Genomic DNA, 133,923 nt, shown 5'->3' on the forward strand with positions numbered 1-133,923 from the left:
AGAGGGAACTCAGTACGTGGTACTGATAGCGATTGTTTTTGTTCATGGTTAGTGTTAGTCTAGAGAGCGGTATTCCAGCCCTTCCATTCCTATCCCTCTGAGGATACGGACTGCATCACCACTTTATGCCCAGGACCTAGTTCAGTGTGTGGCTCATGGCAGGTGTTCAACTGATATTTATTAAGTGTAATTTGGAGGTTGATAATTTCATGGTAAAGACTCAGTTCTAGCCCCTTATTTTCCTCTCTCCTCTCCTCTTCTCCCCAACCCCCAGCCCTCATATAGCAGAGCCTGCAAGTCATTTGTCTAGCTGTCTGTCTGTCTGTCTGTCTATCTGTCTGTCTATCTGTCTGTCTATCTATCTATCTATCTATCTGTCTATCTATCTATCTGTCTATCTATCTATCTGTCTGTCTATCTATCTATCTATCTGTCTATCTATCTATCTATCTATCTATCTATCTATCTATCTATCTATCTATCTATCTTGCCTTCTTCTAGAGTAATACAAGCCCTAATATTTAACCTTGCCAGTGACTGTTTGGAATTAAGGGTACTCTCCCAGCCTCCTTCAAAGCTAACCGTGCCCATGTGTCTGAGGGGGGACCATGGGGTGTGGAATTGATGGCTGCGTCTTTCAGGATGTGTCCTTACTGGCGGAGGTGCGCCCATCTTCCCTTTACTCCTTCCTGCTGGCTGGAATTTGCACCCATCTTCCCTTTCCTCCTTCCTGCTGGCTGGAATTTGCACCCATCTTCCCTTTCCTCCTTCCTGCTGGCTGGAATTTGCATCCATCTTCCCTTTCCTCCTTCCTGCTGGCTGGAATTTGAATATCATGGCCAGAGTTGGAGCAGCCACCTTGGATCATTAGATTGAAGCCCTGAACCATGAGAATGGTGGAAACTGAAAGAGCTGGAGACCCTAATGGTCAGGGAGCCTTTGCTCCAGCCCTGGGCTGAACCTCTGGCCTTGCTTTACATAACAGAGCCCTTGGTTATGCCACTGTTATTAGGGGTTTTCTGTCACTCGAAGCCTAAGTGGCACATAAGGTGACTTTTAGACTGACTTCTGGGTAGAGGAGGGAACAAATGACTCTCAGGTAGTGAGAGGGAGCTTGCAGGACAGGAAGACCTCTCTTGGCAAATGGGAGCCCCTGGTTCCTCCCACTGGAGGCCTCCTCCCCCCTCCCCCTCCCCCTTCCTCCCCTCCTCGGTGCTCTGAGATTTGAGAAGTCCTGTTCTCTCCCTGAGGGGCAGCTACTCCATCAGCTGCTCCCTTTCCCTTTGGAATGGTCCAGACATGCCCCGTGGTAGGTCAAAGCTGAGCGCTGCTGCCCACCCCGCTTCCTAATAGTGACATCAAAGTTCTTTTGGGAGAGGGGTGTAATTCCCTTTTCCCACTGGCATTCCACACTGGCTTTAGGGAACAGAAAGTCAGTGCCTTCTTAGCACTGTCTTCCACAGCCCGGGTGAGGGTGAACCTGTGTCCCACCCTACTCCCTGGCCTGCACTGCGTTGGGGGTTGAGGGGGGTGTTACAAAGGCAGGTATAATACAGAGCCTCCACGAAGCAGGGAGACAGAGACGCAGGAGGCACAGAGGACAGCCTTGGGCACACGTTATCCCAGGGACACGGGGGTTATAAGAGCCCCAGTGATTCAGAGCAGGGGCCATGGGGGCTGCGGGAGTCGGGGGACCTTCTAGACCCTCCCCACCGGCAGGGCTCCATTGATCCATTTGTCATTGTCCCCCCAACCTTGGTTGTCCCAGGGCTGCCTTCGGGACAGAACCCGGGAATAAGGAGAGGTCTTGGGGACCGGGTAACCCCTCCGGGTGGATCTGTCTTACTCGCCACTCCCAGCTCTTGGGGTTACACTTTTCGAAAGGGGTTTGACTGGCGGTGTGACCTTGGCCAAGTCCCGTGCACTTCTCCACCTCAGTTCCCTACGGTGTATCCTGGACAGCTGGGGGGTGGTTTGGCTTTCTTTAGCGGGGGGATCCGGGAGGAAGGCCGTCTGTGGGGTGGGGGCGGCCCGGCTCCTGCACTGCCCGAACCCGAGCGGCGCCAGCCCAGAGCGCAGGGCCCGGGACCTCCGGTCCGGAGGTGGCCGGGCCCAGGGGCCTCCGCGGGCGGGGGCGGAAAGCCGGGACCCACCCGGCCCCTCCTGCGGGCGGGGCGGCCCAGCGCCGGCTCCTCCCCCGCGCCCGCGCCGCCCGGGCTCAGTGGCGTGCGCGGTGCCGCAGGTGGCAGCGATGGCCCAGTCCTGAAAGCCCTGCCATGGCCGGCGCCCCCGGGCCGCTCCGCCTGGCGCTGCTGCTGCTCGGGGCGGTGGGCAGGGCCGGCCCCCGCCCCCAGGTGAGACCCGCGGGCCCCGGGGCGGGGGAGGCGGCGGCGTGGGCTGCTGCGGGCGCGGCGTCCGGGCAGCGGCGGCTGCGACTTGAGCGAAACTCCGCGACCGCGGGCGGCGGGAACCCAAGCCTCGGGGAGTGGGACCTGGAGAGTTGGGTGTCGGAGGTGGGGTCTCGGACGGCGGACGCCTCCCGCAGCCCCGGCCAGGCGCCCCCTTCCTGGCCGCCCGGGCCCCTCTGCCGGGCCACCGGCTGTCCCGCGGCCGCCGTGCGCTGACTTCTGCGCCGCATCTCCCCCCGACCACTTTCCCAACTCCGTCTGCCGCAAACGCGTGCCGGCGGCCCGGCCACAGCGCGAGCTCCCCGACCTCCCCTTTTCCACTGTGCCCCAGGCCCCTCCCCGCCGTGCCCCGCTCACTGTCAAAGAGCCCCTGGGAAGGCAGAGAGGCCTGGGCGTGGACCCCCAGCTCTATCCCCCCCCACCAGCCCCCCAGCACAGCCTTTGACTCATAGCCCCAGGTACCCTAAGGTGGCAACTTGCTGTCCTTCCCCCTGACCTCCCAGCTGGAACTCGAGAGCCACCCCTGTCCCCAGCTCCGCGCCAAGGCAAACGCTAGAAGGCTCCCTGCTCCTCTAGAAGCAGGCAGGCCTCCCCTCACACACTCGCCTGACACACCCCCATTTTGACCCCCTTGGTGGTCAACATGCACCAGAGCCCATACTGGGACACGTGGAGACACCTTGGCCTCCTGGGTGCCCTTGGAGGGCTGACCACAGGTGGACCCCTGCAGCCCCTCTCTGCCTTTCCTGCCTCCAGGCTCCTGGGCTGGGGGCTGTGGTCAGCCTGCTTTAGGAGAGAGGAGTTGTCCAGAGATGCTGTGAGATGCTTGAGCAGCGAGGAGGTGCAGGCTTTCCTGTGCCAGAGAGCCGTGTCTTCCCGTGACCTCCCACTCTCACCCCCAGACCTGAAGAGCTTTGGGGAGGGGCTTTCACGGGCCTTGAAATTTGTCCCAGCGCAGGTGGAAGGCGGGAGGAGGGGTCTTTGATGAGTGCCGACTCCACCCCTGGCTGAGAATCCAGATGTGGACAGATATGCCTCCCAGCTAAGGTGCCAGCCCTTCTTCAGCCCCCACGTTTTTTTCCAGTCTCATTCCCTCCCTCTCCCCGTCCCCAGCCCAGCTACTGCCCCCAGCTGCAGGAGGCATCTCCTTCCACACCACTGTCCCCCCGACGCTCAGCCAGACTTTGGCTTCCCTGGTGTGCGTGGGATCTTTTGGGAGCCAGAACTGCAGACCCACTACCTGCTTCTCTCTCGCCTTTATCTCCTCCTCCAGCTGGGGCAGGGTTGGGGCGGAAGGCTCTGCTGCCTGGTCCCATCCTGCTCCAGGCCATTTGCAGACTGGCTTTGGATTAAGGGAAGAGGAGAGGTTCTGAATGCTGCCTGTCTTCTCCCCAGAGTTCCTTTGCCCAGAGGAGTCAGGCTCCTTGAACCTGCCCTTTCTTCCCACCCCTCATTCCTCAGCCCTGGGCCAAAAGCCCAATATCCTGGGGCCATAACAGTCCTGGGGTGACAGAGAAGGGCAGGATGAGCCAGGCTGTGAGCAGAGAGGGGGAGCTTCGGGGGTTGCCCTGCTGTGAGCATCCCTGACCCGTGGAGATCTGAGTGACAGGCTTTGAGGTCAGACTGCAGTAATTGCGACACAACCTCATGCCCGCGTGTGACTCTAAACAATGGTGGATTCTGTATTCTATTTTCTGTTCATGAGATCAGCAAGACTAGGTTGCTCCCTTCATGTCACTGCCGGTGGGGACGAATCTCAGAAAAGGAGGGTTCCCTGTGTAAGGTGAACCCAGCAGTCCAGGAACAGAGAGGACAAAGGGGTGTGGGGCTGGGCTGGTGCCTAATACCTGCTCACCCAAGTGGGACTGAAGGGAAAATGGAGTGAGCTGCCCACAGTCAGGCTGGCCAGGCTGGAAGGGGGTGCCGGCAGGAGGGTGGCAGAACTGACCTCTGAAGAAGGGGACCTAGGTTACTCCTTCATTGTTGCCGGGAAGGACCACCCCCTCCCCTATAATTTTCCTCCGCAAGACCCCTGTGAGGGAGCTGGTCTACTGGGGAGACGGGCAAGACTTTGACACTCCAAATTAGAACCAGACAAAACCGGGTTCAAATATCAGGTCTGCGGTTAGCTGGTGATCTTGGGCAGGACATCTGACCATCCGGAACCTCTGTTTCCTCATCTGTAAATAGGGATCACCAGCCCTGCCCCACGGGGTAATGGAGAGGGTTGGGACGCTGGTACCCAGAAATGGCAGCTTTAGTCACTTGGGGGATCTGACCCGCTTGTCCTCGGGAATCTGGAAGCCTTCTCCAGGGCAGGGGAAGAGGGCTGGGAGGGGGGCTGTCAGAGACCCCGTGCCTCTGCACTCTAGTGAAGGGTGGATGGAGTCCAGGGTGCGCGGCGGTCACCATGGACTTTGTCCTGAGCTGGGCTCCCTCCCAAACATGGAGTCTGGTGGGGGCCAGGGCAGAGCAACCAAGAAACCACATCCTGCCCTTGGATGCCTTGCTCTGAGGAAGAACAGGCTCTCCTTAGCTGCAGCCTGCCCCTGAACAGATTCCTCTGTGCGTGTGAGATAGAGAGATACAGGATAGAGACAGGTAGAGAGAGAGAGACAGAGAGAGAGGGACCAGGGGGGAGGGGTGTGGGCTGCATGAACCCCTGTTTCTCCTCCGTACTTGGATGTGACCCTCTGTGTGACAGCCTGCCTGTGAGTCCCCGTGTATGAAACATCTCAGCATGTCATTGTGTGTCTGACAGTGTGTATGTGTTTGTGACTCCAAGTGTGATACTGCATCTATGGGAAGGTCTGTGTGTGTATGAGAGAGACATCTTAGTGTGTGAATGAGTGTCTGCCAGTGTGTGTCTGTGTGTGGGTGAGAAAAGTGTGCTTGTGACAGAGTGTGTGTCTGTTTCTCTGTACTTATGCATGTGACAGTGTGACTTTAGTATATGTCAGTCAAGGTGTGTGTGTGTGTGTACCTGACAGTCTGTGTGTTTATGTGTGGGAGAGAGACTCCGTGTCATGTCTTAGTATGTAAGCATGTGCTCCACACACGTGTGGTAATGTGTGTGACAGTGTATCCGTGTGAGGGGTCTGGTGCACGTGAGAATGTGTGTGTGGTCTTCCTTTCCCTGCCCTTCTGCTCATGTATCTGGAGTCTATAAGGAAAAAAAATGGGGCCAAGAGCCCAGGGTCCAGCAGCACCATTCCCTCCAGGTCTCAGAGGGCCTCGGGGATGGTTGGGCTCTGGAAGTTGGGCAGAGAAGAAGGAGGCAGGGGTCCTGGGAGGAGCTGCAGGGAAGATGCAGGGCTGCATCTGTTGGGAGGCGCCAGAGTTGTCATGGGAGCCCTCTTTTTCCTTTGGGGAGGCCCTCTCCCATTTTTCCCACCTTAGTGGCCTCTCTTTCCTCCTTCCTCTCAATCAAAAAGGTTACCAGAAAAGGAAAGAATCTGGTGCACTTATTCACACTGAGAAATGAAACTGCCGGAGGAATTCTTCACATTAGCAGCCAGTGTTTGGAGAAAGCGTGCCGTCCTGGGGTGTTGGAAAGCCCCTCACCCTCTCCACATCCGTCTCTTCCTGCTCTTCTTCCTTAGAACACTGCTCACTCATACAGGGCTGGATAATTCCTAAGGGTTTTCACTACTTTATCTTGCTGGATCTGTACAGGAACTCTTTGAAAAGAACGATATGCCCATTTTACAGATAAGGAAACTGAGGTCCCAGAAGATTAAAATTCGTCCCATCAGTCCCACGTTAACAGACAAAGCTGGAATTTAAACCAAGGACATGTGACTCTCTGTCCAGTGCTCTCTTCTGCCCACCACTCCTTCCTGGCATCTTCTTTGTCACCTCCTGCTTCCTTGCCAAACACCTGGATCTGAGAGACACCCTCTCCTTACTGTAAACTCCGCCCCAGGCATTGCCCCCATTTGCCTTTACCCCCCCCATCAGAGAACTCCCATGAAGCCTGGTGAGTCCTGATTCTAAAAACTGCCAAGCTGCCCTCACCCTGGTCCGCTGGGCCCCCCACTGCTGCCCTGATCTCCTGGCCAGCTCTGCTGCCTCTGAGGGGCAGGGGCCTCCACCACTGCATCCTCCCCACCACTTACCACCCCCAGCCCCTCCTCACCAGGCCTGGAGTGGGGACTCACATCACAGGAGGATGAAATGGGTCTGAGGCTGGTGGGCAGGGCCTTGCCCCTCCTCACGGTTCCTTGCCCTTGGGCATGGAGGCTTTGCTAATGGCTATGTTGCAGCTGGAAGATGCCACAAATTAAGCAGGATGATTGGTCCTTGGCAGGAAAATATGCTCCTTTCTTCCTGCTGGGAGTTTGTTGTTCCTGGAAATGAGGGAGGGGTGGGACCCGGACTCCCCGGGAAGCCTGGCCGCCCGGTCTGCTCTGCCGTCTCCTGTCAACAGCAGAAATCGAAGACAGCTGCCATTGACTGTGGATTTTCCACGTGCCAGGGGCCCTTCTAAGCATTAACTCACTTAATGCTCACGGGGAGGCAGGGACTATCGTTATTCCCAATTTGTGCAGGTGTGAGCTCAGGCTAGAAGTTAAAACTGTTGCACAAGGTCACAAACTTAATTTACCGGAGAGCCAGGGTCAGGCCTGGCTCTGAGCCCAAAGCCAGGGCTATTCACGCTTCTCTGTGTAACTGTATTCCCCTGAGCCCCTGGGCCCTGCTGCACCGGGTGACCCCAGCCTCGTTCCAGACTGGAGCCTCACATCTGTCCCAGGTCCTGCCTACTGCTCTCTCCCTGGCCCAGAAAATTCTCCTGAACATCAGTCCAAGGCTGTCTTCTGCTCGCTTACCAGAGCACCGACGTCCCCACTTCTGCCCCTTCGTTCCTGCTGGGTCCTCCTGCTGAAATGCCTACCCTCTGCCCTTGCTGGGCCCAGTCTCTCCCTACACCCCTTCCCTCCGCCAACCCCAGCTTACAATCCCCGGCGTCCCCCAGGGCTCTCAAGTCTTCACCGAGCCCTGCCCCAGCCATTCCCTGAGCACTTTCACCGCTGCCTTCTCTGCTGTGTCCTGAAGAGCATTTACTCCCACCCGATCCCCGAGTAGCCTGGGGACTCTCTCAGGCCAAGGCTCTGGCCTTCATCTCTGCGCTCCCCATGTTCCCCCAGTCCCTCCCCCCACCCAGAGCCTGGCACACTATTACTTCCATAAACGCCAGGTGGGGAGAGGCCAGAGGTCTGGTAGTTCGTGTGTTTGGGCAGGGGGGGTGCGGTGAGCAGTATTTGGAGAACTTCAGCTGGGGCAGGAGGCAGACGGTGGACCCCTGTTGTCAGGAAGCTGTCTCAGGGGGGACACAACCCCTGTTCTTAAGGAGCCCCAGCCTGAGGGCGACACAGCCCTGCCCTCAGGGAGCCCCCGTCTGAAGATAGTTTCTTGTCCGAGGCTCTGCTCCGAGCAGGTGACAGGGCTGCTTCTGTCTCGAGGCTCTCCGGGGCGCTGGTGGCCAGGCTGGCTTCCTGGTGCTGTCCTTTGCCTTTCTCGCCACCCTGAGACTTCTGGTTTCCCATGGGCTTCCTAGTCCGCGCTCCCTGCCCCAGACACACCTTCTGCCCCAGTTCCCAGCAGTGACCTTGCTTGCTGCCTGCTTTCCTCCTAGAGAGATCAGGTGGGATTTCTCCCTGGTCTCCCTGCCCTGACCACCAGCACCTGCTGCATTCCGGGGAGGAGAAGGAAGGCGGGTGGGGGTCGGGGGGTGGATCCACCAGGACTGGCACTAGTGAAAACTGCGCTGACCCCTCAGTTGTGGCTAAAATTGACACTGCCTTCGCTGTGGGGTTTGATTCCTTATTTATTTGTTTAACAAATACACTTGACCTTTGCGCTCAGAAGAGCACTGTCTTTTAGGTAGCTCTGCCTGTGGCCTCAGCACACTCACTCCAAGACTGTCCCCTTGCTTGTCAAGCGAGCTTTGTCCCCTCCCTAGGGCTTCCTGTGCCACCAGGAATGAGCCCAAGACAACCTGTGTCTTTACGGGAAGCGTCTTGTAAGCCCCAACGCAGCCCAAATCTGGGCAGGATTACCCGGAAACCAGATCCAGTGTGCTTAGGGTACCACCCGTCAAGAGTGGTGCAAACTCCCAAAATGAAGCTGTTTTCATTTCAGCACGCATGTATATTTTTGTGATTTCCAAAAGCGAAATTTTGTTTTAAATTATGTATAGGTCCTGAATTTTATACAAGGGGCTCCCTGGTCATCTGTGTGTCTGAAGGCTCTAAAGGAGGAATATTTATAATCTTAAGCCTGTTCAGGAAAAAATACAAATAAAAAAGAAACATAGTCCCAAGACATATCTAAAGAAGTACCCGAAAAGGTCTGGGCGTGGATAATTCTCACCTGGGTGCATCTGCTTGGGTCTCTGCTAAAAAGCCAGTTCTGTTACCTTATCTGTTCACAGAGAGGGGGACCCCTCCCATTGCAGACCCAGTCTCTGTGTTCTGGAACTTTCCTGACCCCTTCACCCCATGTCCTCAGGACTTCTCCACGGTTGATAGAGCTGAGACGGTGGGGGTCATGTTGACCTCCCAGGTAACGTGACTGCATTTTGCAGGAGGGATGCTAGCGGTCAGCATTACCAGCGCTGAATCCCACCTCAGCCCACACCTTCCACTGCTGCGTCACAGGCACTGATCTGGGAGACTCCAGGTCCTAGCCTTAGCTCTGCTCCTTGGGGTGCTGTGTGACCTTGACTGAGCCCCTCTCCCACTCTGGGCCTGCGTGTTGCCTTCGAGACTGGTGGATGAAAGTGTGAGAACCTCGCGGGAAGGCTGACTGGGTGCTGGAAAGGAGCCCGTGGCAGTCACAAGCCCAGGGCCCTCAGGAACGCTCTCTGCTGGGTGAGGGCAGATGAAACCATGAATGAGACACACGCCCAGCCCGTGGCCCTTCCCCCACTCACCCCCAACAGTGTCCTTTCAGTAGCCACTGGCTGGACATTTACTACACCCCAGGCTGTGCCCTGGGAGGGATAAAGATACAAAAACATCCACCTGGAGCCCCTCTTTGTGTTGTCACCCTCTTTCAGAGATGGCTAAAGTCTGTGGAGTTTGGGGCTCTAAGGTCCCCTGGACATCAAGAAACCAAGTGTGTGTGTGGGGTTGGGCATAAAAGAGAGGTTGGTTGGACCTAAGGGGCCCCCTTTTCTTTCTTCTCCCCAGGGTGCCACCGTGTCCCTCTCTGAGACAGTGGAGAAATGGCGAGAATACCAACGCCAGTGCCAGCGCTTCCTGACCGAGGCTCCGCCCCCAGCCACAGGTGAGTGCGCCCAACCAGCTCTCCACGGCGTTGGGAGGCCCCGCGCCTGGCTGGGCATCATTCGCCTCTCTAGGACCCCTCATCTCCCCTGTGCCTGGGGGTGCGGCCTCGTTGCTGCTGTGCTCCCCCTCGCCCCTGGCTGGGGCCCCTCAGGAGCAGACACCTGGCCTTTCTATTCTGCCTCCTCCTCAGCACTTCCCAGCCTGTGCCGGGGCAGGAGGCCCAACGCACGTACTTATGGTAATAAACGTTTAGGGGGAGTGACGTACAGAAAGGACTGGAGGACACGGGGAGCGGGAAGGGTAAGCTGTGACAAAGCGAGAGAGAGGCATGGACATACATACACTACCAAATGTAAAATAGATAGCTAGTGGGAAGCAGCCGCATAGCACAGGGAGATCAGCTCGGTGCTTTGTGACCGCCTGGAGGGGTGGGATAGGGAGGGTGGGAGGGAGACGCCAGAGGGAGGGGATATGGGGATATATGTATACATATAGCTGATTCACTTTGTTATACAGCAGAAACTAACACACCATTGTAAAGCAATTACATTCCAATAAAGATGTTAAAAAAAAGAAAAAAAAGAGCAGAGGACTGATAGGCCTGTGTTCCAGTCCTGACCTGCAGTCATGACCCAGTCACCTGAGGAGGGTTCTCTTAGCCTGGAGAGCTACCGTCCCCCTCATCCGTGGTGTGTAATTTAATAACAGGCCCACGAGGATCGTTTACTGAGCACTTACTATGCTCAGTTATCTATGCTAGCTATGCTATTTGTCCCCACAAAGCCCTGTGGACTGGGGATCAACCCCATTTTCCAGGTGAGAAAACAGAGACCTTAAGTACTTTGCTGCAAGTCCCACTGCTGATAAGTGGCACCTGCTGGGTGGGAATGTGCTGGGTGGGTAGGAAGCCTCAGTGGAGGTGAGCCGAGCACAGGTTTCTGCCGGGCAGCCTCCCCGGTGGGGAACTTGGGGGGCAGTGCCCCAGCCAGGCTGGGACTCAGATGCCATCGTCCCGCTGCACCAGGCCTGTTCTGCAACCGGACCTTTGATGACTACGCCTGCTGGCCGGATGGGCCGCCGGGCTCCTTCGTGAACGTCAGCTGCCCCTGGTATCTGCCCTGGGCCAGCAGCGGTGAGTTCCCTCCCCCACCCTGTGCCCAGGAGGCTGGGGTGGGAGTGGAGTTGGCACGGGGTTCGTGCTGCCTCCTTTCCCCTGAGACGCAGCCTCCCTGCTCCGGGAGGTCTTTGGGCCTCCTCCCGGTGGTCTGCCTTTCTTTCCCTGGGGGTGGGGAGCAGTACGGGGTGGCATCCGGTGTGACCTGGGCCTGAGGCCCATCTGGCAGGTGGGGTCTGTGGGGAAATCGTGGCGTCTGACTTAAGAAAGAAATGAGCACCCTCCTGCATCAGGAAAGGAGTCAGGTAGGAACAGTTCCTGGGGGTTCGGTGTGGGGTAGGGTTACTCAGAGGTGTCATTGCTCTGATGCGTGTGTGTGTGTGTGTGTGTGTGTGTGTGTGTGTGTGTGTGTGTAATGTGTGTGTGTGTAGGTGCCGCCCACCTGGTAGTGGCCTGTAGCCACCTCCTGACTCTTCAGGGGTTCACTGCTCAGATGAACCCAGACGGGAGTAGTGATCGGGGCCTTGGTGAAGTTGCCCCCCAGGTCCTCCCCGGCTCACTCCTGTCTGCAGGGGACAGCCTGCACTGGGAAAGCTGAGGCTCTTTGGAGTACAGAGATCTACAGAGGCTGCAGGGGGAGCTCTGACTGGAGGGGGAGTTAATGTGCCCCCCAACACCCACCCACCTGTCCCAGGCACCAGGGAGGCTAACAGGAGACAAGCGCCCTTGCCTCAAAGAGCTCACGGTCTCAGGAAGGGAGAAAGGGTACTACTTTATAATAATGATGTTAAGTACCTGCTCTGTGCCCAGTCCTGCCCTAAAAGCCGAGTATTCATTTAATCTTTACAACTACCCCGTGGGTATGCTTGTTTTGTACAGATAGGGAAACTGAGGCCCCAGAAAGTTTAAGTCACTCGCTCCAGATGACGTGGTAAATGGCAGGGCCAGGATTTGAAGCCAGCCTGTGCTCTTAATTACAGTGCACCGAAGGGGCCTGAGACCAAGCAGAAACTGGCCCAGAAGCAGGTGTGATTGAGGTCATACTCTGGGAAGCTAGAGGGCTTCCTGGGAGAGGCAGCCCCTTAGCGGAACATCAGGGCACCTGGCAGGGCCCGGTGTGAGCTTCACCTCAGAACACAGGACTGGAGTCAGATGAAGCCCAGGCAGAAGTCCTGAGGAGACTCTCTCCTGCTGTTCCCTCCCAGTATACCCACCCCACCCTGAGGTGCACAGGGAGAGCCTGGGCCTGGAAAGAGGCAGGCGCCTGCATAAGACACAGAGCGGATCAGTGCCCTTCACGCAGCATTTCTGCGGCCAGCTGTAAGCACTTTACACACCTACACTCATTTAACCCTCGCAACAACCCTGCGAGGCAAGCACTCTGGTGACCCTCCCCTTTTACAGAGGAGGAAACCGAGGCACAGAGGTGCTAAGTGACTTTTCCAAGCTCACACAGCAAGTGAGTGGCAGACCCAGGAATAAGCCAAGGAGGCTGGTTTAGAGTAAGCATGTTTCACTGCTACACCAGGCTTCCTCCAGTGTGCAGGCACGTATGTGTGCATGTGTGTGTGTTCCTGTGCACGTGGCTCTGGGCATGGGGACAGGCGAGTGGCCTGGGCCTCTGCTGGCTGGGCACACCCTGAGGGAGGGCAGTGAGCTGCCTGCCCTCTCCCTGGAGATGAAAACGTCGAGTTGTACAATCTTACGGTTCTGCCTGATGCTGCTCTGAGTGGCTGTGTGAGCTTGAGTGAATTTCTAGACCTCTCTGTGCCTCAGCTTGCCATGTGGGAGATGGGATAAAGCCAGGTGATGGGGGTGTTGGGAGGATTGTAGGTTCTTGAAAAATGGTTGCTGTTAATTTCTTCCACCTACCCGACTTACCTCGTCCACTTCCCGCAATACGCACACTTTCCTTGCTCCCCAGTGGTTTGGGACTGGCTGTCTGTCCAGCTGGGGCCGGGCCTCTAGACCCCAGGGAGCCAGGCGCAGGACAGGGCCCATCACTCAGCACTAAGCTGTCCCCAGCTCTGCCTGTCGCTCGCGGCTCCATCCATCACCTTTAATTTTATTTGAGCAGGAAATAGGTCCTGGTGGTGCCCGTTTATGAGCGAACACGGTTTTATTGCTTTCTCCGTGAAGATAGCGGCCACTGTGCAGGCCCCCTGCCAGCCCCCGCCCCCCTCCCCTGACTCACCAAGCTAATTCACTCCCTTTTCTGACACGTGGCATCACAGACTCTGCCTCCCTCTCCCCTCTCTCTGAGTTAGGGAGCTGCAGAGACACCCACCGTGGGCTCCTGCAGCATAATTGCTGCCTCTGGCCTGTCCTGGCTGTTCCGCTTGGCAGAAGCTGGCCCTAGGGGCTCCCCTCACCCCCTCCCAGAGCATGGGGGAGCAGGAAGGGGGCAGTTCTGGAACTTTCTTGGGCTGATCAAGGGGGTAGACTGTGGAAAAACGTCATAGTGGGAGTTCGAAGTGGGGAGAAACAAGGGGGACGGGTCTCAGGCAGGGTCCTGGCAGAAAACACACTCAGCTGGGAATTTGAAAAGAATTTAATGGAGGGGCCACTTCAGAGGCTGGCAGGGTTAAGGGGCCAAAGAGGTACATAAAGCACCAAGGACCACAACAGTGGGAAGCTGTAGCATCCCGAGACCCGAGCGGGGCAGGAACAGCCGGAGGTGGTGATGCAGAGGCCACCAGCAGGGCAGGGCCTTGGCCGCAGAGAGGCAATGCCACTGCCAGAACCTCAGAATCAAGGCAAGAAGGGAGCAAGGGAGAAATACCCCAGCCTCTCTCTCCTTCCACCCTCCTACCTTCTGCTGGTGCCTCCCATTGGCCAAACCCAGCGGAGGGCAAAGAGCCCAAGTGATGCTGTCCACGGGGGTCAGCCTTCTGGGGTGCAGAGCAGGGAAGAAGAATGAGTGACTAGAGAAAGAATTAAATTCAGAACAATTCCCCGGGGCAGGTCTGTGTCAGGAGCTGGGGATGTCAGTGAGACCTTAGGGGTGTGTGAGTATGTGGGTGTTGGGGAGAAGGGGTGATCTTCCCCATGGGGCTGAAGAGGTCAGCTCAGGGGCCTGGGAAGTGGTGCTGAGGGAGGTCAGAGCCACCTCTTCTGCCTGGGGTGTGGCACCAGGAAGGCTTCCAGAGGGAGGTGATATCGGGACCAGGCCTGGAAGAACAGGCAGATGGAGAAGGGGGAAAAAGTGCCCTCCAGGGAGGGAGGATGTCAGGCTCAGAGATGGGGCCAGGCCAGGCCTCAGAACTATACAGTATCCCAGGGAAGCCAGCCAAGTCCTTGAATTCTGACCCCTCTAATTCAGAACTGGGGATTGCACAGAGAGGGTGGGAACAGGTGAGTCAAGGAAGGAAGGCGTTCAAAGGAGATGCCTTGCGTCCACAAGATTTTCTCTGTAAACCAGAAGGCTGGAGTGGCTTCAGAGAGCCTGTTGCCACCCGAGTGCCCTCCAGCAGCCTTGTTTAACCACAAACAGCTGATCTGCTCATTACAAATCATTCCAGTCTCATTAGCTGCACCCCCTTCTGATCCCTACCTGTTAGCTTGGTTCTAATTATAGGAGAGTCATAAAATGTTTTAAAAATTGTCTATAACTCACAGTTCTTGGAAACTCTGACAGGTGCCTCCCTTGAGCTCATACAGCAGGCCGGGGTTGCCAGAGGGAAACCGAGGCCCCAGCTTGGCCCTGGAGGAGCTCCGGCTGAGGCGGTGTCCTAAGCTCCAGCCCGCCCCCAGTGAAGGGGTACCCTTTTGAGGAATTGGTGCGGGCAGGGGCGGGGTGGCAGCAGGTCTTTCACTGTGACTCTAGTTTGAAGACCAACCAGGTACCAGGCACTTCACATGCTTTATCTCCTAATCCTCACACCACAGACCTGGGAAGTTATCAGGGTTCCCATTTTACAGATGAGGAAACTGAGACCTGGGGAGGTCTGCCCAAGGTCCCATAGCTGGTTGAGGGCAGAACCAGGATTGACCTTGAGTCTGTCGTTCAGAACCCGAGCTCCTTCTCCTAGGCTGTGATGTGATGCGTTGCCCCTCACCCCCACCCCAAGCGGACACCTTCAGTTCGAGCCCTGCCTTTGACCCTCATTCCAGCACTCTGGGGAGGGCCTATGACTGCCCGCTTTGAATCTTGGCTTCCCGGCCCAGGAGCTGGGGGCCCAGGAGCTGGGGGCCCAGGAGTCCATGCTGACCATTGCTGTTGCCAGGATGCAGGAGCTAATGGATTCATGAGCGGCTCTCCACAGCCCTGAGTGCCCGCGTCCACGTGGGAGGGCGGCTGTTAGCTTGATTACAGACGCCGCTGTGGTTTCCGGGAGGGGAAGTGTTTAATTGGGGGTTTTAGTTCCAGCACCAGGGTCTGACTTAATGAAATATCCCTAGGCCTCCTGGCATGCGGCTGGCTGCCTCCTGGTGTTGACAAGACCAGAGCCAAGCCTCTGGCTATGATCAGCAGCACCTGGGCCAGATAAAGCTGGGCTGATAAGCCGGACAGTGCCCGTACCCACCCCATCTCCAGCCAAGATGGGCACCTGGGGACCGCAGCCCAGCCAGGAACCAGCCCTGGCTTTTAGTATTTGCTGCTAATGAAGGATAATTGACAGACGCACTCGTATAGGCTCACTGAGCTTCGCAGGGACGCAGTGATCCCTTGACACTGTTCCAGTAACACATACATCTGTGCACACACTGCCTCCCTACCCTCCCAGCTTGCCCTGAGCAGAGGGCCCAGGAATGGCAAGGTGCCGGGGGCCCAAACTGGCCAGAGGACCTGCTGGGAGGATGCTGAATGTTGGCAAGTCCAAGCCTGGAGGAAGGGCAGATAAATGGCACATGGCCATTGCTGACTGTTAGCAGTGAATTTGGCTGCTGACTTTTGGCCTCTGGAGGCCAAGAGCTGAGGGCTGCAACCTTTTTTTTTTTTTTTTTTTTTTTTTGCGGTGCGCAGGCCTCTCACTGTTGTGGCCTCTCCCGCTGCGGAGCACAGGCTCTGGACGTGCAGGCTCATAGGCCATGGCTCACGGGCCCAGCCGCTCCATGGCACGTGGGATCTTCCCGGACCGGAGCACGAACCCGTGTCCCCTGCATCGGCAGGTGGACTCTCAACCACTGCGCCACCAGGGAAGCCCCACGAGGGCTGCAATCTTGATTCTGCCGCTTCCTGGCTGGATGACCTTGGGCAAGTCACGTGGCCTCTCAGAGGCTCAGTTGCTTCATCTGTACAGTGGGATTTGCTGTGCCTACCTTGTAAGGTGGTTGTGATGTTCAGAGGTGTCAGGCATACAGCAGGTGTTCAAAACCCGATTCTATGAGTGAGCAGCCTGCAGAGAGGGTTCGAAAGGAGCAGGTAGGAAGGAAAACATCAATTCGAGTGCCTCCTGTATGCCAGACCCCATGCCAGCTATGGCAAGTGGCTGTTATTAGGGTCACACTGCTGCGGGCTGCGTCCGGGGTACGTGGCGCTTCGACAGTTTGGGCCCCTTTGCGATGTCCTCTCCCTTCCCCTGGCCCCTCTGCCTCCTCTTTTCTCCCCATTTCCTCCCATTTAAATGGGTTTCCAGAGAAGGTTCTGATATAAGTCTCACTCTCCATGGAGTCAGCCCAGATCACCATAACTGCTCTGGGGTCAGCGACTCCTGAAGACTGGTTTTGCTCTTATATCAGAAGACTCAACCCCTGATGAAGAATTCCAGGCATCCATGCAGCAGATAAGAGAGACATTTGGGGGCCCTTCTAGTTGCTTAAATCAGACCTGGTGCCTCCCGTTCTCTGCCTTTGTCCTTTCCTGATTTTGTTCATAAATGAGTCAGGGAGCTATTGGGACACTGCTCCTCCGACTGCCCAAAGTCCCATCATTACATTTTCAGGCTTTTGTTTCTCTTCCTGGGGAAGTCTCTTAAAATGCAGTTTCTTCTAGAAGCAGTGATGCCGCAAGCTGACTCACCCCACAGTATTACCAGATAACTTCTGTCTCCTGAAGCGGGTCAGGGTCTCTGAAAGGGAGTGGAGAAAGGGGAGAGTGAGCTGGGAGCCAGGGACCGGCTCAGGGAGGACAAGGGTCCCACTGGCAGGCCCTGCAGGTACCTGACTGTGCAGGCAGAGAGCTGTCCCTGGCCCCTAAAGTGAAGGTGTCCTGGCATATGGCAGCAGTGGGCAGGTTGATGGTTTGTGAACTGTGAAATACAGCCCCGTCCTGGAGGGTGCGTCCCTTCCCGGCCCTGGCGGTGTGGGCCCTGGGGTTGATGCTGCCGCCGTCAGGCACTCATGTTAATGATCCTTTTCCACAGACCTGTCCTTACTGCTGCCTCCCCACCTGGAAACTTCTGAGCTGCCACTGCCAGCCAGGGCCTTGCGGCTTCTCCATGCTCCCTCCTTCACGCTGAGCCTTCTTCCCACAGCCGGGAGGCTGGTCTTTAAAATCTTTTGTCTTTTAGAATTTTTAAATCTTTTAAAATTCGTCCTGGCTCCAGCTCCCCTCCTTGATCCCCCCTGTGCTAAATCTCTCCCCACTTTTGTCCCCAGTTTCCTGGCCCTGGGGTCAGACTTACATTTCCTCTCAGACACAAGTAATCCCCTGTCCCCTCTTGTGATCCCACTGCAAACTTGGGGCCGCAAGCCACCCCCTCCCTGGGTGGGCAGACAGTGAGGCACGGCAGGGTGGTCGCCTCAGCGCCAGATGCCCAGGTGGGATGTGAGTGGACACAGGGACATCCCACCCCCAGCCCTGCTGGGCCTGTGTTTGCTCTCTCTCGGTTTGCATTTCTGTTATTCCTTTCTGCACTTTTTGGTTTTTGTTTTCTGTGAGAGTCTTGATTCTCTGAAGCCGGGGACTGTGCTTCCTTCCTCCTTCAGACTGGGAGCTCCTTGAGGCCAGGGGCTGGATGTCTCCCCACTCTCAGCCTGGGAGGTCTCCAAGGACAGTCTCCATCTCCAGCTACTTGGAGCCACTTGAAGGGAAGAGCTGGTCTTCCCTCCCCGCACCACTACCCCTTGGAACAGAGTGTCTCTAAGGGCTATGTCTCTGCCATTGACTCTGTGTTCCTTTTAAATCAGATGATCTTTGAGACTAGGACTGGGTCTCCTCCATCAGATGAGAACTTCTTAAGGGCAGGGCCGTGTCTCCCCTCAGACCGGGGCTCCCTGAGGATGAGGCTGGGTCTCCTTCTTTCTCTCAAGAGCTCTTTGTTCCTGGGGTCTGCTCTGCCCGGGAAGGTGGGGCCTGAGTTCTGTGAATCAGCAGTCTCAGAGGGTGGCTGTGGGTCTGTTGGGGCCACTGCTCGTCAGCACCAAACCTTGTCCGTAGCACGATTTGAGGCAGGGGTGTGGAAATGGGCTAGCGCGGTCTCATCTCAATAGTGTGAATTCGTCAAGCTGCATTCCAGGGTGGCTGAGAGGAGAGGCCGAGGGTGGGTCAGACAGGCACATGGCAGGAGAGGAAGGCCCGAGGGGGGTGTGTGTGTGTGTGCGTGTGTGTGTGTGTGTGTGTGTGTGTGTGTGTGTGTGTGTGCAGAGGGGTCAGTTCGGGGGCAGCTGGGGTGACCCCCAGGGTGGAGGGGGTGAGGGGCAGGTGGCCTTGGGACGAGGCTCAGCTCCCGCGTGTCTCCGCCCCAGTGCTGCAGGGTCACGTGTACCGGTTCTGCACCACCGATGGCCTATGGCTGCACAAGGACAACTCGAGCCTGCCCTGGAGGGACCTGTCCGAGTGCGAGGAGTCCAAGCGAGGGGACCGAGTGAGTTGAGCCGGCGAGCTGGGGGCAGCAGGGTGCCAGCTACCTGGGAGCAGGGACCTGGGCATCTGGCGAGTGGGTCTGTGGCCACCTGCCCATCCCCCTGCCTCTCGGGCTTTGCACGCCATGCTTTCTGGACAGAGGTGGTGTGCGTTCACCTCTCTGGCCTTGGAACAGGGCCCTAGAAATCCGAGGGCCAGCACCGTAGGTTATTCTCTTTCTTAGTTCCAGGATCCCAGTGGGGCTGCGTTGGGGCCCCACCTCTGCCCCGTGGGAAAGAAGAATGTGGGAGAGGAGGGTTGTGGGCCACCCCTTGTACACTGTGTCCCCCGTGTGCACACAGAACTCCCCGGAGCAGCAGCTCCTGTCCCTTTACGTCATCTACACGGTGGGCTACGCACTCTCCTTCTCCGCTCTGGTCATCGCCTCGGCCATCCTCCTGGGCTTCAGGTAAGGGGGCTGCTTCAGGCTTACCTGCCGTTCTGTCCCCAAATAGAGGAGGGGGCACCAAGCTGAAACAGCAGTGCAGCAGGTTCCTCTCCTAAGAGATGTCCAGAGAACCCACACCATCTATGTGGTAGACTTATGAGGCTGAAAACGCAGGCTACCACACTGTGTACTTAGTCTAATCTGTGCTGTGTAAATGTGTGCGTATAATACTGCAAAAAAGGAAAAACAAACACTACACATGCACACACAAAGCACGTGCTCCACACCTTAACAGTGGGTGATAGGAGTGGGGGAAGTCCTCTCCGGTGAGTGTATGTAACAAATCATCGGGAATTCAGTATGATTTTAGACAAGACCTCGGGGGTTAGAGATTCTGCGCTCTTTGGAGCTTGTCAGCTCCTATGGAAAATTTCTTTCCTAGGTCTAACCTAGATGAGCCATTCCTTCCAGAGTACCGGGCTCTTCCCATGCCCTCTGCACTGATGGCGGTGGGCCAGGAGGGCTGGGTTCAAGGGCAGGAGGGATTCTGAGGGTAGGGAGCTCAGGACACCAGCCAGCAGGAACAGGAGAGGTGACATTCCTCCTGTGGTCCCCATGGCTATTGGCACAGGCAGGGCTGGGCACACAGTCAGTGTTTAATAAATGCCCTCACTGAGAATATTCTCTCCTTTTATTATGCAATGTTCAGAGATCTGAAAATACAGTGGCTGATACTATGATCACCTGTGCACACACACCATCCAGCCCAAGAACTAAAGCCCACCGCGCAGTTAAGCTTCCCCGAGTAACGCTCCCTTCTCACCAGAGGGAACCCCTGAGGGGCCACTTATAATCCCCATGCATCTCTCTGTACTTTTATCACATTTCTAAGTATCTATACAAATATATAGTGTGGGGTTTGCATATTTTAATGGCATGTTGGACATATTCTTCAGCAGTTATTTTTGGCCTGACATTATGTTTCTGTGAGGTCCATTCACATTGATACAGGCAGTTCTGTTTTATTCATTTTAAGTGTCACTCCATTGTATGATATATTACAGTTTAGTTATTTGTTATCCTTTTAATGGACATTTGAGGTGTTTCTCTTTTTTTTCTTCTCTGAATTATAAACCTTGCTACAATGAACATTCTTACCCATGACCCCTTGTGCATTTCTCCAGGAGCACATGCCTCTGAGTAGAATTGCCTGGTCTGCATACAGCGTGCTGTTGCAAATTTATTAGGCGTTGTGAAGTTGTTCTCCAAAGTGGTCATGCCAGTTTGCCCTCTTACTGGTCATACATGAGAGTTCCCTTGGCTTCACATCCTCACCAATATTTCCTATTTTCAGACCTAATTCTTGCTAACCGGAAGTGTGTGAAATATCTCACTATGATTTTAATTTGCATGTCACTGATTCCTGGAGAGATCTCGCATACTTTTTATGTTTCATTCTGTGAATTGCTTGTTCGTATCCTTTGCTCACTTTTTTATTGGCTTATTTGGCTTTTTCTTTTTATTTTAGGCACTCCTTGTATATTCTGGGTAGTAACCCAGGATATATCCTCTCAGCCTGGGGTTTGTTTATTTTTTCACTCGCTTTATGGTGCCTTTTATGCACAGAAGTCCTTAATTTTAATGGAATGAAATATATCAATGTATCTGGCTTTATTGATAAGATAAATATACCAGTAAGTGTTATCAATTGATAAAAATTCATTTTTCCAATTGATAAAAAAATTTATCAATTTTTTTTTCCCAAAGGCCAAATTTCTTTATGATCTTGTTTAAGAAACCTTTCCTCATCCCAGGGTCATAAGTTTTGCACATCCCTTATGGCTGTTTGGTGAACCTGGAATTTATTTTTGTCTGTAGTGAAAACAAGAGATTTAATTTCATTTTTCCATGTATACATATTCCATGTATACATGTTGATTGCATCAGGACCATTTATTGAGAGCAGTGCCTGCTCTGCCCTGCAGCAAGGATCGTCTGTGCCTGAGTGGGTCTCTGTCATGTGGATTGTTTTCCATTGGTCTAGTTATCTGTCCCTTTGCCTGTGCTATGGTGCCTTAACCACTATAGATTCGCCAAAAACTTTGGTTTTCTTGGGACTTCCCTGGCGGTCCAGTGGTTAAGACTGCACGCTTCCGCTACAGGGGGCATGGGTTCAAACCCTGGTCGGAGAACTAAGATCCTGCATGTCATGCGGTATGGCCAAAAAATAAAAACAACTTGGTTTTCTTCTAGCAAGGGCCCCTACATTGTGGTTCTTTAAGAGTGTCTGGAATATACTTGGCCCTTGTTTATAAGAAGTTTTTAAAATTTCCATCAAAAAACTGTTGGAATTTTTATTATCACTATATTGAATTTATTGGTTACTGTGAAGAGAATAGACACTTTCAAGATAGTCTTTCTATCCATGAATCTGGTGAATCTTCCGTTAATTTGCATCTTCTTTAATAATTTTAAGCAAGTTTTACTGTATTCTCCATAGAAATCGTGCCTTCTTCTGTTAGACTTATCTCTAGGTAGCCAATTAAAAATAGTGCCAATGAATTTTTTAAATTTACTTTTAATTGTTTATTGCTGATGTACATAAACGTACATATCAGCAACCTTATTGAATGAACTCTGATTAGTTCTAATAATTTGTGTGTTGATTCTCTTGGATTTCCTGTGAAGATCGTCTATCATCTACAAATGATGCCAGTTTTGTGTCTTTATTTCCAGTTCTTATGCATTTTTCTCCTTGCCTTCTGACAGTGGCTAGGATCTGTAGTACAAAGTTGAGTAGATGTGATGTAAGTAGATCTTACAGCTGGATAATCCTAATTTTGTTCCTGATTTTAAAGGGAATCTTTCTAAAAATTTTCAGGTGAGAATGATGTTTGCTCCTGTTTGGCTAGATAGCCCTTATTGGGTTAAGAAATGCCCTCATATTTCCAGTTTGCTATGTGTTTTTGCATAAAAGGATGTTGAAGTTGTATCCAATACTTTTTGAATTCCCGCCGTATGCTTAGCCTCACTCTGCCTCTGTAAGGCAGCCTGGAAGCATATTAGACATGGGCCATCATCAAGAAGCCAAGCAAGTCCCCAGTGGGGACAGTGGTCCTCACACAAATCACTTGGGTTACATGTGACTTTGTAGAAGAGAAGATGCAGCAGAGAAAAGATAGGGTGTGGACGGGGTTGGGGGTGGCAGTAACCACACAGCTGAAGACTTCATGGCCAGGCAGGATTTGAGTTGGACCCAAAGGATTTTCAAGGTTATAGGAAAGAAGGGCATCCAGAGGAAGAAAGACAGGAGCATGGTCCCAGAGCTGGACACATGCCTGAGGTGTGCTCTGGCCTGAGAACCGGGGATTGTGGAGCAGAAGTGTCGGCCATTGTGCCAGGGCGGGCCCTGCTTTCTCCTGCAGACACCTGCACTGTACCCGAAACTACATCCACCTGAACCTGTTTGCATCCTTCATCCTCCGAGCACTGTCTGTCTTCATCAAGGATGCAGCCCTCAAGTGGATGTACAGCACGGCTGCCCAGCAGCACCAGTGGGATGGGCTCCTTTCCTACCAGGTGTGTGGTGTGTCCATGGAGGGCCTGGGGAGGGGGTGGACAGTCCATGAAAGTCTGTCTCCCCCACCCCACCCAGGCCTGGTACAAAGAAAGGCAAGAGCTTCCCAGGCCTGGTCCTCAGGGAGCCCCCAGTGTGATGGGAGAGGCAGGGAGAGGCTGTCCACGCTGGGGAGCCCCCAGCCTAAGAAGGGAGTTACTGCCCTGCCCTTAGGGAGTTCTGTTTGATTCAGGCGAGTGGTTTTTGGAGACAGACCTGGGTTTGAATTCCAAGCTAACTTTTAGGCAGGTGATTTAGCTTCTCGGGACTCCAGTTTTCTCACCTGTATGGGGATAATATTAGTTTCCTCCATCCAGGGTAGTAAGGATCCGATGAGCTAAAGCAGGTCAAGTTCTTAACACTGGCTCTGGTGGAGGTTGTCAGCTCTGTCACCCTGCATTCACCACGGCAGGATTGCAGCTGGGGCGACTGGGAGCGGGGTCAAGAGAGGCAGGGGCAGAGCTGTTGTCCCCTGGGGACCCTTCCTCTGCCCCCAGGACTCTCTGGGCTGCCGCCTGGCCTTCCTGCTCATGCAGTACTGCGTGGCGGCCAACTACTACTGGCTCCTGGTGGAGGGGGTGTACCTGTACACGCTGCTGGCCTTCACCGTCTTCTCCGAGCAGCGCATCTTCAGGCTCTACCTGAGCATAGGCTGGGGTAAGGCCAGCTGTCATTCATTTCACTCTCCCGCCCCGACTGAGCATGGGGGGTAGGGGGGTGGGAGACCCTGACCCCTCTTGGAATTGCTGCCTTCAGGCTACCCCAGGAGGCCAACTTGGTACTCAGAACACACTGCTGGGCCAAGGTATGGGGCCCACCGGAGAACCCCCTCCTGGGCACAGGACTCGCTGCCCATGGCGCTGTCAAGCCATTGTCCCCCATCCCCACGCCTTTGCCTGACTCTCCTCCCTTAAAGGAAGCAGAGGCCTTCACCCGATCTGGCCAGATACACGATGCACACCATTGGCTGTCATGGCACTGGCCTCAAAGATCCCCGCTGCCAAGACTCTTTGGGGATAGAGCCCCACATCCCGTCCTGGGCAACGCAGCCCCTGAGGGAAATGGAGGGTCCTGAGCCTCATGGCGGGGGGTCCCTGGGGGTGCGGGCTGAGGGGCTATGGCTCTGTCACGTGATGATGAGAGGATGGCTCAGAGGAGAGCCGAGTAAGGGAGGGGGGTCGGCCGGAAGCCAGCTGAGGAAAGGGTGGACCCTGGATGTGCCTGGAGCCCAGCTGGAAATGTTCTAGCCGAAAAAGTCTGCCAAGAACCATTGTGTCTTTTTTTTTGCTGGAACATTTCTGGTTGTGCTTCTGCCTCTCGCCATGTGGGATTCCGATGAGAACAGGGGTAGGATGGGGCAAGAGCTGAGACACCCACCCTAGCGGCTCCTCACCTCCACTTCCTACCCCGGAAACAGATGCAACAGCGCTTCCTCTCGAGGGGCCCACGGTGCCCATCCAGGATGGAGCCAGGAGCGGGCCCGTCTCTGGGCCTCCCACACCACAGGACTTGCCTTCCTCCTCCCGCTTGCCACACACTCACTCACTCCTCTTGCCTGCCTCATGCTGCCCCCTGACCTCTGGGGACTTCCATGCTCCTCCCTTGATGTCCCCTCCTGCCCCTGAGCCTCTGCAAGGCTGTGCCCGGTCCAGCCCGCCTCCTCGGGAAGCTGCCTCGGGTTGCCTGGCCCGTGGCTCTGTGCTCTGTCTGGCCCTCTCGGTCTCCCTGTCCCTGTCCTCACACTTCATCCCTTGTTGCTGGTGCTCTTAGGCTACTTCATACTGTACGGCCCCATTTAGAGTACCTTGAAAGGGGCTTTCACGTGATCAGTGTCCTGAGGGCAGGGCCTTACAGACAGAGCAGGCATTGGAACCAGGCCTCCCGACTCCCAGGCCCTGGGCCCCATCGCCTGTCACACAGGGTTCTCTGGCCTGCACTGCATCTCTTTAGCCCCTGAGGGCCTGGCCGAGCAATCTCAGGTCTCTGCACAGGTGGGCAGGTGGGCCTGGCCTCTGCACACAGCTTCCTGCTCCTACCCTTCCTCCCTCCTCCGCCAGGGCCCAGCCCTTCCCTGCTTGGCCTTCCTCCCCTCCCAGGCCTCTTCATCCTGCTAGGGCCGTCAAACAGGCAGTGGGCGGCTGGAGAGCCCTGCAGCTAGCTAGGGGTGGGGGCGGAGTTAGGCCACTGAGGGGAGCCCTGGGAAGGCTGTCCTCAGGGTGGGGGAGCATGTCTGTCCATTCTGGGAAGCAGCATCAGCACTGTAGTGCTGTCACCATGGTGACCCGAGGGCAGGAACAATCTAAGGGATGGTGTGATGTGTGCAGAGGCATGTGGGTGGGTGGTGGAGGGTTTGGGGTGGGGGGTGCAGTGTCTCTGAGTAGGAAATGGGAAAGGGGGTGCCAGTCCTTTCCCACCACGCCCCAGCTTGGGGCTCAGAGTCTGAGGAGGCAAAAAAGGGCAGGACCCAGGGGACGCCCCACTTCCCAATCATAACGTCCTTTTCTTGAGGAATTGGGATGGGGAGATACAGAGAGAGACAGAGGGACAAAGACAGAAGGACAGAGAGAGAGACTCACAGAGAGCCCAGAACTCTGTTGTGATGTCAAGAGGCTTGGCCCATGTTGGGATGCTCAGGAAACAACTTTTAGCTTCATATGCAAATGTAAGAATTAAAATTAGGACGCTGACACGTTGGGGGAATCCCCGAAAGGCATGTCAGCTTCTGCTGCCGTCCACGGGCGGCCAGGTGCCCCCATAACCCACCACAAGGAGGCTGCACAGGAGGGAGGCAAGTGATGGACGAGGGAATCATTACTTCTCAGAGCCACTTCTGTGTGTCTTAGTTCAAACTTTTTTCTCCAGCCTGTCTTGTTGATTTTCTAAACAGGCAAAGGATGAACCCAGCAGGGAGTGTGTCATGTTTGCAGGCGGCAGAGTGGTACCTGCATTTTTTTTTTTTTTTTTTTTTTTTTTGGCTGTGTTGGGCCCTCGCTGCTGCATGCAGGCTTTCTCTAGTTGCGGTGAGCGGGGGCTACTCTTCGTTGCGGTGCGCGGGCTTCTTGTTGCGGTGGCTTCTCTTGTTGTGGAGCACGGGCTCTAGGCGCGCGGGCTTCAGTAGTTGTGGCACGTGGGCTCAGTAGCTGTGGCTCGTGGGCTCTAGAGCGCAGGCTCAGTAGTTGTGGCGCACGGGCTTAGTTGCTCTGTGGCATGTGGGATCTGCCCGGACCAGGGATTGAATCCATGTCTCCTGCGTTGGCAGGCGGATTCTTAACCACTGCGCCACCAGGGAAGCCCTGTACCTGCATTTTTAAAGACATTGTTAAGGAGATGCTGATGAATGAATGAAGTTCACCAGGTCTGGCTGATAACATGAGTGTGCTCCCCAGTCCTGGAGTGGGGTCTCAGAGGAAGGCCAGCAGGTGCCTGGGGTTGTCTAAGATGGAGGTTTCTGGACATGTGTGTGGCTCAGGGTGTTGGCATGTTCTTGCCTGGACAGCTTCCCTCTCTCATTGATACACTGACCCACTCACTCATTTGTTCATGCATCCCTTCTTACTGGGCCTCTTCTATGTGGCAGGCTCTGCGCTACGTGCTGGAGCCTTTGCAGGCCATCTGCCTCTTGTCCAATCTCATGAAGGCCTGTTACTAAAGCATCATGGATGCTGAGAGGTCAGGGTTATATAAAAATAAATGGCCAAGGAGAGAGCTATCTGATGACAGCGCTGGTCAGCCGTGAGCCGCTCTGCTTCCCCCAGCTGTCTGCACCGTCAAGCACAGTAGCTCCAGGCGTACGAGCTGCTCCGTAGCTACTGTTGAGTGGACATCCGTGTGCTGAGGACGTGGGTGATGGTGATGGGAGAGGCAATGAAGTGGGTTCTGCCCTGGAAATGTGCTCCTGGGGGAGACCCCTGAAGCCACACATGTATACACATGGACCCCCCACCACCACACACACATCGTGTCCACACCCCTTAATATGCACGCTCTTACTAGTCTCAGACACCCACATCTCCATCTCTGAGAGGCACTGATAGAGAAAGGCTGGAGAGAGTTGGTGCAGAATGCCATTGAGGGTGGTGGCATTGTGGTCCTGTGTTCTAGTCCCACCTGTGTCCTCCTAAGCTGCCTATCCATCTTCTCATCTGTCACACGAGGATGGACAATCCAATTTTAAGTCAACAAACACATATTGAGCTCCCAGGTGAGATGGGCACTGAGGCTCTGGAGATGAATGAGGCTTTGTCCTCAAGGAACTGGAAACCAGTGTATTAGTTACCTATGCTGCGTAACAAATGACCCCACACTTAGCTGCTTAAGACGACAATTATGTCTCCCAGTTTCTATGGTCAGAATTCTGGGTTCAACTGAGATGTGTGCCTCGGGCTCAGGATCTCTCAGAGAGGTGCAGTTGAGCTGTCAGCCAGGGTAGCTGTCGTCCCAAGGCTTAACAGGTTGGAGAATCCACTTCCAAGCTCACTGTCGAGTTTGTTGGCAGGAAGCTCAGGTCCAGGCTGGCTGTTGGCTGGAGGCCTCCCTCCCTCACCACAGGGGGCTCTCTGAGTGCCCTCATGACACAGCAACTGGTGTCCCCCAGGGCAAGTGATCAAATTAAGAGAGAAAGAGCCCAAGACATGCCTTTTATAACCTTTGAAGACCGTCTTTTATAGCCTAACCTCAGAAGTGACATGCCATCACTTCTGCTGTACGTTATTGGCACATAGACCAATCTGGATACAGTGTGGACCGCACCTGGGTGGGAATACCAGGGGTGGGGTGGCTGGAGGCCATCCTAGAGGGTGCCCACCACACCATCCAGCCTCAGCCATGTGGGCAGTGTTGTAGCTGTTGTTACTGTGGCCACTGTGCAGTCAGTTGGGCTGTCAGCGTCAAGGACAGGGCTCCTGTCCAGGCTTCTGCCCAGCCACGTGCAGGGGCGTGGGGGTAGGGGCAGGAGCCTGGAGGGGCTTCAGTGCCTAGAGGAGTTGACTGAGATGGACAGGTGGGCCGATGCAGGGGTGGGTGGCATCAGAGAGTTGGCCTGTTCCCACCTCGTCCAGCATGTCCTCCCTACCCCACTCTTTGGCCCCGTCTCTCACTACTTTGGTGTCTTTGTCCTTGTGTCTCAGCCAGGACCCTGGGGGCCAGCCCTGACAGTGTGCCTGGCCTGCGGGAGGGGGAGGGCTGTGAGGACTGTGACGTAGCCCCAGCGTGGTGGAGACCTCTAAGGAAGACTCTGGGGTGTTGGGGTGGGTGGTTCCTGCCGCCTCTTCTCCGAAGCACCCAGACCAGCCTAGTTCCATACCTGCCAGAAAGCGTGGCTTGGGGCCAGGCAAGGAGAGGGGCTGGAGGCGGGAGAGGCCCTGGTAGGAGAGGCCTCTGGGTGTGCCTAGCGGTGGCTCTGGCCTGCCAGCCCCTCTCCCCCCTCTCTCTTTCCCTCTCTCCTCTTAGGTGTTCCCCTGCTGTTTGTTATCCCCTGGGGCATTGTCAAGTACCTCTATGAGGATGAGGGGTGAGTGTCCTTCCTGCTCTGAGGGGGTGAGGGGTATGCTGAGGTCCCTGTCCTCAAACCCCATGGGTTTCCTTGGCCCCTGGCGTGTGCAGCTGCTGCCTGTTGGGAGGGTAAACTGAGGGACCAGGAGCTAAATTTATGAATTTAGTTCTCTAGTCCCCCTCCCTCCCCCTCCCCGGATGGTATGATGCCAAGAGTGCTGGGTCTGTGGGGTCTATGGTGCCCCCTGCAGGTTTTCCTGTAATAACTGTGAGTGAAACGTTTCTGTTATTTTGTGTTTGATGCTGAGTACACACACGAGTGTGACTGTAGGTTAATGAAGGGGCTGTGCGTGTCTCTGTGTGTGAACGTGTATTCAGGACTCAGTGTGTGTGTGTCCTGGGACTGGTTGTCGGGTAGCTCCTGACGGCAGTGTTTGTGTGGGTCTGTGTGTGTCACTTTGCATGCCCACGTGTCTTTGTGTGCCCTGTGCCTGCACTGGGAGCTGGGGGGGGTCTGTGTGTCCAACCGGGTGCCCGTGTGTCTCTCCTCTCCAGCTGCTGGACCAGGAACTCCAACATGAACTACTGGCTCATCATCCGGCTGCCCATCCTCTTTGCCATCGGGGTGAGTGACGCTGTGGGGTGGGAGTGGGAGCTGCTGTGGGCCCGGGGGGCACTGGGCGGAGGAGGGGGGAGAGAGGGTGTCTTGAGAGGGCCTCCAGCTGCCCTTCCCTCTGCCCTGCAGGTGAACTTCCTCATCTTTGTCCGGGTTATCTGCATTGTGGTGTCCAAACTGAAGACCAATCTCATGTGCAAGACAGACACCAAGTGCAGGTGACGTAACTGAGCTGCCTTTGCTGGGCACCCTCAGCCCTTCCTTCCGGCAGAGTCAGAGATCCTGGGGTGCTGAGCCTGGATCCCTCCATGATCTTTCTTCCTCCACCCAGGCCTGGCCTGAGACCCCAAGCCTTGCCCTCACCTCTGTACCTGGGCAGCTCCTGGGCTTCTGGGGGTCTCCACCTCTACTTCCTCCCCTCCAGGCAGCCTGTCCCAGGGTATTCGGTGGGGGAGGATGTCTGTGACCGAGATACCAGGGCTTGGTGGGGGTTGGGGGCACAGAACAGGGAGAAGAGTCCACGGGAGAGGTCCGGAATGCCACCTCCACCCTGCCCCCAGGCTCGCCAAGTCCACGTTGACGCTCATCCCCCTGCTGGGGACCCACGAGGTCATCTTCGCCTTCGTGATGGACGAGCACGCCCGCGGCATGCTGCGTTTCATCAAGCTGTTCACAGAGCTCTCCTTCACCTCCTTCCAGGTGACCTCGAGCCTGGGGCCTCCCTCGAGCAGTCCCAGGGTGGGGATGGAGCGGGGACCAGGCTGTGTCATGCAGACAGGCAGCCTGAGGCCTGGGGGGGAAAGTGGCCCTTACGCAAGTTATATGGTTGGAGCAGAGCCAGAGTCCCCAGGTATGCTGACACCCAGGACAGTCTTCTCTATGAGCACATTGGACAAGAAATCTTCCCGGATGTCGCCGACGGCACCCAGCCTGGCATGGCCACTGCTGTCCACTGGGCTGCTAGCTGGCGGCAGGTACCCTGCCAGGTGCTTTACACACACTGTGCAGCTAATCCTCGCAGAATCCCAGGAGGTGTGCAGGACTATCCCATTTTCCAGAGGAGGAAACTGAGGCTCAGAGATGTTAAAATGAGATTTTCCAGGTCACATAGTTTCCAAAGCCAAGAATTGAGCCTCTCCACTAGTATTAGATGATGCTGAGGGGGTGCGAATGTCAATGGGGGTGTAGGAATATAAGGAACTGGCCCCAGCTCCTCAAATGTCTTATGGGATGGCCACGAGCATGTGGGTGCACGCATGTGCACTTACACACATGTGCACACACACAAATAGATCACAGGCCTGGAGCACTGGGGCTCCTGAGTGGACGAATAGGGCCAGGCAGGGAAAATTCCATGTGATCAGAGGCGTACTTTCTCAGCTCAGGCCTCCTCCAGGAGCGGGTGGTCGAAGAACTTCCACAGTTTCTGAGCAAGGGGTCTTCTCAGTCCTCCAGAACGGAAAGGAGAAGGAACCCACCACCCCCATTTCTGGGCCTGACTGGGCTGCCCAGTCTAAGGAGGGGGATGTTGGGGGCAGAGCCCAAGGAGCTTCAGACTAGGCCCGCCTGCCGGGCGCCTCCCTCCCCTCCCTCCTGCTGACACGACTCTTGTTCCAGGGGCTGATGGTGGCCATCTTGTACTGCTTTGTCAACAATGAGGTAAGGCCTGCGGAGGGACGTGGAGCCCTGGTGGGCTGCTACCAATGGCCGCCCTGTGGCTGTGCAGTGGGGTTCTTCAGTCTTTGCAGCTGAAATCCTTACCCCACTGAGGCACTGGAGTGGAGGAGGCACCTTATCCCTGTATGGTTTCCTGTGCCTGGGTCTCTCCATCTCTCTCTCTCTCTCTCTCTCTCTCTCTCTCTCTCTCTCTCTCTCACACACACACACATACATGTGCAGGATGCCCTAACCATATATGAACTTGGGGAAGACCCAGCCTCATGTTAAGAGGGTCTTGAGTGAACAAGTGGTGGTGACTGTTACAAGTCCTTTGAAAATCACCATCTCATGGACTTGTCCCTGCCTCCCCGCAAAAAATATCGCTGCCAAAATTCTGGTTTCGATATTCTCATTTCTCACACATGAGAACGTTGAAGATCAGAGTCAGAGACACACCCCAGGTTTGGCCTGGAAACAGTGCAGAGTCAGGATTGAAATGAATTCTGACTGGAAGGAGAAAGCTCCCTTCTGTGCGTGCAGGCAAGGACCCTGTCCACCACGGGAAAGGGACCCTGTCCACCACGGGAAAGGGACCCTGTCCACCATGGGAAGCCACCCGTGGCTTCCTGGTGGCTGGGGTCGGGGGAGGGGGTTCTTGCTGAGCAGATCCCCAGCTGGCCTCACCCCTCGGGCTCTCCCAGGAGACCCCGCTCGGAGCGCCCAGAGAGCCTGCCTTGTTCAGGTACATTGCCCGGTTCCTCTCAACCCTCCGCAGACGCCTCAGGCCCTGGCTTCTCCAGGCCCACGGACAGACATGTCACCATCACTGGGTCACAAAAACACACGTGGCTGCTGGGCTGAGACCTCTGTCCATAAGAGCTGTTCTCCAGGCCCAGGGTTGCCTTGGCAATGCGGGGTACTTGTGACCCAAGGAGAAAAGATGGCCCTGGCATTGGTCCTGCGTGGCTGCCAAGGCCTGCACCAGCTGCCAGTGTGCAGGGAGTGGGCACAGGGGAGGGGAGGCCTGGGGGGTGGCTTTGCTGTGACTCAGGAGCCTGAGTGCTGGTCCTGAGTTCTGCTCCTGCCCGGCTGTGCGACCGGGGCAGTCACCGCTTCTCTCCCCAAGTGTAAATGCAGGTGAATGAGCTTTACCAACTCAGCCCAAATCCCAGAGCCTGGCGTGGTGCCCGGCCCGAGGACATCAGAGGCAGGAATGAGGGTACACTGAGGGTGAGGAGGCATGCTGACAGGAGTGCGAGGACAGGGGTCCAGGATTCATGTTGTCGTCTTTGTTGTTTCACTGTGAGAGCTCAGTAATAGAAGAAACCCAATGTCAGGTGCTCGTTTAGTTAGTCATTTATTCATTTGGCTCATTTAAAACAACACGTATCGGGAGTACCTGATATATGCCGGGCACTGTGCGAGGTCCAGGAAGGAAGGTGTGGTCCCGGTCCTCGTGGTGCACCTCCCAAGTGTGGGGGAGAGGGGGAGACATGGCCAGAAACAAGCGTGGCCTAGAGTCATGGGTGGGGACTTCCCTGGCGGTCCAGTGGTTAGGACTCCGCGCTTCCAGTGCAAGGGGTGTGGGTTCGATCCCTGGTCAGGGAGCTAAGATCCCACCCGCCGCAGGGCATGGCCAAAAGAAAAGAGTTAAAAGAGTCATGGACGGCAGGAGACCAAGGGTTAGGACACCGGCTTTGGAGTCAGCCCAGATCTAGGTTCAGGTCCTGGCTGAGACTGGGAGAAATACTTAAATCTCTGCACCTCAGTTTCCTTACCTTTAAGCAGGTTGCTGTGAAAGTCAATACTCTATGGAGAGCGCTGGGCATATTGTAAGCGCCCTGTGAATGATGGTCTCTAATGACAACTGTCATTACGGGGGCCACAGCAGAGGTTCAGGAAAAGTGCTGAGGGAGAGGGAGGCAGAAGGGGACACAGTCCCGGTCCTGTCCGACTTCTTGCTGGTATCCGTGAGATCTCTCCAGTCCCCGAGGTGGCTTCCCATGGGTGTGCCTCAGTTTACCGTCTCTCTCCCCACCTCCCCAGTGAAGGGCTGTGCCACGAGACTGGCCTGCCTGCTGCTGCACAGGCAGAGGCCACCACCGGCCTCGGGTGTCCTCATCCCAGCTGTCAACACACGCGTCACACACTCAGCCGGGTATCGAACTGGCACGGAGCAGGGGGGCCATGGGTGGTGTCTACTCAGCCTCCCTCCCTCACCCAAGCCTGGGCTGGGCGACGCTGCCTGGGATACTGGGGCCATCCTGGCAGGCAGGCTCTGGGCCATCTCAGCTTCACTCAGTTCAGAGAAAGTTCTTTTAAGGAAAGGCATGTGGCCACGGCAGGCACCCTGCTGGGCTTAGCTAGATGGATGGCAGCCCTGCAGGAAGAGAAGCGGGGTGTTTGCACAGGGACTGATGGGGCGTTGGCAGTAAGCCTCTTACCCACAGCTGCTGATAGCTGGCCGTCCTGGTGGCTGGGGCCTGAGAGGGAGAGCCCAGGCCCCAGATACCCTGATGTGGGGAGGCCTGGTGGCAAGGCGGCGGGGGTCGACGGGGGTGCATCAGAGAAGCTCTGGAAAGCAAACATATGGGCACATCCCCTGATAGGGCACTCCAGATGCCCTGGGCTGGCTGTGCAAGGTCCAGCAGCCTGTCTGGGGGACCAGCATCATGGGCCATCACAAGGAACCACGGCATTGCCACAAGCCCTCAAGTGACTTGGGCTCTGCAGCGTTACTTGCTTTGTATCCTTCTGCTCCCACAACCTGGTCCCCAAGCATCAGCTCTCTTGAGAAGGCTTTTCCTGATGGGGACGCTAAGCCCAGCAAAGCAGGGATTCTGGTTGGCTGAACTCACCTGGGCAGCACCCACCGTGGCTTGGGACCAGTTCCTGGATGGGATTAGTGCAAATCCAGGCTGAGAAGCCCTTGTCCACAGCCCCCTCTTCACTGCTACTACTAGTTCCAGCCTCATTCTCCCCGTCTCCTCTTCCTCCCCCACGAGGCACTGGGGCCTGGATAAAAGCCCTCGGGGAGTTTAGAAAGGTCTGGTGTGGACGCCATGAGGGGCAGGGAGGGCTGTCCCTCTTCTCAGTCACCCAAACTGAAATCGGCAGAGTGCTTGCTCTGAAGTCAGATTCTCTCTTTTCCTTTTCTTCTCTCTCCCATCTTCCGTCTCCCCGCATCTCTCTGTCACTCCTTCTCTTCCGTTAAATAATACTGTGATGGATTGTAAAAGGTACTTAGCCGAGTCACAGAGTTTAGAGATGGAAGAGACCAATTAGATCATCAAGCCCGGCTCTTTCCCGAGAAGAAGCAGAAAATAGGAGACAACAATAAACAATTTTATTGGGATATTAATTTAGGCGCCCGGAGGCCTTGACTTGTGTCTCAATATAATGCGGTGGATTTTTTCTCTTCCCTGCTAATGTAATAATGGGGCCATATTGTGGGCAGTTGGTTTGCATGATGGCTTTTTCTTCCCTCCTCCCACGGAAGGTCCAGATGGAGTTTCGGAAGACCTGGGAGCGCTGGCGGCTCGAGCACCTGCACATCCAGAGGGAGAGCAGCATGAAACCCTTCAAGTGTCCCACCAGCAGCCTGAGCTGTGAGGGCACAGTGGGCAGCAGTGTGTACGCAGCCTCCTGCCAGGCCTCCTGCAGCTGAGACTCCAGCACCTGCCCTCCCTGTGGTCTCGCCGCCGGCTGGGCAGCCATCCCAGGTGGGAGAGACCCTCCCGGGGAACGGGGGAAGGGGGTGCAGGGGGAGCTGCACATGCACACACACATACTTCCCTGCCTTCCCTCCCTAAGCCCATCAGACAGGCAAATGGGACCTGTGGACACATTTTCTCCGGGGAGAAGCGGCCTGTTAATTTGATCAGTGTGGCGGGCAGAGGAGAAAAAAACGATTGCTGCTAAAACAAGGAGGATTTCTTCCTGTTAAGTCACAAGGCCCCTGGGGTTCCCCCGGACTCAAACTCAAGGTCAATGGCTTATTAGTGGGACTGGGGCTTGTAAGAGGACATGGCTCCGAAGGAGGCGGATGTAACCTCCGCCAAGCACGGAGCTTGGGTAACGCCAGCCACCCCCGACCCGCCTCCTCATTAAGGGAGCCCGGGCACATGTCCGGGTTGCTCGTTTCCCTCACCTGGGCCCTCATCTCTCACCATCCACTGCCCCAGCGGGTGGTGCTGAGAATGCACATTGAGAAGGTGTCTGAAAGTTTTCTTTTCTGGTCCTTCCTTCTTCCCTGGATATTTGAGTTGCTTTGGTGCCTGCGCCCACCGTGCCCAGGGAACCAAGGCGGGGCCGCCGCCCAGGGGTCCAGCCCTGGGTATGAGCTCTGAATACTATTCTAGAGACGCTCAGGAATCCTGTGGGGCTCACCTAGGGGACTTCAGGAATGTCCATGCTGGGGGTGTAGGCTACTTGCTACTGTGGGGAACCCGGAAGGCAGAGAGAGAGTGCCTCCACCTCTCCATGGACGTGCTTTTTACTTGTGAACAGATAATGTATCTCGCATGGGTGTTTGGGTGCGCCCTCTTAACTTTAGGGGATGTGACCAAGAAGAGACTCTTCTGGGGACTCTACCAGTCCCCACTGTGACCGTGCAGGCGGGCTTCCCCTGCCCTTTGAAATTCCCCCACTTGGGAGCATGTATGTACTTTGCTCATTTTTCTCTGTTGCTGTGAACAGTCTGTATGTGCACATGTGCAGCTCTGATTTCTCCCACTACATACTAAATCACTAAGTCCTAAGTCACTGTGGTGGTTTTGATGTTGCTTGGGGTTGTGGGATAGATAATGATTTGACTCATCCATGCTTTGAGCTACTGAATGTTTGCCCTGCCTCCAGCCTCATCCCATAAATAATGAGCATCAGGGAGGCTACAGGGAGAAAACCTAGCAATCCTGCCCCAGCCACAGGGGAAAAGCAGACATGTAGCACCACTGCAGAGACCGAGACAAAAGGGGAACAGCCGTACCGCAGAGGCTGGCGATGGAGTTCATGGATGTGGAACTCAGAGCAGAAGAGAACTCTTGGGAGTCCAGACCTTCTGGGAGGGCAGAAGGAGACTCTCTGGATGAGTTCCTTTATGAATTGATCTTTCCCTCCTCCTTTTTGAGTGGCGGGGACCCTCCCCCAAAGCCTCGTGCCAGACACATTCTCCTCTGCCCCTCAGAAAGGCATGCGATGTGCAGGGAAAATAATAATGGGACGTAAAACACATCAAGCAGAAAATTTCTTATACTCTGGCTTCAGTGAAGTGTTGTGTCTCTGTTAATAGGGAAGTGGAACCTCAGGCTAAAGAAAGGATTTGTGAAGACTGCCTCCTAGACTGAGAAAATGTAGACAGGTGGGGGCAAGGACAGTCCTGCTTCCCCAGAATAAGGGCAAACTCCCTGACAGGCATCTTGCATTTGCTTTTCTCTCCGGGGTGGCGAGTGCGGGGGGAGAAAAGTGCTGGTGGGTTGATTGGGGGGAATACAGCTCTGGTGCCAGTGTTTCCATTTTGGATAAAGTGAAAACATTTGAGAATCATTAATACGCTACACAGCAACAAAGAAAGGGACCGATTGATATTATCTTCAAGAAATAAATTTTTGAGGGGAAGAATTGTTGGGAGAAGGTAGTTAGGCACTTGGGACGCTCAGACCATTTGGTTTACACTGTAAGTTCTTTTTCCAGTTGGTACTGATTCCTGGTTTCAGAATGCTCATCACACCCCCCTGCCCCAAGCCTTTTAACACCGAGGAACGGTTTCCTTATCGGATACATACCAGATGCTGAATTGAAGAAATATTTTCTTTGCTCCAAGACCTGCACTATTAATATTCATTTGAGTGGCAGTGTACTCCCTCCAAGGCTATTCCCAAACTCTCCTAAGCTAAATACAGCACTCTAACAGATCTGGGAACTATCGAATGCAATGTACTCAGAAATCCCACTAGCTGCTTCCATGCCTGGCCATAAGTCTGGAGCTTGCTGAGAACACTCTTGCTTGCCTCTGTCCTGGGGGTACTGTCACTGACCCGCAGGATTAGGTGTTTTGTGAGTTGTGCAGTCTGGTCGCATTACTGTCATGAAGAGAGGCTGAGTTCAGCACTCTGGCCAGCTCCCCCCTGAACTTGCAAGGGGCTTAAATCATGTCAACTCATCTTTTCATATGAATCTTTGGAGCCACTAAATCACAGAACTGAGACAAACCACTTACAATGCAAAGTTGCCTTCCCTTTAAAACAACTTTCCTGATTTGCAATTGCCTCAATGCAATTTATGCTGAAGACTACAGCAGTGGAGTTCTCAGAGACTCAGAGCGGGGAAAGATCTTGGAGATCGCTCTGCTCTGGTCTAGAGAATTGAGGAGGGTAGCTTGCAGAGGTGATCTGCCCAAGGTCACAGTGCCAGATGGTGGCTGAGCTGGGCTAGGACCCAGGCCAACTTCCACCTCCCGGTCCAGTGAAGCCTCTGGAAAGGATAGGTGAAAAATATAAATGGCCATTCAAGACACTCGAAGTGAAAGTTGGCAGTGTTATCTGGAGTTGCAGTTAAAGAGAAAACACAGCAGCAGAAATAGACAAGTCAGATGGCACAGGTGCCATCTCCTCAATGATTTATACCGCTGAGAACAGGGGGAGGGTGTGCTTTACTACCTACTCTAGTACCTCATTCATCCTTGTCTTAAAATTAAGAAATGCGTCAGAGCACATGTATACATAGAAACAGCAAGTGAGCTTTTTTTTTAAACATCTTGAGGTATAATTGCTTTACAATGTTGTGTTAGTTGCTGCTGTATAAAGAAGTGAATCAGCAACACGTATATATGTATCCCCATATCCCTCCCTCTTGCGTCTCCCTCCCACCCTCCCTATCCCACCCCTCTAGGTGGTCACAAAGCACCGAGCTGATCTCCCTGTGCTACACGATATAAATGAACATTGTGGTACATTACTTTTTTTTTTAACATGACTATTTTTGAATTATGGTTTTCTCAGGGTATATGCCCAGTAGTGGGATTGCTGGGTGTATGGTAGTTTTATTTTTAGTTTTTTAAGGAAACTCCATACTGTTCTCCATAGTGGCTGTATCAATCTACATTCCCACCAACAGGGCAAGAGGGTTCCCTTTTCTCCACACCCTCTCCAGCATTTATTGTAGATTTTTTGATGATGGCCATTCTGACCAGTGTGAGGTGATACCTCATTGTAGTTTTGATTTGCATTTCTCTAACGATTAGTGATGTTGAGCATCCTTTCATGGGTTTGTTGGCCATCTGTATGTCTTCTTTGGAGAAATGTCTATTTAGGGCTTCTGCCCATTTTTGGATTGGGTTGTTTTTTTGATATTGAGCTGCTTGTATATTTTGGAGATTAATCCAGGTGAGCCATTTTTGACAGCAAATCCAGCACTCTTTTGATGGGTTGGCTTAATGTTTTTCTGATGCATCTGTGCGTGTTTGGGAAGTTGTACTGATAGCCACACATACTGGACAAAAAGAACCTAAACACCTGACCCTCTTCTTTGCCTCTCTAGTGCTCCCTGAAGTTGGAGACGACTAGCAAACTGGGCAACTTTAGCCTAGCAAAGATGGCACAGCCGCCACGGAGGGCAAACAGTCAGTTCACATCCAAGCCCCAAAAGGCTTGGTCCCCTCATCGGTGTGGGCCATGTTTCAGCAGCTGCTGTCCCCATTCCCTCCTGTTTCTTCCAGAAGCAAAGAACACTGTGTGTGTGTGTGTGTGTGTGTGTGTGTGTGTGTGTGTGTGTTGTGTTGTGTTGTGTTGTGCATAGCAGCATAAAGTTAGGAGATGATGAATCCAGAATCATCCCACCCACTGTGAAGGTCAGGGGACCGCAGAGCCTGGGGCAAGGATGGGTGGGAGCCTGAACGATAGATGCTTCCTCTCCATGCACAGACAGGGCTCCCATTATTGCTAATGCCTGCGACGTGCTCAGGGAAGGCAAGATACACTCCAAAGGGTTATTTTCCCTCCACTGAATTGATTCTAATCTACAGTGCTGACCCTGCTTTTGGTTCCTAAGAGCCAAACTCTGTAAAAAATATGTCAGCTTACTCTGCTAAGACAGCTATGTGAATGACATGCTAAAACTCAACAGAAACCAAATTAGTATCAACTCTTTTTTTTCCTTTTCACGGCTGCAGCGAATTTTCTTGAGGGGAAAAAAATGACCCAATGTGAGAAACTCCTGCAAACAACATCACCTTGTCCCTACGGTGTCACCTGCTGGCTCAAACCAGCTCTCCTGCCTCATGCCGTATCAAGGAAGCGTTGTTAAGCAGTATAATTTCAAACACTTAAAGCCACAGTGTGTCCACAGTATCTATAATTATTTCTGCTCTGGATACAGATTGGCAGGAAGCAGATAAGCATAATCATTTTCCAATTAACTCCCCAAAGTCTTTTGGACTTGGCCTATACCTGAATCTATCAGAGGAGAGAGTTTTCTCTCTTCCCTTCTCCCACCCCCATTCCAACCAGTTTTTCGGGATCTCATCCAGCAGGGGTGCATTTGTCCCCTGAGGCATCCGACCTCCTCCCCAGCCCCACATTTACCCCCTCTCACCTCCCATCCCTGAGGTGAGCTTCCCACACTTCTCCCCCAGCTGCCTCAGTAAGAGGTGACCCTGCCAGGTGTGCTGGGAATGCCGTGCTCTTGGCTGTGCCCGATTTCGGGGTGCAGCTGAGAGTGAGGCGTTGCCAGGGCTGAAGTGATGCCCCACATCCCACACTCTGGCACAGCGAGGAGCACTGCAGCCAGCAGCGTGGATCCTAACTTACATTGGGGTTATGCAACCTTGCGGATGGGGCCTGTCAAAACTATCAGTCATCAGTCAACCCCGGCAATCTAGCGTGACTAATTATCTCTGTTGTCAGAGCAATCCAGGAGAAGAAAAACATATATAAATGAGAGTGTTTGGATTTGGTGGGAAAAATAGAGCTCCCAGCAAAGTATGGAACATACAACAAGTGAGGGTCTAGGCTTTCCTGCAAGGGGAACCAGTGGGGGTGGTCAGGAAGGGGCAAGATTCGCAGCAGACAGACAGACAGACAGCGCTGGATCTTGCCAAATGGTTCACGCTTTACTTCCAAATCTGCAGTTCCTCTAAGCTCCTCCCACTAAAAATAATCACACCCTCAGAGCAGATAAACCTGAACATTAGTTTTGGAGGGGGGTTGACGCAGAGCTTAGGTGCACCAAGAGAGACGCGAGCCAAGCTCTCAGGAGGGACAAAGCTGACTTTTATCTTCAGTGCTCTCGGGGCATGTGTGCGCTTCATGAATGTTTAAACAAGGTAGTCTTCATGTGATTTCTTAATGCATAAATTCATATAAAATATGACCTGCGTCTATAGGTAGCAAATGTGTATGGTGTATAATTCCTTGTACAGATGTGAATGGATTCGGGCTCTTTCCTAATTTGCCTTGTAAGTCAAATAAAAGCCTGTCGTTACTGTGTCTCTCCTGCTTTTCCTTGGGAGGAGGTTTTCTGCAATGTTGACCCAAGTGACTCATGGTGCAGTGGGAAAACACAAAAGATGCCATTTCCAGCCCAAGGGGGGGAAGAATCCTTGCTCATTACTCATATCGTGATTTTCACCTTCAAAGCACTTACCAAGTACTAACTTATCCATCGCAGCCTTTGTGCAGGGACTGCACTGTCATTTAATTAGGGAAGTCGGGTGGTCGAGTGGCTTACACAATGACTGAAAGCCATATATGGATGGGTATTTAATTCCACTCATTCATTTGATCTCCTGTCTAAATGAACTCAGTCCATTAAATCCATCTTTTAAAAAATGCTATAAAAGCACAAACCTTGTGTGCAAAGCAGCCACAGAATCTGAATGGAGCTGCCACTAAGAGATTCATCTTCAGAAAAATGAACTTTTCTCCAGTTTTAATAATCGCACGCTCTCCGGATTTGCAACTCACTCTCACGGAAGAGCAGAGGAATTGCAGATTCTCCCTAGTCCCTCCACCATTTCAGTCACCCCTGTTTGAAGATCACTGTACTGTTCTTACCTGAATGTCTCCTTAAACACACCTCTTTTTTAGACAAGCTGTGGGAATTGTTCCTTTCAGACATAAGAATCATAATTCTTACTCTGAGAGCAAACTACAAATACAGCCAATTCCTGAGACGTGCCGACAGAACATCTGCATTTTGGTTTATCTGTACCCATCCTGCTTTCAGCTTCATTCACTCCCCTGTTGACAGTCTCGCCTTTCTGGGTCCTCATTCTTCCACTCAGCAGGAGCAGGATGGAGCCAGGAGGTTTCTTCTCCCTTCCCCACCTCCAGGAAAACACCTGCCCAAACCAGTAACGACCGCCACGTTTGTACGACATATGAGTCAGATAGAGGCGCACTATAGAGTCAGTCAGAAAAAGGTGCACTGCGGCTTAATGGGGCTTAGCCCCAGCCTGAAGAAAGGGTAAGCGGAGCTGCCTTCTCTGCTGAGGGCCAGCCACGGAGGAAATAAATGAGAATTGCTGGCCTCCAAACTCACCCACGTTCACATGCGTTGTAAAGCCACATTCCAGGGACTGATGCCCCACCGGTGTGAAGGATCTCACTCATATGCCATGTGTGTTGACATTCCTAAGGGGTCGGAATCTCCCCCCAACCAACCCAAAATCTTCAGTCACTGTCCTCTCAAAAGCCTATGCCATAAATGTGCTATTCAGTGTCTTTCAATCTCTCTCCACCCTCCTTCTTTCCCTCCCTCTCTCTCTTACACACACATTTCTCTACAGAGAAATACTGAAAACAGGTCTCCCTTACCAGAAATAGTGGGGAAAAAAACCCAGCAGTACAAACTGGAATAGATGACAAATGTAGCCGGAGAGTTGGAGAACATAGGAAAATAGATTCAATATGGGAACAAGGAAGGAGTAGAAACTGAGTGTCCTCAAAGGTGGGAAGGATAGGTGGGAAGGAGGCGTTGAAGAGGCCAGAACATAAGCAAAGTGAATAACGAAAAACAGCAGGCTGTTTAAATGTGAAAAAGAGCTGTAGTGAAAGAGGGGAGGAAATTGCAGAGGTAGAAAAAAGAATGAGAATTACAAGTGGCGAGCCATAGCGGGCCAAGTTGGGAGCCTGTCTCTAGTCAATGTTATTAACTCCTTCCATAAATCTGAGCTCTTCCCCTGGAGAGTTCTCTAATCCCAAGCTGTGACAGATTATTTTCTTTGGTACAAAGGCTCATTTTAACTAACATAATGATTTTAGAAAGAGAAGAAGACCCACAGCCTAGAGCAAATCCAATAAAAAAAATTTTTTTCCCCACTGGTAACAGGACTCCAGTGTTAGAATGAATTAATGTGGCTCTTCCTCATGTAGGACCAATAGTCCTCAGAATTTATTGGTGTTACAACCTCCACGAATAAAATCAATAGCTGAGAATTATAAATGCTGAGCAGTCCCATGCCAAGGGATGGGAAGCTCTTTGGGGCTGAAGCAGGCTGGTAACACCTGGAGGGGATTGGTAAGCATTTTTTTTTTTTTAACTTTCCATATCTCTAGGGTGAAAGAACAAGGACTTGAAATAATGTTTACAGAAGCCTTTTCAGTGCCAATGACCTAAGGTGCAATTAGAAACACAGTTCAGGACTTGGAAACATAACTACACAAGTTTAATAGCTACAACAAAAAGACCATGGCTACTCTGCCTTTTAGGTCCAGTCTTCAACAATCTATAACCATTTATGTACATTTCTGGCTTAAAAAGACAAGTGTTTTAATGCCATACATTTTGCCCTCCAGAAAGTTTCAGAACCTTCAGAATTCCTAGTAACTTGAATTTACACTTATATTGAACCCCACTGGTACCCACCAATTAGATGCCACTTTACAATGAAATTACCCTCAAGGTCTTTCATCTTTCAAATCCTGGTATGGGAGGCAGAGAGTAGAGAACCAAAACGCAGGAGACACATACCCAAGTAAAGGCATCTCACTCTGGTTATGCCAAATCAGTGTCCTTCCAACAACATCCTTTGGAAGGATAGTTAAAAGTACAGTTGAAAAGACATCTTATGTGCATTCATATTATATAAGTGAATCATGTTACATTAAGAACACAGTATAATTCTTCAGTATAATTTCTTGGCAATCAAGAAAAACATCCTTAACACCACACTTTACATAAGGTATTTACAAAAATACCTTCTTTTAGAAACTGGTAAAGATCATGAAACCTGCCGACCAAAGCATGATGGAGCCACAAGTCCAGAAAAGATGCCACATCATAGAGTCTTAGCATCAGCTGCCACCACAATTCTTTCACATTCTCCTGGCCTTGAACTCCGTCTGCTTCTCACATACAGCCCCTCTTCTAGCAGGAGGGGTCCCTTGCCTTTCAGGCACCTTCACTGGGTTAGTTTTAGTGTCACTCTTTACATCAGAAATGCAACAGCTCTTGAGATACTTTGCATCCATGGTGTAGACCCCTTGAGAACACGCCAAGTCACCCAAATTCCAGTACTGGAGTCATCTCCATGACATGTGACACACACTCTCTGCATCAGCCACCCACATGGAGAGACCTTGTTCAGCTGCACTCGAAGTGGTGCACTAATGCAGATTTCCTAAGGTTACAGCAGGGAGGTCACGGACACCTGGTGTGGACTCTTCAGGATCTGACCTCTCTCTCCTCCCTGGGGTTGCATCCACCAAAGCCATCAGATTCTGACATGAATTTCCTATCTGATCATCTCCCAATTCCCAGCCTTGCATTGACCAGCCTTGTGACTTCCTCTGCTTCTGTGAAACAGGTAAATCGTCTAGGAAATTCTCTTTCCATAAACAGTTCTTTGAAAATTACATATGGGGCAGAACTTATAATCTATATGAAGAGCCAAAAGAGCCAAATACATTATTTTTTTCATGGATGGGGATCTAGAACAAAGCAATTCTTTCATATCGCCCCGTGCCAATCCAACATATAATACATTTGGCACTGCCAAACTCAGTCTAAATCTCAGGGGAAAAGTCATGAGAGGAATACAATAAAAACAAACTCTGCATAATAAAGCTATTTTGGGGGCTTCCCTGGTGGTACAGTGGTTGAGAATCTGCCTGCTAATGCAGGGGACACGGGTTTGAGCCCTGGTCTGGGACGATCTCACATGCCGCGGAGCAACGAGGCCCCTGAGCCACAACTACTGAGCCTGCGTGTCTGGAGCCTGTGCTCCGCAACAAGAGAGGCCGCGACAGTGAGACGCCCACGCACTGCGATGAAGAGTGGCCCCCGCTCGCTGCAACTAGAGAAAGCCCTCACACAGAAACGAAGACCCAACACAGCCAAAAAAAATTAATTTAAAAAATAAAGCTATTTCTGTCCATAGAGATTGTCCACTGTGAATGGACTGCTACATGTGTAAAAAAATATTCTGTCTATAAACACATATGCTTTTCTCTAGGAGTTACCAAAATGTGATCAATATTATTAGTAAAGCAACTAAATGAAGTATTTACCATAGGAGCGAGGAGGAGAAAAAATGGAGATATGGGAGCAGAGTTCTGTTTTAGATTGGGTTGTCAGGGAAGGCCTTTCTGATGACATAACGTGAGAGACCTGAACGGAGTGGGGGAACAAGTCCTAGGATCATCTGGGGAAGTGAGTTCTAAGCAAAAACCCTAAAGCAGAAGCCTATTTGGTGTGTTAGAGCAGGAGTCAGTAAACTATGGCCCACTACCTGGTTTTATAAATAAAGTTTTATTGGCACACTCATTTATTCACAGCATTCTATGGCTGCTTTCGCTCCACAATGGCGAAGCTGAGTAGTCATGACAGGGACAGTATGCCAACAAAGACGATTTACAGGCCCTTTACAGAAAAAGTATGCCAAACCCCCATGTAGAATGAACATGAAGGAGGCGAATGTGACTGGGAGAGGCAGGCAGGGGCCAAGATCACTTAGGGTCTGGTAGGATAAACCCACCTAAACAACCACCCACCAAACAAAAGACATGTCTCCAAGGGTTAGGAGTGCAGATATCATTGACAAATTGGGGTTCAAAGGCTTCTCTTCACCAATTCATCCCAGGGTAGGATCTGACTTCTGCTTAACTGCTGGTCCCCAGGTTCTCAATTTTTTTTTCCCATGTGAAAGTAATGTGCATACCTGAGAGGCTCCTGTGGACACATCCACAGTAGGCCCAGGCAAGTGAGGAGATTTACAGCGTAAGGGTAACCTTGCAGTTGCACTAATAAAATTGTAAATGAACATTCACAGATAATGATGATTTGCTACAAATTACTCTGATATGAACCTAATATTTTAGAGTGTGTGAACAATGAGAATCTCTGCTACAGAGTATGTTTCCTAGCACTTTATTCATTCAAGCAAAATTCCACAGATATAAAATGTATTCCACAGATATAAAATGTATAAGATGTATTGCTACTCAAAGTGTGGTCGGAAGACCTACAGCATCAGCATCACCTGGGAGCTTGCTTGAAACGCAGAATCTCAGGCTCTGGCCTGAGAATCAGAATCTGAATCTGCATTTAACAAGATCCCCAGGAGACGTGGATGGTCACTAAGGTCTGAGACCACTGTCCTGATAGGAACTGGCCTCTAATTACTCTTTTCCAAGAGTTGGAAATACAGAGTTTTAAACTGCAAAGAGGTTAGCCTGGTTTATACTATTCATACTAGTGAAAACTGAATACAACTTACATGTTCAACAATAGGGGATTGGCTAAATAAATGATGATACATTTATCCATACAAAAATATTATGCAGCTGTCAAAATCAATACTATAGAAGAACAACATGAGACTATGTTCATAGTTTATCACTAAGAAAAAAAAATTATAGGTAGGACTAATACTAAATCAAATGTAGAAATTTTAACTAAAGAAAGGAAAAGGGACAGGAGGAGTAAAGAGGTGTTGGTATGATGATTTCCTCATCTTTCATAACCACAGGTAAAAAATGTCATTTAAGGGTAATAAATCAAGTAATCAGTTATAAATATATTTAAAGATGTAAAATCAACCAACCAATCTGTCAATATAATTGATTATTGAGGGATGAAGAGAAGTAGGGAGAGGTGGAAATATAAATTTATTACATTCGCTCTCCCTCCATGAACCAGGAAGTGGGTACCAGACACCACATCTGCTAGTGCCTTGATCTTGGACTTCCCGGTCACCAGAACTAAGCAAGTCCAGACCAGAGGGCAGACAGCAGCAGCAAGAAGAACTATAATCCTGCAGCCAGTGGAAAAAAACCACATTCACAGAAATACAAGATGAAAAGGCAGAGGGCTATGTACCAGATGAAGGAACAAGATAAAACCCCAGAACAACAACTAAATGAAGTGGAGATAGGCAACCTTCCAGAAAAAGAACTCAGAATAATGATAGTGAAGATGATCCAGGACCTCGGAAAAAGAATGGAGGCAAAGATCGAGAAGATGCAAGAAATGTTTAACAAAGACCTACAAGAATTAAAGAACAAACAAACAGAGATGAACCACACAATAACTGAAATGAAAAATACACCAGAAGGAATCAATAGCAGAATAACTGAGGCAGAAGAATGGCTAAGTGACCTGGAAGACAGAATGGTGGAATTCACTGCTGTGGAACAGAATAAAGAAAAAACAATGAAAAGAAATGAAGACAGCCTAAGAGACCTCTGGGACAACATTAAGCACAACAACATTCGCATTATAGGGGTCCCAGAAGGAGAAGAGAGAGAGAAAGGACCCGAGAAAATATTTGAAGAGATTATAGCCAAAAACTTCCCTAACATGGGAAGGGAAATAGCCACCCAAGTCCAGGAAGTGCAGAGTGTCCCATACAGGATAAATCCAATGAGAAACACGCAGAGACACACAGTGATCAAATTGGCAAAAATTAAAGACAAAGAAAAATTATTGAAAGCAGCAAGGGAAAAACGACAAATAACATACAAAGGAACTCCCATAAGGTTAACAGCTGATTTCTCAGCAGAAACTCTACAAGCCAGAAGGGAGTGGCATGATATACTTAAAGTGATGAAAGGGAAGAAACCACAACCAAGATTACTCTACCTAACAAGGATCTCATTCAGATTCAATGGAGAAATCAAATGCTTTACAGACTAGCAAAAGCTAAGAGAATTCAGCACCACCAAACCAGCTCTACAACAAATGCTAAAATAACTTCTCTAAGTGGGAAACACAAGAGAAGAAAAGGACCTACAAAAACAAACCCAAAACAATTAAGAAAATGGTAATAGGAACATACATATCGATAATTACCTTAAACATGAATGGATTAAATGCTCCAACCGAAAGACACAAAATGGATACAAAAGCAAGGCTTGCTGAATGGATACAAAAACAAGACCCTTATATATGCTGAATGGATACAAAAACAAGACCCATATATATGCTGTCTATAAGAGACCCACTTCAGACCTAGGGACACATTCAGACTGAAAGTGAAGAGATGAAAAAAGATATTCCATGCCAATGGAAATCAAAAGAAACCTGAAGTAGCAATACTCATATCAGATAAAATAGACTTTAAAATAAAGAATGTTACAAGAGATAAGGAAGGACACTACATAATGATCAAGGGATCAATCCAAGAAGAAGATATAACAATTATAAATATATACGTACCCAACATAGGAGCACCTCAATACATAAGGCAACTGCTAACAGCTATAAAAGAGGAAATTGACAGTAACACAATAATAGTGGGGGACCTTAACACTTCACTTACACCAATGGACAGATCATCCAAACAGAAAATTAACAAGGAAACATAAGCTTTAAATGACACAATAGATCAGACAGATTTAATTGATATTTATAGGACATTCCATCCAAAAACAGCAGATTACAGTTTCTTCTCAAGTGCGCACGGAACATGCTCCAGGATAGATCACATCTTGGGTCACAAATCAAGCCTCGGTACGTTTAAGAAAACTGAAATCATATCAAGCATCTCTTCTGACCACAATGCTATGAGATTAGAAATCAATTACAGGGAAAAAAATGTAAAAACACAAAACACTAAACAATACATTACTAAATAACCACGAGATCACTGAAGAAATCAAAGAGGAAATCAAAAAATACCTAGAGACAAATGACAATGAAAACACGATGATCCAAAACCTATGGGATGCAGCAAAAGCAGTTCTAAGAGGGAAGTTTACAGCTATACAAGCCTACCTCAAGAAACAAGAAAAATCTCAAATAAACAATCTAACCTTACAAGTAAAGGAACTAGAGAAAGAAGAACAAACAAAAGAGAAGAACAAACAAAAACCAGAAGGAAAGAAATCATAAAGATCAGAGCAGAAATAAATCAAATAGAAACAAAGAAAACAATAGCAAAGATCAATAAAATTAAAAGCTGGTTCTTTGAGAAGATAAACAAAATTGATAAACCATTAGCCAGACTCATCAAGAAAAAGAGGGAGAGGACTCAAATCAATAAAATTAGAAATGAAAAAGGAGAGGTTACAATAGACACTGCAGAAATACAAAGCATCCTAGGAGACTACTACAAGCAACTCTATGCCAATAAAATGGACAACCTGAAAGAAATGGACAAATTCTTAGAAAGGTATAACCTTCCAAGACTGAACCAGGAAGAAACAGAAAATATGAACAGACCAATCACAAGTAATGAAATTGAAACTGTGATTAAAAATCTTCCATCACACAGAAGTCCAGGACCAGATGGCTTCACAGGTGAATTCTATCAAACATTTAGAGAAGAGCTAACACCCATCCTTCTCAAACTCTTCCAAAAAATTGCAGAGGAAGGAACACTCCCAAACTCATTCTATGAGGCCACCATCACCCTGATACCAAAACCAGACAAAGATACTACAAAAAAAGAAAATTACAGACCAATATCACTGATGAATATAGATGCAAAAATCCTCAACAAAATACTAGCAAACAGAATCCAACAACACATTAAAAGGATCATACACCATAATCAAGTGGGATTTATCCCAGGGATGCAAGGATTCTTCAATATACGCAAATCAATCAATGTGATACACCATATTAACAAACTGAAGAATAAAAAACATATGATCATCTCAATAGATGCAGAAAAAACTTTTGACAAAATTCAACACCCATTTATAATAAAAACTCTCTAGAAAGTGGGCATAGAAGGACCCTACCTCAACATAATAAAGGCCATATACGACAAACCCACAGCAAACTTCATTCTCAATGGTAAAAAACTGAAAGCATTACCTCTAAGATCAGGAACGAGACAAGGATGTCCACTCTCGCCACTATTATTCAACATCATTTTGGAAGTCCTAGCCACGGCAATCAGAGAAGAAAAAGAAATAAAAGGAATACAAATTGGAAAAGAAGAAGTAAAACTGTCACTGTTTGCAGATGACATGACTATACATAGAGAATCTTAAAGATGCCACCAGAAAACTACTAGAGCTAATCAATGAATTTGGTAAAGTTGCAGGGTACAAAATTAATGCACAGAAATCTCTTACATTCCTATACACTAATGATGAAAAATCTGAAAGAGAAATTACGGAAACACTCCCATTTACCACTGCAACAAAAAGAATAAAATACCTAGGAATAAACCTACCCAGGGAGACAAAAGACCTGTATGCAGAAAACTATAAGACACTGATGAAAGAAATTAATGATGATACCAACAGTTGGAGAGATATACCATGTTCTTGGCTTGGAAGAATTAATATTGTGAAAATGACTACACTACCCAAAGCAATCTACAGATTCAATGCAATCCCTATCAAGTTACCAATGGCATTTTTTACAGAACTAGAACAAAAAATTTCACTATTTGTATGGAGACACAAAAGACCCCGAATAGCCAAAGCAGTCTTGAGGGGAAAAAATGGAGCTGGAGGAATCAGACTCCCTGACTTCAGACTGGCACAAAAACAGAAATATAGATCAAGGGAACAAGATAGAAAGCCCAGAGATAAACCCACGCACCTATGGTCAACTAATCTATGACAAAGGAGGCAAGGATATACATGGAGAAAAGACAGTCATAAGTGGTGCTGGGAAAACTGGACAGCTACACGTAAAAGAACGAAATTAGAACACTCCCTAACACCATACACAAAAAATAAACTCAAAATGAATTAGAGACCTAAATGTAAGACTGGACACTATAAAACTCTTAGAGGAAAACACAAGAAGAACATTCTTTGACATAAATCACAGTAAGATCTTTTTTGATCCACCTCCTAGAGTAATGGAAATAAAAACAAAAATAAACAAATGGGACCTAATGAAACTTAAAATCTTTTGCAAAGCAAAGGATACTACAAACAAGACAAAAAGGCAACCCTCAGAATGGGAAAAAATATTTGCAAACGAATCAACGGACAAAGGATTTATCTCCAAAATATATAAACAGCTCATGCAGCTCAATATTAAAAAAACAAACAACCCAATCAAAAAATGGGCAGAAGACCTAAACAGACATTTCTCCAAAGAGGACATACAGATGGCCAACAAGCACATGAAAAGCCGCTAAACATCACTAATTATTAGAGAAATGCAAGTCAAAACTACAATGAGGTATCACCTCACACCAGTTAGAATGGGCATCATCAGAAAATCTACAAACAACAAATGCTGGAGAGGGTGTGGAGAAAAGGGAACCCTCTTGCACTGTTGGTAGGAATGTAAATTGATAAAGCCACTATGGAGAACCGTATGGAGGTTCCTTAAAAAACTAAAAATAGAATTACCATATGACCCAGCAATCCCACTACTGGGTATATACCCAGAGAAAACCATAATTCAAAAAGACACATGCATCCCAATGTTCACTGCTGTGCTACTTACAATAGCCAGGTCATGGAAGCAACCTAAATGCCCATCCACAGATGAATGGATAAAGAAGATGTGGTACATATATACAATGGCATATTACTCAGCCATAAAAAGGAATGAAATTGGGTCATTTGTAGAGACGTGGATGAATCTAGAGACTGTCATACAGAGTGAAGTAAGTCAAAAAGAGAAAAACAAATATCGTATATTAACGCATATATGTGGAACCTAGAAAAATGGTGCAGATGAACCGGTTTGCAGGGCAGAAATAGAGACACAGATGTAGAGAACAAATGTATCGACACCAAGGTGAGGGGGAGCAGCAGGGGATGGGGGTGGTGGTGTGATGAACTGGGAGATTGGGATTGACATGTATACACTGATGTGTATAAAATGGATGACTAATAGAAACCTGCTATATAAAAAAAGAAAATAAAATTCAAAGAAAAAACCAAAAACTTATTACATTCAATTTTTATAGGATATTAATAAATACTGCCCCAAAATATGAAGGATTAAGTAATTAATTTAAAGTTAAAAGACAACTTTGGAACAGATATTTAAACTCTCCAAATTATCCAAAGAAACACACACAAAAAAGAGAAGCCATATGGTAAAAGAAGCAATATAAACAGAAAGTGTAACAAAACATGTGAGAAGATAAATAAGATTTCAATAAATATGACTGAGCTAAACTCACCTATTAAAAGAAAATATTCTCATAGTGGATGATAAAGCAAAACCCAATTATTCTCTATATACAAGCAACACACCTACTAAAAATAACTCAGGCTGAAAACCAACGTATGGACAGAGGCATACTTAGCAAATGCAAACAAAAAAGTAGGTGAGCCAGTCTTAATATCAGATAAGGGTGAATTCAAGGCAAAAATCAATAAAGAAAACAAAGATGGCTTTTTATAATGGTAAAAGGGGACAATCTGTAATAAAGACCTAAAATAATGCTTTTATGTATTCCAAAATCTGAATTTTAGAAAATTGCTCAAATATCTTAAAACTTGGTCAAAAATACTATAATCTCATGAAAATTATTGAAAATTTCATGAAAATATTAGCAACAGACCCTATCAGCACATTAAAAGAATAGTACATTATAATAAAGGATCATTTATTCTAGGAATAAAAGGATGGTTCAGTATGAGTAAATCTATAACATAATTGATTACATTAATTGACCAAAGAGAAAAATCACATAATCAAGTCTCTGCTATACTGGATTTCTTAAAATCCAACACCCATTTTTATTTTAAGGAAAAAAAAGATTAACAACCTAAGTACAGATGAATAATTCCTTGAGATATAAGTCTGTCTATCCATGCACCCGCTTACCCCGAAGCCAGCAGTATGTTTAACGGGAAACTACTAAAGCATACTCATTAAAGTCAAGAACAAGATATCACTGACTCTTATTCTGATTTAACATTCTTCTGGACGTTCTAGCCAATGTCATTAGACAGAGAAAAAACAAGAAGTATAAAAATTGGGAAAAGAGGAGCTAAATTTTACATTATCTGAAAAGAAAATAATTATCTAACTATTTATGTGGAAAGTCCAGGAGAACCAACTGAAAATTATAATTAGTAAGAAAATTCAGTAAAGGGGAAGAGCTGGTACAAAATTACTACACCAAAATCAATAGCTTTCATACTTATGTAACAACTAGTTGGAAGAAATAATGGAAGTCCTCAGGATGCATCACTTTTTCCCAAGCATGCTCTTCTCCTTCATGAGTATCACCTTTTTCCCAGGTGGTTTCCTGTGACTGAAATGCTACCTCCATTCCCCTCCCTTTTTCCCTGCAGAGTACCTGATGCTCCTTCAAATTCAGCACCATGTCACCACTTCCAGGAAGCCCTCCTTGCTTCTATAAGTGTTTTGATATCCCTTTTCTATGCTTTGGCCCTTCTTTAAATAGCACACTCTCAAAGGGTTCGCCACACAGTACTGTAACTGTCTAATTATTGGCTGCCTCCCCCCTTTTACTGTGAGCTCCTTGAGAAAAGGAACTTTGTCTGCATTATCTCTTTGTGTGCTGAGAGCCCAGCACCAGGCCTGTAAAAATAAGGTATTCCATCAAAGTCCACAGCAGATACTGTGTTAGGCTTTTGATTCTCTTCGTAAGAAAGCATGACCCCCACAACTATAGAGCCCACGCACTCTGGAGCCTGCACACCACAACCGGAGAGAAGCCTGCACGCCGCAATGAAAGATCCTGCATGCCACAGCGAAAGATCCCGTACGCATGCCGCAACTAAGACCTGACACAGTCAAAAATAAATAAATAAATAAATATTAAAAAAAAAAAAAAAGAAACCATGACCCGAAGACAAACAGCTAAATGGAAGGTAGACAGATGGACAGATGGATAAACAGATTAGGAGAGATATGATAGATTCATATAAGTTGAAAAAGCAGGTGCTGGTTAGTAGGTTGTTAGGCTGGATTTGGTCACATTTGTGAACTGTAATTCTTTCACTGATGAAAGAATGAATTTGGGGAAAAATAAAATTTTATGCAGTAAAATGCTGTCCAAAACTGTTAAATCAATGAATGCATAAGTGTATCTGTTCTAGAAACAAATGGTTATTGATAGTATTTGGTCCCTTTTCTAAAATATTTGTAATTTTTGTTGTGTTGATTTTTAGGATATTATGCTTTAGTTTTTAATTATCATGATAATTAATATTATTGGTTTCCCTCAATTAAATCTTCCACTTAAAAAAACTAATGAAATGAAATTTTTAAAATGTATCTCAATAAAATAAAATGTATCTCAAAAAAAATCTTCCACTTAACCATAAAAAGTAGAATGTATGAACATATTTCGTAAGCCAATCATTTTGCCATAACGTCAATATTTGTTAAGAAAATCTTAAAAGACGGCTGAATAAAACATTATGTAAATGTTTTCACCAATAGGGAAAAAAAAAAAAGATAAGGTGCTCCGTAAATGAATGGATGGATGGACAAGCGGGTGGACAGATGGACGAATGAATGAATGACACAGAAAATCCCGTCTCCACATGATACCCCAGGTGACCTTTTAAAAATGGATATTGGATCATGCCATTCTCTTACATAAAACTTCAAATGCATGTAAATAAAAGCCAAACTCCTAAAAAGGAAAGCGAAGGGCAGAATCGTTTGTAGAGTGTGCTATCAAGTGTGGGCTTGAGAAAGAACAAACATGATGAAGGGAGGGAGGCTTTCTCATTGTATATCCTGTGGACTTCTTGAATTCTGGAACACATGCATATAAGTACAGAAATTAAATACTTTGCTCCTTTTTATATTTTGAAAGTGTTCTAAAATAAGCATGTGCTTCATTCTGTAATAACTTTTTAAAACTTCAAAAAATAAAGCACCTTTAATTATTATATAGTCTTGGGAGTTAATTCCTAATCGTTTAAAAGCCGTATGTGTGTTTTTCTCTAGTTTTGCTTTCCAATGAACAGTTCAAAAAAATGGCAAGCCTGTTGCCCCCTTTTAAAATACACACCCATCCGTCTTTGCTTCATTCTAATAATCACTAAGTTTTCTTCCTATTTTAACATTTATGATTTATTTCATTGGCTCTTGATCTTTAGTAAGCAGGAGATAACCCCAGGGAGGCTGTTGAAATGAAAATTCTTGGGGTCCTACCCCCAAACATTGAGTCATGAGTCTGGTTGGGGCCCTAGAATCTGCATTTTAACATTACCACAGGAGATTCCAATACAGGTGGTCCACAGACCACACTTTCCAAAACATTCATTCATGACTTGAGGAAACGTAGTATTTTTCATAAAAAGTGACAATCCTACGTAGTGTAGAAGTCAGATTTGAAAGTGGTCTCTCCTTTTGATGACTATTCCCCCAACACACACATGCACATACTTATACCTTTATAAACATCTGTATTATGTTATACGCCTTATAATGTGGTTCTCTGTGTACTCACCTTGTCTTCTTTCCAGCTTTTTGAGAGTGAGATCCAAGTCTTTATCCACCCAATGCTCCAATGCTGTGAAATAAAAGTACGTGTGACAGAAACCAAAGCATACAGTTCAAATTTGACTTCCTTTGGCTTAGGGATCGAGTTTCTCTGCCAGCTGTATAAGTTCCTAGTCTTTTTCCCCCTACAAAGCTTAGATGTGGAAAAGCCCAGCGCTGACCCCCTCAACTGCAATGCTGCCTGCTGAGTGTAGAGAGGGGATGTTTTATTTTAAAGTATGCGTATAAATCACTCTGATAGCTTTCTCTGCCTTTCCCAGGACCTCTGATGAGCCCCTTCCTCCGTGAATCTTAAAGTGAAAAGAAAGTCTGAAAAAGCAGTGCAAACGGTTCAGATAAATATCCCAATGGGTTTTCTACATTACATAAATTGTGAGGTAAAGGGACCGACTTAGAGCAGCAGCTCTATGCTACCCCCTGGTGGCACGATGCTCCATGGCATCCCAGCTCCACCCTGCATCCTGGCTCTTACAGTGGACACAGATTGGAGAGGCTCATCTACGTGTCCCCAGCAGCACCAGGCTCAGAGCACCTACACATATTTGCTGATAAATAGGTTAATAGTGTGAGTGGCAGGAGACAAAAACACACAGTTAGAATTTTACTTTCTTCTGCCCAACTGAGGATCACTGATTCTACCAATTGTGTAACCTCCTAGTTTTTTTGTTTTTTTTAGCACAGAGCCTGTGAGCCTAATCTTAATGCACAGATCAGTCAAAAGGAAAATGTGGAAAACACTAGACTCACAGCACAATCCCAATAGCACAAAATATACATGCATAAATTATCACTGGTAAAAAGCCAGAGGTTTTGAGAAAAGTCACTGCACCCACCAACTGGGACACTTACTGCCACCCAGACCTTGCACCTGCAGAATGGGTCAGGGCTAGCTTGAAAGTGATTGTCCCAGAGGTACAACTGGATGATTTAGCCTGAAGAACAGAAAGGACTAAGTGAGAACTGAGTAATGGTTTACCAGTCCAGAGGATGCTCTGTGTCCACTGAGATTAGAATAAGAAAAAATAACCTGGGGTGGCCTGAGTTCTTTCAGTAAAGAACTTCCTAAGAAGTGCCTGAACCTTGTACCTGGATTCTTCTTTAGGGATCACTAGGGAAAAAAATGTTAGTCAGCAATGAATGCAGACCTGCCTAAGGCGGGGGGGGGGGTACATTTGATGGCATTTTGGGGGCTCTTCTAGCCCTATAAGTAGTTAGAGGCTTAAAAGTCCCTGTGATTAGGCAAGATGGGATAATGTAAATAAAAGCAAAAACCAGTTTACTTGCAAGACTCAGAGACAACCTCATCTGTGCACAGAGCTGTTATAGAGACTGAATGCATCTCTGGGGTCTCTGTTCCCCGATGACAAAGCAGCCTTTAATGGAAGCTGCTTGCTGGGCTAATGGTCAGGCCCTGAGTGGAAATTCTGAGATCAATAGGCCTTTCTAAATTCAGGAAATTGGGGCTTCCCTGGTGGCGCAGTGGTTGAGAATCTGCCTGCTAATGCAGGGGACGCAGGTTCGAGCCCTGGTCTCGGAGAATCCCATATGCCGCGGAGCAACTAGGCCCGTGAGCCACAACTACTGAGCCTGTGCGTCTGGAGCCTGTGCTCCGCAACAAGAGGCCGTGATAGTGAGAGGCCCGCACACCGCGATGAAGAGTGGCCCCCGCTTGCCACAACTAGAGAAAGCCCTCGCACAGAAACGAAGACCCAACACAGCAAAAATAAATTAATTAATTAAATTCAGGAAATCAAGACTGCACCTAAAGCTTAATGGGCTGATGAGAACAGCAAATACATAGCATCCTTTCCTTTCTTCCCTGTCAGGCATTTAATTGGTTCACACCCCACTTTTCCTAGAAGTTAATGCTGTCCTTACATGCAACCTCTGGGAAGAGGTGAGCAAGGAGAGTTGACAAATCACTCACAGAAAATCCCATGAAAGGTGCGCTTAAGGCAATCCAGGCTCCACCTTGTTATAAATGGCTACATTTTCAAAGAATGCTAGAGAGGTCTGCTCCTAAATTGAGTCTCTTCTGTCCTTAAGAGAAGTCTCTACTTTGCTGGGATTAATAATTGGACCAAATGTTCCTAATTCAGAGTTACGGGCACTTCGTTTTAGGTAAAAGTTTGAATTATACATTTTTTAAAATACAAATTAATTCTTTCCTAGTACGGTATTTATTGCCCTAGGCTTTGCAGTGAACCTTTGATCAGGGAAGGATATTTCTTCTTGGTATCTGGCTTTTATGAAATGGGAAAGTCCAAGTAAAATATCAAGGAGATGGAGAAAGCCTTAAGAAAATAAATCAGGAGACAAAATCATGTATCGCAAATACAATAGAAACTTGCACGTTTAATAGAGATTCATCTGTTTCCCATACTTTCTACAGGTCCAGTTCACACAGGAGTCACAGAAGAAAAGACTTCTTTATGAGCTACAGGAAACTTCAGCTCAAGGGATGACTCTGAAAGACAGTCAAACTCCCAATCAGCAAGGGGCTAGAGAGGAGCAATGCATGTAAATTTTCAACATGGGCTGAAACACATGGGGTTAGTTGTCTACAAAGTGTGATTCATGAGAACATCTGCTCTGCAGGCCTTCTACTGATACAACTAAAACATCTCACTCCATTACTGGCATTGCTTGTTTTATTGTGTCCACCACCCCATTCCCAGTTAGAATATATGCTCCAAGAACTGGGAAAATGCCTGCTTTTTAAAAATTATTATATCTCAAGCACCTAGAAGAGTGCTGGCATTCAATGAATAAAAGTTAAATTTAAATTAAGATTTTACTGTAAGTAAATCAGGCAAGAATAAAAAAAAAATAGACGACCATTATTTAGTAACGTCTCCTAGACAATAAAGTTACTTTCACAGTATAAGAATTAATAACTGAATTCTGAAGCTGAAAACCTACTGAGGAGACATTAATTTCTTAAAATCTGAAATTTGGAAAAAAAACTATTGCTTTAAAGCTTGAGTCCTCTTACTAATCAGTATGACTAGTAAAACAAACAAAAAAAGTATTCAATGGTTTGCTTTGCCCAATTTTAATGAGCCCAAACTCTAACTTCACACTGGAAGAGGCAGGAACACGAAGCATGGCTGATTACCACTACTGACATAACTTCCCACCAGAGGCCCATGGTCAAAGGCACTGCTCACTCCAAAGTCTTTAGACTATAAGAAACAACTCAAGCAGCCAATAAATCAGGAGTTCCACTTCCAGAGCTCCCCTTTGTACGTACTCAAGAATTTCTTCTTGCTGAATTCATCATTAGTAGCCACTTACCATATCTACCAATGTTGACTTTGTGAAATCACTCCCCACACTTGGCACTTAGAACCCTGCCTTCTCTAATCTTCCTTCACGGTGTGGCGGCAGAATAACTGAGGAGCATGGAAAATGGGGATGGGCGATGGGGGCCTGTTTCTGAAAAGCACATGTTTCAATAGCACTGATGACCAAAAAAGCAAGACTTCAGGCAGAAAGAAAAAAAAACCCAAAACCCCCAAATCCCAGACACTTCCAACTTAAACTTTTCAGGAAAAATAAATATGATATGAAAAGACTTAAAGAGGGACAAGGTGGCAGAGTAGGAGGATTTTGAACTTACCTCCTCTCACAAGCATACCAAAATCACAACTAACTGCTGAACAACTATCGATAAAATAGACTGGATTCTACCAAAAAAAGATGTTCTACATCCAAAGACATAAAGAAGAAACCACGAGATGGTAGGAGGGGGGCCCTCACAATGTAATCAAATCCCATACCACCCGGGAAGGCAACCCAGAGACTGGAGAATAATTATATCACAGAAGTTCTCCAGTGGGAGTGAGAGCTCTGAGCACCCTGCCAGGCTCCACAGCCTAAAGGTCAAGCACTGGGAGGAGGAGCCCCCAGAGCATTTGGCTTTCAAGGCCAGCGGGGCTTGATTGCAGGAGCTCCACAGGACTGGGAGAAACAGAGACTCCATTCTTGGAGGGTGCATAAAAGGTCTTGTCGTACCGGGACCCAGGGCAAAGGCAGTGACTTCATAGGAGCCTGGGCCAGACCTACCTGCTGGTCTTGGAGGTCTCCTGAAGAAGTGGGGTAGGAGGGTGTGGCTGTGGCTCACTGTGAGAACAAGGACACTGGTGGTAGAGGTACCAGGGACTATTTATTCATCAGTGTGAGCTCTCCTGGAAGCCACCATATTTGCACCAAGACCTGACCCCACCCAACAGCCTGTAGGCTCCAGGGCTGAGACATCTCAGGCCAAACAACCAACAGGGCAGGAACACAGCTCCACCCATCAGCAGACAGGCTGCCTAAAGACTTCCTGAACCCACAGCAACCTCTAGACACACCCCCTGACACAGCCCTGCCCACCAGAGGGCCAAGACCCAGCTCTAACCACCATTGGGCAGGCACCAGCCCCTTCCACCAGGAAGCCTACACAAGCCTCTAGAGCAGCCTCACCCACTGGGGGCAGACACCAGGAGAAAGAATACTACAGTCTGGCAGCCTATTGAACTGAGTCCACAAACACAGAAATTCAGACAAAACAAGATGTCAGAGGAATATGTCCCAGATGAGGGAAGAAGACAAAACCCCAGAAGAACAACTAAGTGAAGTGGAGATAGGCAATCTACCAGAGAAAAGACTTCACAGTAATTATCATAAGGATGATCCAAGACCCTGGAAAAGGAATGGATGCACGGTGTGAGAAGCTGCAAGAAAATTTTAACAAAGAATTAGAAAATATAAAGAACAACCAAAGAGAGTTGAAGAATACAATAACTGAAATGAAAAATACACTAGAAGGAGTCAACAGCAGAATAAATGAGGCAGAAGAACAGATAAGTGAGCTGGAAGACAAAATGGGGGAAATCACTGCTGCAGAACAAAAGAAAGAAAAAAGAATGAAAAGAAATGAGGACAGTTTAAGAGACCTCTGGGACAACATTAAACGTACCAACATTCACATTATAGGGATCCCAGAAGAAGAGAGATAGAAAGGGCCTGAGAAAATATGTGATGAGATAATAGCTGAAAACTTCCCTAACATGGGAAAGGAAAACAGTCAACCAAGTCCAGGAAGTGCAGAGAGTCCCAGGCAGGATTAACTCAAGGAGGAACATGCTGAGACACATAGTAATCAAACTGACAAAAATTAAAGACAAAGAAAATAATAAGAGCAATAAGGGAAAGGCAACAAATAACATACAAAGGAATCCCCATGAGGTTATCAGCTGATTTTTCAGCAGAATCTCTGCAGGTCAGAAAGAAGTGGCACGATATATTTAAAGTGATAAAAGGAAAAAATCTACAACCAAGAATACTCTACCCATCAAGGCTCTCATTTGGATTGATGGAGAAATCAAAAGCTTTACAGATAAGCAAAAGTTAAAAGAATTCAGCACCACCAAACCAGCTTTAAAACAAATGCTAAAGGAACTTCTCTAGGTAGAAAAGGCCACAACTGGAAACAAGAAAATTATGAAATGGGAGAGCTCACTGGTAAAGGCAAACATACAGTAAAGGCCAGAAATTATCCACACACAAACATGATATCAAAGCCAGCAATCATGAGAGGAACAGAGTACAAATGCAGGATATTTGAAATGCATTTGGAATTAAGAGATCAGCAACTTAAAACATCATGTATTTATACAGACTTCTATATCAAAAACTCATGGTAATTGCAAACCAATAATCTGAAATATACACACAAAAAAGAAAAAGGAATCCAAACACAACACTGAAAATAATTATCAAATCACAAGAGAAGAGAACAAAAGAGGAAAGGAAAAAAAAATACCTACAAAAACAAATCCAAAACGATTAACAAAATGACAATAAGAACATACATATCGATAACTACCTTAAATGTAAACAGATTAAATACTCCTACCAAAAGACATAGACTGGCTGAATGGATACAAAAACAAGACCCGTATACATGCTGTTTACAAGAGCCCCCCTTCAGATCTAGAAACACATACAGACTGAAAGTGAGGGGATGGAAAAAGGTATTCCACGCAAATGGAAACCAAAAGAGTAGCAATGCTCATATCAGACAAAAGAGCCTTCAAAATAAAGACTGTTACAAGAGACAAAGAAGGACTCTCCATAAAGATAAAGGGATCAATCCAAGAAGATATAACAACTGTAAATATACATGCACCCAACATAGGAGCACCTCAACATATAAAGCAAATATTATATAAGGCACCTCAATATATAAGGCGTAAATTATATATGGCAATATATAAGGCAAATGTTAACATATATAAGAAACTCTGGGAGACTTTAACACCCCACTTACATCAATGGACATATCATTGAGATATAAAGTCAATAAGGAAACCCAGGCCTTAAATGACACATTAGAGCAGATGGACTTAATTGATATGTATAGAGCATTCCATCCAAAAGCAGCAGAATACACATTCTTTTCAAGTGCACATGGAACATTCTCCAGGATAGATCACATGCTGGGCCACAAAGCAAGCCTTGGTAAATTTAAGAAAACTGAAATCAAATCAAGCATTTTTTCGGACCACAATGCTATGAAATTAGAAATCAACTACAAGAAAAAACCTGCAATAAACACGAACATGTGGAGGCTAAAAAATATGCTACTAAATAACCAATGGGTCACTGGAGAAATTAAAGAGGAAATCAAAAAATACCTAGAGACAAATGAAAATGAAAACACAACAATCCAAAGCCTATGGGACACGGCAAAAGCAGTTCTAAGACAGAAGTTTATAGCAATACAAGCTTACCTCAGGAAACAAGAAAAGTCTCAAATAAACAACCTAACCTTACATCTAAAGCAACGATGGAAAGAAGAACGAACAAAACCCAAAGTTAGTAGAAGGGAATAAATCATAAAGATCAGAGAAGAAATAAATGAAGTAGAGACTAAAAAAAAATAGAAAAAAATCAGTAAAACTAAAAGCTGGTTCTTTGAAAAGATAAACAAAATTGATAAACCTTTAGCAAGACTCATCAAGAAAAAACGGGAGAGGGCCCAAATTAATAAAATTAGAAATGAAAAAGAAGTTACAACCAACACCATAGAAATACAAAGGACCGTAAGAGACCACTATGGGCAACTATATTCCAATAAAATGGACAACCTAGAAGAAATGGACAAATTCTTAGAAAGGTACAATCTCTCAAGGCTGAACCAGGAAGTAACAGAAAATATGAACAGACTAATTACAAGTACTGAAATTGAATCTGTGATTTAAAAACTCCCAATAAACAAAAGTCCAGGACCAGATGGCTTCACAGGAGAATTCTACCAAACATTTCGAGAAGAGTCAACACCTATCCTCTGGAACTATTCCAAAAAATTGCAGAGAAAGGAACACTTCCAAACTCATTCTATGAGATCACCAACACCCTGATACCAAAACCAGACAAAGATACCACAAAAAAAGGAAATTACAGGCTAATATCACTCATGAACACAGATGCAAAAATCCTCAACAAAATAATAGCAAACTGAGTCCAACAATACATTAGAAGGATCATACACCATGATCAAGTAGGATTTATCCCAGGGATGCAAGGATTTTTCAATATCTGCAAATCAATCCGTGTGATACACCACATTAACAAGTTGAAGAATAAAAACCATATGATCATCTCAATAGATGCACAAAAAGCTTTTGGTAAAATTTAACATCCATTTATGATTTAAAAAAACCAAAAGAAACTCTCCAGAAAGTGGGTATAGAGGGAAACTACCTCAACAGAATAAAGGTCATATATGACAAACCCACAGCTAACATCATACTCAAGGTGAAAAGCTGAAAGCATTTCCTCTAAGATCAGGAACAAGACAAAGATGCCCACTCTCACCACTTTTGTTCAACACAGTATTGGAAGTCCTAGACACAGCAATCAAAGAAGAAAAAGAAATAAAAGGAATCCAAAGTGGAAAAGAAGTAAAACTGTCACTGTTTGCAAATGACATGATACTATACACAGAAAATCCTAAAGACACTACCAGAAAACTACTAGAGCTCATCAATGAATTCAGTAAAGTTGTAGGATACAAAATTAATACACAGAAATCTGTTGCGTTTCTACCCCTAACAACAAAAGATCAGAAAGAGAAATTAAGGAAACAATCCCATTTACCACTGCATCAAAAAGAATAAAATACTTAGGAATAAACCTACCTAAGGAGACAAAAGACCTGTACTCCAAAAATTATGAGACACTGAAGAAAGAAATCAAAGATGACACAAACACAAACAAATGGAAAGATACACCATGTTCTTGGATTGGAAGAATCAATACTGTCAAAATGACTATACTACCCATGGCAATCTACAGATTCAATGCAATCCCTATCAAATTACCAATGGCATTTTTCACAGAACTAGAACAAAAAAAAAATAAAATTTGTATGGAAACACAAAAGACCCCAAAAAACCAAAGCAATCTTGAGAAAGAAAAAGAAAGCTGGAGGAATCAGTCTCCTGACTTCAGACTATACTACACAGCTACAGTAATCAAAAGAGCATGGTACTGGAACAAAAACAGAAATATAGCTCAATGGAATAGGATAGAAAGCCCAGAAATAAATCCATACACCCATGGTCAATTAATCTATGACAAAGGAAGCAAGAATGTACAACAGAGAAGACAGTCTCTTCAATAAGTAGTGCTGGGAAAAGTGGACAGCTACTTGTAAAAGAATGAAATTAAAACATCCTCTAACACCATACACAAAAATAAACTGAAAATGGATTAAACACCTAAACGTAAAACCAGATACTATAAATCTCCTAAAGTAAAACATAGGCAGGACACTCTCTGACATAAGTCGCAGCGATATCTTTTTAGGTCCATCTCCTACAATAATGGAAATAAAAACAAAAATAAACAGGACCTAATTAAACTTAAAATCTTTTGCACAGCAAAGGAAACCATAAACAAAACAAAAAGACAACCTCCAGAATGGGAGAAAATATTTGCAAACGATGCAACTGACAATGGATTAATCTGCAAAATATAAAACAGCTCATGCAGCTCAATATCAAAAAAACAAACAATCCAATCAAAAACTGGGTAGAAGATCTAAAAAGACTTTTCTCCAAAGAAGACATACAGATGGCCAAAAGGCACATGAAGAGATGCTCAACATCACTAATTATTAGAGAAATGCAAATCAAAACTACAATGACGGGGCTTCCCTGGTGGCGCAGTGGTTGAGAATCTGCCTGCTAATGCAGGGGACACAGGTTCGAGGCCTGGTCTGGGAAGATCCCACATGCCGTGGAGCAATGAGGCCCGTGAGCCACAACTACCGAGCCTGCACGTCTGGAGCCTGTGCTCCACGACAAAAGAGGCCACGATAGTGAGAGGCCCGCATACCGCAATGAAGAGTGGCCCCCGCTTGCCGCAACTAGAGAAAGCCCTCGCACAGAAACGAAGACCCAACACAGCCAAAAATAAATTAAAAAAAAAAAAACACCAAACTACAGTGAGGTATCACCTCACACTGGCCAGAAAAGCCATCATCAGAAAGTCTACAAATAATAAATGCTGGAGAGGGTGTGGAGGAAAGGGAACCATCCTACACTGTTGTTGGGAATGTAAATTGGTGCAGCCACTATGGAAAACAGTACGGAGGTTCCTCAAAAACTAAAAATAGGGCTTCCCTGGTGGCACAGTGGTTGAAAGTCCGCCTGCCGATGCAGGGGACATGAGTTCATGCCCCAGTCCGGGAAGATCCCACATGCTGCGGAGCGTCTGGGCCTGTGAGCCATGGCCGCTAAGCCTGCGCATCCGGACCCTGTGCTCCGCAACGGGAGAGGCCACAACAGTGAGAGGCCCGTGTACCATAAAAAACACAACAAAAAACAAAAAAACTAAAAATAGAGTTGCTATATGATCCTGCAATCCCAATCCTGGGCATATACCTGGAGAAAACAATAATTCAAAAAGATACATGCGATTAGAGACCTAAATGTAAGACTGGACACTATAAAACTCTTAGAGGAAAACATAGGAAGAACCCTCTTTGACATAAATCACATCAAGATCTTTTTTGATCCACCTCCTAGAGTAATGGAAATAAAAACAAAAATAAACAAATGGGACCTAATGAAACTTAAAAGCTTCTGCAAAGCAAAGGAAACTACAAACAAGATGAAAAGACAACCCTCAGAATGGGAGAAAATATTTGCAAACAAATCAATGGACAAAGGATTAATCTCCAAAATATATAAACAGCTCATGCAGCTCAATATCAAAAAAACAAACAACTCAATCCAAAAATGGGCAGAAGACCTAAATAGACATTTCTCCAAAGAAGACATACAGGTGGCCAAGAAGCACATGAAAAGCTGCTCAACATCACTAATTATTAGAGAAATGCAAGTCAAAACTACAACTCACACCAGTTAGAATGGGCATCCTCAGAAAATCTACAAACAACAAATGCTGGAGAGAGTTTGGAGAAAAGGGAACCCTCTTGCACTGTTGGTGGGAATGTAAATTGATACAGCCACTATGGAGAACAGTATGGAGGTTCCTTAAAAAACTAAAAATAGAATTACCATATGACCCAGCAATCCCACTACTGGGCATATACCCAGAGAAAACCATAATTCAAAAAGACACATGCACCCCAATGTTCACTGCTGCGCTACTTATAATAGCCAGGTCATGGAAGCAACCTAAATGCCCATCCACAGATGAATGGATAAAGAAGATGTGGTACATATATACAATAGAATATTACTCAGCCATAAAAAGGAACGAAATTGGGTCATTTGTAGAGACATGGATGAATCTAGAGACTGTCGTACAGAGTGAAGTAAGTCAGAAAGAGAAAAACAAATATCATATATTAACGCATATATGTGGAACCTAGAAAAATGGTACAGATCAACTGGTTTGCAGGGCAGAAACTGAGACCCAGATGTAGAGAACAAACGTATGGACACCAAGGGAGGAAAGCAGCGGGAAGCGGTGGTGGTGCTGTGATGAATTGGGAGATTGGGATTGACATATATACACTAATATGTATAAAATGGATAACTAATAAGAACCTGCTGTATAAAAAAATAAAATAAAATTCAAAAAAACAAACAAAAAAACAACAACAACAAAAAGATACACACACTACACCCTTCTTCACTGCAGCACTATTTACAATAGCCAAGACATGGAAGCAACCTAATTGTCCATCAACAGAGGAATGGATAAAGAAGATGTGATATATATACACACAATGGAATACTACTCAGCCATAAAAAGGAATGAAATAATGCCATTGCAGCAACATGGATGGATGGACCTAGAGATTATCATACTAAGTGAAGTTAAGTCAGAAAGAGAAAGACAAATACCATATGCTATCACTTCTATGTGGAATCTAAAAAATGATACAAATGAACTTATTTACAGAAACAGACTCACAGACGTAGAAAACAAATTTATGGTTACCAAAGGGGAAAGGTCGGGGGGAAGGGATAAAGTAGGAATTTGGAATTAGCAGATACATACTACTATATATAAAATAGATAAACAACAAGGACCTACTGTGTAGTACAGGGAACTATACTCGATATTTTATAATAACCTACATGGGAAATGAATCTGAAGAAGAATATATATCTGAAACATTTTGCTGAACACCTGAAACTAACACAACATTATAAATCAACTATACTTCAATGAAAAATAAATTAATTTTAAAAAGATTTAAAGAGAATATTTACTTTATACAGTCTTGATGTACCAAACGATTACTTCAAACAGCTGGGTATTTTAAAGTTATCTCCCCAATGCCCTCTTAGTGCTCTAAAAATCACCTCTCTCAAATAAAGAGACAAACAGGTCTCCTTTCTTAAGCGTCTCTCTTTTTATAAATTGCATCAGACCCACAGTGAATGTCTTCCTGGGAGTTTCACCAAAACCAAAAAGAACTTCTGATATAAAACTGCAGCAGGAGATCGGGGAAAGAGTGTGGAATTGCGGGGTCACAGAACTGACCCGCAAGCTGTCCTTAGTCAAACCCACAAGTCGGTGCCCCAGGGGTGAAAGGACCTTGGGAGGCCAGCCGACAGCAGGGCTGGTCCTATCTCCCCTGCAGGGGTCGCAAGTGCAGCTCGCGCTCCAGCTGCTCGGCAGTCAGGGTACCCTGGATGGCCTCGCAGCCCGGGTTGAACACGGAGTACGCGCTCTTCTCCCCCTCCGTCTTCTCCTCGGGGCCTCGTGTCCCCACATACATCCAGTAGAAGAGGGACAGGACAAAATAGGCCAGGCCAAATTCCAGTTGCACAAACAGTCCCAGCAGGACCAACCAGAGGAGCACCTTCAAGAAGGTGATGTTGGTCAGGAGAGACTGGTCCTGCGGGGGCGGGGCCGGCGGACGCTCGGCTGGATTCCCCGGTGGCTGTGACGCGCGGCCCCCAGGCCGAGCCGCTCCCTAGGACACACACAAACAAACCAAAGTAAGAATAATGGGCAGTGGGGCCGGGAGGATCAAAACCGATCTGGAGAGACAGCTGTCCTTGCTCGGGAAAGGCTTCCGGCTCATCTGTGTCTATTTTCTGGCCCTGCTCTCTAAGACAACCATCTCCAAAGAGCTCCTATGCATTCTGCTCCAACACAATCAAAACTGATCAGTGAGATGTGAGCCGATGAAATCCTTAACAGCGTTCAGAGGGATTCCCATCTGAGGCAGACATTTCCTCAGATTAATCTGTTGCTAACAGGAGCTAATTTTTGCCTGGTACAGAGACTCCCCCGTAATTGATAAGGCAGTGACCACATGCTTCCCACACAGAATCAATATATGTTTGCTGCTTTGTCTAGACGAGCTAAAATTTTGTTGAGTGACATGATTCTAAAACGAAGACTACACCAGAAACAGGAAACAAAAATCCCTTCCACACATTAAAAAGAAAGTCACTGTTATAGCCACAACCTTTCCATCCCCTGTGACCATCCTACACACCCCCAGGATCTCCTAACTGGACTCCCCACCTCCTAACTCTTCCCTCCCCAAACCATCCTATGTGCAGCTGCTAAATGGATCTGCTAAAACACCCATCAACCCCCTGCTCACAAACCTCTGACAAATTTTTATTGCCTACGGGTTAAAATTTAAACTCCTTGGGCTGGAATCCAAGGCCTTGCATTCACTCAACAGACAGAAATGCCAGTACACAGGCCCCTGCGCTGTGTGCTAATGGGAGACACAGGTACTTAAGGAGCTTTAGGGTGCTTGATCTCCAGTCCAGTATTTTGCAAACTTTTTTGGGTATGACCCACAATAAGAAAGACATTTTGTACTGCAACCCCACACATATATATCAGGGGAAAAAAAGGTCACAAATCAACAAATACCTTCCTTACATATGAAGCTTTGATTTTCTATTCTATTTTTTTAAATTTAGTTTTAACAGAGGACTAGATCCTCTAAATTGATTTCACCACCCACTAATGAGTCATGACTTGCAGTTTGTAAAACACTGGTCTAAAAATTTTCTGAACAACATGATCCACCATCTATTGCTCTATAAATGAACACTCTACTCCAGTTCAACTGGTCTTAGGACCCAGAGACATTGCCCCTTGGTGGCCAGGAATAGCCTCTGCGTCCTCTCCATTCCTCAGCAACTTGCTTCCTCCAGGCAAGCATGACTGGTGAACTGTATATGCCCCGACCTCCTGGGCCATCAAGGAGGGTGTCTCCTCTGCCACCTAGAGCTCTGAATGGCTGTTGCTCAGCACCAAACTATTCGTCATTCAAGTGTCTCTCTTTTAATACAGGTCACATGTGTCCCTAGATTGTTGCACGAGGCCCCAAGCTACCATTTATTATCTTCTGGTGTCTCCAGAGCCAAACACAGTACCCCACACATAAGTTCTCAATACTTAGCAGACTTTTAGCTCATTTATTCAATTATATCTCTTATCCTTCACATGGCAATTGAAAAGGGACCACAAATATTATTTGGTCTCAATTAAAAATACAGGTCATCTGATTTATGTTGCTTCAGAAATTCTATATTGTTCAACCCTTGATTTTTAGTATCAATATTGTAATTATTACCTTTTCAATTAGATTGGAAAGGTTCTTAACATATAATCAACAACCCCACACACACACAAACACACACATTTATTAAGCAAATAAATGTCCCTTTCAGATGTAACCAGTGTGCACAATAGGGAAATCACTGAAGGTCTTAGCAGGGAACTAATACAATCTGATTAATATTTAAGACTACTCTGGCTGCCAGGCAGAAAATGGGCTGCAAGAGTAGAAGAAAGGAAATTGTTAGTAGCTCATGCAGGAGGCCCAGCAAGACAGGATCAGACAGAGATCAGGGTGGTGACATGGAAGACGGAGAGAAATGATGGATACGGAATACATCTTAAATGTGTACGACTTGAAACTCACAGTAGACTGAATTCATTTTATTATTGAAGGAGTATAGCAAGAATAATGCTACGGCCACCATTTACTGAGTGCCTTCAAGACGCCTGATCTGTAATCCAGCAAGCAGGTATTATTATTCCCAATTTACTGATAAGAAAACTCTGAGGTGTAAGCAACTCCCCTAAAGTCACACGGCTGGTGACAGGCAGAGATGAGTTTGGTCTAGCATCCTAGGATGATCTCCCTCCAGAGCCCTTTTTACTTAATTAGGGCCTTTATGGGGGGTGGTAAGGGGAAGGGTTAGAGAGCTAGAAGGAGATGAGGTGGGGTAGGGGGTTAAATGAACTGGAAAAGGGAACAAACAAAGAGGGGGGATAAGGAAATTCCTCTGCCTCGTTTGGCATTTGTTTTAGAACCAGCGTGCCTTCTGCTGTAAAAGCTGTGTGTGGAAGCGTTTGTGGTCGCCACAGTCACCACAGCACATATGGTGCAGTTTAGGGAAGGGAATGCCATTCCTTGAATACCAAGCTGCTTCCCACCTCAGGGCCTTTGCACTCGTGGTTCCCTCTGAGAGGAAAGCCCCTTCCTCTCACACCACCTGGCTGGCTCCCTCCTCTACAAACCTCAGTAAAAATGTCACCACATGGACCCTTGGCCTGTCCCAGGTTTCTGCAAAAGTGGCTCCTTCTTATGAAAAAGGTGAGGTCACCTCCTCAGTGAGTCCTCCCTGCCCACCCAATTTAAAGTGGCACTCTGCATCCCTCACCCCCGATTCGCTATCACAGCACCCTGGGTCCCCCCCACCTTTTTGTAGCATTCATCATTCTGTTCTTTCAACTCGAAGGCAAGTTCTGTGAGAGCAGGGCTTTGTCTTTATCACACTGTCTCCTGGGATACAGGAAAGCAGCTGGAACACAGTGGGCACATGAGAGGATTATACTGAATCAATGAATGCTGATGGGGGAAAGGGAAACGTTAAAAGATGACTCCTGGATTTGAGGGGGTGATGCAAAGGCTGTGCTTGGCCAGGTGACGCCAAAGAAGGAGAGCATTTGAGCAGTGGGCCAACCTGAGGCAAGGCTTGGAGGGGAGGAATTGCAGGATGACTGTGGGCAATGGACCTTGGGGCTAGATGGTGCATTGGGGGCCTGGGAGGGAGATGGGGGTTGGGTGGGGGGCTTGGCAGGATTTTTTTAAAGTTACAGGCATATCTGTCCTAATGTGGTAGACGCTTGTCACAGAAAGAAATATTTTATTTTAGTGGACTGCTTTTCCCCAAGCTAAATTCGAGAGTGAGGGAAGGAGGAGGTGGATGCTTCCTTGTCAATGGCCAGCAAAAAGAAGCAATTAGAAACAGAAGGTTAAAGAAATCTCTGACAAGCCACTGTGTGCCACCTAAATTATTAGGTAGAGATAGATTATAAATTAGGGGAGAAAAAAAGCAGTTTAATGAGAATTTCACACCAGAACAAACCCAGGAATGGTAGCTGAGTCAATGAAAATGAGCTTCAAAGTTCCTCATGAAAAAACAGAGTAATTAATAAGAAGCACTGGAGGTCCAGCATTTCCTCTCATCCCTTTGTCAGGCCATCAGCTTTTGGGTTTTTAATAATGAAAACTTTCTCCAAGTTCAGCTTCTCTGGATCCAACTCAATGATCTCATATTCCTTTGGAAATGAGACATACAGTCAAAACCTCATTGTGTGGACTAGATACTATTTTGTAACTGGGAGAGGAAAAGAGGTAGAGGAAATGGATTCTAAAATCCTAACCAGGGACTTCCCTGGTGGCGCAGTGGTTAAGAATCCGCCTGCCAATTCAGGAGACATGGGTTCGAGCCCTGGTCCGGGAAGATCCCACATACCATGGAGCAACTAAGTCCGTGCATCACAGCTGCTGAGCCTGTGCTCAAGAGCCCACAAGCCACAACTACTGAGCCCACGTGCCTAGAGCTTGTGCTCCACAACAGGAGAAGCCACCGCAAGGAGAAGCCACAAAGAGTAGCCCCTGCTCGCCCCAACAGGGAAAAGCCCATGCGCAGCAACTAAGACCCAACACAGCCAAAAATAAAATAAATAAATTTATTTTAAAATAAATAAATAAAATCCTAAGCAATTGTGCACAGTGAGTTCTAATCAACAATAAAGTCATCCTGAGACAAACTGCATGCAAGGAAATGGATTGTTTGAAACCTGCTGCACTCACTTTCTACAAGTCAGTTGGAACCCTGAGTGTCATGGAGAATAATACCTAATCCAAACTGAGTAACAGTAAGCTCTCCTTGATTACAAAAAAAAAAAAAACCTTAAAACCAGATGTGGTCCAGTGATAGATGAACTGAAGTAATTTTAAGAGGAGTAGGGTACATTTTAATTTTCAAAAGGAATTTTTGGCTGTTACTGCACTTGGGAGGGACAGAGGCCATGTCACAGATTGCCTCACAGCACAGATATCCCCTTGATGTTTTGTCCTGTATTCCCACATAGATGCTCCAATCTCACACTCAAGTCATCACCTTGCCACCTTACTCATGAGTGAAAACGAAGATACCGAGACGTGAATAGGAAATTACCAAAGACTCACAGGGTGAAAAGGATATCATACTAATCTATATATTGTCTTCGCCTTGAACATTCATTGTTAAACTTGAATAGGGCTTGCTAGTTCAACAGTGAGACAAAGGGACATGCCACCACGGCAGTCACAGTTACCACACTTTTGCGAATTCTGTATTCAAATGCCATTTCTAAAGCGCAGATTATCTGGGTGACTGGCTGCATGTGGCCCAGATGCGAACTCAAATGAAACTTTAATTACTGCCACTTTTTATCAGAATCCAATTAGACCTTTTACCCTCCATTAGCAGAGGGCTGTGACTCAACACCGTTTTGGAGAGGTTTCCCAAAGCCACCGGGGGCACAACGATAACTCAACTCGCTGTGAATAACACAAGGGCAGAGGTCCTTTCTTCCAGGATCCTAGACCCTCCCTTCAAACCTGGAGTCGGAGCTGCGTGGGTCGCGGGCTGGAAGGAAAACGTGGAAGCCACTCATCGGGGCCCATGCGAGAGGCTGGAGACGCGAGGGCCCGCCCCCGACCTGGCGGGAGGCGCCAGCAGCCCCGCCCCGCCACCGAAGGCCCGGCTGGGAAGCTATGGAGGGAGCGTGGCTGGCTGGGCGGGCTGCTCCTTGACGCGACGAGATGGGGGGCTGGGGGTGTTGCCACCACGTGGTGGCGGGGCGGGGCCTCGGCAGGGCCTCGGCGGAGCTGCCCGAGAGGCCCAGTCGGCGGCTCACGAGCCAGGTACCCGGGGGTGAGGCCTCGTTTCTCTCACCTGAGCGAGGTTGGGCTGGGCCTGGGCACTCGCGGGCCTCAGTTTCCACACCAGGAACCGTTTTAGCCAGCCTGGGGCTGCCTTTGGAGTCGCAGCTGCTTCCGCCTTCTCTCCCGAGGTTTGTGCACGCTGCCTCGAAGTGCTGGGTTCGGCCGCCAGCCCGGCGCGCTTCCGGGCCTCCCGGAACTCAGCTAACCGCCTCTCCATAGCGCGCACCCCGTTTCCCGCGCTCCCGAGAACGCGCGCGCCCGCTCGCAGGGGCAGCTGTCCCGGCTTTGCTCGGCTCAAGGCTGCAGTGCGCCTGCGTAGCGGCGGCTGTATGCTGCGCGTGCGCGTTGTGGGCCTGGGGCTCAGGCCGGGCGTTCGCCGAGTTTGTGACGTTCAGTGAGCTGAGTATACAGCTAGTTGTTCCCTCCAAACGCGTGGACGCGGTGTTCACGTCCTCGCCCCGGCCTCAGCTCTGCCGTGCTCCATCTCACTTCAGGGATCTGCTCCCTAACAGGTGGAGTATCCTCTAGCAGTTGAGCAGATTGAGATTGAGAAACTGGACCTGGGGCATTGAAGAAGGCCCGTGGTCTGTGGGATGTTCTGGTGTCAGAAGGAAGGCAGGATACAGCCTACCCTTTTCCTTTTAGCCGGTTTGCCAATCTTAGCACTTTGGAAGGTTGCTTTCTCACTGATCATTTGGCAGGCAGTCTGTGCAGACCTCTCACTCGTCTGCCGCACTGGAAACTACCTGTTGATGTGTCTAGATGGGCCAGAAACTTAAAACAAAACAAATCTTTTATTGGGGTGCAACTTAAAATACACAAATGTGAAGTGTTTGGCTCAGTAGATCTGTATTAGGTGTATACCTATATAACTATTACCCAGATAAAGAACGTTTCTAGTACCCAGAGGACTCCCTTGTGTCCTCTCCCAATCACTACTCACCCAAAAAAGGTCACAGTTCGGGTCAGGAACTGTTAGATTTTTAAAGCTCTAAGCATCTAGCTAAGTGCCACTCACTTAATTGAGGCTCAAATATTTCTTCGATCTTGCTGAGTGTGAGTCAAGAAATCAGATGACCTAGAATGGAGTCTTTCATTCACTTAGCAAATATTTGTTGAGAACCCTCTACGTGTCAAGTATCATACCAAGGATGCTGGGGTGAAGGAAACAAACCCTTGTTTTCGTAGTGCTTAGCATTCTAAATGGGAAGACTAATGCATAATTACATATTTATATTTAAGGTAATGTCAGGTACTGATCAGTGCTGTGAAGAAAAGTAAAGTAAGGAATAAGGATGTTGGGGTTGTTTTGAGCCAATGACCAGGGAAGGCTTCTCTGAGTTGTCATTTGAGCAGAGACCTAAATGAAATGAGTGGTGGAGGCATGTAGATATCTGGAGAAGTGTTTCAATCAGAGGAAACAGCAAGTGCAAAGGTTCCGAGACCTCAAGTACTATGCTTGACCTGCTCACAGAACATTAAGGGTCAGTTCGGCCTTACAGGCCATGGTGGAGACTTTATACTACATTCTGAGTGTGATGGTAAGCGACTGGAGGATTTGAGTAGATGACATGATCTGATGTATTTTTAAAGGATCACACTGGCTGCTGGAGGTGGGACCCTGGAAGAGGGCAAGTATAGAAGGAGGGAAACAAGTTCGGAGCAAGTACGGTGGTATGAGAGAGTCTGGGAAGTTGGAGCTAGAGTGGGAAGTGATGCAGGTGGTGAAAATTGGTCATATTCTGAATATATTTTTGAATATCTGAGCCAACATAATGTGCAGCTGGATTGGATGTGGAGTGTGAGAAAAAGGAATCAAGGATGATGGATTTCCACCAGCCCCCCTCCCCACCAGTCCACACACCTGAGCAACCAAGTGAAGGATGCCAAGGCCCTCTACTGAGATGGAGGAAGACTAGGAAGAGAGGATTATTCGATAAACTTGGTGAGTTTTGTTTTGGACATGCCAGGAGTTTGAGATGCCTGTTGGACAAACAGCATAGGCAATTGCATAGTGAAAACTGGAGTTCAGGGAAAAGTGAGAACTGGAGCTACATATTGGGAGTCATCAGCATGTGTGTGATATTTAAAAGCCATGAGATCAACTAAGGAGTGAGTGTGGATAAAAAGAGGATATATGAGGACTGGGCGCTGAATAATTAGAGATGGTCTGTGAGACAGAAAAGAAATGGGGGTGTTATACCACAATGACCTGTCATTGAGAAGCCACAAAAAATTTCTTGCCCATCATGGCGTCCAGAGTAGATCTGCTTCTCTGGAGGGACTGGTGACTCTTTTATCGATTGTCTTTCCCACTTGATAATCACACTGAGACCTTAGAGCTGTATTTATCATCTACTTCTAGTAGGCATTTAGACTTAAGGCGTACGGTTTGTAGGCTATTGCAATCAGGGTCTCTGGCAGGAAATATGACACCTTCAAAAAGGTTAAGTAAGGAGAACTTCGTGTTACAAAGATGTGGCGAAATTAAGGGAGCCAGCAAGGAAGTTCACAGGAAGTGTTACCAGCCTCTGGGCCTCAAGCAGAAGAGGAGAGAGTGGTCATCAGAACTCAGTGAGACCTGTAGCTATAGGAGAAGCCCGAGACGAAGGAGCCCTTAAACAGGTAGAGAAAGGTGGGAAGAGGATAAGAGGAGCAAACAGAGAATATCCAGCCAAGTGCTAATGGCATTTCTAGCTCCATCTTGTTTCAGTAACCTTATTATCCCTTTGCTTTGTTTAATGATGATAAATTTATTTTGTCTCAGTGCTTTGTAAACCTCTTTAAATTCTTTTTGGAAGAGGCTGAAAGAACGGGAAAAAGTAAAGATGAAAGAGATGAACATGAAGAACACCTCATGCCAAACTAACTCCTTTTCCTTTTTGGATAAGATTATGAGACTATTAAGTAAGAAGGGTCCCAAAGTGTACTTAATGTGTGAATTTAAGTTTTATTATGAAATACTTTGTATATACCAAATTTCATATATATAAATTGGACACATAATAAACATATATATAATGTGTATACATGTATATCGTATTTGTAAATTATAAGTAATAACATAGCCACACGCCCTCTTAGTATCCATGCCATGGAGAGTATACTTCCCCATTCTTTGACTTTGAACTCAGCCATGCAAGTTGTTTTTGCCAAATGGGTGATGGCAGGTATGATACAAGTATGGGGGCTTGAAGTGTGTTTGTCCTGTTGAGTTCACCCTCTTAATACTCTGCCCTGCCATGAGATGAACTTGCAACAACTAGCCAGCTGGTCCAAGAATAATGAGAGTTTTGTGGATACGGTCACCCAGCTGACTCACTGACCAGTTGAGCCCAGCCCAAAATAGTTGCCCCGGCTTACCCAAGATGTATGAAAAATAAATGTTTATTTTATATCACAGAAATTTTGTGGATTTTATTACACAGAAAAAGCTACTAAAAAAAAAAAAGAAAAGAACGTTCCTCTGTGTGCCTGTGGTCCATTCCTGACTCCTACCCACCTCTTTAATCTATTAATGTAGTAAGTTACATTAATAGACTTTCTGTTAAATCATCCTACATTCCCAGAATATACAAAACTGAGCCACTTTATGCAATATAAAATTCAAAGCTAGATCCAGTTTGGTAATCTTTAAGGAATTTTGTATCTATGTGCATGAATGAGATTTTCCTATAATTTTTTTTTCATGCACTGTTCTTGAAAGGTTTTGGCTTTAGGATTATGCTAGCTTTCTGAAATAAGCTGAAGTCTCCATCTCCCTCCCATCTCCCATTTTCTAGAACAGTTGGAGTAAAATAGGAATTAACTGGTTCTTGAATGTTTTATAAGACTTAGTAGTAAAACCATCTAGACCTGGTGTTTTCTTAGATCAGATAAATAAATGTAAGCTACAGTTAAGTGACTTCATAGCTGGTCAATACAGCCTTACCCAAAAAGAGTTAAGAAGTGGATCAACATCAGTCTGTCCTGTCTGATGTTTTTAGGAGTGGCATGGATGAAAATATAAAAGACAATTTATCGTGTTTTCAGGTAACAAAAATTTTACAGAGAAATCTACAATTATATCTTTCGGGTAAAAAAAAAAAACTAAACGAATTTGATTCAATTTGTCGTGATTAAAGTGTTGTGTAGACGCTCAGAGGGAACGCTACTTCCTAGATTTGCATTTATGTTTTTATATCTTTGTTTTTATTTCCTAATTGCTGGCTTGAGAGCAGTTTGCTTCAATATGACTTGGAGCTTTTCCCTGACCCCAGACTGGGGAGGAGGGGAGTATGTGGTGGATGCTTCAGCTGCTCTAGTCAGTCCCATTGTCAGAGTGAGAGACGACGCCCATACTCGTGCTTTCTTTGGTCCTGTCCCTGCAGGCACCGCATGCCAAGTTCTGAGCACTGTGCTTTATATGACCAGCCGTAGGAATGTCCAAAGGAGAGTGGCCTGGATAATGATGTTTCTAGAAAAGGGTTTCTTGACCTTGGTATTTTAGACATTTGGGGCCAGATAATTCTTTGTCTTGGGGGCCGTCCTGTATCTTGTAGGATTCTTAGCAACATCCCTGACCCCAAGCCATACTTGCCAGTAGTGCTCCCTGGTAGTTATAACAGCCAGAAATGTCCCCAGACGGTGCCAGATGTCCCCTCGGAGGCAAATTTGCCCCTGGTTGAGAATGACTGGTCTAAAGACCATATTTTAGTAAGAGTAATAAAGGCAGTGGATGATTTGGGCTGGAGAAGAAGAGTCATAGTGAAAACATACCAGTTAGTTTTAGAAGCTGTTAAAAGGGCTATTGTGAATGGAGGAGCAGAATCATTTTGTGTGGCTCCAAAAGGCAGAACTAAGGCCAACAGTTGGAATTTACAAGGTGACTAATGTGGAATCTTTTTTAAAAAAAGGGGGGGCGGATTTTTCAGCAACTCAGTTATTCCAGAAATAGCAAGTTGCTGGAATAATTTCAGTGCAGTGAGTTCCCTGACACTAGCAGTGTTCAAGCAGAGGCTGACAACCACTTGTCAGGAATGTTGTAGAGGGGATTCTGGACTGAAGAGGGGTTTGGTTAACGTAGATGATTACCAAGTCTCTTCCAACTGGAGAACTTTATGTTTTACTCCAAGTAGAGCAAACTGGGATGAGAAGATGGAAGACTTTAGGGCATCAGTCTAGAATGTGTCGCATAAGGTGTTGGTGCCCCTGCCCAGATCCCCTCAGATCTCACTATTGCTGTACATGCTGATGGCTTGTTTCTACAAGCCCCTGGGTGCTTTCTCTGCCTGCAGGAGTGTGTTTAACTAGTACATGAGGCAGACTAGCAGTGGTGGGGGATTATTCCCCCTAACCTTCAAACAGCCTTCAACCAATTTTGGATGGGAGTTGGTGGATACATACTCCAGCTCCCTCACTCCTCATTGGGATGACCCTGAGGTACATTCCACAGAATCTCCCAGGGGGTCTTCAGGAGGAGTGAACCTCAGTTGCCCACAGCAATATCTGCTCATTAAAGCACCCTATATTACCTTTCTTCCCTTTCCTGTCTCACTTCCCTGCTCCACTATCAGTGCTCCGTGGAATCACTTCCCCAGTAAGCCTCTTCCATTCAAATTGTTATGTCAGGATCTTCCTCCAAGAGACTCTAAGGTCAGACCTAGGTAAGACCTTAGGAAGGTCTATGGACTTGGTTGCAGAAAGGGAAGTAAATGAGAGGGCTGGTTGTTATTTCACATTTAAGAGACCCCCCCAGTCTTGAAGTTTGAAGCAAGCACAATGGCTTTAGAGTGGTACAGTCCAAGGAGAATGATATCTGAAGATGGGAATAAAGAAGTTAAGAAAAGAGAAAGGAAGGGGAGGAGAGGCCATGGTACTTCAACTGAAGCAGCCTGATCAGGACAGCTCCTGGGGAGGCTATTTGGCCCACACTTTATGCTGAGCTCTGTAGAGGACAGAATCAGAACAACCAATCCAGTCTTTCTATGATTCTGTCCTCCAAGGACTGTAGAGACCATTCAGTCGGTAAATGTTGATTGAACACCTGCTGTAAGCCAGGCCCTGTGCCAGGCTTTGAGGATGCAGAGAGGATTAAAATACAGTCCCAGCCCTTAGGAATTTAAGGCTTAGCTGGGGAGGCAGACTCACTAACAGACAATTATACATGGAGGTCTGAGGGAGCAGAGGAGGGTCACTAACTCAGACTGGGGAGTAGTATGACTTCTTCGGATTTAAATATGGGGAAACCGAGGCCAGTGGAGGAAAGCTGATGAGGTTCTGTAATTCCTGGGCATTGCTGTAGACGACAAATAGTTCTGGTGATAGTTCATTCCTTTATAGCACTGTCTTTTGCATTTTCTCTGGAAAGTATCCCCACATGACCCCCTTGCCCCCACCCACTCTTGGCTTGATGGTCACAGCTTGCTTTGGCCTGACAACTACTGCTGGTTTGAGTTTTGCCTTTTTGTGCCCCCTACCCCCCACCCAACTACAGGGATCTTGTGGTCCAAAAGAGCCCAGCAGTCTCTGCTGTCTTTTTAGTCAGTCCTGCCTGATCCCATTATCTGAAGCTTCCTCATTCCCCTCCTCTGCATCTCCTTAACTCCATTTAGCTTCCAAAATCTCAGGTTATAACAGTTGCCCACCCACCTGATGTGCCTTACATTGTTCCGTTTTGAGTTCTATTGTGTTAGAACTGATGCTCAGAGAAATGCCTCCTATGACTTGCAGGACAGATGATCAGACAAAGCCCACAGAATTACAGAAAAGATAATCTGTATGTAAATCCCATCCCAAAACTCTCCTTAATATTTTCAGAAAGTATTTGGAGAAGAATCTCTTTGCAAGTTGAGAATGGGCATAAAGCAAGCAATAGGTGCTGTGTTTCAGATGAACTTGCTCCCGCGTGGTTATGTATGGGAGTAAAGTTGGAAGGAAGGCAAGCTTTTGCCCTTTAAAGTCCTTTGAAGAAATGGACTGTTTGGTTAAAGTATGCACATGCACCCAGAGTGGTATATTTCCTGATTCTTGACAGCAGCTCAGCCTCTTTGCTGGAAACTCCTGCTTCAGCCCTTGTATTTTCTTTCCAGCCATTGACCTTCTAGAGTGCCTGAACACCATAGTTTAGGGCCCAAATGGACCCATCTTTCATCCTGACAGCATTAGCTGCTGCTGAGGCTCGCAGTTAAAGCTGGCCTCTTCTGCATGACTTAGCAGCAGGAACACGGCCAGGGACCCTGATTCTGCTTGGCTGTCGTCACCTGCTCAGCTGTTAGTCATTTCAATGCTCTGCACACTGGGGAGCCATTATTGCTTCTGTAGTAAGTGAACGTGATGGAGGGGAAGTGAGGCTATTCCTACCCAATACCCGGCCTCCTTCCAACTTGTGTGTTGCTTTTCTAGACTCGTATCCTATGGAAAAGAGATTTTCTGTCTTAGTTCTTTCTTTAAAAAAATTTTTTTAACCTTGAGGACCAGTTGAGTAATTATCAACAATGAATACTTGTTGGGTTCCATAATAGTTTACCTTTGCAGAATGACTAATGTGTGCCAAGCACTATGCTACACCCTGAAAATCATTATGTACTTTAATTTTCTCAACAACCCTTCAGGAAGGCATTTGGACAGAGATTAAGTAATTCAGTGTTACACAGCGAGCCACTAGCAGAACCAGGATTTGAACCTGAGTCTGACTCCAGAGCCCAGGAATCCACTTATTCTGCTTCCTCCTCCGTGCAGACCACTTTCAAGGTTCTATGAATAAAAATAGGTGTAAACCAGTCAGAATGGCCAGCATCAAAAACTCTACAAACCATAAATGCTGGAGAGGGTGTGGAGAAAAGGGAACCCTCTTGCACTGTTGGTGGGAATGTAAATTGATACAGCCACTATGGAGAACAGTATGGAAGTTCCTTAAAAAACTAAAAATAGAACTACCATAGGACCCAGCAATCCCACTACTGGGCATATACCCAGAGAAAACCACAATTCAAAAAGATACATGTACCACAATGTTCATTGCAACTCTATTTACAATAGCCAGGTCTTAGAAGCAACCTAAGTGTCCATCGACAGATGAATGGATAAAGAAGATGTGGCACATATATACAATGGAATATTACTCAGCCATAAAAAGAAACAAAATTGAGTTATTTGTAGTGGGGTCGATGAACCTAGAGACTGTCATACAGAGTGAAGTAAGTCAGAAAGAGAAAAACAAATACTATATGCTAACACATATATATGGAATCAAAAAAAAAAAAGAAATGGTTCTGATGAACCTAGGGGCAGGACAGGAATAAAGACACAGACATAGAGAACAGACTTGAGGACACGGGGAGGGGGAAGGGTAAGCTGGGACGAAGTGAGAGAGTGGCATGGACATATATACACTACCAAATGTAAAACAGATAGCTAGTGGGAAGCAGCTGCCTAGCACAGGGAGATCAGCTCGGTGCTTTGTGACCACCTAGAGGGGTGGGATAGGGAGGATGGGAGGGAAACGCAAGACGGAGGGGATATGGGGATATATGTATATGTATGGCTGATTTACTTTGTTATACAGCAGAAACTAACACAATGTAAAGCAATTATACTCCAATAAAGATGTTAAAAAAAAAAAACAACTTAGCACGTTGCCTGCAAAAAAACCAAAAAGCAGGTGTAAGTTGTGATCCCTAGTCTCCAAAAAAGTTTACAAACTCATAGGGAAGATGAAACAAGAATGTGAAATGCTAAGTAATGCCAGACACTATCTGCTAAGTGTCCTATCAGTGGAACAGACAGTCAGGAACTCACCAGGTAGAGGAAAAGACCAGAGAGGACAGGAGTGTTCTAAAAGGCTCCATGGAGGAGCATGGCATTTGATCGGCCTTGAAAGGTGGAAAGGACTTAACGTAAGCTGAGAGGAGGAAATCAACCAAGCTATAGCGGACTTCAAACACATGGGTTCAAGTCCCAGCTCTGACATCTGTGCAATCATAGGAAAGTCCCTCATTTTCTTTATTGCTCTAGAAGGCTAAGGGAAGGGGCATGGAGTCAGGGAGAAAGCAGAAGTTTGGAACCAGAAGAGGCTTCAGAGAAGTAGGGAAGGGGTAGGTAGTGATTTGAGGGAGAAAGGGTGTTGACAAAGATCCCTCTTGACTTTAGTGGTGGTTCCATGAGTAATTACTGTGATAATCCATTGAGCTGTAGAAGTAAAACAAACAAAACCCCCTAGCTCCTAATTTTTATTTTGCCTTGGGCAAGGCACTTGTCCCTCTGCTTCATCATCTGTAAATGGGGATAATATCTCACAGGCAGATATCAAGATGAGGTGAACTGATAGGAAGTGCCCACCAGTACCTGGCTTGTTGTAGACCCTTAGTCAACATGGGCAACTAAGAATATGAAACCAGCATGGCCCATACTCTGTGGGTAACCAAAGACCTGGGAAGAAACAGAGGAAGGAGAGAAGATCTTCCTAACCCAGACAAATTGGAATGCATGTGGAGAATTGATACCTTGGTAGGTTCTTAGACTAAGGAAGATAATATTCATCTGAGATGGTTGAATTGAAATTGATTCCATATCCAAAAGCTGACATACAAGTGTTGCTCCTGCCTTCTTCCTGATTCCTGTCACTGTCCAGAGCTTGTCTGAACCAAAATAAATCTCTTTCTCCCATTACCTTGATAGGCTTGGGTTAAATTTACTCAGCCATTGACCTCACTTTGAGGTTGCTTTGAGGTGGTATTGACAGGCCTATCAATCAGCCAGCCTCCCACAGTCTGTTTGTAGGAGCCATTGGGGATTCCTGTCTGCCTTGCAAGAAATCCATCTGTTAGGAACAATGGACTGAGCCCCTCTGTGAATCTGGGCTCTCCATTAGGAAGTTAATAATAGGGGAAACCATATAGTACTTATCTTTAGCTTTCAGTCTCCTTTCTCACCAGCAGCTGCTAAATACAGAGAGAGATTCCATGGAGAGGAATTCTCTGATTCATCATGTCACCACACCATCTTCTTTTCCCATACAAAATCCATTCCCAAGCCCCAGCGCATTACTTCCCACTGCCCATTCAAACCCTACTCTTTGCTATGCTAAACTACAACTTTCCAAACATCCCGTATTGTTTCCTGCCTCTGTAACTTTGCTCACACTTTTTCTTTTTATCTGGGGCATCCTTTCCTCCCTTCCTCACCTACCTAAGTGCCACTGATCTTACATACTTCCCTTAAATATCTCCTTTGCTAGGAAGCCTCTTAGGCTTTGCCTCCCAGGTAGGGTTTGGTTCCCTCAGGTATGCTCTCGCAGCACCAAGTGCATCCCCTATAGCAACCCTTATCACCTGTATTACAGTGGCTTGTTTAATGGTTGGTAGGGTATAGTTTCAGATTTTTGAATAATGACCAAAAATAATAGTGAACAAGATAGAAGTTTGAACAAGATAGAAGTTTGTGTTTTCCTTTTAGGCATCATTTGAGAGTGCCACTGGGCAATGACCCAGGCCCCTTGTATCTTCTTGCTCTGCATCCCTAGGGTGTTGACCAGCGTAGTGCAAGTTGGCTCACAAACACACTAGAATTCCAGCCTGCCTTATTCCAAAACCAGCCTCTTAAACACCAGGTCATACTGCTTCAATTAGTGGAGCTGAGCTCATTGCTGATTGGGGAGAAAGATTTGAAAAAGTTAGAAAAGTTCAAGGTATATTGGGAGATACTTTGAGTGCCTGGTGGGGATTGATGGGAGTTGATACCTTTTTTTAAATATTTGTTTATTTTATTTATTTAATTTATTATTTTGGCTGCATCGGGTCTTAGTTACAGCACGTGGGATCTTCATTGAGGCATGAGGGATTTTTTTTGTTGCAGTGTGTGGGCTCTTCGTTGCCATGCTCTGGCTTCTCTCTAGTTGTGGCATGTGGGATTTCTCTCTCTAATTGTGGCACATGGGCTCCAGGGTGCATCGGCTCTGTAGTTTGTGGCACGCGGGCTCTCTCGTTGAGGTGCGGGGGCTCAGTAGTTGTGGTGTGCGGGCTTAGTTGCCCTGTGGTATGTGGGATCTTAGTTCCCCAACCAAGGATTGAACCCACATTCACTGCATTGGAAGGTGGATTCTTTACCACTGGACCACCAGGGAAGTCCCGGGAGTTGATATCTTGAAGGTTGGGTCTTATGGTGCAAGACTTGAATGTCAAAAATACATTTGATGATTGTTGTCAGATAGTGTCATTTCTCAGGCACATAGTCCACAACCGCAGCATCTGAAATGGGAATCAGCTCTAACTGCCTCTTACTACTCTCCTAAACCTTTCTTACATCATTTTGAAGAGACATGGGTCAGATCTTTGCAAAGGTAAATGGAGTAGAGATGCTAATACTCAGTGAATCACTTCTAAAGCAGGAGCCCACAACCTGAGCCATCCACCTTCAGAGCTGTTTCCAAAGCTGACTGATCATCAGAATCACCTTGACAGGGCTTCCCTGGTGGCGCAGTGGTTGAGAATCTGCCTGCCAGTGTAGGGGACACAGAGTCATTCCCTGGTCTGGGAAGATCCCACGTGCTGCTGAGCAACTAAGCCTGTGTGCCACAACTACTGAGCCAGTGCTCTAGAGCCCGTGAGCCACAACTGCTGAGCCCGCGTGCCGCAACTACTGAAGCCCATGTGCCTAGAGCCCGTGCTCTACAATGAGAGAAGCCACCGCAATGAGAAGCCCGTGCACTGCAACGAAGAGTAGCCCCTGCTCACCGCAGCTAGAGAAAGCCCACACGCAGCAATGAAGATCCAACACAGCCAAAAATAAATAAATAAATAAATTTATTTTTTAAAAAAAGAATCACCTTGGCACTTTAATTGAAAAGAAACAGGATCCTGAGCCCCTCCATGGCCCTTGACTCTCCAAGGTGGGCTCAGGGGTCTCTGTATTCTCCCAGTTATTCTGTTGACGAGGTGCTTGTGGGCACTTTTGCACTTAAGAGACCCATTACCACCCTATATTTATGCTAACTGCAGATTCACCAACAGAACCCCTTTTTCTTTCATGGCAGAAGCATTGATCTCTCTTTGGACCCATGGCAGGGTGATTCTCATTTGACATTCTCTCTAAACTCTGAACTCTACGTTATTGCAACATCCAAAAGGTTTTGGACTCTCCAAGCCTGCTCAGTGCCAAACCCATTCTATAGAAACTTAAACACAGAGCTGAGCAATTCAAAAGTTTGAGTAGTTGAAATTAATGGTAAGCTAGAAATAAAATAATTAATATTAAAAAAATCAAAAATTTGGTTAACCACAAACCCAACCATTTTACATCTTGTAAAGAGGTTTGGAAAATCATTAGACCGCGAAACTTCCAGTGGCCCCCTGATAGAGATTTGTTTTCTTACATTTGACCATCCATATCCCATGATTCTCTTCTCTCTAATCCGCTGGATCAAACTTTCTGTTTTTAGAAAATTACCCGGGCAGAGACTGAGCCCAGTGATGATAATAGAACACTTCCTTAGTGCCTTCATGAGCCATATGCTTTATATACATCATCTCATGTAAACCCCCTTGACAAACTGGGTATATTAGCATTATTAGTTCCAATTTATAGGTGAAGAATCTAAGGCTCAGAAAAGAAGTCGAACTGGAATTCAAACCTAGATCTGAGTGCAATTCTGAGTTACTGAACTCCTCCTCCCCATGGTGTTCACTGTACGACGGAGGGCAGGACAGAGGAAGAGGACAAGGAATAGAGGTGGAGACACAGCTTTTTGTTGTTGGGACCTGCTGCCTATGGTCCTTTTCTGTCCCCATACCCCACCCCTTCACATTCTCTTGCCAGTAGCAGCCAGCACAGGAACAGCCTTTGATGCTCCCAGGCAAACTTTAGCAAACAAAATTGAGCTATTTCTGCAGAAACAAGCTACCCCTCTGCATCATTTCAGAGCCTCAGTGGACCCACAAATATCATTTCCAGCTAATCACACATGCACCAGACAGTTGATATACAATAAGTGAACACATTTTCAGCTGATTCCCTTGAAGACAGTTCACCAAATTTATTGGAAGGCACATTTATTCAAGATGACACACAGATGGGTTTTTTGTTCTGCATTTCCTTTCTTTGTTGATTCACTGTGTCTTGTGTCTGAATCACTTGGCTTTTCTAAGTCAACTGAGCTGAATGGGAGAAATTCAGGCATCGTGATTACTGCTGGGAAAATGGCAGATTTGCCTCATGAGACGTATGATTGGGGCACTCTGGGATCAAGAGACTTCTAAACCTGAGGCACTTGAAGAGGGAGATAACCTCACATTTGGTTCAAAGCTTCTCTTGGAGATTGAGTTCATCTCCCCAAATGCTATTATTTGCTGATGGGAGGAAAATTATACTGGATCCCCTCGGTTTGTAGCAATTAGAGTGAATTCTCCTGTGGCAGGCTGGGACCTCCAGAGCTTTATTTGGTTTTAATGTAGAGTGGCTTAAAGTGGATTCACTCTTCCACAGGCTAATATCTCATTTCCTGGAGCAGATTGAATTGTTCAGAAATGAGCCATTGAGAGAATGCTTCTCATTCAGCCCTAGATTTGTGGCACATCTTTCTAGAAAAGAGAGGCTGATGTGGGGATGGGGTGGGAAGAGGCTGGCTGGGACTGTTCTGTGATGCCAAAAACTTTTCTCCAGTCTGAACAGTCTCATCCTTGTCCCCCAAACCTAATTGATGAGCCCCAGATAAAGTACATTAAGAAAACCATTCTATCCCTTCACCAGAGTACTGAAGAGCTAAAAAATAATGTTAGCCAGGTGCAACCATATGGAAAGGTGCCATGGTACAAGGTCTTGCCCTACCCTACAACCAACTAGCTCAGTTTTTCATCTGTAAAGTGAGCCAGTTGGACTCACTGCTCTCTGAAGGGTCTTGAATTGATTCAAGAAGAGTTTGATTAAATCCATTTCATTATTCTGAAACAGGGTTTCCCAACCTCAGCACAAATAACATTTGGGGCCAGATTATTCTTTGTTGTGGCGGCTGTCCTGTGCATACACAGGATGTGGGAAGCATCCATGTTCTCTACCTATTATATGACAGTAGCACCCGCCCCGCGAGTTTCAACAATTATTTCCAGACATTGCCAAATGTCCTTTGTGGGGGGGGGGGCAAAGTTGTTGAGAAACACCTTCAATAGCTCCCTATGGCCAACAGGAAATTTATTCATTTATTAAGTATTTACTATTATTTATTGAGTATTTACTAAGACCAAAGATAACTGAGACACAGTCGCTGTCCTCAAGGAGCTCATAGTCTAGTTAGGAGGACAGACAGTTATAATCTAGTGTGGCATACGTAATGACCAAGAGAGATTCAGAGGAAGAAATGGGGGAAATTTTCTGAGGGGGAAGGCAGAGGGAGCTCATAAAACTTTTTGGAGAAATTAATGATTAAATGGAACATTAAAGGATGAGTAGAAATCAGCCAGGCATCCCCAGCTGGGGAGACAGCCTGAAAAAAGGCATAGTGATGAGAACAATGACCTACTCTCACAAAACTCATTGGACTGGGGAGATGTGAGGATGAATCAGACAAAGAGACCACCCCTCACCTCCATCCGAGCTGTGTATGGTCTCTTTAAACATTCCTATCTTGGAAAGGAGTTCAAAACCCTGAAGAACTCCTAGTCATTGCTCTGCTGAGTCGCCAACGGATGTCACTGCTACGGAGCTCTCCAGGGTACTGAACCATATCAATCTGAATAGCAACTTTACCTAGGGACATGCTTAGAACCTTGCTCCTTTCAGACTCTGACTCCTACCCATTCCTTCTGCCCTTGGCTGATGCCATGTAGTGTAAAAAGAATAGGTTTACCAACCCAAATGATTCAAGTTAAGAAACAAATAAATGATAAATTATTATAAAGTATAAATTATGGTGAGTCCCTATGAATAGTACACAGAGTTTTGGGGACCTTATTTTTTTATTTATTTATTGGAATTTTATATGTTTTCTAAGATATCTAGGACAGCATGTATTTCTTTACTCTGAAAAATATCATTTAAAATAAAATAATAGGGCTTCCCTGGTGGCGCAGTGGTTGAGAGTCCGCCTGCCGATGCCGGGGACACGGGTTCGTGCCCCAGTCTGGGAAGATCCCACATGCCGCGGAGTGGCTGGGCCCGTGATCCATGACCTGTGCTCCGCAACGGGAGAGGCCACAACAATGAGAGGCCCGCGTACCGCAAAATAAAATAAAATAAAATAATAAAGAGCTGTGGAATCAGAGGACTGGAGTGTGAATCCTAACACTGCCACTTAATAGCTGTCTGACCTCAGGTCAGGTAATTTGATCTTCAGTGGTCATTGTTTACTCAGCTGCAAAATGAAGGGAAAAAGGGACAAACCTTCAACAATTTGCCTTACATGCTCAGGATCTGGAGTCAGAATGGCTTTAGATTTCTTACTAGTAATATGTGAAGCAAAATGACAATGAAGAAATGCCCTCAAAATACTGAAGGAAAAATTATCCCCCACCTGGAATTCTATACCCAGCTCAACTATAAATCAAGGACTATAGAATAAAAACATTTCTCGACCTGTATAGAAATTCCAAACAAATTTCCCTTCCTATGCATCCTTCCTCAGGGAGTTACTAGAGTATACGCACCACAAAAAAATAGTAAGTCAAGACAGAGAAGGGCATTAAATACAGGAAACATGAGCTCCAACACTGGAGAAGGGTGAAAGAAATATCCAAAAGGATGGTAAACAGTGATCTCAGATTGACAGTTGTGTACCAGGCATAGAGGCCAACAAGTCCAGATTAGAATAGAATGCCTCAAAAGGTAGATAGGTTGAGAATTGTCATCACCAGATCCCTACTGCTATTGATCCTTTTTTTTTTAACTTGAGGACAGAATTCCTGGGTGAGTCTAGGTGAGATCATCTGTTCTTGACTTGCCTTAATAATTTCTGATGAGGTTGGTGCCTTTCCAGCAGCATATCCTGTTTTCTAGATCAACTAAGGATGCTCATTTCGCCCCATGGAATTGCTCTGCTTTAATCTATTTCAGGAACTGGAGGTAGGCTATAGTGAAGCAGAAAACCCAGAGCAGCCTCTGGACCACATTTCTTCTGGTACTTAGTGCCTGGCCCCCACTGCAGCCCTACCAGATGTCTGCAGATGCCCAACTCTGGTTTCCCAAGACCCATGCATGACCTTGTCCACCTACCTCCCCAGAAGGGGCTCTTGTAAACTCTTGGAGAAACTGAAACCAGACTGACCCAGAGACTCTGTTTAGTTTATCTCTCTCCCAGACGACTTCATCAAACAGGGGCTACATTGCCCTGTCATCTCTAGCTAGATTTGTGCTTCTACTCAATACACATTGTTTAGGAATATATACCTAGGTAGTAAAAACTATAGCAAAAATCAAGAGAATGATTAGCACAAAAGTCAACATGCTGGTTACTTCTGAGGGAGAGGTTGGAAGTTTTATTTAGAGAGGAGAATTTGGAGAACGTGTAAGGTACCAGTTAATGTTCTATTTCTCAGTTTTTGTGGTAAGTACATAGGTGTTAAATGTACTATATTTTTAACTCTACATATATTTAAAATACTCTTCTATACATATAATATACTTGATGGTAAAAATTTACATAGCAACCAAGCCACGCTGCAAAGTAATGAAATCATGTACCTTCAGTTAACTGGTAACCTTCAGTTAAACCTTTTTGAGTGTCCCTTCTGTGCTGGGACACTGACTGATACTTTAATATTTAGACGTCCCTGCCCAGTGATACATTTTCATGTTAATATGGATTTTGAGGACCAGAAAAGCCCTCAGAAGCCCAAATAAGTAGCTGTCTAATAGGTTGTATTTCAGGCAGTATTCCAGAGGAGTTTCCATGCCAGCTCTCAGATCAAACTGTGTTGCGGGTTGTTTTTACAAGCAGTCTTGTCCAAGGGAAGCTACACAACTAAAAACATCTCCCTCCAAGGGTGGGGGGGGGGTGGTCTGCAGCTGTGGCTTTTTGTGGAAAGGTTTCAGACTAGTTTATTATTCAGTGAATTATACTGCTAGCCAAGTATAGAAAGGCCTGAGGGAATTTGCTTCTGAGTTGTGGAATTTTCATCCCTTTTCCAACTCTGTCCCAGAAAAAAGGAAGACTTCCATCCAGACACTGGCAGGGATGCACAGTTCTCATCAGCATCCTCAAGTTGCTTTAAAAGAGGGCTTTTTTTTTTTTCTCACAGAATGAGTCAGATGCTGACAGACTCTTAGCATCTCTTGCCACCTTCCTGTTGCCCCTTCCCCTCTGAAGATCAAAGCTCACCTCAGGAGAACCTCCAGAGGGAAGAAATAGCCAGCGGAACCCCCAGGGCCAGGCAGGAAAAGCAAGTAAACAAGTGATTGACGCACTTGGTAGACAAGTTGGAGGGGCCTCCACGCAGGCTCTGCTGGGGTCACACGTGAGCAGGGGAAGTTGAGGAAGTGGTCCAGGATGGGGGCGGTGCCCCAGAGGGCTTGGGCCACGGCTCATTGTTCCTCCGGGTTCCCAGGGAATAAGGCAGGCCTCCAACAAAACAAACGTGCAAGGAGGACTGGCTATGTGTGTTGATAAACACTAAAAGAGGGGAAGTGACTAGCTGGAGGGAGGGTGAGTTTATTGTGCCTTATCACAAGCTCCTGAGGGACACCAGAGGAAGAGGGAGAAGGAGCTGGGACAAAAGGAGGCTGTGTTGTTAAATGCATGGGGCCTGGAGGAGGGCAGACCTGGGTTCAAATCCTGGGGCCTCTGTTTCCTAATTCTGTGAGTTGACCCTATTATTTCATTTCTCTGGGCTTTGGGTTTACTCTCTGTGTAATGGAAATGATACTTCTCACCCATAAGGTTTCCTTGAAGGCTTGATAAGATAATGCACTCTTAGTATCTGACACAGAGAGTTGGTTGGTTTTTGTTTTTGTTTTTTAATGTTAACTGTTGTCCTTAGGCAGATGTATCAGTGGGGGTGGGCTCAGTGGGGAGGAAGCAGTGTGCTGTGGGGAGACGGCTCTGCATTGTTGAGCACCTGAGTGTTAGTCAAAGCTCTGCCCGTACTCGTCGTGTGAACTTGAGCAAGTAACTCCCCATTTCTGGAGCCGAGCTTCGCCTGCCTGGAATGACGGTGCTGATGAAGGTCTCCAGGGTTTGTTCTGGTGCCAAGATCCTGGGTTCTAAAGAACTGTTCTAAAGAACAGAGTTCTAAAGAACTCTCTAAAGGAGGTGTGACTAGGAAATTCTTTAACGTGAAACAAAAATAATGCAGAGGCAAGCAAGGGAGGTGTTTTTTCCTATCATACTGGTCTCCTTGGGAACTTTAGTTTTATTATGATGATGCTGCCATTTCTCAAAACATTTTCAGATTCATTGGTTTAAAATGACCTGCAGAACCAGTTCGTGGAGCCAAACTAGAAAATCATCTCATTGCTTTGTAGCCATGGTATTCTTCTTTCTTCTTGTTTCTTTTAAATTTTAACCCCAACAAGCTCTCATTAGATTCCAGTTGCAGTTTTGCCACTAATTTGTGGAGGATTTTTATCTCTTCTGACCTTGATTTCCACCCTGGAAAATGGTGATGATAGTATCCACCTGTACTGCCTCCACAGCTGAGCTAAGACCAGGATGGCAATACCAGGCAGGATGCTGGGCTCAGGGTGGGCAATAGAATATATCAAATACATCCATCTGTGCATGCCTTCATTCTGTCATTCCTTCCCCACCATGATTACCTACTTGGCCAGTTTATCCACCAAATAAATTCACAGCCCACTAAACTAGCATGCTGTATATTGGAAATATCTGAGTCTTTCTCTTCCTATGTCTTTCTCCTTGACATTCACACAGACTACTTCACTTCTGACATTTCTGGTCACCAGATGTATGGGGGGTTTCCCCACACCAAGCAATTCTCTGACACCAGCTTGGTGTTCTACGGTTTAACTCAATTCTGATACTATCTGTCTGGAGACTGCTTCAGATACCACAGGTTAAGGGCTCAGTCCTATGAGACTACCCCACACTTCAGATGCCCATCACAAGTAGTAGGTCCCCAGGTTACCCACAACTTCTCTCCAAGTTGGCTACAAATCGGAGGTTCCCATGACCCCTCCTTGGGTTCAGTTAATTTGTTAGAGCAGCTCACAGAACTCAGGGAAACATCTTCTTACATTTATCAGTTCACTAAAGTATGTGATAAAGGATACAGATGAACAGCCAGAGGAAGAGATACGTAGGGCAAAGCCTGGGAGGGTCCGAGTGCAGGAGCTTCTGTTTCCATGGACTTGGGGTGCACCCTCCCAGTATGCAGATGTGTTCACGTACCTGGAAGCTCTCTGAACCCCGTACTATCGGGATTCTATGGTGGTTTCCTCATGTAGGCATGATCAATTATTAACTCCATTTCTAGCCCCTCTCCCCTCTCTAGAAAAGTGGGAGGGGGGCTGAAATTTCCAAGCTTCTAATCATGGCTTGGTCTTTCTGGTGACCAACCCCCATCCAGGAGCCACCCAGGAGCCCACCCTGAGTCACCTCGTTAAAACAAAAGATGCTCCTAGTGCTTTTATCACTTAGGAGCTTGTAAGGGTTTTAGGAGCCCTGTGTCAGGGACTGGGGACGAGACCAAATATATACTTCTTATTATGAATCACAATATCACAGACTCCAAATGATTTTCATCCATTTCCAAAAATGAAATACACTTTCAGAGGTAAAGATTTGCTACCATGAGGGATATTCAATGGGATGTGCTCAGATTCTAAAGATTTTTCTTTAGACCATATACTATGCTTATATGTGTGTATATGAATGTGTGTGTATGCATTTGGTATTTAGTAAAACCCTCAACCCCTGGGAGACCAGCAGATAGACTTTCAGTCAACACTGTGGTGCTGGACCAGTACCTGGTTTCAGAAAGCCACGGCTCAGGGTGCTACCCAGAGGCAGGGAAATACTGAGGGCAAGGACACACTTTGAAGCCAGCCAGGCCTGGCCTCCAGGCTCAGGAAAGCCCACTCTGGGCTGCCCTGTGACCTGTGTCAACCACATCATCCTTTCAAATTTATTCACCAGGAACATGGGGAATGTAGCATAAGCGTCATAAAGATTGATGATGTAAAATTATTTTTAAGGCAGGACAAGAAAAATTTAACATAAAATTATCTCTGCTGTTTGAGCCACTACCACTCCCCTTCAGTGTGCACTGTGCATCTGTATTACACCTTAACTCAGTGATCTATTTTTTTCTTGGCCACACTGCGTGGCAGGCATGCGGGAATCTTAGTTCCCTGACCAGGGATCAAACCCGTGCCCCCTGCAGTGGAAGTGCAGGGTCCCAACCACTGGACCACCAGGGAGTTCCCTTACATTAACTAATAAACTAGATCCTCTTAGAAGATACAGGAATGCCTGCTCACAAGAAAAGAAAAAACAAAAAAAGGCAGTTTTCTCCTGCTGCCAGCAAAGTAACTCCTTAGGATATGACATTCCTTTCTCAGTCCTGCAAAGGATCACGATGGCCTACTTGCTGGACTGTGTAAACCGTCACCATGTTACTTTGATGTATAACCCTTCGTCTCAAAAACTTACAGAACTGCGCTTCGACCTCTAATGGGCAGAACAGTCCCCAGAGCTTTCTGAAAGACTGTCTCTCTGGTTATAATCCTCAGGTTGGCTTGAACAGAATTTTCCATTTCTTTCTTAGATTGAATATTGATTAATTTTTTTCATTGACAAGATGTTATGAGGATCATAAGTGCTAGTTTTGTGAGTGAGCAAAGAATAGGCACCAGTGGGTGGAAACGTAAGGCATAAGACATCAACGTACTTGCACTGTATCTTGTGTGGCAGGGAAATACGGGGTTGCTCTTCTCACCGGTGGAGGTCTTCCAGGTGGGCGTGGTGGACCAGGTGATGCCCGAGGACCAGGTGCAGAGCACAGCCCTCTCAGTGATGGCCTGATGGATAGCCTTTCCAGACCATGCTCAATAGCTGACCAAAAATACGATATGAAAGCCCCTGGTGGGCCGCCTGGTGAAACAGCATGAGGCAGACATCCAGAACTACATCCAGAGTTTTCTGCAGAGGCACTTAGAAAAACTCAAACAAAAGAACAGCTAGGGAGGGCTTCCCTGGTGGTCCAGTGGTTAAGACTCTGCGCTTCCACTGCAGGGGGCGCAGGTTGCATCCCTGGTCAGGGAAGGGATGTTCCGTTTTTAGCCATATGAGCCCTTCTGAGGCCCTCTGGTTCCAAGGGGGTTTTGAAAACACAAGGTATTTTTCAATTTTTTTTTTTTTAAAAAGGAGAATACTGTCATCAGAGGGCTCTGGGTCATCAGCCACGGAAGGATGGAAACAAAGAGACAGAAACAGCAAGAGATCCTTCACCAGATAGAGGGGCTTTGGCACTACCATCCCCACCACAGACGCAGCCAGGAAAAATGAAAGCTGCTGGGAGAGCAGGCGTTGGCAGACAGCCACAGCCCCAGAGGGCAGCTGGGGCCTTCACACAAAAACAGGTCTACGTGGAGGCAGCAGAAGAGGGGCCAACAGAGAGCACCAAGCCGGAAGAAACAACTCGTGCCACCCAGGACCCACGGCATGGGTGCTCAGGTGCCGGAGGGTAGTCAACTCAGTGCCCCCAGCTAATGAGAGATTGGAGCTGGGCCTGAGAGGCTGCAACCCACAGGTTTAGTAAACATAGCCCAGCATCTCATCCCTCCGAGAAGTGATGGACAAGCAGCCTTAACTCTGCCCCAGTGCTGCATCTAGAAAGACCAGGCTCTCCCGGGTGATGTCCCCAGTTTGTTCTTTCCCAGGGAAACCATTTCTCAGCCTCTCCTGCAGCCCTGAAGCTACCCAGCAAGTTTCAGACACGCTTATGAAATGTCTTCACCTGAGGCTGCCTGATTGGTTTATCAGCCCTGGCCCTAGGAACATTTCCTTACGATGAGCAGTGACATTTACAGCTCCGAGAAGTACAAGGGAAACATTTTTCTTGCTGACCCCCCTCTCTCTCTCTAATGAAGTGGTCATTATCATCTTTCAAAGGTGGGCTCTGTCAGTCAAAAATGTGCCACATCTTCCCATAGGAGAAACACTGTGAATGTCAGAAACCCGACAGTACTTTCTGAGGTGAATAAAAGCAGCGGTTCGAAAACTGTAACACGAAAGTGTTTCTTCTTGTCCAGCAGCCGAGGCTGGCTTCCTGGGCACACGACCTGTACGGTCACACAGAGTCCTGCGCTCAGAAGAGCCCTGCTCTTGGTTTCATAGACTGCATTTAAACCTGGCATTGCACAATATAAAGAACAGTAAAAATTCATGCTCATGATTTAAAACCTTAAGTTTTTCTTTACTTAGAAGGACTTTAAATAGCAAATAAAACCCACCATGATCAGTTGAGAAACTGCAGAAGGAAGAGAAAAGCTCTCTATTTTTTGTACATTTACCAGCATTTTTGTTGAACAAGAAGCCCTGCGTTTTCATTTTGCTTTGGGCCCCGCAAACTATGTTGCCAGCTCTGTCTGCAGCAGTATAGAAACAGCAGACGTTTCTATCATAAGGATAGAAAATAAAAATAAACACAGATTACAGGCACATTGGCATAACTCACCTAATGATAACCACCTTAGTCAAGATGTCTCTCCCCAGTGTGTGGTCTATTCACCGTGTGTATGTGTTTATTCTTGCCTGCACTGAAAAGCTGTCCACTGCTGGACACACAAATTTCTCTCCATTTTGGTCTGGGATTGGATGTAGAATACCCTTTTAGGTAATTGCAATTATATTGATCTATCTATGAATTGTGTGTGAAAACAAGACCCTTTCTTCTTCCTCCCTGGCCAGCTCTCAATGGTCTATCTCTCCATCAGTTACAATAGCATATGTTAAAGGTTTTGATAAGTTCTGCAGCAAAAACAGACAAAACATTCAGTCTATTTATTTTGATGGACCGAGAATTTTCTAAACTTGTTATTTTCCTAACTGGTTTCGATCCCCTTCTTTGGTGTAACACCTGAGCAGCCTCAGAGTCAATGGTGTAGCATCGTATTTATAAGACTTGCTCTGGGCTCAGACTCTAGACTTGAATCATGCTTCTCCCGGGGTCCTAGAGGAAGTTTCTTCATCTTTCTAAACCTCAGCTTTTTCATAAGTAAACTAGATTAATAATCCTACCTCATAGGATTGTGAGGATTAAATAAGATCATAAATGGAATGTACACAGTAGGCACTTGATCAAGGTAAAAGCTCTTTTTATTAAAAATCTTAAGTGTTTACCCTGTGTAAGCCCTTCCTGCCCTCAGCAGTCACAACCTGTCTGTCTTCATGTTCCCTGACCCCCTACCTCTCCCTGTTTTCTTAACCCTCAACTTTGGGCTCATTATGAAGTCCGCACCCACCAGCCCACAGTGTGTCTGCAGTCCTCACCCAGCATGCTAGGGGTTGTTTTATAAGTTACTCTTTTATATCACCCTCCTGAAACTAGGCTGCAGTGAGGAGTAGGGCAGGGGAGGTTAAGAGGCCACTTCTGCTTCCCCATGATGAAGGGTCTGTGGGCTGTGTCCTTATTTGGGAAATGTGAGTTGATTTTTTTTGTTTTTGTTTTTGTTTTTGGAAGGAGATGTTTCTTTAAATTTGCCCAAGTGTTTATAGCTATAAATTCTACAATGCAATAAAATCTGGCCCCTGAGGACAGATGCCTAGCCCTGGGCTCAGCAACATCAGAGGCAGAACACCATGTTGATGGAAGATTCCAGTTAGTGGAACTGTCTGTTCTACACTGAAATCTTAATGCAAAGCAAGGGCACTGGTACAGCTAATAAAATGCCCTGGGTTGGGCTAGCTGTTGTTGATGCTTTCTCTGATTTCTTACATCGTCATGACAGCTCTGATTACAGGGCCTTTTCTCTCACTGACGGGGCCTGCTGAGGAGACCCCAGGGAACCTTCCTGGACCTGGTGGGTAGAGTGCCGGCCGGCAGAGCCTCCAGGATGCAGAAAGTGAGTGACCTTCAGTGAAGTCTTCTATAGCAGTCAGCACTCAGGGCAGAAACAGAAACCACTCTAGGTGTTTCAAGCCCAAAGCAATTAGACTTAATATAAGCAATTGGATGCTTGCAGGAGGAATAGGAGTCAAAGGTCACTTGAAGGCTAACGGTTCAAGGTCACACCTCCACAGCTGCAGGCCAGAGGTCAGGCTGTCTTTGCTGTGGCTGTCACCGTGGTGTGAACCCAGGAAGCTGGTGACCAATAACTGGAACTTGGCGACTGGCAGCTGCTGGCATATCTGCCCAATCCTGCTTGCTTCCTCCTTCCAAATCTTTCTTGAGTTTATCTCACCCTAAACTCTCTAGCTGCAAGGCAGCCTAGCAAGGCAGTTTTCGAAACTTCCTTATAATACGGACAGAGGTGGGAGGACATGGAAAAGAGTGGACTAGATTCCAAGAGACCGTATCAGGCATATCTTCTAGACACAGCAAGAGTAGCTTTCATTTATTTAGTGCCTACAATTTGCCAGATACTATGTTAGGTGGTTTACATATTCAGTTTTATTTTCACAACGGTCCTCTAAGAAAGGTATAATAATAGCCCCATTTTACAGATGAGGAAACTGAGACTTGGTGAGATTGACTATGTTACTCAAGGTCTGTGCTGGTTAATTTTATATATCAACTTGGCTAGGCTGTGCTGCCCAGCTGTTTGGTCAAACACCAGTCTAGATGCCATCATGAAGGTATTTTTTCGATGTGATTAACATTTACATCAGTAGACTTTGAGTAAAGCTGGTTGTCCAGCAGAATGTGTTTGAGCCTCAGCCAATCAGCTGAAGGCCTAAGAGAAAAGACTGAGGTCCATCTTTTCCCTCCCTCCCTCCTTCCCACCACCACCAGGAAGAAGGATTCTGCCTTTAGACTGCCTTCAAGTTCAAGATGGCAACATCAGTTCCTGCCTGAATTTCCCACCTGCTGGCCTGCCCTAAAGATTTTGGACTTGCCAGCCTCCATAATCACATGAGCCAATTCCTTAAAATCCCTCTCCTGATAGATAGGTAGATAGATAGATAGATAATATAGATAGAGAATTGATATAGTTAGATAGATAAATAGCATCTATATCTTTTTTTTTTTTCCGGTACGCGGGCCTCTCACTGTTGTGGCCTCTCCCGTTGCAGAGCACAGGCTCCGGACGCGGCCATGGCTCACGGGCCCAGCCGCTCCGCGGCATGTGGGATCTTCCCGGACTGGGGCATGAACCCGCGTCCCCTGCTTCAGCAGGCAGACTGTCAACCACTGTGCCACCAGGGAAGCCCAGCATCTATATCTTATCTATCTCCATCTCCTCTCTATATCTATCTGTATCTAGTATCTATATCTTATCTATCGATCTCACTAACTATATCCATCCTATTAGTTCTATTTCTCTGGAGAATGCTAGTGAATACAAGGTCCAACAGTAGTAAATGTTATATCTCAGTTTCAAACTCAGGTTTGTCCAACTCACAACCCCAGGCTCTTGGAGGACAGACTTCAGACAGCCTCATGTGTTTGGACTTTCATCAGCTCTATCAGTGCTTGGGGAGCTCCGGACTCAATAGGGGAAAGATGTCCATGCATCCCAGGTGGAAAGGAAGCCATGGTCTGCCTCAATTATGTAGACCCAGTTTATGGGGAATTGCTTATTTAATAGCCATTCTTCAAACATTTATAGAGTATGAGAGATCAGAGACTGTGTCAGGCTTAGTGAGGATGCAAAAATTATATTCAAAACAGCAACAGGAGGCTTCCCTGGTGGCGCAGTGGTTGAGAGTCCGCCTGCCGATGCAGGGGACACGGGTTCGTGCCCCGGTCGGGGAAGATCCCACATGCCGCGGAGTGGCTGGGCCTGTGAGCCATGGCCGCTGAGCCTGCGCGTCCGGAGCCTGTGCTCTGCAACGGGAGAGGCCACAACAGTGAGAGGCCCACGTACCGCAAAAAAAAAAAAGAAGGTAGGGTGATGAATATGTTCACTACTTTTTGGGGTGATTAATATGTTCACTATTTGATTGTGGCAGTGGTTTCATGGGTGTATAGATATGTTAAAACTTATCCATCAAATCGTACACTTAAATCTGTGCAGTTTCTTGTATATAATTATACCTCAATCAAAAATACTACCAAAAAATAAAGGACAAGAAAAGCCAAGGAAATTGAACAATTTTAAAATTTTTAACAAATGTTTGAAGATATAATTCATCAAAACTTCAGAAATCAAGGAAGACTCGAATCTAGCTATTAAAAAGGGGCAGGACAAATTAACAAGGATTCTCATCACTAAGACATATCCTAGCAAAATTATTGGACTTCAAAGATTCTTTTGGTCAGTCAAGCAAAAAGACCAAAATAAGTGACTTACTGACTTCAGACTTCAAGTCAACATTCATTGGTAGGAGACAGTGGAACAGATCCTAAAATTCCTCTAAAGGCAAGAAAGTATGATCTAAACTTGTTATTCCTAGCTTTCTATTTGAAAGATATAAAATCAAATCTTTTTGGACATGCCAAATTTGGGGAAGATTATTCTTATGAACGCTTCCTGAAGAAACTACTGGCGGATCAACCCAAATGACACTCAGAATGGAAGATAACGAGAAATTATATGAGGAACATTGCCTGATAGAGAAATTGAGTCCATGGTTAGAATGGAAATGCCTGAAAATGATTTACATATGTTGAAAGCGTCTGGGAACTTGAGCTTGGAAGCATCGGCGCCTCAGAATACAGCCAAGAAATAAATGCAGAAAAGCAGCCATGTCTGACAGCAGTGACGATGAAGAATTCCTCAGTGGCTATGACAAAATGCTACTGGCCACTCTGTCTGAGGAATTTAAGCCAAGCTGGATTTTTATAACGTGCCCTGGGAACATGAAATTTTTACTGCCTTCTTGAGAGTAGTGCATTTGACCATTTCTTTTGGGGGAAACACTCCTTTCCATGAAGAGTAGAAGATGTTGAGTGATTGAATAACAGATTGCACAGTAGTTTCAAATGATCTTGGCAGAATTAAAAGAAATGATTTTAAAGTTGTCAGATTCATTTGGGTGAGAAATAGGGAGATCTTAATATGAGTTGTATTTTAAATTTTGGAATTATTGTTAATTTTATGAGATGTGAGTATGGTATTATGGTTAATGTAGGAAAATATTTTTATTTATAGTAGATATATGCTGAAATATTTAGGGATGGAGTGTCATATCTGTGATTTGCTTCCAAATTGTTGAGCAAAAAAAAGTGTATATCATACATAAAGAAAAGAAAAATATGGCAAAATGTTAGCAATTAGTGAATCTTGGTGAGGAGTACATAGGATGTTCAGTGCACTAATCTCTCAATTTTTCTGTAGGTGTGAAGTTTCCAAAATAAAAATTATACAATTAAGAACAGAACATTGAAACAGCAAAGATTATCATTTAGAGAAATCAAGACCTCCCCACCTCCAAAAAATACCTCCCTAAGGAAGTATCTGGCCTTAAAGATACAATCCGATGCTTGAAGAAATACTTCAAATGCACAGGAAACGTGTTTGCTGTTTTGAGAAATAGGAAAGAGCAGAATATAAAGAATTCATTGGAAAGCTGGAACTCTATGGAAAGGTCACACATTTTTACTACTAATTTTATATAAAACTTCCAGAGGGAGGAACAAATCCCTAATAAATAAAGATAATTTAAGTAAAGTGAAGATGATGCCTGTACACTACTATGTTCTAGAAAAAGAATTCCAGACTTCAATTGGCAGGGAACTATTATTGCTTGAGCAGGAGAAGGCTGGAATGTATGAAATACTGAGCTTAATAAATGAACCAAATCCTATCAGAAATCGCAGGAAGCCCTAAGAAGAAGCTCTAGTGCACAAAGCCGATGAAACTCTCGTTTTGAATAATTTACACTGGACTGACGACCAGGGTGTGACAATAAAAAGTCATAGAGGACAGACAACAGCTACCTCTTGGACGAAATGAAGAATATCTGGGAAACGCAGAGTCCATTTCCAGTGCAAACTGAGTGATGAGGTATCAGCTAGGCCTGAGGTGGAAGTACCAGGAAGTTGGACACTGACCTTTGGACATAGCATTACATCAAAGCGTACCTGGAAAATGGAGGCACAGTCTTGCAGCCAAAGCCCAAGTTCTTAATGACGTGGACAGGCAGAGAGGCGTGGCTCTGCAGGAGGATGAATGGTGAGAAGGAGTGAGGGACCTCGGTTGCAGAGGAAGTGAAAGCTTTTAAGCAAGAGAATTTAAGAACATGAATTATGGGGGTGGGGCAGGGGGAACAAGATGTAATAAAACCAGAATTGCTCTTTTTGATCAGAAAGTCTGTGTGACAGCAGGTATACCACTGGTGCTGCAGAAAGTGCTCTTGTTGGAGAGAAGAGGCAAGCTGTCAGCTGGAGACAGAAATTAATATAAGTAAAACCAAGACACCAATGCTTCAAACACCAGTGACCGTAACTCCAGGAAGACACGCTTATCAAATCTTACTACAGAGAGGTCCTCTGAGCCCAGCTGCTCTTCTAGCCCACCTGCCAGAACTGGAGGTGTCATCTACCCAGGGCCAACTACATAATTTGCTGGGTTCAGTGCAAAATAAAAATGCAGCTCCCTTGATCAAAAAGCAGGGGGGAAATGCCATTAAAAGTACTAAAATATGGGCTTCCCTGGTGGCGCAGTGGTTAAGAATCCACCTGCCAATGCAGGGAACATTGGTTCGATCCTTGGTCTGGGAAGGTCCCACATGCCGTGGAGCAACTAAGCCTGTGCGCCACAACTACTGAGCCTGTGCTCTAGATCCCACAAGCCACAACTACTGAGCCCATGTGCCACAACTGCTGAAGCCCACATGCCTAGAGCCCGTGCTCCACAACAAGAGAAGCCACCACAATGAGAAGCCCGCGAACTGCAACGAAGAGTAGCCCCTGCTCACCGCAACTAGAGAAAGCCCATGCACAGCAACAAAGACCCAACGCAGCCAAAAAAAAAAAAAAAAAAAAAAAAAGTACTAAAATACATTCCGCTTTCCTTTCTTCTAGGGTCTCTTGACTTGGCATGGTGTGGTTCTTTTTTGTTATTTAATGTCAATCTAAGCAAAGAAAAATTAAAAATTTTCATTATTAGCATGAATTTAACCATTCATCTTTATATTTTACTATGGCAGTTTTAAAAGCAAATATAAGAGCATTTATCTTATAGGCAGCATTACCAAAATTACACAATTCTTATTTTGTAGCTCATGCATGGATATGTGTATAGTTCTTAGCAGAACAGTGGAAATGCCACACAAAACTAACCACGTACTTTAAATTGCTTGCTTCTTGATTGATGAACATTCTACCAACACTGTCTGCCTTTGGCTTACTGATGAGTAAGGAAGGACCGATGGGAATGTGGTTGGCAAATACAGGGAGGTAGCATCAGTGAATAGGGGTTTGATGGAGTTCCCTGGTCATTCGTGGTTCTTAGGCCATCATTGCCTTCTTTCTGTGTTCAAAGCAAGTTCTGGTTCTCATGGAAAGTGTGGCCTCTCTGGGCTGTCAGCAGTCGCTTACCTCGTACTTGCTTTATGCCACTCAACTCCCACACATTGTGGGTCCATTAGAATTCTTGATTTTCTTTTAAATTTTATTTATTTTTGGCTGCATTGGGTCTTCATTGCTGTGCATGGCTTTCTCTAGTTGCGGTGAGCGGGGACTACTCTTTGTTGCGCTGTGCAGGCTTCTCATTATGGTGACTTCTCTCGTTGCGGAGCACGGGCTCTAGGCGCGCCAGGCTTCAGTAGTTGCGGCACACGGGCTCAGTTGCTCGGTGGCACGTGGGATCTTCCCGGACCAGGGATCTAACCCGTGTCCCCTGCGTTGGCAGGCGGATTCCTAACCACTGCACCCCCAGGGAAGTATGGTGCACTGGAATTCTGTGCTCATGAAGCCAAAACACAAGTTCAAAGAGAAAGTGATTTAAGAATTTCAAGACAGCAACAGAAGAACATTAAAGCAAGCCTGGGACTTGCCTGAATGTCAGGCTCTGTGCGACTGCACAACTGTCCTGCCCACAAAGCCAGCCCAGACTCTGTCTCCCAAATCATGATTTGCTTCCTGAGCGACTCTTTCTTTCCTTAAGATCTGTATTCTAGAAGGGGACCTGTGACTGTCAATCAACCTCTACCCAGTTCTAGAAGCCTCATTCCTTCAACCAGGATGGAGGACATAGGTGATGCTGTCCCAGGAGTCTCACCAATAGGAGGATGCCACCGCCCTGGGCAACTGGACTACTTCCTAACCTGTGGCCAGCCACCATAGGGGCCTGCACCCATTTTCCAGGAGAGGATTCCCTAGACTGTCACCAAGAATAAAGGTCCTTCGAGTAGTTCACAGGTATCCATCTTCTAGAGCCTTAGCTTCTTGGCATAAAATCATACATTCCTTCTGGTGTTCATCTATCGCTCACGCTCCCACTGCCGTCCAGTGAGTGGCCTCCATGTTTCCCATAGGCACGGCCTCGCATGCGTACACACTTGCCTTCAGTGTCACGCCCGGGACGATCCAGGGGCTGCACTTGGACTTCCAGCCTGAGTCACTGAATGGAATTTGGGGAATAGTTCATAGGCCCCAAAATGCAATATGCATTTACTTTGAATATTGAACTTGTATTTTCCATTCTTGAATGTTCTTTTCTTTTTTGCCTTAACCTGACCAAGCAAGTCAACCCTGAGTTTTGTAGCTGGGAAAAATAAATGTATTTATTCAACTAAAGATTACCTCTTAAGTGTTATCCTGCTACATACCTGTTTTAGTTCTAGTTCCTGTAGTTTAGGTAATCGATAAATGTTCTTAAATGTTATGAAAATATAATATGTTTAAATATTTTTCTTTTCCAAATTCCAAAAAAACTGGACCCATCCTAACAGTAAAAGATGACTCTACCGCTGAATCCAAACAATAATCCCCAAACATCTGTCCACTGCTTGCTCTGTACCTGCTCTTCAAGGTGGTACCAGTAGCTAAAAAGCACAGCTCCTCCCCTCGGAGAATGGAAGGAAGGCAGAACGACAGCAACAGTCAAGCCTCACACAGCTTAAAAGGGGTGGTTTGAGCCTCAGCTCCTCTAAGGAGCCCCCTACACTGAAATCACCCTTACCTGACCTTCTTTGGCTCTTTTATTTTCCATCTAATTGCCCTCTGCCTACCATTGGACTATTAAGTTTTTCCCCCCCAGAGAATAACCTTTACTTAGAATATTTGGCCTAGAGTTTTTCAAAATCTGTCCAGAGACCCCAACATCAGAATCCCCCCAGGATGGGGATGTGGAACTATTAAAGTACAGACTCCAGCCTCCTCTGCAGATATCTGAAAGCAGAATCTCTGCGAATCTCAGGCATCTGCAGGGTTAACAAGTTCCCTAGAAAATTCTAATGCCCACTGAAGTTTAAAAAAAACACTGACCACCTAGTCACACTACCCATTTTACAGCTGAGGAAACTGAGGCCCTGAGGTTGCCTAAGTCAGAAGCACTGGAGTGAGGTCTAAAACCCATCCTGAGTCCCTATACCAGGATGCCTGGTTCCCTCAGTTTCTTAATATACGTGCTGAGCCTCAGTCACCTTGTAACCTCCTACATGGCAAAGACCATATGAATCAAACTGAGAATCCAGCACAGTGCTGGGTGTGATGTAGGGCAGGGGTCCTCAACCCCCGGTACCCGTCCATGGCCCGTTAGGAACTGCACAGCCGGAGGTGAGCGGCAGGCGAGGGAACGAAGCTTCATCTGTATTTACAGCCACTCCCTATTGCTTGCATTACTGCCTGAGCTCCGCCTCCGGTCAGATCAGCGGCGGCATTAGATTCTCATAGGAGCGCGAACCCTACTGTGAACTGCGCATGCCAGGGATCTAGGTTTCGCGCTCCTTATGAGAATCTAATGCCTGATGATCTGAGGGGGAGCTGAGGCGGTGATGCTAGCGCTGGGGAGTGGCTGCAAATACAGATTATCATTAGCAGAGGGGTTTGACTGCACAGAGACCATAATAAATCAACTGCTTGCAGACTCATATCAAAACTCCATCAGTGAGTGGCAAGGGACAATTAAGGTGCATCTGGTGGCAGGCTTGAAGTCAGAACCCGACACTTATTTTAGTCCACGTGTGGTTGGCCCATTATTTTATTTACCACTTCCGTCTGTGCCTCTTTCCCGCACTGCACATCTGTCTCAGTCACAGTTTTGGTAAGCCCACAAGCTAACCCTAGCCAAAATGAGTAAAATACAAACGTTGCTGGAGAGCTTCTTTGAAAAGGGGGAAAGAACCAGTGATGAGACAGCAGAAGACTCTAAGACTGCCAACAAAAAGAAAGCTTCATTTAAAAGAAAATACCAAGAGTCCTACTTAAATTACGGGTTCATTGCAACAGGTGAATCACGTTCTCCAAGCCTGCTTTGTATAATATGTGGTGACCGGCTATCCAACGAAGTTATGAAACCTTTGGAGTTTTTCAGAAGAAAAAAAACGTGAACACGAAGAACAGAAGCAATTATTGAAGGCCACCACTTCATCAAATGTGTCTGCACTGAGAGCATGATTCTAAGTGGCTAACTGCATTGCTAAAGCTAGGAAGCCCTTTACTATTGGTAAAGAGCTGATCCCACCTGCTGCTAAGGACATTTGTCATGAACTTTTAGGAAAGGCTGCAGTTCAAAAGGTGCCACGTGTTCCCCTTTCGGCTAGCACTATAATTACACGAATTGATGAAATAGCAGAGGATATTGAGGCACAATTGTTAGAGAGGATTAATGGGTCACTGTGGTACGTGATTCAGGTTGACGAGTCTACCGATGTTGACAACAAGGCAATAGTGCTTGTTTTTGTGCGATATATTTCTCAGGAGGATGTGCATTAGGATGTGTTACATGCACTTTTGTTGCCAACCAACACCACAGCTGCAGAACTATTCAAGTCTTTGAATGATTACATGTCAGGAGAACTGAATTGGTCATTTTGTATCGGTATATGCACAGACAGAGTGGCTGCCATGACTGGACAGCTTTCTGTCCAGTAGTTTCACTGCTCGGGTCAAAAAGGTCACTTCTGAATGTGAGTCTATGCACTGTGTCATCCATAGAGAAATGCTGGCTAGCTGAAAAATGTCCCCTGAACTTAACAACGTTTTACAGGATGTGATTAAAATTATCAACCATGTTGGACTTCCCCGGTGGCGCAATGGTTGGGAATCGCTTGCCAATGCAGGGGACATGGGGTCGAGCCCTGGTCCGGGGAGATCTCACATGCCGCAGAGCAACTAAGCCCGTGTGCCACAACTAGTGAGCCTGTGCTCTAGAGCCCACGAGCCACAACTACTGAAGCTCGCGTACCTAGAGCCTGTGCTCCACAACAAGAGAAGCCACCGCAATGAGAAGCTCGTGCACCACAACGGAGAGCAGCCCCCACTCACCGCAACTAGAGAAAGCCCACACGCAGCAATGAGGACCCAACACCACCAAAAATAAATAAATTCAAATAAATAAATTCAACCACATTAAAGTACATGCCCTTAACTCACATCTGTTTGCACAGCTCTGTGAGGAGATGGATGCAGGGCACACACGTCTTCTCTTATACACAGAAGTTAAATGGCTCTCTAAAGGTAGATCACTGGCCAGAGCTTTTGAGTTACAAGAACCACTCCAGAGATTCCTTTTAGAAAGACAGTCACCACTGGCAGCACATTTCAGTGACACAGAATGGGTTGCAAAACTTGCTTACTTGTGTGACATATTCAACCTGCTCAGTGAATTCAATCTGTCACTTCAGGGGAGAATGACAACTGTGTTCAAGTCGGCAGATAAAGTGGCTGCATTCAAAGCCAAACTGGAATTATGGGGGCGACGAGTGAACATTGGGATGTTTGACATGTTTCAAACATTAGCAGAGATTTTGAAAGAGACTGAGCCAGGGCCTTCTTTCTCCCAGCTGGTGCACGATCACCTATCTCAGCTTTCAAAAGAGCTTGAGCATTACTTCCCAACCACAAAAGACTCCCGAACTGGGGAGGAATGGATCCATGACCCATTTGTGAATAAGCCAGGTGAATCGACTTTGTCCATGCTAGAAGACGATCAACTGCTTGAGATCTCAAATGACGGTGGCCTTAAAGGTATGTTTGAGACAACTTCAGATCTCCATATCTTCTGGATTAAAGTCAAGCCGGAATATCCTGAGATGGCCACAGAAGCACTGAAAAGCCTGCTTCCATTTCCAACATCCTGTCTTTGTGAAGCAGGGTTTTCTGCAGTGACAGCGACCAAAACGAGATCACGGAGTAGACTGGACCTAAGCAACACATGTCGGGTGTCACTGTCTCCCATCACCCCCAGATGGGACCATCCAGTTGCAGGAAAACAAGCTCAGGGCTCCTACTGATTCTGTATCATGGTGAGTTGTGTAATTATTTCATCATATATTACAATGTAATAATAATAGAAATAAAGTGCACAATAAATGTAATGTGCTTGAATCATCCTGAAACCATCCCCCACCCCGGTCCGTGGAAAAATTGTCTTCCACGAAACTTGTCCCTGGTGCCAAAAAGGTTGGAGATCGCTGATGTAGGGAATTGTTATTTCAGCAAGTAAAACACTGAATGAATGAATGAATGAATGAGGACTCCCTACAGTGAAGCTTTAAACCTTTCTGGATCATTTTAAGTTTACTTTTAGGTGTCTTTATTGCTAGCCATTGCAAATCCTCTTTGGCAGAAGGTTGGGTTTAAAAGAGAAAATAAATCAGGCAGATGGAAGCAAGGTGTTCCAATGGAGCAGAAAACCCCTGGCCAGCATGCTTTAGTCCCCAAGATGGGGCCTCCAGAAGAATGACTCCTCCCCCCACGAACCGTCTCTCACTTCCTGTCTCAGCACTCCACCTGCACCCTCCTGCTTTAATGCTTGGCTGTGGTTCTATGCCCTCCCCAGGCACCCAAGTTCAATTTGATCCAATATTTATAATTGTTTGTTGCCTCTCATTTGGGCTTCTGGCACCTTAATTGTAAAATCACCCCCCACCCCTCATGGGGTCAGGCTGGGAGGGAGAAGTTCATTAGCCTTCACAGCTGTGGTGATATTTTATGTCGGTGCAGCAGGTGCATCAGCCCACGCACACTCCACCCTCTCCACGCTGCATGGCTGACTGCAGTTGCTGACTGTATTGGTTGCATCTATGACGACATGATGGCTGCCCGCTGGGGTGGGACATGTAAATACCTTGACTCTCAGGTGGGAGGGAAAGGATCACTGTCAAAGGCAGAAATGTACCCTCGAGATCATGAGAGTCCACTTTGCTGGAAAAGGTCCCACCAGGTCACATCTCTTTCCTACAATGCCTTAACTCCATTCCTCCCCCTGGAGGCACATATTCTTGAAATGGATGGAGTGGTTGGATGGATGGATGGGTGGATGGAATCATTTTAGTTAAATTTGACAAGTACTAGTGTTAGTGTTCAAAGTGAAAGGGCCCCCACAGATCTTTGAGTCCAATACCCTCATTATACAGATGAGGAAATTGAGGCTCAGAGAGAAGGACCAAACCTGGGTTTCTAGACTTCTAAGTGGACGTCCAGGATGTTAATATACCTTCATTCTAGTAAGTAACACTATATACTAGAGGAAGGGCTGATTCTGGCCCATATGGTACCTTTCTGCATATAAAAAAAGGCATCCCTTCCTCCCTGCGGACACAGCTCTGCTCCAAGGTATGTACTTGGCAAGCTGAACGGCAGCTGGATTTCGGCCTCCGCTGGCTTCTGGGCTGGGCACCCTTGTCCGGTGAACAACCTTCATGATTCTCACTGGCAGCTCTGGCTAGGGAAGTGCAAAGTTTGAGGACAGGGCCTGAGCCTTATTTACTTCTGTAAATCCTACCGCATCTAGAGCTGTGCCTGTCCCAGTACAGGAGGAAGAGAAATGTTTACATAAGGAAAGAAGGGAGGGGGGAGGAGGAGCAATACCAGTATCCTTGGGAACCTCACAAGTGAAACTTCATGAAGGAGCAAAACAAGTATAAACCCAAACAGCCGATTGCCAGGTCTAGCACAGGAAAATAAAGCAAAGTGAAGTAGAGTCCAATTAGTTTGCTTAAACAATATTAAACTCCAGAGGAAAACGGAAAGGGAGCCCTGCTGACATTACTGCAAGCTGCTGAGAGGGGCCAGGCAATTCTATTAGGGAAAACAGATGTTTGTGTGTTGCCAAATAAAGAAGCAATCACAGAGATAAAAGAGGCGCTTTCCCCAAACGGAAAACATAACTAAATCATTTATCAACTTCCTGTGCAGAGCTCAGGCACCTGATCTGGAGACAAATCAGGGAATTGTTGTTGTTGTTTTTTTTTTTTTAATGTTGTTATTTTGAATAGCCTGATTCCTTTGCCTTGAGCTAATTTGGATTAATCTATCCCCCCAGGAGGCTATAAAATTCTTCCTTTCCTCCATAAACCTCTGGAAAGACAGATGGTCACTCATCTGCATGTGAAGTTTGAACCCCCTCCTTACTCATCATGGTGGGGGGGTAGAAAAGAGCATTCTGTGGGGGCGTGTCAAGCGCAGAGAGTTGGAGAAGAGGAAGAGGGATCCAATCTCTCATTATGTTCAGTAGTTCAAGAGTGTCTTGTTTCTCTGTGTCATTTATTTAGACACGTCCCTATCCTCCTTTTAAGATCACTTTGGCCTGTGTCACCCCAGGGCAGGGATTTCGTAATCTTTCTGGAGTCACAGATCCCGTGGAAAATCTGGTCAAAGGATATGGACCCCGTCTTCAGAAAAGAAGCATGTGTGCCTATGCTTGCATACTTTGGCAAACAATTTCAAAGGATTCATGCATCCCCTGAAGCCCATCTTTGGATCCCAAGTTTAAAACACCTGCTTTAGAGCCTGGACGGGAAATCATTTTAAAGAGGACCCTAGAGGGCAGGGCTTCCCTGGTGGCGCAGTGGTTGAGAGTCCGCCTGCCGGTTCAGGGGACGGGGGTTCGTGCCCCGGTCCGGGAAGATCCCACATGCCACGGAGCGGCTGGGCCCGTGAGCCATGGCCGCTGAGCCTGCGCGTCCGGAGCCTGTGTGAGAGGCCTGCATACCACACACAAAAAAAAAAAAAAAAAAAGAGGACCCTAGACACTTAAATGATAAAGCCTAATGCTGTCTGTTGTGCATTGTAATGAGTTTGAAGACCTCGACTGCATTACGAGGAACAGCTTGGGAATGGCCCATCTTAGAAGCTTTGGTGGGGGCCCTGCTAGCTGGGACCTTGGGGAGGAGAGGAGAAACTGGCAGGGAGGTGCTGGCACAATCTTTATAGGGACACGAGCATTCAAGAAGTTATGATTTTTGGGGACGTTTAGCCTGTAGTTTGTCAATATTCCCACAAGGTGGTAGTTCTGTGGTCGTGTGGCTCTTCTTCTAAGTCAGCGTGTGTGTGTATTTCTGGGTTCCAAAATGAAATCAATAATTTTCCATTCAACTTTTTTGATAACTCAGGAACAAATACAGAGAGCCTACTGCTTATCTATGTATTGGAGGTGCAAAGATAAAGAAGAGACATCAGGGTCTTTACGTTTTACTCTTTTTACTTCCCGCGGCAATGGTTGGCCATCATGGAGCTAGATTTTCATTCCTGAAACTCTCAACCATTTTTCCTTTCAGAGTCAATTAGTGATTACCTATATTACCTTTCCCTTTAATTTCACAAAATCTTTTTTTTTTTTTTTTTTTTTTTTGCGGAGCACAGGCTCTGGACGCGCAGGCTCAGCGGCCATGGCTCATGGGCCCAGCCGCTCCGTGGCGTGTGGGATCTTCCCGGACCGGGGCACGAACCTGTGTCCCCTGCATCAGCAGGCGGACTCTCAACCACTGCACCACCAGGGAAGCCCCACAAAATCCTTTGGAGCTATGCCTGGCATTTTCTTCTCCCTGAATTTCTTAAACTCTGAGACAATGTAGTCTCTTTTATCAGAATAACAAAACAATAATTATTTATTAAGCCAGCTAACTACTATACAGATGAAGAAGCATTACTAGTCACCAAGGAGTTAATTAAGCTCTCTTCATAACCTAGAGGTATTGTTCCTAGATGCCCCCTGACCACTCACCTCTAATACACACACACACACACACACACACACACACACACATCCTTTTTTTAAAAATTTATTTTATTGAAGTATAGTTGATTTACAATTTTGTGTTAAATTTTGCTATACAGCAAAGTGATTCAACTATACATATATATATATATACGTTCTTTTTCATATTCTTTTCCATTATGGTTTATCACAGGATACTGAATATAGATCCCTGTGCTATATAGTAGGACCTTGTTGTTTATCCATTCTTTATATAATAGTTTGCATCTGCGAATCCCAAACTCCCAACTATTCCCTCCCCCACCCCCCTCTCCCTTGACAACCACAAGTCTGTTCTCTATGTCTTTGAGTCTGTTCCTGTTTCGTTGATAAGTTCATTCACACAATCATTCTTTAGGCTGCTGGGAGGTAGGTCTGCTTCTGTGAGAAAGTTGAGTTCAGCTTCAACCTTGAAGGAAACTTCCTCTGATTATCTCTCAAAGTATTTGTCTTTCCTTCTCTCAATTCCCAAGTCTTTATGACCTGGCACTTATCATAAATTACCTAGCATTTCAGCTACCTGTGTACCTATCACGTCCTGCAGGATGTATTTCCATCTGCCAGGGCATCTTTAGTAAAATGCTCAGGAAATAACATTGGTTGGACATACCAGTTGGCAGGATGTGAACTGTTAGAGGAGAGTTGTGTGTGGCGGGGGACATGCTGAGTGAGTACAAGGACCCCTTAAGGCCCTCACAGGAGAGGGTGACTCCTCCCAGTGTGACCAGGAAGAAGGTAGCACAAGGGTGGAGGAAGAGAGACGACTGGGGGGGGGGGGAGGATCCTCTGGATTAAAGACTTGAATGTAGGACCTGAAATCATAGAACTCCTAGAATAAAACCTCAGATGGTAAGCTCCTTGACACAGATGTAATGATTTTTTGGATTTGACACCAAAAGCCAAGGCAGTAAAAGCAAGAATAAACAAGTGGGACTACATCAAACTAAAAAGCTTCCACAGGGAATCCCCTGGTAGTCCAGTGGTTAGGACTCCACGCTTCCATTGCAGGGGGCATGGGTTTGATCCCTGGTCAGGGAACTAAGATACTGCAGGCTGCATGGCACAGCTAAAAATAAATTAATTTAATTTAATTTAAAAATAAATAAAAACTTCTGCACACCAAAGGAAACCATCAACAAAATGAAAAGGCAACCTACTGAGTGGGAGAAGATACTTTCAAATCTTATATCTGATAAGGGGTTAATATCCAAAAATATATAAAGAACTCATATAACTCTAGCAAAAAACAATCTGATTAAAAAATGAGCAAAGGATCTAAACAGACATTATTCCGAAGAAGACATACAGATGAGCAACAGATACATGAAAAGGTACTCAAGATCACTAATCATCAGGGAAATGCAAATCAAAACCACTCACTCCTGCCTCCCTGGGGACTGAGTGAGCTATCACCTCACACCTGTTAGAATGGCTATGATCAAAAAGACAGTCTTTCCTCAGTCTCCCCTTGGAAACTGGATAATGTTGGCACTTACGTCACTCTCTCAATGAGAGAATGCAAGTAAAGCATCTAACCCTGAGCCTGGCACAGGATAAGGGCAGGAAATGTTAACTAGTATAATTATTGTCGAGAGACCAATAGGGACCTGACACATGGAACGTCGAGGGGACTGAGAATCTATTTAGGACCATTGCAGAGATGCAAGGATGGTGGTCAGAGGAGTAGATGGGCCAGCTGGAGAGCTAGAAGAAGAGGGTGGGGGCAGGCCTGTGAGGAGGGGCGCCCTGGGGGCCGGAGCAGAACCAGGTGGAGGATGCAATGGTTTGTGTTCATTTGCTAGGGCTTCCGTAACACAGTAACCATGAACTGTTGGCTTAAAAGGACAGAACTGTATTGTCTCACAGTTCTGGAGACCAGGAGTCTGAGTGGAGGTATGGGCAGGGTTGAGGGCTGTGAGGGAGAATTTGTTCATGCCTCTCTCCTCGCTTCTGGTGGTTCTGGGGTCCTGCTGGAACAAGTACCCAAATATGGACACGTGGGTTCGGAATTGGATAACACATGGGTAGAGGCTGGAAGAGTTTGAAGGCATGTGATAGAAAAAGCCTAGAATTACTATGAAAGAGACTGTTGCTAGGAATATGGAAGTTCAAGGTGAGGTGTCAGACGGAAATGAAGAACATGTTATTGGAAACTGGAGGAAAGGCGGTCCTTGTTCTACATACCTCATGGCTGGGGAGGATAAGCACAACGGTCCCTGTGCATTAATTGTTCAGCGAAAGTGAGGGCTCTGAGGCCCCCTGATAGTGTCCCATTGTGGGGTCACCACAAGGCTCCCCAGGGGAGGGCTGGAGGGACAGGTCGAGGCTCCTGGAGGGACTCGAGGGGTATGAGGGGCTCTGTAGACGAGATGGGTTTCTTAAAGGCAAAGGGGTGGGGAATCCTGGGGGCTTGGGGCTTGGGACCCCCAGTTGAGTTCCTCCTTCCCTCTTTCCTCTTCATGGTTGTCTCCTGGACCTTTTGTACCTTCCCAGGGCTTTATACAAAGGGTTTTTCACAAGCCCTCATAACAGCTCCTGAGGCTGGCAGGACAGGAACTGCCATTCTCATTTTATAAACTAGGATGCGGAGGCTCAGAGAGGTTATACGACTTCCCCAGGACACACAACATGTTGCAGGCAGCGGCATTCAAGCCCCCTGTCTTATCTCTAGACTCCCAGCCTGGAGCTGGGTACACCACACCACATGGCTTTGGTTTCTGGTGTTTCCTGTTCTGGGAGCCTTGGCATGAAGGAGAAAGTGAAGCCAGGGCCAGATACCCTGAGTTCCCCAGGCCTGAGAGAATCTGGCTTTGGGGAGGTCTTCATCCTCCAGGTGCTTAGAGCATCTCTACAGACTCTTCAGCTGTGCTGTGGCTGTGACCACAAGGGGGCGGTGGCACCCGTGTGATGATCTGCGGGCAGGATGGCGCTTGAGGTCTGCAGAGGTGGGGAGGGGGCTCTGCTTCCCCCACCCCACCCCAAACTTCTCAGAGCTCCCTGCTGTCAGGATCCTTCCCAGACTCCCTCCTCCATATAGAGGCTCATTGGCTTTCAGGGTACGTAACTTTGACTCAAGTTGGTCATTCCAGGGTTTCCTGAGCTGGGTCTGGGCTTGATACTGGGCCGCATCTCCCACCACGAGCACCCACATTCAACCCCAACTCAGCATCACTGGAGCCCCTCACTCCTGCCTCCCTGGGGACTGAGTTACAATGAGATCCACACTGACTTCTCCTCCACTAAACTAATCCATTCTCCTCATTTCACAGACGGAAAAAATGAGACCTGGGAACAGAGACTTGCCTGATCACACATCTTGAGAGGAGCAGAGTCAACCCTGGAATCCAGGTCTCCTGGCCGCCAGGCCCACCCCACACAGCCCACCATGGGTGCCTGGGGTGTGTGAGTGGGGTGGGAGTGGAGCTCAGAGGAAACTCTTGGAAGCCTCAGAAACATGATACAAGAGTCCCAAGTCCATGACACCATACGAGCTGAGAATCTGTAACTCAGTCAACAAATATTAATTGAGCACCTACTATGTGCTAGGCATCTACATCCATGGGATGCAGCGGTCAACAAAACAAAGACCCCAGCCTGGAAGAAGCCTAAATTCTAGTGAGAGTTCTGTTTGTCCTGTGATAAAGCAAAAATGGCAAGCCCTCCCCTACCTCAACCATTTTAATAGTTGCTGTGCCTACACACCACTCTCATCATGATTTGTCCTCTGTTTCCTTCGTACCCCTGTCTTTCTCTTCCATGTCTTTCCTGGTTCCTGATCTGTCCTCCTCATCCTCCTGCAAAGAGGCATCATGGCAGGAAGGAGGGGCCTGCCCTTCTGCATCCACACAGGCCCAAGGGATGAGCACAGAGAGGGCTAGTCAGGAGGCTGGCCGGGCAGGAAGGGAGGAAGCCGGAGGCTGTGCTGTGCCCAGCCTGGAGCAGGCCGCCCCTCGGCCCATCGCTGGTGCCTGAGGGTTGGGTTTGCCGACACCCCAGGAGAAAGACTGCTCTGTCAGGGGCTGCCTTGAGTGGCAGATCTCAGATTCCAACCCTCTCTGCCCACAGCCGACAGGCTCAGGGCGAAGGGATGCGGGGGGCGGGGCAGAAGTCAGCGGGCAGGGCCCTCTCCCACCCCGGGCAGCCCTGTGGGGAGTCCCAGGTCTATGAGTCCATCCACATCGTCTCGGTTCATGAGGACCCCCGGGGTGGACCTCCCTAACCTCCAGCCCAGAAGCAGAGTGCATTCCCTGGGTATTTCTTCAGAAGCCTCTGAAGACTTAGGGAAAGTAGGCTCCCCACACACATATGGTATACACACAGGGAATACTTGTGGTTTCTCATTCCCAGGCAGGCCAGCCTCTCAGGGAGCCCTAGTCTGAGGGGAGACACGGCCCCGCCCTCAGGGATCCCCGGTGTGAGGAGAGATGCAGTCCTGCTGAGGGGAGAAACACAGTTTCTGGTCTCCAGTGGTCCCTGCTAGGTCATCCCTCTGTCTCACTGCCACTGTCTTGCTGCCTCTATTCCTTTCTCTCCCTCTCCGCATTTTTCTCTCCCTCTCCTGTGTGTGCACATGCAGAAACACATGCATACAGCCACGTGCATTTGGAAGAAGTCTTAAAAACACTCAAGACCGGGACTTCCCTGGTGGTCCAGTGAGTAAGACTGCGCTCCCAAAGCAGGGGGCCTGGGTTCGATCCCTGGTTGGGGAACTAGATGCCGCAACTAAGAGTCTGCATACCGCAACAAAGGATCCCGCATGCCTCAACCAGTAGCCAGCGCAGCCTAAATAAATAAATAAATATTTAAAAAACAAAACAAAACACTCAAGACCAAATTTCAATAAATGCCAAGTAGACGGTCCAAACTCCAAGGACTGTGGAGACGCAGACTCGGGGATGAGTCAGGGAAGATCTTGCGGTTGAGCTGCGGGGGCTGAGGCTCCAGACCTCGCGGGAACTCAGGGGCCTTGGATCCCGCTGTGTCCTCTGAGGCTCTGAGCACGGCAGCCTCACCGGGGGAGGCATCCTCCATGGTGACCAGGATGGGAATGACCCCACCCCCTTGACGCTGTTTCTTTCCAGCCTCACATGCCCTGAGACGAGTTCTGGCTGCCGAGGAAGCAGGACCTGGGACGCTAGGAGCCCATACAGTGATGGGAGACATTGGAGGGATGGGGTGGGACAGGAGAAGCAGGGCTGACCACCAGCTGTCCAAGCTGCCCCACGGGAGGTGGGGCCGAGAAGCACTCCAACGCACACACCTGCCTTCACTCCCAGATCCCAGGGGTGAGAGAACAGGCCTTGGCATATTCCAGGGATGTGTCCATGTGCCACGTCCATGGCCCTTGTTTGGGCCTCCATGCTAGGGAGGGCCAAGGGTGGGCAGGAAGGGACCCTGAATGGGGTTCAATTCCAATAATACTTGGAAAACACCCTCCTTCCCTTGCATGACCTTAGTCACTTTCTATCCCGAGAAACGGGCCACCTCGAATTTGTTCATAAACCTGAAAACTAGATGCTATGCCTGGGGATTAACATTGTCCAAATGAGAGAAGGAGGAGAGGAAGTCCCCAGCGATCTGGGGATGCGGAGAAGCTGTGAAGGTGACTTCTCTAGGACTCTTTAAACTCGGGACTCTTTAAACTTGTTTTCTTTGCATTTCAGTCAGCCTGGAGGCAGAGGGATGAAGAATTTGACATCTATAACCCCACCCAGCCCCTCAAAGTGGCAAGATCAGCCCTCTCCCAGAGAAAGGTCACGTCTCCAGTGACAGGGAGCTCACCCTCTTTTGCCCTTGCCTCTGCTAGATGCCTCTGATGGGAGGGGATTTGGAGTGTGAGGTGCTGGGTGCCCCCCTCCACCTGGTCACTGCAGACCCCAGCAAAGAAGAAGATGGGGTGCTAGAACAGAGTACATTTTTACACAGAGCCCCAGAGCCTTCCTGGCTGAGTCTGGGATCTCTTCCTGGGGAGACAGATTTCACGGATGAGACTGCTCTGAAATGGTCCCACTGTGCTCTGGGCGGCACCGGGAAGGTGGAGGCGGCGTGGGGAGGAGGCAGCGTCCTGAGCCGGCGTGAGGAAGGTACATCTGGCCTCGGCACTGCCGGGTCCTGTCAACAGCCCTGGCATGGTGCCTTTCTCCTTGGCACTTTCCACGCCGGATTATGGTTCAGTCAGACTTCCTGTGCAGGCCTATCGAGTCCTGAGCCCTGGGGAGGGCAGGAGGAGGAGGGTGAGCCCCGGGGCTACTGTCTGGTGGACAAACAAGATGTTTATTCGCTGGAGGAGAAAGAGGAGGCCGAGAGATGAAGCTGCTGGTGCCCTGGCCTTTCCTTCTGCCTTCCCCTCCCCACTCCACACACGCAGAGCACTGCACTGGAGTCATGGGCCCAGGACATCAGCACCAAAGGACCCGAGGACAGACACACACACACACACACACACACACACACACACATACACACACAACAAGGGGACCCCTGCAGACAAGGCTGTGTTCACTTTTCTGATATAACCTTCACACACACACACACACACACACGCACAGACACACACACACACACACACACACACACACACACACAGCCTTTGTGTTTTAAAGTCTATTAACCCTGGCAAAACAGAGTTAAAGAGGTGGCTCTAGTCCAAGGGCGTCACAGCAGCCTCCAGTGCGAAGATGGAGAATCGGCCCAGAGAAGGAAGGAGGTGGTGGCTGGCGGCAGGGATGGGGCCTGCACGGTGGGGCTGCCAGGTTTGAAATGTGGCACCTCTGGGCTGAACAGACTGGGCCTTGATCTTGGATGCTTTCCTGGGAGGCTGCAAGGACAAAGGACATGCCTCCCTGGACTAAGGAGCCAGGCTCTGGGGCCCTGTGCAGAGACAGAACAGGAGAGTGGACAGACGGACAGATGGACTCCTAGAGGGAGTCTGAGGCCTCCCCAGGACCTTGCCATTCAAAGTGTGGTCTATGGACAGCAGCATGACATGGAGGCTTCTCAGAAATGCAGAATCTCGGGTCCAACCCAGACCTACTGAATCAGAGCCTGGACATCCATTTACATATTCAAGTTCTGAAGGCCTTTCTCTGGGAGCTTCCTGGACCCTGGATGGTGGTTTCCTTGTGGACACGGCATGGATGACAGCATCACTCTCAGTGGATTCCACTCCTCAGTCTGCAAGGCACCTTGTGAGGTCAGCCCAGCCATCTCCCAGACTACAGGTATGGCTACTCCTGTGGTCTCCCAGGGGGATTTATTTCACGTTTGTTTCCTGTGGCACCACGCTAGACATTTGAGATATGATAATAAGCAGAAAACAGACATGGCCCCTGCTCTCTTGAAGTTTTCAGGCTTATGGGACTGACAAATAAGGCTTTTCTGAAGGAGTGTCACTTGAGCTTTGAAGAGACGACCTTGGTGAGAAGGGGAGAGAAACCTATTCCAGGCAGAGAAAACAGCATAAGTAAGGGCCCTGAGTTAAGACGGAGCATGGCTGGTTAGAGGAACTAAAGATCAGTATGGCTGGAGAGGTGGAGGGTGGGAAGGACCATTGTATCAGATAAGACTGAGTGTAAAAGTTTCCAGTAAGCCAGAGTTCCCCGGTGCCTGTCATACTCCTTGATGGTCTCAGAGAATCCTAGAATGTCAGAAATGTAAAGAACCTTGGGCTTCATCCAGGCCAATGCTGGAACTTGGCTTCAAGCCTCAGCTCCATTATAAATTAACTGTAAATGTGACCTTGGATCATGGGTTTCTCATCTGAAAAGTGTTGGGGATACCTAGGCTGGGAGTAGCTCATGTAAGACTTTTCTGAGGAGTTACTTTAGTTAGGACACATGTTAGGCTGCTATTAAAAAAGAGAGACCCAAAAATATAGTGGCTTAAACAAGAAACAATTTTATTTCTCTCTCATGTAAAAGTCTGAGTAGATGATATAGCGTTAACATGGCAGCTCAGTGGTGATGGAAAGTCAGAAGTCTTCTACCTTGCTGCTCTGCCATCATCAACATATAGCTTCATATGGTCCAAAATGGATGCTCCAGCTCCTGCCATCACATTTGCACCCTTCTTTTAAAGGCATGACCCAGATGTTGCACCAGGATCTTCTGCTCATATCTCATTGGCCAGAAATTAGTCATGTAGCCACACCTAGCTGCAAGAGAGTCTGGGAAATGCAGTCTTTGGCTAGGCAGCCATGTGCCCAAGTAAAAATTCTATTACTGTGTAAGAATGGGAGAAGGAATACTGAAGGGCCACAGAGGGTGACCCAGAGTCTAAAGATAGAGTTGGAGCCAGGGAACCCAGCCAGGTCTCTACAGGATTCTCCTCTTGGCCTTGAGCTGCCCTGGCCTCCTGGAGTTCATCAAGGCCAAGCTCTATCCTGCCCCACAATCCTCCCCCATTTCTACCAACTTCAGGAAATCCATGAAGCCTGTGGAGGCTTTGGTAGTGTAGGGTTACAGGCATGGAAGGCGGGCCAGCCCTTGCCTGTCCCCACCGCATCACATGGCACACTGATTCTAGGGGGGCTTCTGGCAGCCTGGTAGGACAGGCTCAGGAAGAGGTAGGTTTCCACTCCTCACACACGTAGGAGGCTACTCCTTCTGCCCTTGAAGCGGCAGGAGAAGCCAATCTGGGGAGGGCGGTGGGCCAGCTGTGTTTCCACTACTGCTCCTGAGTCAGGACTGGGGTGGTCCCACAGCCGGGGAAACAGCTGGCAGCAGCAGCTAGAGTGGCTAAGGAGAGCTTTCCCACAAGACTGTCTGACCCTAAGAAGGCCAACCTTCTGGAATCAACACCAGCAGATTCCCAAGGCTGCATCCTGCCCACTGCCTGGGCTACACAGCACAGCCGGCTGCTGGCAATGGCTCCCCCTCTGGGCCTCTGCTCTCCACTCTTGTCTTTTCTGAGAGGGACTAGAGACCGTATTTAAAGCAGGGGTTACAGGAGACCAGGGCTTCTCAGCCTTGGCACTGACATTTTGGGCTGGATGATTCTTTGTCATGGGGGCTGCCCCTGCACATCATAGGATGTTTGGCAGCATCCCTGGTCTCTACCCACTAGGTGTCAGTAGCACCGATCCCCTCCCCAGCTGCAGATGTTTCCTGGGGGAGTGGGGAAAACTCAGCCCTGGTTGAGAATCGCTGGTATAGATTGAAAAGGTCCTGATTTAGCCAAGGAACAAGTCAGGGATGGATGGAGAGAATGAGGGAGAGAGAAAGAATGGGGGGAAAAGAAAAGACAGAAACAGGATGAGAGGGGGAAAAAGAAGGAAGAAGAGATACTGAGAATAAGAAAATGAGATAAAAAGAGAAAAGAAAGAAAAGGAGCAGGACTTCCCTGGCAGTCCAGTGGTTAAGACTCCACGCTTTGAGCTTTTTTTTTCGTTGCGGTTCGTGCTTCCACTGCAGGGGGCATGGGTTCATTCCCTGGTCAGGGAACTAAGATCCTGCATGCCATGCAGCACGGCCAAAAAAAAAAAAAAAAAAAGAGAGAGAGAGAAATAAAAAGATCTAAAGAGGGAAGTTTAGAGAGATGGAGTGAGGGCCAAACCCTGGAAGGCAGGGGGAGCAGGCACACAGACCCCTAGGGTAGTGCTGGAGTCTGGAGATATAACTGGGTAAAGGGGCCATGTCAGAATTGGTCAAAATCGAGGTCCTGGCTTCCCTGCTCCCTAGGAGCTAGACCACAGAGCAGAGCTTTGAAGGGTTGAGCTTCTCCCAGGTCTCTGGCCATTCTGCTTTCTTAGTGGGGCTGGAATTTGGATGTGGGATCTCTTCAAAGTTTCTCTAAGCCTCAATTCTTACCTCTAGAGAATGGGCCATTGCTGATGAGAAAGCACGAAGGACCGACTACTTTTTATCTCTGCAATCACCTAAATCCCACCAAGATGAGCACGATGAGGCATAGCCCACAAGGACAAGAAGAGTGAAGATGTAGAATAGCCAGCAAGATTCTGGAAGCTGAAAAGGGATGAACAGTTCCTTAGCCTGGCAGAAGTTGTACCTTAACTCTCTGGGGTGGGAGGATGGGCAGAATGATAGTCAGAAGGCTGCTTCAAGCCATGGGCACCTTGAACGTCTCAGCACTTGGAAAGGCCAGATCCCTCTAAGAGGGGTGTTATTGGGGGTGGGGCTGAAGAGGACTGGTTGGAAGTGGGTTAAGAAGCAGTGATAGGGAGTTCCCTGGTGGTCCAGTGGCTAAGACTCCATGCTACCAATACAGGGGGCCCGGGTTCCATCCCTGGTCGGGGAACAAGATCCCACAAGCTGCAGCTAGGAGCCCACATGCCGCAACAAAAAGAGCCCGCATGCCACAATTAAGAGAGCCCGCATGCTGCAACTAAATACCCTGCATGCCGCAACTATGACCCGGTGCAGTCAAATAAATAAATAAATATTTTTAAAAAAAGAAGAAGAAGAAGAAGCAGTGATAACCCCAGATCCCCTCCCACTTCTTGCACAGCTAGGCACTGCCTTCCCCACCCTGGCAGAAAATGGGCTGGTTTACCAACAGAGAGGATTACACAGCTGAGGCAGAGGATTAAGTGCAAGTCTGAACACCAAACGGTAAGTTTCCATGAGCCCTTTCCCATTCAGCATCAGAACATTGGAAACAGGTTTATAGCCCCCAGCAGATTCCAGGGATTCTCTCTAGGGAAACTGTCCAAAGAGAAGAGTCCTACAGATATTGGCATTTAAAGGTTTCTCAATGAAAAAGTCAGCTTGTCACCAAATCCTTTAGGCACAAGTTCTGCTCATATAATCAGAGCCTTAGTCTTAAATATGAATAGACAACGAAGGATCACAGGGAGGTGCAAGAGAGGTGTCACTATGAAAAAGAGAGCCAGAATAAGCAAATAAGAAAAAAAAAAAAGTAACTCAGAGATGATGCAAAAAGCAGAATCTTTTTTTGCCTCTTTGAGATAATTAATATTCTCAGAGATAAGAAAAATACTGCAACCTTTGAAACAAGAATAGGATGCTATAAGAAAGTAACATTCACTGAATAAGAAATAGCTATTGAAAATTAAATATGATAGCAACCTATGTAGCATCCTTGCAAAAAATATTTAACCTGCATTTTACCATGATTTAGCTTCTAGTCTCCAGTACATACAGCAGGTAGGGGGATAAAATTAAATGACATTATGAGGAAACAATCAGACAAACACAGAATGTAGGGCTTTCTACAAGACAACTTGCCTAGATCCTTAAAATGTCAATATTGTAGGAGAAACAAAAAGATAAAAAAGAGTTTATAGATGTTAAATAGACTAAGGAGGGAAACCCCTGGAGGTCCAGTGGTTAGGACTCAGCACTTTCACCGCTGAGGACCAGGGTTCAATCTGTGGTCAGGGAACTAACATCCCACAAGCCACACGGCGTGACCAAAAAAACAAAACAATGCAAAACAAAAACCACTAAGGAGACCTACCAACCAAAGGAAGTTAAGATAGGATCCTAGTTCAACTAGACAAGCTATAAAAGAAAAATTGAACACAATTGGGGAAATTTGAATATGGACAGGATATTAAAGATATTAGGGGATTATTGTTAATTTTTGGGGGGGTGATAATGGTGGTGTGATTATGTAACAGAATGTCCTTAAGTTTAGAATCTGCAGGCTAAAGTATTTAAAAATCAAGTATAATATGGTATATAAATTTCTTTCAAATAGTTCTGCCAAAATATACAGGCAGTTCATAGACAGATATATAATAACAATTGTTCAATCTAGTACTACACTGTCTAATACAGTAGCTACTTTTCATATGTAGCTTCTAAGCACTTGACATCATCTGGATTGAGATACACTGTGAGTATAAAATACACACTGAATTTCAAAGACTTAATACAACAGAAAAAATGAAAAAAATCTCATTAATAATTTTTATATTGATGGCAGGTAGAATTGATATTTTGAAATAAGTAAAATATTAAAGTTAATTTTACCTATATTTTAACTGTTTTAATGTGGCTACTATAAAGTTTACAATTACATATGTGGCTCACATTATATTTCTATTGTACAGCAGTGACCTAGGTAGGGAAAAGAATGTTAAGTATACTATTTTTTCAACTGTACTGTATATTTGCAATTCTCTTAATAAAAACTTAGAAAGAAAAAGAAATGAAATAAAAAGAGACTTTCTTTTTAATCAATAGGAGAATTGTAGTTAAAGTTTAAAAATCCTTTTGAAAGTAGGATAAGATGATAAAAGTAAAGATTAGAAAATCAGAGAACCAATCCAAGAGGCCTCATTCAAAAAGATAGAACATAATAAACACAGAAAGGAACCAAAGGGCATTAGCTTCTAGATTAAAGGGGAGCCTGAGGACTCAGCACTGTGAATGAAAAGTTACACCAACTGATGCACTGGGGAATAAAGAGATTCTAAAAAGTTTCCAGAGAGAAAAAAAATATATCGGTCACATTTAAAGAGCCAGGAATTCGAATATCACTAAACTTCTCCAAAACCACCCAGGAAGCTAGAAAACAAAGGAGAAAAACTCTCAAAATTCCAAAGGAAAAAATTTTCAACCTAGAATTAGATACCCAGCCAAACTATCAATCAATATGAAGGTAGAATAAAGATATTTTTAGATGTACAAGGTCTCAAATTTTTTACCTCCCTTGCACCATTTCTCAGAAAGCTATTTAAGGATGTGCTCTATCAACCAAGAAAGTAAACAAAGACAGAAGGCATTGGATTCAGAAAACAGGGGGTCTGATGTAGGAAGAAGGCAAAGGGAATTCCTAATCCATGGTGAAGGGACACTTCAGGATGTGAGCTGTCCTAGAGAGGACATCCAGCCAGGAGCAGAAAATGTTTGGCTCTGAAAGCAGTTCACCAAGAAAAAAAAAAAAATGGGACTGAGAGATTATTCTTCTGAGAGAAGTTTTACAATTATAGCAGGGAGTTTGGGAGTTAATTAGTGACACAGACATACAAAGTTAAGCAAACAAAAACCATGAAAAACAAAATGTCATACAAGAAGAAAAGTGTACCCAAGTACATTATGAATATTTACATAGTTATGATAGTGTTAACATCGAGTTGAGATCTAACTATTTGGGGTGCTAGGGAAAGAAGTATATGTGTTGGAGATGGAATGGAGCTAATCGTCATCTTTTGTAGTAGGAAGATAATCTATACTAACTAAAGTAGGATAACAAAAATAATGATGGGATTTTAAAAACAGCGATATGTTATTTAAAGAAGTAGAAGAAAAATAGGAAGAAGTAGCTGGAAAGTCTAAAAGAAGTTGCCTCTGGGGACTGGGAATGGGGAAGGGTGAGGCAGGCAATCGCTGTTTTCCGTTAGTCTGTGTAGTATTATTTGACTTTTATTAAAAGTATTTATATACATATATCACTTTGCTAAAAATAAAAATTGAATTAAAAGATGAAAAGAAAATCCAGGTCATCCAGGGCAGGCCTAGTGACTGCCCAGAACTGAAGGTCATTTCAGGTGTCACTGCCTGGCAGCTGCCTACGTCAGCAACTCCGGACATGGCTAGAGGGAGCCTTTTTGGAGAAATGTTATCCTGCCTACCCCCATGACTCATAGGCTCCCATTGTTTCCACACCCCTGCCACTCTCCCGCCATGGGGATGTGTGCGCTGATGTGGGGGGTGGGTACCAAAGGAACTTTCTTGTGCTCTTTGTTTACTGTGGGCCCCACTCCCATCCCCAGGGGTACAGGCTTCCTTGCCAGGGACCAGGTGTCAGGCAAGGGGCACTGGGTGCCAAGAAAGAGAAAAAACAATCTTAAAATACCTCTCTGCCCACCCATTTCGGAAATTCAGAATCATGTGGTTGAGTAGGACGTATGAGATCAACTTGCCAACATCTCCGAGAGGTGGACACCGACCCTTGGCTTGAGCACTTTGAATGACAGGGAGCTCAATGCTTCAGAGGGACACTGTTAAGGGTTGGGGGCAAAGAAAGGGGCACATAAGGGTCTTTGGTGCCTACAGGCTTTTGCATGAGCCATTCTTCATGCTTATATTGGTCAAGGCCCTTTGCGTGTCAAAGAACCCACTAGTTCTAAAAGGTGAGGTTCAATGAAAGGATACAGCTCTCAGCGGAAACAGAACCTGCCCAGTCCCCATCTCTGCCTCTCTCTCCAGATGTCTGCTGTATCCCCCTACTTCTCTCTGCATACTTCCTTCCTCTGCCTACTGTCTGGTTCACACATGACCCCAATACCTGCCACCACTCCCAAGCCTCCATGACTTCCAGATTCAGCTCCCCACAGCTCACTGTCTTAGTCCTTTGATATACTAATTTCAAATGCCTAGCCAGGTCATCTCATTGCTTCATCTTTTTTTTTTTTTTTAAGGATTTTATTTATTTTTTATTTTCTTGGCTGTGTTGGCTTGTCATTGCTACGCGCGGGCTTTCTCTAGTGGCGGCCAGTGGGGGCTACTCTTTGTTGCGGTGCATGGGCTTCTCATTGCAGTGGCTTCTCTTGTTGCAGAGCACGGGCTCTAGGCATGCAGGCTTCCGTAGTTGTGGCACACAGGCTCAGTAGTTGTGGCTTGTGGGCTGTAGAGCACGGGCTCAGTAGTTGTGGCGCACGGGCTTAGTAGCTCTACAGCATGTGGGATCTTCCCGGACTAGGGATCAAACCCATGTCCCCTGCATTGGCAGGCGGATTCTTAACCACTGTGCCACTGGGGAAGTCCTCATTGGTTCATCTTGGTTCAGGTTTCCTCTCCTAGCCCAATCAGCTTTACCAAGGTGAGTCACATGGTTCAAAGATGGCTACTTGGTCTGTCCATCTTCAGGAAGAACAGTGGGTAGGGAAGGCATCTCAAATGTATCCACCACACTCACCACCTTTCTCTCCCCCCTACCCTGCATTCATCCAAGGATGCCTTCAGCAAATTCTTACCAATTACCTTCAGAAAGAGCACTGGGGGGTTGAAGACGGAGGAACCAGGCTCAGATTTGTGACTTTGGGCAAATCACTGCCCATCTATGGGTCTCAGTTCCCTCCTGAGCCCCTAACATGAGGGGGGCTATGGTTCAACTAGATCAGAGGTTCTCAACCCTGGGAAAACATAATCACCTAGAGAGTTTTTAAATAAAATTCTGATAGCTGGCCTCACCTCCCTCCCTCCACAAATATTCTGATTTCATTGGTTGGAGTAAGATCTGGGTTACACACTTTTGAAAGGGCCCCAGTGACTCTAATACACAACCAGGGTTGAGAGCCACTGGATCGGAACCTAATCATTAGATTATCACTAATAGTCAATGGCTACAATGGTACTTGGCTTACAATAAGTGCTCAATAGATTCTCCCTGAAGGAATGAATTCCCTTCAGCTGTAACATTCTGTTCTGAGTTGAGAGGTAGGTTTGGGGGTACTGGGGGGGCTCCAGTGGGACTCAAAGAGTTTGCTCAGAACAAGGGACAGAAAGACACTGGAGGGAGGGTCACTGCCAGTTAAGGAGGAATCTCAGGAGTGATCCTTTGGAGACAGACCAAGCTGGCTCCTCTGACTCACTTGGTACCTACCGCTGCTGTTGGGGCCCAGAGGCTGGAGGGCTGCCTGCGGTGGGGATGAGATCTTGGGGAATCTGAAGGCCAGCCCAGCTCTAGGACCTTGGGCAAATCAGTGAACCACAAGATTTTCCATGCAAAACAGGAACTTAGAGTTCTCCTTCACTAGGCTGATGAGAGGATTCAGGGAGACAAAGGATTGACGTGTAAACGATTATTCACAGGAGGCTTAATCTCAGGTAAATCTCAGGTTATCACTGCCTAACATCACCCAGAGGGAGCTGTAGAGAGGGGGCACCAGACTGTCAGGTTCTGACCTGGAAAACGACAGCTGTCCAGTCAAAGTTCTCCCTGGAACTTCAGCGCGTTACTGTCAAGCCATTTCCTAGGGTGAACAGAAGGACAATAATGTACCTGCCACCCCTACGGACAGTAACATGGAGGAAGGCCCCGGGCCTCACATGCTAACCTTTGAGGCAGGTTATAGTTCCCAGTTTTCCTGAGAAATAACAGAAGCCCAGACAGGTTAAGTGACTTGCCCGAGGTCAGGCAGCTAGGAGAGGGCTGGGCTTGGAATTTGAGGCAGCCCAAGAGCAGTCCCTATCCTGCCCTCTCATTGGGAAGATGGGACAGACACCTGTGAAACATCTAGAAAACAAGCCAGCAGCCCCATATGTGAAGTTACCTGCCAGGTGGAGAAGAGCAGAGCAGAAAACCTGGGAGAGGCAGAGACTGCTAAGAGCATCCTTCTAGAAGGTTAGTGTAGAACCAGGCCAGCCAGTGGTGGAGAGGCATAAAGAAATGCCTTCTCATTAACTACCGTCTTGGGCTGCTTCTCCTGGGATGGCAGGTCAGGGTTTCTGGGGTTACATGGTAAGAACCAGAGCCCACTTTAGCTAGCTCATGGAAAGAAAAGTTTGTGGTCAGGATTCAGCAGGTGATGTCAAGGGGATCCAGAGGTAGGACCAGTATTTCCTTATAGAGAGTCTGGAGCTGGGGGCTTAGAAAGCTGTCTTCTCTGTAATGTGCGTTCTTCCCTCTTTCTGTCTGTGTCTTTCTGTGTCCCTCAGTCCCTCTTTCTCTGTCTCTGTCTGACTTCATGTTATGCTTGTCCCCACCACACACACTCCACATACCTGCTCCTCTGCCTTTCTCTGTGCATCTGCTCCATTCTCCTCTCTCTACTGTCTGACTTCTATGTGAGCATACTTTCTGCTCCCCCATAATTGTGGTGGCAGCCATGAAAGTGCACCCCGAGGACCTCCAACTACAAGGAGGAAATTGGCCAATGACCCCAGCTGCTGCCTCTGAAATCCATCACCAAGTTTGTTCCCAGATCATGGGCTGCTCCAGCCAGTGACTGAGCAGAGCAGGGTACCAGGGTGTATCCATTTCGCGGAGACCTGGGACTCACCCGAGCCTAGCCTAACCTCCCACAGCCTGCAGGGCAGTCTATCTTGCTTCACCCAACCTCCCCTCCCTCTCAGTCACTCAGGATGGACTTGCATCTTGGTCAGATGGTGCTTCCAGCCTCTCACAGGTGTTTCCCCTAACATAGTCCTTTCCAGCTTAATCCAGCCGTGGCATCTGCTTCTTGGAGAACCTGGATTAACACACAGCAGTTGCAGGTGGGTCATGACGGAGCCCCCACTCCAACCCTACTGACTCTCCTTCCACCTCGCGTCACCAACACACACACCGAGGATGGGTGTGGAATCAAACAAAGGAAGAGAAGTCTTTTCTCTGTGTCCCCTTGTCAAGTCCCAGCACAGAGCCTGTCCCAAAGCAAGTGGTTACTAAAAGGTGGTGGTCATTAGAGGGACAGCCCTACACGCGGCACACAAGGGGGCCAGACCACGGCTGGCTTACTGAGGACTGCTCCTGGGAGGATTCTGGGGTGGGGCTGGGGCACTGGACCTCTTCAGCATCCACTTTTGACTGGGACCCTGGACATCCTGCGTGGAGTCACCTCCTCCCCTGCACTAGGGGCGGGGAATTTTTGGAAGGCCTTAGACTCCTTCCTGTGTTGGTTTGACTCAGGCCCACATCCTGTGTATCAATGGTGTTTTTGCTCGGCGATACGATCCCTGCAGCCTTAGTCTGGATCCCAAGAGCCCTGGTCCAGTTACCAGACCTAGTGTATGCCAAGAGGGTCTCCCCTTTAATTACAAGGACACCCAGGGGATGAGGACTTTGCTGAAACCACAGTGCGGTTGGGAGAGTGTAAGGCACCTCCTGGACTAGGCTTTGGGCAGTCGGAGAACTCCAGCTGAAGGCAGATATGCCTTCTACACAAGGCCTGTGTTCCCCTTTCTGCCTCCGGTTTGGAGTGTGACCCTTGGGTGTACCCTTCCGTGTACATACATGGGGCAGGTACCTGTGTCATCTGCCCACCCACTACCCTCACAGTCAGCTCCCACGGCCTTGGATCTTCACCCTTACTCAGCAATGGTCTGAGGGGCCCACGGGTTTGCAAGGGACACTTTAGGAATTATGTTCCCCCTGTAATCCAGACATTGCTGGCTCCTTTCCAAGATGAGCAAAAACTCACTGCCTCCCACCCCGCCCCCGCCCAGTCCACACAGCGCATCCGGAAGATCAGTGCGATGATGTGTTGGTAAATGTTTAACATCTGGCTCTCTGCAGAGAGGAGGGCCCTGATTTATAGTGTTTGCTCATTTCTGTGGTGTAAATACCTCCACTATGGCTATTTTAAGCTACAACGTGATGTCACAAAAATGAAGTTGGGACGAGAAACGCAGTAGCATACCATTATGTAATATTTCCACTGGGCACCTCCAATGGATGTCAGTAACCTCAAAAACTTGAAGAGTAGTAACAGGTAGAGTAATTAGGAAATGATGAGTTTTGAGTATGTTTTACCTTCGCTCTTCATACAATTTAAGCGTATGGTTATATAATTTAACTTTTAATAGAGTCAACTTGTAAAATTTCTGAAACTTTAACCACTGGCTCTCATGAGCGGGACGAACGGGCTCCAGACTCCTGGGTCAGAACCTTTGCCCTGGAGTGAACTGTTGAGGGTGGGAATGTGAACGGGTAGAGAGAGGGAGGGCCTGACTGCCTGACTGCCTGGTGGGTAATTGTCTGCTCCTCATTTCCCTTCCTCCTCAGTCACCAGCATCAGGTGTTCTAGGCGGCCTACAAGAGACTCAACAAGTACATGTCGGGGACTTCCCTGGTGGTCCGGTGGTTAAGACTCCATGCTTCCGTTGCAGGGGGCGTGGTTTCAATACCTGGTTGGGGAACTAAGATCCTGCAAGCCCCGTGGTGAGGCATTAAAAAAAAAAAAGTACATGTTGTTTGAATTGAATACAGTATGATGTCACCACCCCAGACAGAGTGGCTCAGCTGGCCAGAGCCACAGGTGAAGGAATCTAAGAATAGGAAGTTTTCCATAACTGGAGGTAGACAGATTTCAATGCAGAATATAAACACAGGCAGGGAGGGACTGGCAGGAGATGCCAGAAACACGGAACAGAACTGCCCTCTGAGATCTCCAGCCAGGCATTTCCAGAACCTGGGTATTTCTGGATTTTACCCCAGGTCTGCTAAGTCAGAATCTCTTGAGAACAGAGCTCGGGAATCCCCTGGCTACTGCTGGGTAGTCACCAGAGGGCTGGGATCCGCTGATTGGTTCACCTCACTGGTCCTGCAGAGGACAGGTAGCTGGGAGCTGCAGCTAGGGCACCCTCTTTGGGCCCCCTGGCCCTGGAGCAGGAAAGCCCGGCTCTGGCAGGCTTGTGTGGTAGTTACTAGCACAGGCGCCGGGGTCTCAGGTTTGAACCCAGGCTCTGCTTCTAGCTGTGTGACTTTGGGCAAGTTAACATACCCACTCTGTGCCTCAGCTTCCAAAGGGCGATAATAATACTGATTTCACAGTGTGGTGGGGATTAAATGAGATCTGAGGTCATGGGCAGTAGGCATACTGTAAATGGCCGAGGTGGCTTATTTAAGGCACAGGGCTAGATGGTAGCAGACCCCAGGCCTACCAGTACTGTTCAGACATAGCGGAGAGGACCAGAGACCCCAAAGTAGAAGAGACTTTGATAGCTTAAGGTAAAAATCTCTGATCTTGCTTAAGGTAGGGAGCTCCTGGTAAGGAGTTTCTGCACCTTCAAAGAGGTTGAGTCTCAGGGCAGTAGGTGCTGTTTGGCCTGCTTTGGGTGCTAGTGCGGCTATAGTGCACAGTCCTGTACATGCCGCCCAAGCCCCTCCCCAGGGGTGCCTCTCTGCGTTTGCACCCCAGAACTTTCTCCAAAACCCGGAAGAAGGTCTCTTAGCCCCAGGGCAAGCCCAGCCAGTGTTCCCGTCAGCTATCATTGCATAACAAACCCCCCCAAAACTTAGAGGCTTAGAATAACACCAACCATGTATTTGCTCACGATTCTGAGATTCGGGGGATGGCTGGGCTCTTCACGTGGCCTCAGCTGGTGCTGGAATGTCCCAGATGGCTCCTCGGCTGGGCAGATCCCCTCCAGGTCATGGGTCTCCAGGTACTTGGATTTCTTACCTTGCAGCTGGCTTCCCCGAGAGCACAGAAGAGGAAGCTGCCAGGCCTCTTAACACAGAAGGTCACTTCCAGGGTATTCTATTGATCAAAACAGGCCCAGGGCCAGCCCATGTGCAAGGGAATGGACTCCACCTCTCGTACGGGGAGTGGCAAGGTCACTTTGCCAAGGAGAGTGTGGGACGGTGGTGTCTTTGGACAGTACAGTCTGCCACATCCAGCCTGTATAGGAGGGAGGTGGGGATTAATGTCCGTGGGGCCATCCTTAACCAACAAGGGTGGGAACTGGTGGATAAACGCAGGCCTCCTGTCCTTCAAAGGGACAATTGTGAGGTGTATTCGACCGGCTCTTCAGAGGGGTCCCAGCAGGATTGAGCCCCAACTGCCCACAGTGGAACCAGCTCAACGATGCCCCCTTAATTGCCTTGTGCTCTTTCCCCATCTTTATCTCCCTCTACCTCTCTGCTACTTCCTCCAGCCATCTCCCAGTTCTGGTCTTAGGCCTTGCTCTCCTGGGCAACCAAACCAAAACACTCAGTTTCCTCATTTGGAAAAAAAACCCTTAAATCAGGCTATAAAAGATTGCACCTGGCTCCCAGGCCGATGAGTAATCCCACAGGAATGGAGGTGAAAGGGCTTTGTAAACTGGGCGGCCCCGAAACTGAGGTGAGTGGTCACTGTGAGCAGAGGTATTCCCGAGGGAAGCACGGGGACTTGGGGGCTGCAGGGGTGGGACACCCAGGCCCCTGTCATCAGGTAGTGGTGACCAGAAGGAACACTGCCGCCTTGGAGGCGATGAGAGGTGAGGACTGAGAGGTGGGGGGAAACGGGAAAGGGGGTGCAGACACAGGGGCTTCCTGGAGTGTGCAGAAGTTAGGAGTGCTGTGTCCCTGCCCTGCCTGCCAGATTCAGGTGACTCGGCACAATCAGGTGACTCACCGGGCCAGCGCGGCCTGTGACAAGCTCCCTCAAGATCGTCCACCCCGTTCTGCAGGGACTTGCCCTCGTGGAATAAACTTCACCTCCTGATGCGGGAGGAGAGGGACTGAATTACAATGGGAGGGTCCAGGATTCTGGTTCACTTGCCCTCCATTCAGTAAACATTGAAAAGCTGAGCCCTTTTCCACGCTGGCCAGCTTGTGGTCTGGATCCAAGGTGAACAAGCCACTCCCTGGCTCCAGACCCAGAGACAGCTTGAACAGCAGCGAAGCAGCCGGCTTGCTGAGGGACGGGCTCTGGGCCTGGTGAGGGACATCTGACTCAGAATCTGGGAGGGGGGGCCAGGAACTGTGGAACTCTTCCCGGAGAAGCTGATGTCCACCTTTAACCCCAACAGGTCTTAGAACTCAGCTAGGAGAGAGGAAGGGCATCCCAGATGTAGGAAACAGCATGGGCTGCCTGGCTCATTTGGGAAACTTCACTGTGTCTGGAGCCCAGAGAGGTTGGGGAGTAGGGGTAGGGGGCAGATGAGGTTGAAGAGGGAGACAGCGCCAGGAGAGCAGTGGGAGCCCCAGAGGAGTTTAAAGCAGGAGATAAAGGGGGTCAGATTTGAGTATGGGCTCCAGCCTGCTGGTTGCAGTAATGGCCTGGTGGAGATCTGCTCAGGGGCTCATTCATTCATTCAACAAGGGCTCAACCAGGCATCAGGCCCTGTGCTGCTGCGGGTGTCCAGGTGAGGGGCTGTAGTGGCCTGGATGGTGGCCAGGATGGAGAGAAGGGGCAGAGATACTGGGGAGGCGCTCTCACTGTGTTACACAAACACATCCTGGCAATTCCCAAACTGGCATCTGGTTCCTGGACCAGCTGTGTATGAATTTGGAAACTGGGGACCTGTTATTTCAGGGGTGGACAGCTGACTGGCAGGGCTGAGCCCAAGCCTCAGGGGCCCCCAGAGAGGCAGCCATTCCTGGAGACCCACCCAGAGCAGCACAGCCCACCTGCCTCCTTTCTCCCCCTGCCTTTGCCCCAGGCTCCAGAAAGCTTCCCCGCAATGGTGACTGAGGATAACCTTTCCAGCAAGGGGGTGAAACACCCCGGTTTCTTTTCCTAAGTGACTCCTGCAGGATCACACAGGAGCCAGAGGCCCAGCTGGGACCCAGAGTTTGTGCTTATTTCCTATTTCTGTGCTCCTCTCCCTCTCAGATTGCAGGCTCTTTGGGCGTAGGAACTGTCTCCTCCATTTGACTGTGGGTTTTCTGAGGGTGTCTCCCCCAACACATCAGGAGCTTTCCGGAGGGTAGAAGGAGGAACGGAAATGCAAGTCAGGGAAGCTGTTCTGCTGCCATTGAATAGTTGTTTGAATTTGTGAAAAATCCTGTATTTGCCTCAGTCTCCTCATTTGTAAAATGGGGTTAATGATAACACTACCTGTTGTGAGGATTAAAAGACATAAGATAGAAGAGACATTAAAGGAGCCTTGGGGGTATGGGCAGGACAGAAATACCAAGCACAGACCATGAAAAACAGCTGGAAATGAGAGCAAAGGGAACCAAACCGTAGGCTCCATGAATAGGATCTCTGTTCATGTTACACGCTGTAGTTTTCCAGGTGGCTGGGACAGAGCCTGGTCCATGGTAGGTGCTGGGTGAACATTAGTTGAAGGAATGAATGGAGAGTACAGGTGGCAATGGTGGAGAGCAGGGTGCCAACTCACCACCAGGGCGGGAAGGCTTCCAGGAGGGGGCAGGGGAGGGCCCAGGCCTGGAGGGCTGCTGGGAGTAGGCGTGTCTGCCTCAGAACTCATGAAACTCTGGGGGTTCAACAATACACCCCCGTAGTTCTGACCAGGTTATGAATCTGGTGTCAACAGTGGGATTTCCCTGCCAGGGTCCTCTCCCTCGACTTCTAAATCACTTCCTCCACCTGCCATCCCCCAACAGCTCATGGGCACAGTGACAGTGACAGGAGGGTTCACGCCCCTCCACACACGGTACCCCTCCTCTGCTCTTGATCCCTCAGGAATCCCTCCTGGGCTCCACCCTCTGCTCCAGCTGCTGTCCCACCTTGTTTCCAGGCCTTCCACTCAGAAAGCTCACCACTTACCTTAGCCGCAGTGGACCAAAACCACACCTTAACCCCAGCCTTCCCTGCTTCTATCATCTATGAGCAGCTCTGCGAAGCTGTGCCTGGTCAAATTGTACTCTCTGAGCTTTCATCTCCTTCACAGCAGAGGGGGCCAAAAGCCCTGTGCCCCGGGGGGCGCTCCGAGCCGCCTGTCAGAGGGCTTTGTGAGAAGGCCAAGTGCCACGGTAGTAAATAGAATTGTTACCTTGTGGCTGGAAGGGGCTAAAGCAAAACCAGATAAGTTTGAACCTGTGTGTGTGTGTGTGGGTGTGGGTGTGGGTGGGTGTGAGAGAGAGAGAGAGAGAGAGAGAGAGAGAGAGGAAAGTGGAAAGATGTTTTGGCAAAGGGATGGATGGTATCAAGTCATTACAGAACCCGTTGATATTTTAAACACATATGATCCTTTATAAACGCAGCCACACCCTCATGAAAAATGTGCTTCATTCCTGAAATCACAGAACTGTAAACTTTTCCCAGCAGACTGAAGATTTTAACCAATGTCCTGTGTGGTGTGGGAAGGGGACCCTGACACTGCCGTGGAAGAGGCCAATTTCTAAACCGTTGAGACCACAAAGTCTGACAAATCTTCCTGTTAAATGGATGCATATGGGCCCAGCTGAGCCTGTCCACTCCTTTCACGTCCTTTCCAGCCCACAGTGCCCACCCC

The 133,923-nt window shown here is 47.4% G+C and overlaps 2 protein-coding genes across 5 annotated transcripts; one reads left to right on the plus strand and one right to left on the minus strand.

The window, feature by feature from the left end:
* The first annotated feature begins 2,276 nt into the window (after positions 1-2,276).
* Positions 2,277-39,851, plus strand: GLP1R (glucagon like peptide 1 receptor). Its single transcript, XM_060162786.1, has 14 exons — positions 2,277-2,354; positions 9,602-9,698; positions 10,725-10,832; positions 18,444-18,562; positions 18,903-19,009; positions 22,414-22,567; positions 23,102-23,261; positions 28,053-28,113; positions 28,650-28,719; positions 28,840-28,928; positions 29,271-29,409; positions 30,328-30,369; positions 33,869-34,091; positions 37,906-39,851. The coding sequence occupies exons 1-13, from the start codon at positions 2,277-2,279 to the stop codon at positions 34,034-34,036; spliced, it is 1,392 nt and encodes a 463-aa protein (XP_060018769.1). The 3' UTR covers positions 34,037-34,091; positions 37,906-39,851.
* Positions 33,853-72,274, minus strand: SAYSD1 (SAYSVFN motif domain containing 1). 4 transcript variants are annotated; one of them, XM_060162788.1, is made up of 5 exons: positions 71,985-72,274; positions 65,979-66,688; positions 56,615-56,698; positions 54,179-54,241; positions 33,853-33,916 (listed from the first exon to the last, which is right to left on the minus strand). In XM_060162788.1, the coding sequence occupies exons 1-2, from the start codon at positions 72,189-72,191 to the stop codon at positions 66,338-66,340; spliced, it is 558 nt and encodes a 185-aa protein (XP_060018771.1). In that variant the 5' UTR covers positions 72,192-72,274; the 3' UTR covers positions 33,853-33,916; positions 54,179-54,241; positions 56,615-56,698; positions 65,979-66,337. The 4 variants fall into 4 exon arrangements, with proteins under 4 accessions (XP_060018771.1, XP_060018772.1, XP_060018773.1 ...); XM_060162789.1 differs by lacking the exon at positions 33,853-33,916 and adding an exon at positions 33,942-36,840; XM_060162790.1 differs by lacking the exon at positions 33,853-33,916 and adding an exon at positions 48,626-48,695.
* Positions 72,275-133,923: the final 61,649 nt, after the last annotated feature.

Source organism: Lagenorhynchus albirostris, chromosome 10, assembly GCF_949774975.1.
Source record: "Lagenorhynchus albirostris chromosome 10, mLagAlb1.1, whole genome shotgun sequence".
NCBI lineage: Eukaryota > Metazoa > Chordata > Mammalia > Artiodactyla > Delphinidae > Lagenorhynchus > Lagenorhynchus albirostris.

Excerpts from the sequence above, each read along its gene's own strand:
- GLP1R (XM_060162786.1), top strand. The coding sequence starts at position 2,277 with ATGGCCGGCGCCCCCGGGCCGCTCCGCCTGGCGCTGCTGCTGCTCGGG. Across the intron at positions 10,833-18,443 it reads TCTGCCCTGGGCCAGCAGCG|TGCTGCAGGGTCACGTGTAC; the intron begins GTGAGTTCCCTC and ends TCTCCGCCCCAG. Across the intron at positions 28,720-28,839 it reads CCATCCTCTTTGCCATCGGG|GTGAACTTCCTCATCTTTGT; the intron begins GTGAGTGACGCT and ends TCTGCCCTGCAG.
- SAYSD1 (XM_060162788.1), bottom strand. The coding sequence starts at position 72,191 with ATGGAGAGGCGGTTAGCTGAGTTCCGGGAGGCCCGGAAGCGCGCCGGG. Across the intron at positions 66,689-71,984 it reads CCCAGCCCAACCTCGCTCAG|GGAGCGGCTCGGCCTGGGGG; the intron begins GTGAGAGAAACG and ends TGTGTGTCCTAG.